The sequence below is a fragment of the Arvicola amphibius genome, chromosome 8, assembly GCF_903992535.2.
Source record: "Arvicola amphibius chromosome 8, mArvAmp1.2, whole genome shotgun sequence".
Taxonomy (NCBI): Eukaryota; Metazoa; Chordata; class Mammalia; order Rodentia; family Cricetidae; genus Arvicola; species Arvicola amphibius.
Window position 1 is genome coordinate 32704885 of NC_052054.1, and position 144179 is coordinate 32849063.

The window sequence follows — 144179 nt, forward strand, 5'->3', positions numbered from 1 at the left end:
CAAACCAAGGTCCACCTAAAGGTATATCAGAGAGTTCTGCCTCTCACGATTATATGTCAAACAGTCACGGCTAATAGGCCAGATCTTCCATTTCTGGAATAGGGAAGTAGGTATGTTTCTACCTTAAACAAAAAGTCTAAAAAACCGAACTATGGTTCTAGTTCTTAAGGAGATAGCATGAATTCATCCACCCAGGAAGTAGTTTGCCTACAGAATGTTTTGGTTTAGGATGTGAGCTGACTTGCTTTGTTCTAGCAACAGAATGTTTAACTATGAGTAGCCCATGACCTTCAACTGGTCAGTTCATTTCCTTATATCATGTTTAATGCTAGTTTTTTGTCTTTATTCCTACCTTTTGGGGTCGGGGTATTTATGCAATTGGAAATTAAATGCAGGTGACTCCAGTGTTCACTGCCCAATTCCCTCCTGATACTATTCTATGTTTTTCTAATCTTATTATTTCGTATTCTTTACTATATTTCTAAATCCCAATGCCCTTACCCTGACAAGAGGTATTTTTATCAAGGCTGGTTCCCAACATATGGCACTGTAATTTGGGACTAACCAGTGAACCCAAAATGCACAGAATACAGCTAGGCATATAAGCGAGTGCATGAGGGACCCTGCAAGAAAATTGCACCACAGGAGGAGAGGTGGAGTAATGAGTGCTCAGAAATAATACATGGCAGATAATAAAAAGGAAAGAGAAAGGCAGGGTAAAAAAATCAGGAGTGAAAACTGTAAAATATTTGTATAATATGGGACAGGGAAATGGGTATTCAATAATCTCTACAGTTGCTTGGATATATTTTGATAGCTAGAGGAGTTGACATAGAGCAAGGGAAACAAAGTTGTATAGGAGTTCCTTCTGTTTATGTGCTTTCTTTCATTGGTTAATGAATAAAGAAACTGCCTTGGCCTTTTTATAGGGCAGAACGTAGGTGGGGCGGGAAAACCGAACTGAATGTTGGGAGGAAGAAAGCAGAGTCAGAGAGAGCCACTATGGAGCGCCCAGAGTCAGACATGCTCAATCTTTCCCGGTAGGCCATGCCACGTGGTGATACACAGATTAATAGAGATGGGTTAAATCAAGATGTGAGTTTTAGCCAATACGAGGCTAGAGCTAATTGGGCCAAGCAGAAATTAATTGATACAGTTTCTATGTGGCTATTTCAGGTGTAAGCTAGTCAGACAGCTGGACAAATATGCGGCTCATCCTCTTTGCAACAACAAAGGAAAAGATTTTTAGAGTTTGTAAATATTTTATCCCCAACCCCACACTGGGCAGCATATCCATTGCTGCCTTCAGGCTGCTCCAGGTCTGTAGATGCCAAATTGAGGACTACCTTTGCCTCTGCAAGCAGCGGTGCTGTGGTCCCCTAGCTGCAGTCTCTGCATGCTGAGCAGGTGATGAAGGTAAAGAGAAGCTCAGGGCACATAGCCCCAGAAATGACCCAGGTTACCACTGAGATTGTGGCCGTCCATGCACAAGCACTGTGGTCAGCTAAGTCTGACCCACGCTATGCAGTGGAACAAAAAACACAAAACAAAAAAACCACAAAAACAAAACAAACAAACAAAAAAACGGGACAGAAAAGTTTAAAGGGATATACTTCCCACAACCAGAATCATCAGTGGAAATGCCTAGAGGCTATTTGGTCCATGAGCCAAGGAGCCTAAATGGATAAATCTATAGCGCATTTAACAGAGGAGAGGATTCAAGGTTTCTCCTAACTTCGTGATTACAAAATTTAAAATACAAAAGCAAGATAGTATATACATAGACTGAATCTTTAGAAAATGTTTACTCAGCACTGAGATGAAGGTTCAGACTGATGGAAAGAAAAAGATAATTAATAACAGTGGTGTCAAAAGTCATAACAAACTCTTCAAGTTTTGATGATGCTAAGCCAGTGATTCTCAAAAGTGAGGTATTGTGGAATGCTAGTCCTGTAATCACAGCCTTGTCAAACAAACCATGAGAACTCCTCTTTGGTATAAAAGATTATTTAAAACTCTTAAAGGTAGAGTAACCCCATGGAGAACACTGCTTTAGGCAAACTTGTCTAGCTATATGATAAGTGGAAGATAAATATGAAAAGAATGTGCTTTGCAAATACTCAGAAACATTAAGAATAGGTCCAAGAAAGCATGTCAAATCCTTCTTCATGTTATTAAAGCCACTCTCTTCAAGTAAAGCATCTGTATCACAAAGCCAGTTCTTGGTGATGGCTTGGTAGGTTTGTCTAATTCTTTTCCATAATTTTCTATCTTATCATGTGTCCATCCTCTACTCAAGCCTGAAATGTAGAAGCAGGATCGTTCACTGCTAAAACAAAAGGAAGGCTTTCAGATTAAAGATTCCATTGAGATAGTCAAATCCAGGTTTTGCACACTCTTTTAACTATAATAACTTCTGTTCCTTGAGATTTTATACATAAATACATAAATGCAATTCATGTTCTTCTCTCCAATACAACCTCTCTTAAACTCCATTTTACTTCATTAGTCTCCCTTCTCTCCACAAATTTTTTTCCAATATCCTTGACATTTTGTCTTGTTTTATATTCCAGAATTAACAAGGTCTTTCTGGTGTGGGCCATGGGTTTGGAGCTATCCATTAGGCCCTGGTGGAACTCATTGGTAAATATAGCAGCAACATACTATGCCTCCCTTTCTTCCAGAGTGTACTAGTTGCTAATAGTTGATTCAGTAACTGGTAGAGCCCTGTGGCCCTTTTCCCCCTCAAGCTGACTGTTTTCTGACCCTGATTTCTTACCATGAGTTATGATTGCCATATCCATGTGATGCTTAGAAATGGCACTTCACAAGCCTCTGTCTTCTGGCTCATTACTCTCTACCTTTTCTGCAGAGTTCCTGAGCCTTAAAGGGGTGGCATAAATGGTATAAATGGGCAACCATGTGTCTCTACCTTCACCTCCTTCCACTCATGTAGTCAGAAGCTTCTTTGGTTAAGGCTGATAATACCCTTCGCTTGCATGTACTAATGCAGATATTTATAAGGAAATTTGAAGCTATGCCAACTAGCCAAGCACCACTAGTTTATTTCATTGCTGGAGCTTTAAGACGTGAGTTATTTAGACATGAGTTCTTGACTGGACCTTACAGTCTGGGTATGGACTCCCTCTCACAGGGGAGGTTATAAACTAAATTGGGGAGCAGTTAATTACCCCCTTAATACTTGTACCGCCATTGCACCAATGGGTACATTTGCCTGACAGTTTGTTATTGCAGTTCAATGTTCAGAGCTGTGTCAGATAGTTTATGCCTTCTCCTCCCTAGCAGGTCGCATGATACCATCTGACACTATGAAAGCCATCTAACAGAAAGAAGTGTCCAGCTCAGTTACACCTGGTTTACTTATGTTTTTGTGTTCAAGAGTTCTGGTATCTCTGGCAGTAGATCATCTCGTCTATTCTGGTGGACAATCAAGTGACATTACAAAAGCCTACATTTGGGGGAAGGGCCTCTGGAGCCTCCTAGACTAACAACTCCCATGGAGGGGATCCCATACCTGTGCTGGAGTTTCCTTTAGTGGTCTATTAAATACACGATCAGCATATTTAGCCATCTGCCACCAAACTCTTATTTGTGTTTTTCAATTGGTAACCAGAGAGTAGATGCCCTATTTCGCTTTCTATTGTTGTAATAAGTACCGTAATCAAAATAACTTGTGGAGGAGGGTAATTTCATCTTACAACTTACAATCAATTCTTAAGGGAAACCAGAACAGGAACTCAAGGCAGGACTGAAGCAGAGGCCATGGAGGAGTGCTGCTTACAGGCTTGCCCCTCATGGCTCGTTTATCCTGTTTCTTTATACGCCCATGGTCACCTGCCCGGATATAGCACTACTTACAGTGGGGTTGGACTCTCCCACATCAATAATTAATCAAGAAATGCTTCACAAACTTCTCTACAGGCCAAATCCTTGAGATCTCTCTTCCCAGATATGTTTAGGTTGTGTCAAGGTGGAAAAAAAAAATGAGCACTGTAGGTTTGCATATTGGCTTTTCAGAGCCCCCTTCCTATTAACTTACACTCTCTCCACCCTGTAGTCCAGAGGGGGCCAAAACTGCATCTCAAGCTGGCAGAACTTGATAATGCGTACGAGTCTCTCCCATATTACTGGGTTCAGCCACATCGGAGCCCTCAGGCTAAAGAGCAGCTGAGAGTGGTGGTGGCGGCTTGCGCCTTTTATCCCAGCACTTGCTGGCAGACCTCTGAGTTCAAGGCCAGCCTGGGCTACAGAGTGAGTTCCAAGAAAGCCAGGCCTACACAGAGAAACCCCATCTCAAAAAACAAAAACAAAACTAAACAAACCAAAAAGAGCAGCTGAGACTGGGTGTTGTGAGAGACTGGGGAAGGTGCAGCTTCCATGACAGCAGAGAGCCTGGGATTGAAGGGGTCATGGAAAGAGGCTGAGGTTTGGAACCCTGTGTCAGAGGTAGAGTCCTTGAAGAGAAGACGGGAGGTCATTGGTGAGGGTGCAGCCTGTAGAGATTCCAGCATATAGGAGTTGTCAGGACTTTGGGGTGACCACATGGAGAGCAGCATTTGTGAGTAGCTAGCCTGAGCCGTAAGATGAGCTGTGTGTGTTCTGTAAATGGCAGAGCCAGGGAAGTAAAGCTGACCAGTCCTTGGGATTTCTGAAGACTGTGAGTAAGCCCCAGACACCGGACACTCAGTTATTTTTCCATGCTGGATTTTTGGTTTTGCTTGGACCTGACTGTAACTGTGCCCTGGCTCTTCCCTCTTGTAGTAAGAAAATATTTAACTTGCTATTTATTTTTACAGAAACCCTACTGTTGAAAGACTTTGTACTTATAAGAAAGGACCTTCACTTTTAAGTCACTGGAATTTTTAAAGGCTGTGGGACTTTTAAAGTTGGGTTGTGTTTTCTATTTTGATATTAATATTAATGAGATCTTAAGGACAAAACGAAAGAAAAGCTTATGGGTTGATGGTGATATATTTGCATGTTAAGCTTGATAAGTAAAAATTAATAAGAAAAGGGCAGCTCCGCTGGCGCAAGAAATCCAATTAGATCAAATCAAACCAAATCAAAATGTCAATTCTTTTATTAATAGTGACACTCTTGGGTGGCCGAGCACATGGTGGGGAGACGGAACAGCAGGGAGCCCATGATGACCCGAAAGCCACGTGTTTCTCCTCTGGGATCTCACTTAAATACCCTGTGGGAGTGGTCCTGACCCCAGGGGGTGGTCAGGACCTGGCATGCTGGGATTTGGAGTCCAGACCAATACAACTCCCAGGCCAGGTTGGCTGGGATGGATACCAGGGGCTGGGGGCTACGCTCCCATTCAACAAAGCTGACAAGGAGTCAACTGTGTGGTTAATTTTTCTCAACTTGACACAAGCTAGAGTTACCTGTGAAAGTAGAATCCCAACTGAGAAGATATTTCCATCAGATTGTCTGTAGACAGAACTGTGGGGCATTTTCTTAATTAATGATTGAAGTGGAAAGCTCAACTCACTGTGGGCGGTGTCACCTCTTGGACAGATAGTCCTTGGTTATATAAGACCCAACAAACCATGAGGAACAAAGCAGTAAACAGCATTGTTCAGTGGGTTCTGCTTCTGTTCCTGCGTGCAGGTTCCTACACTGCTTGAGTTCCTGCCCTGATTTCTCTTCATGATAGACTACAATTGTCAGATGAAATAAACCCTTTCCTCTCCAAGTCGCTTTTCATCACAGCAACAGAAACCTAACTAAGACAACATCCATTGATGTGTCTTAGTTTGTTTTTAAATTTTGTTATTGTTGCTACTGTTCTAAATTTTGAAATTTGGGCTTCTTAAGTAGAAACTTCTAGAGTTTTGGTAAGTCAGTAGTACTTTCTAATAGTTCTTCATGGATTTTACATACAGCCAGTGCCCGCTAATTTTTTTTTAATTACGGATTCATTTTCAGATTCCTTGCAGCAAACACCCTCTTTATGTAACCAAACTTGCAAATACTACAGATAAAGACAGAAAGGTTTGGTCACCTAGATAACATCTCTTGGATAGTGATATACCAGAAATGCGATACAATTTATAATTGTTGGCAACGGCACAGACTTTAGGGAGGATTGAGCCTGTATCAAAAGGTGTTTTAAAATGGGAGCCACTGAGATTTAAAGCATTTGCCATACATCTTGAAACTCTTGCAGCTTCTGGGTTCTGAAAACCTCTGCCGCTTGTGACGTGCTTGAGTTTTTCTACTTGCATCTGTGATGTTAATTTTAATTGTCAACTTGGAGAAACTCTGATGTTTTTATTGAGGCTAGCACTATTCTAGGATGTTACTTGCGATGACATTATTGTAGATGTGGTAACAACTATAATCCGTTGATTTTTTAATTACCTTCAGTAATAGAAGTAAAGGCTGCAGAGGTGGCTAAGTGGTGAAGAGTGGGGGCTGCTCTCCCAGAAGATCTGGGTTTGGTTCCCAGCACCCATGTGGCAACTGACAACCATCTCTGTAACTCTAGTTCCAGAGGATACAGTATCCTCGTTTGTCTTCTATGGGCTCCTGCACTCTTGGCACATGCTTGCACTCACAAATGCATTATGCAAAAACAAACAAACATAAATTTTGAAATAGTGATGATGGTGGTGATGATGATGATGATGATGATGATAATGATGATAGGAATGTAAATGGTCCTTCTTTAATCACTCAGAAGTGGTCAGAGTAAAACCTGGGGACTAAACCGTACCTCACTTGGTAGAGTACTTGCCTAGAATTTGTAAAGCCCTGAGTTCATTCCTCAGCACCTCATGAAACCGGGCGTCATGACAACAAACACTTGTAATCGTGCACTTGGGCAGTGGAGTCCAGAGGATCAGACCATCTTCAGTTTAACTGGGACTTCACAGCCAGCCTGGGCTACATGAGATGCTATCTCTCAATACCAGAAAAGGGGGGCAGGAGTTAAAAACAAAACTTCACCGAATAGGATATTTAATCTTGAGATAGCAGCTTTAGCCTGTTCTCCATCAGGTCCATCTGGTCAGTCCTGTGGGTTTGGGACATTACTACTACCTTATGAGAGAGTGAACCAAGTCCTCGAGACCCGTATCTCCCTGCTTCCAATCAAACTCATTGGACAATCTTGCTTCTGTTTACATTGGTTTTGTTTTAATGTTTAAATGAATCAAGCTGCCTCAAAAAAAAAACCCCTCTACCCTTTACTTAGAACAGTAGGATCTATGTTCTTTGTTTTTTTAGCCACTTACCTTGATTTCAATCCCCAACCTTGATGGTTCAAACAATTTGTACGCCTTTGACCCCAGATGTTTGCTGGTTCTAGACTCCAGCTGCACCTTCAGATACTGTTTCCAGTTCTCTCCAAGACATAGCTCATTTGCATCAGTGTTATCTAGGAGGACACCATTGATTCTACCCCATGTTTTCACAATGCATTTAATTATCTCATGTCTTACAGAACCTTCTTTCTCCCTTCTGCTTCATCCTCTACGTTACCTCTCTGTTACAGTCACAGTGTATCTGAGATCACTTAAGGAAGAAGGGGTTGATTTTTGGCTTATGGGTTCAGAGCTTTCTGTCCATGTCAGTAGGCCTTGTAACTTAGGGTCTGTGGTACAGTAGAACATGGGAGGGGAGGAGATGCCTTGGTAGAAGAAGTTACCCAGCTACTGGGAAGGGGATAGAGAGCGGAGACCCCATCCTTTTTATAACCTGGGGATATAAAAACAATACTGAACAGATGAGGCGGGGTTTACAGAACTTTTATTTACACTGTAAAGATGTGTCTGTCTCTTGCCTAATGAGCCTTCTGATTTGTTTAATAAAGAGCTAAATGGCCAATAGCTAAGCAGGAAAGAATAGTCAGGATTTCCCAGTAGAGAGAGAAAAACTGGAAGCAGGAATATAGGAACATAATTTTGCCAGTAGACTCAGAGCAAGTCGGATGTGCTGTACTAAGAAGAGGTAACCAAGCCAAGTGGCAAAATGTCGATTAAAAAATGAAATGGGTTAATTAAGCTATAAGAGCTAGTGGGGAAAGCTAAGCTAAGGCTGAGCTTTCTAATTAATAAAAAATCTCTGGGTCATTATTGTGGGCGGGAAGTCCAAAGATAGTACTATAAGAAAGCTTGCTAACAGGGAGATCTCTGCAGGTGTCAGACAGAGAAGTGAACCACTGAAAAGATGAGAATACCCAGTTCAAACTGACTTCATCTACCTGGATCAGACTCCAAGGAGTCTAATGCAAGGCGGTCGGTGTCAGCATATTAGAACACAGTACCATTTGGGAAGAGGTTTCCAGGCAACTGTTATTTCAATTTCAGGTATACAATAAAGCTTAAGGTGTGACTGCTTAGAAACTCCAAAGTCCATGTGATCATGAGGATGAGATCTATTTATAAAAGGCCTAGGAGTCTAGCATGGTCTCTGACTGATAGCAAGAGGTCAGTGGCCATAAAGAAATGTAATATCTCCCCTAAGGATGGGTAACGGTTCAGGGAGGGAAGAGTCTGAGACAAATGTTCTGGGGGGTGGGTGGGTAAAGTATGTCCCTATAGCAAAGGTGGGTGAGGTCTACCACAGACAGCAAAATGGTCACCAACTTATTAATAAAAATCCACTCCCAGCCTTCTGGGCAGGAAAACAGGTACTTTGTCTCTTTCATTGTGTGTTTAGCATTACTGGTTTCCTTAGGGATCTGTGGGCACAAGAATCTTTGTGCCCCCAACATCTCCTCATTTCTAATTTTTTTTAAAGAAAGAACAGTGGCCATAATAGCAGCCAATGTTGAATGCATTACCTCTATAACTAGTCTAATTAATACAGGTAAGCATAATTCTAAGAATAGGTAACAGAGAATGGAGAAAAGAGGAAGACCATCCCTCAATCATCCATCTGTTTGATTAATTTCTGCTAATATTTTGTTGTAAGCAAAATAGGTGTAAATAACCTGTTCTACATAAACCTTTATAAACAGACTTCAGCATGGCAAAGCAATATTGCACTGTCTCCTATTTCAGGCGTATCTTTTATCTCCCCTCATAAAGGCATTTGGATTCTGTATTGATGAAAATTAATATTCGTTACAGCCATTAAACAGAACAGTATCAATTTTGGGTTAGTCATGGTTTTTTTGTTTTGCTTTGTTTTGTTTTCCCAAAGTCTCATCTTGATGAGTTAAGTCCTGATGTCACCCCAAGTTATCAGCTTTACTCTCTCTCTTAGGACATCACCTCTTAATGGATTTGTCATCTGCCTTCAGATGTTTCATTTGTCTAATGATCTCTGGATGTCCTGGTTGGAAGGATCAGATTCAAGAGCCATCTGGGACTGTTCATTTTCGGGGAAGACCTAAGCATAAACTCGACTCACTGTTAGAACATTAGGCACCTTCTTTTAATTTAGCATTTACTTTAGGTTGTGTTTCCTTCAGGGCAAATGTCTTTCAGCAGCAGAAATTGTTTTTAAAATTTAAAGTCAGCATGCCAAATAGTATATGATTATTTAGGTGGATATAAATACCCCTCTTTATTTATTTTAAACTTGTCAATTAAGTATCTGATGGTGTTTTTCCACAATATCTTGCCCTGTGGAAAATAAGAAGGATTTTAGTAACATGATTAATATTAATATTTTCCAAATCAACTTGTTAGCATAAGCAGGACCATTATTAATTTTTCAACTGTAATGGAGGTCCTGGAAAGGAAGTGTATGAAGAGCTGTTTGACAAAATTAAGTTTCAGATAGGATGCAATGATATTTCACAGGCTTTTCCTGGGCCCCTTGATATTCCTGGGGCTGTGCTCTGTAGCTGATTAGTTAGGGAAAGCAGTGGTCCAAGCCTGAGGTGCCACGCTGAACTCAGATCTTGCACATCTGACAGCAGAGAATGTCCGAAACACCAGCCATGTTCCAGATGTTAAACTGATGTCCATTCATTACCAATTATGAATTAGACATTTTAAATACTGTATAGAATTTTCCTTTATGCTTTATAAAAACAATGCCTTTAATAGGGAGAGACTCTTGAGAGCCTCTTTTAACTATTATCCTTGCCAGAGTCTGATCTTTATCAGACCAACGGCAAGCCGACTATTGAATTAGCAGTGGTCATTAACCGCTAAAGATTTAAACTTAAGGCTGCTAACTTAAGGCTTAGAATCCTTAAATTTTAGGACAGTTTTAAGTATTGAGTTTTAAACAGACCTTCCCTACTAGGTAACAGGATATTTAGAACGTACCTGAAAAATAATTATAGAAAATCCTGAAGTAAAAACCCCAATTGGGCTTTCCCATGTAAGCATGAAAATTTATATCCAACTGATATTGTAAATGAAACAAACATTGAAGCATGGAAGGAGGAACAAGAAGAGAAGGTAACAGACTTTGGACAAACACTTCGGTGCTGCCTTTTAGAAGGACCGCAGCAGGTTGTCCTGAAAGCTACAGTAATGATGAGCATGCATCTGCATCTTTCAGGTCCTTAGGTGGTTTAAGCCTCAAAATTCTCCATTACTTGGCATCCTGACAAATTTCCTCTATAGAAATTTCTGTAGATCTAGATTCAGTCCTAAGCCTTAACTCCCAACCAAATTTCAGCTTAAGGAGCATCACAAACTTGTTCTAGACAGCCCATCTGAGCACGCCACACAATGAAGTCTTCAGAATGAAACGTCTGTGGTCTAACTATGGATTCACCTTCCAAGTTGTCTATACCTTGGAGACCTCTTACTCCTTCACCTTCAGGGCAAACTGTAACTACAAGTTGTGAAAGCTTCACTCTTTATATTTTAGGGTTTCACAACCCAGGATATTTGTGATTTGAAAGGACAGATACCCTACATCCTCAATCCTGTACCAACCATAAATGCTTCATATCCTCTAAAAGTTTTGAAGACTCCAGGAAGCTTCTCTAAGGATCTCAGAAACACCCACTTCCTGCTATTTCAGGAGAGCAGCATTCTTCTAAGTTCTCAGAAACCTTTCTTTCTGGTAAGAGCTTAGAACTTGAATAGTAGGGTAGACAAGATGGACTGGGAGAGTCCAGGGGCTCTAAGGAGGCTGAGGAGAGCAGACCAAACCCAAAACAATGAGTAGGGAAGAAAGAGTCCCTCACGTGCTGTGGAACAATCCTCTTCTACATTATTAATATGTATTACTCTTATTACTCTCACTGGTTATTAAAAATCTGACAGGCCAGTAGCTAGGCAGGAAGTTAAACAGGAAACCCCAAACTGAGAATGATGGGAGAAGGAGGGCGGAGTCAGAGGAGTCACCAGTCAGTTATCCAGGAGGTAAGGTAATGCTAGAGGACAGGTAAAGCCATGATTCATGTGTTAATAAATTGATTAGTAGAAATGGGTTAATTTAAATATGAGAGTTAGTGGTAATAAGCCTGAGCTATTGGTCGAGCATGTATATTCATATTCAAGCCTCTTATTGGGACCAGGTGGTCAGGACAGGAAATATCCATCTACACTCAAGGATGGCTTGTTGCCCACTGATTAGTTTCAAGGAAGGTGACTTACGGAAAAAAGACAGAAAAATATATGAGAAGAATGATATATAGGAAAACCAGGAGAAAAGTAAACGGTTTGGGTTAGCAGTTGTCACAGACCAAGGACTAGATGTTGTAGCTGTAGGATGGAGTTAGTTATGAACTATGTATCTAGATGAGCCTGGTTTGTCATCAATATCAGACCAGGTCCAGGAAGCAATGATAACACAATGTAGAGATTACAACACAAAATAGAGACACAAGTTGGGCAGGTAAAATATAAGCAAAATGGATGCATTGCTAGACATCCAAGCAATGCATATAATAGACTTAAAACCATTGGCTGTGCTGAGATAACAGTGTTTAGTAGTACCTGTAGGATATGAGAAAATGAAATGTACAATCAACCAATCAATCTCTCCTCTCTCGTCTCTCTCTCTTTTTCTCATCTCCTCTCACCCTCTCTCCCTCTCTTTCTCTTTCTCCTCTCTCATCACCTCTTGCCCTTTCTCTGTCTCTCTCTTCAAGGACAGGGTTTTCTCTGGGTATAGATTTGGCTGTCCTGGAACTCACTTTGTAGACCAGGTTGACCTTGAACTCATAGAGATCTGCCTACCTCTGTCTCCCAAGTGCTGGGATTAAAGGCAGTGGCACCATGCTGAGCTCAAAATGTACAATTTTTTATGGGTTAGTATATATGAACATTCGATGACTCCCAGATGACTGCCCTGGTTCTCTGTGGAGCAGTCAACACTTCTTTTAAGGCTTGTTTGTGACTAACTCTAAAAAGTTATTTTTATTATTGTTTTATTGAATTATATATTCTCTCCGCCTCCCCTCTCTTCTGAGGGCTCTTTGGGCCTGGCAATACTGTATCCTACTTTGCCCCAAGTTGCAGAGGTTCACCCTATCCTCGATAAAGTTTTTGAAAACCTTTCTTGTTCATCTGAAATTTCAGAAGTAATTTATTTCTAAAAATGTCTCAGGGTTTTTTATACACTCTCTTGTCTTTGGTGTCCTTGTGAGGGAATCATGTATGACAAATTCTAGAAAAGTTCCCTAGAGAAATAGCCTAAAATCACTATGTTGACTAAGTGCTTCGGAATCCTGTGCGAGCAGCACCCTAGTGCAGTCCATGGGTTGAAAATTACAGTATGGGCCACACGTATGAGCTGAGTTGTTTTGCTCAACCCCAGAACTCCTTTCTGGCATTGTTCCACTCTTTGGTGACAGGGATGAATCAATTCTGCTTTTTTATTAGGAGATATCTGTCACCTACAAGACATTCAAGGAAGATTTTATCCAAATAACTTATTTAATAGTTTCAAACAACAAAACAACAATACATAACCCAAAGCCCAATACATAAATGTCTAGTAAACGAAACTGCAACACATTTTGTGTAGGTGGACTTTCTTTTTCCAGGCTGCTGGTCAGCTCTGTGCCAACAAACTGCTTTCAAATAACCACACAGAGATTTGATATTCATCATAAATGCTTCTGGTGATAACTTAGACTTGTTACTAATTAACCAAATCAACGCATATTTTTATCTAAATTCTACCATGCGACTCATTGTTTGTTGCCTCATTTGGTACATGTCCTGTTTTCTTTCTGCATCTGGCTGGTGACTCCTCTGACTCTACTTTTCTTGCCAGCACTCTCTCTGCCCCCAAAATCCTTTCTAGTTATAGTCAATAAACTTTTATTAGCAAGTGAGAGTAACATATGTTTACAGTGTACAGAAAGATTATTCCACAGCATCCCCCACTTTTGTCTAATTTAAAAAAGAAAGCTTTAGCTCTAAGAACTAAACTTAGCCTTCTAGAACTATAGACAATAAGAACAATTGTCAAATAAGAATTACATTTACAATTTTAAATGAGCTTCATAATCACAATACCCCAAGCAAGAGTAGAACATGCATATATTATAGAAAATAACTTTAAATTTGTACCAATAATCAAAATCCATTCCAATGTATATTATTTTGAGAATAATAGTTCCTTTTAGGATTAAAATAGATTTAATAATCTACCTATTTCTCCCTATCATTCCTATATCCTATTGCCCCCTTTCCCCTTTAGAAACAGATCTTTGTATTTAACTCCTTTGGCTTGCTTTTTTCCCTGACTATGGACCAATAATAATTGTAACCAGCCCCCATTAAATGATAATAAACATCCATAATACACCTTTTGGGAATGTGGGCATTGTTTATTCTAGACTGATTTATTTGTCTAGGGGCTCTGGCATCTTTGGGGGAACCTGAGAAAATTTATGATAATGCCTTAAGTCTTGGCTTGAGATTCTGTAAGGCTGGATCTTCTTAACCATCAGCCTTGAAGCTGTTCTGGATGCAGAACTCTGAAGAATGCAATAGATTGCATTTTAAGATGCTTGATCACTGGGCTTTTCATCTTTATCGTATTTGTTCTCCTGCTCTGAAAATACATAAACTTTTATTGGTATCATATATATGACACTAATACAAGTATAAACTGTGCATTTACACAAGTCAGCCCAAAACAAAATTACTTTTTATTTTATGTTTGAGCAGGTAAAATATACATCATGTGTCTTGTAGTTTTATAGGCTTATTTCTTTAGTATGAAGTCAGGATTTTTTGGAGGGGGGTATTCCTCGATCAAACCTGATCATCTTAACCTTAAACGAATTCACAGCTTTTCACTTTCTGTGGGAACAAAAGCAGAAGCTCTTCCCCAAAGCAATGTATCCTTTGAATTTCATTTTTGAAGTCAAGATATTTTTAAATTGTATGGTTTGATTTAATCTAGCAGCTTCCATAATCCAATGTGTCTTAGCAACTATCATTTGTTCCTCAGCAATCAAAAAATTTAAAGACAGCACAATAACATACATCATTCAGACCCCCCGTGTATTTTCCATCCTTATGTGGCTTATAATTTTTATTCCTTTATTCCTTTTTAAGTACTTTATTATTTTTAAACTATGTCTTAATCTATGACTCTATGTATCCTTTTTTCTTTCAAGCCTATGCATATGTTTAACATACTCTAATCTGTTTAGAGGGTTCTTTTGTTTGAGTCTGTCTTTATTGAGCATCTGTATTATTTTTGACCACATGAGGACTAATCTTGAGTTGTATGTCGAGTGCCTGGCACTGCTCAGCTTAGCACATGGGGTAGCACATGGCGACTGGCAGTTGGTTCCATCCCACAGGCAGCTGCCGGAAGACAAGTCTCTGGACTGCAGCTTACATGAGACTGTGAGACTAGGAAGCATGCTTGACTCTAATTTTGTGTGTTTGGAACTTTTTTTAAAAGCTTTCTCAGGTTTTCTGTGGAAGTAGGTGGAACAATGTTTGGGGTGCCATTTGTCAACATAAGTTTCTGTGTCTTGCCAATCAGCTCTGTCTCACTAGCCCACTCCCAAATAACCATGCAGAGAATTAATATTAATATAAAATGCTTGATCAAAAGCTTAGGGATTTTAGCCAGCTCTTCTAACTTAAATTAACCACTTCTATTCATCTATGTGCTTCGCTGAGCCTCATTTACCTCATCTATGAATTTCTTATGTTCTTCTTCAGCATCTCATGGCATCTCCTCAAAACTCTGCCTTTCTTTCCTTTGTCCTTCAGGTCGTGGCTCTCCCACCAACTCTCCTCCTGCCAAGTTGTAGGCCAGTCAGTTCTTTATTATTTATTCTGTCGGAGCCCACAGAAGTGGATCTGTTCCTCCTTGATGAAAGGCCATAGAGCACAGGCCTATTCTTGTTCCTCAAGGTTGTGACAGGAAGGTTTGACCCACAGAGTGGCTGCCTACAGGATGCTAGGCCTAAGGTGTGGTCGCTTGCCTGTCCTGCTTAAACAACAGAATAATTAACTCGGGGTATAGTTACTTGATGTTTCAGGTATTGAAGCACGGTAATTACTGTTTGTTTTTTTGTATCATGGTAAAGCAGTCTTTTGCCTTATTCCCCCCTTTTTAGATCAGAGTATATAAGTATATGGAAAATAAACAAGGACAAATTCAGTATTTACCGGATTGCCCTCCTGACCCTATTTTGTGTCTCTCATTTTTTTTCTTTTGTATCTCTTTTTTCTGCCTAACATTTCTAATATGCATGCCCCTATCCTAGAAGGTATGAACCCCGTCAAAGGTAGACCCACAGATGTAACCCCAATGTGGGACTCTGACAATTAACCAATGAGAGCAATACATATTTGCAGTGTACAAAGATTGTTCCATAGCAATTTGGGTAGGTATAACTTTGCTAATGATCAATACCCAGAATTCTAGAACTAACTGTTACACTCAGAGGTAGCTATGTCCAGGAAATGCAGGGATTTTGAAGGCTTTTATGTCATCTAGGGTAATGACTAATAAATGTGAACCACCAAGCACAAACTGTTGTGGCTGGGACTTAGCAAGTGTAAGAATGTTGAGCTTCTGAATTTGCTTCATCTAAAGAGAAACAGTGAAGGCCATTGTATAGTGTGGTGCGTGCTGTAAAAGTGGTGTGTTGATTGTACCAAGGGAACAAAGGAAGATGGTACATTTTTCTAAGGACAGAGTTCAGAGAAATATTAAGTTTCATTCAGTCTGCAAGATATAAAAACAGTATCTATCCATCTGTCTGTCTATCTATCCATCTGTGTGCATATACATATAAGCAGGGTGATAGAAACCCTGCATACACTGAAAGCTGAAAACACAGACCTCTTGGTCCACTTGGAAGCAGTTGATTGGCAAGCCTTCCGAATCTTATTCACCTACATTACACTGAAAGTGTCTGTTCTGCCAACTGAGACCTGCCAAAGAGAAAGCCTTAGACTGTTCAACCTTGGGAATTTCCCAAGGCAGCATGCCTCAAGCCACCACAGTTTGGGTGTTTTAAAGTCAGCCCACCCATCAGCTCAGTAGTTTTCCACCAGCTCTTTCTGTTCCTACTCTCAATCGTGAACACAAAGGCAGCCGAAAAAAAGGCAATAACAATCAAAATAGGTAACAAAGAATATACAAGGAGTGGAGGGACTTAAGAACTATCACTTAAGTGGTACATACCTATAATGTCAACATTATGAAGATGAGGGCAGAAGGGTCCCAAGTTCGAGACTAGCAGAGTTACAGAGTGAGATATACATTAGTTTTTTTAAAAACGAGTCTAAAACTGCATTAATGATTTGCAGAACCAAAACCACGCATTATGGTTCAGTAAACATAGGAAGAATCAAGAAATTATTGGGCTGGGAATGTAATTTAGCTGATAGAGTGCTTGCCTAGCATGCACTTAGCCCTCAGTTCAATGCTCAATACCACATGAACAGGGTGTGGTACTTCACTCTGCAATCTATCACTAGGAATGTAAAGGCAAAAACAACCAAGGGTTAAAGACAGTCTACGGCTACTTATTGAGTTTGAGGCCAGCATTTGGCTACATGATACCCTGTCAAGGAAGCAAGGAAGGAAGGAAAGAAGGGAGGAAGGAAGGAAGGAAAATGGAAGGAATAAAAAGAAAGAGACTATATAAACAAGTACAAGGAGAATTTTTAGAGAAAAACAAATTTAACATATTTTAGATACTTGGTATACTAGTTTGCTGTTTTGCTGTTGGGTTAAAATACTAACCAGAAGCAATTTCATGAAAGGCAAAGATGTTTTTCCCTCTTAATTATGATCTGTCATTGAGGGAAGTTAAGCCAGCAACTTAAGCAAGAGCTTACAACAGAGACAAGGGAGGGTCACTGCTTATTGGGTTGCTCTTGCAGCTCTCTCAGCTTGCTTTCCCATGCAGCCAGACCCTCATGCTCAGAGGTGGCACTGCTCACAGTTGGGATGGGCTTTCTCACATCAATCACTAATCCAGAAAATGCCCCCCACTGGCATGCACAGAGCAATCTAATGGAGCTCTTCAACTGAGGTCGCTCTTCTTGGTGACTCAAGTTTGTGTCCAGTTGAGAAAAACTAACCAAGCCCCATATGGTAACAGATATTTAAATTTTAGAATGGAGAATTTAGCCTCTATTAAATAACAACAGTGAAATGAGACAGAAGTCAAAAGGGAAAAATCGCCACACAAATTAGTTGAAGAAATTTTGCCAGACCCAAGGAAATGTGTTTTATGACTTAAAAGGCCACTTCATAACCAATTAATGAATATAATAAAAATGTCTGCCAAAACTCTCAGTAGTAATGATTGGATTTTTCTAAGCTTCAGGGAAGAGAAAAGTAGGAACCTATAATCTCTCTAGAATCAAAAAGAATTTAAGATTTCCCAACAGCCATGATAAAAGAGAGAAGACCATAGAATAACTCCTTCTAAGAAATTACAACCTTCAACTATAATTCCACATACAGCCCACACTCTTGTTCAAGAGAAAAATACAAGAACATTTTTAAGACATACATTTTTTTTTGACTCGATAGTTCACTATAGAACAAGGAGACACCACTTACAGGAAGGTGGTGATCCTGACCTTAGATCAAAGCAGAACAGCCCAGATATTAAACAGAAGGGAAACAAAAGAAAATACAGCACAACAGATGTGCAGGGACAAGGAGGAAACCAGTTCAGACCAGTAGAGAGTGACCCAAGAGGTCTGGCGGTGAAGCGAGCTGACCAGAGAGTCTGTACTTTGTGTTTTGAGAGATTCTGCTTACCCAGGTTCCTAGGAAACTCTCCTCTCTCACCCTTGATGGTCGGACTGCTTAAGTAGGGAAGGACAGTCATCGCGTTTCATTGCACAGGACATAGCCCCTGATTCTAGAGGCAAATAGGTAAGGTTAGAAACTGGAAACCAATGCTAACTCACTCCAGCAGCGTGTACCTGCGCTAACTATCCAATAGGCAGTGTGGGACACCCAGATTACTGTGTACTCCTGTGTTTCCCAAGACTTATTCTCGCCGGGCAGTGGTTGCGCACTGCCCTTTAATCCCAGCACTCGGGAGGCAGAGGCAGGCGGATCTCTGAGTTCAAGGCCAGCCTGGTCTACAAGAGCTAGTTCCAGGACAGGCTCTAGAAACTACAGGGAAACCTGTCTCAAAAACAACACAACAACAAAAAAAAGACTTATTTCTCTGTGTTCTGTTCTGGCTTTTCCCAGAAGGGAAATTACCATTACAAACCCTGGAAACGATAGTCAGGCTCTCGCTGAGACCCCTTGCCCAGCTTATATTCTCCAGGGAGGTTTTGTTAGCAATAGTCACATAGTCCTTACTTTATACCTCACTTGTTCCCTTGCTACCCACCTTTGGTTAAAGAAGATGTGTTTTTTTTACTGATGAAAACCTAAAGAAAGTGAAGAGCGTGACCAACTCTAAGTGTTGCCTCCTGGGAGGAGTGAGGAGATGCTACTAAAAAGTGGGACACAGAGGTGTTAGCAAGGTTCCCGTCTTCATCCAGTGAGGGCACACCAGATATTTGTCCCGAAATATTTGGTTTATTATCACTGCTGCTATTATTACTTGGGGTTTTATTTGAAAAAGACAGGGTCTTGTGTTACCCAGGCTAGCACCAAACTCCTTGTGCGGCTGAGGATGACTTTGAACTTTTGATCCTTCTATTATATTCCTCTTGACACTGCCTTACAGAAGTGTACCACCATGCACAGGTTCCACAGGGCTGAGGAACTGAACCCAGGACTTTGTGTATGCTAAACAAGCACTCTACCAACTGAACCAAATCCCTCACCTTCCAAGAGGGAGTGTAACTATGCCTTAGATCTGGCTATTACTTTTAAGCTGTGTATAAGTTTCACATTTCTTCCTTATGGATGACTGATTTCACTGGTGAAAATGTAATAATCTTAAAAGATAATGTCCACACCTAAAGCTAAGACATAAAATAACAAATTTGAGTCCTTTAAAAGCCTCCCTGGCTGAAGTGATACCCTGCCTTAGCTGTACGAGACAGATCTCACCACCTTATGTTTGAGTATTTGTTAAGATACTGTCTGATTGGGGTTAGCCCAGTGGGCCTTGAGCTTGCCATCCTCCTGTTCCTACCTCCTGAGGGCCAGAATTCTAGACCATGTAAGAGGGAAGGAAAGCAGTAAGCAAATGAGGATCCGTACATTTACTTTCTTTTTTGGTTATTTACTTTTTATTTTTTGAACATATTATTTATATTGTGTGCAGATGTGAGCATGCCATGGTGTCACACACATTTACTTTCAATGCCTGACTGTGATGCTTTAGGTTCCTACCTGTCTTCCCTGTAACAAAGGATTATAACTTGATAAACACTTTCTTCCCTGAGTTACTTTTGGTCAGGGTATTTTTCACAGTGACTGAAATTAAGCCAGGATGGAGAGGGGAGAAGGAAGAGGGGAAGACGGGAGGGGAGAGAGAAAAATATATAATTCAACTTAAAAAAAAAGAAATTAAGCTAGATCAGGACTTCATCACATAGACAAGATTTAACAGATTTTGTAGCTCATCTCAGCTTTCAGTTTTCAGGAGGTCGAAGTGATACTTCATGGTAGAGACCATATTGTTAGATTCATAGTTAGACCACATAGGTGACCCATGCCCCTAGAGAAGCCAAATTACCTTCCTCCAGACTTCATCTTCCAAGGTCATGATGGCCTAGAAGTCAAGGTGAAGGCCAGGTCTCTTTTTCTTTAGAACTGAATTCTTTACCAGGTCACTTGGTACTGCGGTGCCACCTCCCTTGCCTCGACGTACACTGTTTGTCACAAACCCAGACACTGAACTGGTTGCATGATGTTCCTCTACAAGATATGCAGGAATGGCTCTCCAGTAACGTCTTTTGCAACTCCACAACTGTCGTTTGTTTTTGCACACGTACATTCGCGTGGGTGAGTATATGTACATGTGTTATGTATGTGTGTGTGCACATAAACCTGTATGCAAGCAGTTTGCTCAGGTAGTTCAGTAAGCCTTGACCCAGGTGAGCCTGAAGACGTTTGAAGATCTTGTGTCATTTCAATCTATTAGTTCAGCACCAGCGCTTAACTTGATGTCAATAAAGTTAGTTCCCTTTACTTCTCACGCCAAACCCTAGAAATAATTTGCTTCCCGCTTATCCTACTGCTAGTGAAGAAAAACCCCCACATCCCTACGTTTCTGTGCTCTCCCTGTGGGTCACTCCCCAGTACTAGGTCCAAGTTATTGTAACACTTCATTTTGTAACAATTTGAGTGAGTTAAGGAATGTTGAGAAGACCTGGTAAAATGTTATTTCCAGTTGTGTCTGGTAAACAGAATTTAGCCTTTGTGTTAATAGGCTCAGAAAAGAGGCTTGTGTTTTTTCAAACAAAATAGAAGAAAGGAAAATGTCATTTTCTTTGATTGAGTTGGAGCGTCCACCTTCCTGAGAGTCAGAAAGGATGTAAGTAGAGGGGGGAAAAAGGCCAAAAATCTGGGAAGTTTCTGAACTTGAAAGTGGAGGAAGGAAGCTATTAGCTAAAGAATTTGCAAGCCTTCCAGTAAAGCCAGAAAGGCCATAACACAAACTCTTTCTACCAAGTTCAGAGAGGGCTCCAGGCATCTTGATAACCGGACACTGGACTTTTGCCTAGAGTGACTAATACTGGACTTATAATCAACAGAACTATAAAGTAATAACTTTGTGTTGGTTTAGATACATCCAAGGCAATTTGCAGCCTCAGCAGCAGAAAACTGGTTGTTTTTGTTGAGCTTAGGCTATACCGTGTGCTCAATTTCTTCGCCTTCTATAAAGCAATGGCTTTTCAGGCTATGCCTTGCCCTGAGGAACTTCATTTTACAGGCAACTTTGGACTCAATTTTGACATGGGAGGATGCATGTCAGCTTGAGAGGGTTAAGGAATGTCCAGGACGCAGAAACAGCACAAAACCACAATCAATTCAGAGCCACCCACTCATCACAGACTGATAAATGACTTATTGGAAGTAGAAAGGATGCCACCCTATACATTTCTCATAATGAGCTGGGATTATAGGAACATATGGGCATAATAAATTCATATCAGAGAAAAACAGGCCTAGTACTTATCTGGACATGCTGGATCAAGGAAAGGGTGTAACTCCCCATGTGGCTCCATAAATTGATGAATAACTATCAAGGTGATCGATGGTCCCACACCCATCGGCCATCTGATACGAGGTAGGTCTGTGTCAGGAAAAGAGAACTCTCAACTATTCTGAGGTTTCAGCTCAGCTCGGCCCTCTTTGACAGATTAGAAGTCTGTCTGCTGCTTATCTGCTCACTCATTTGGACCTGGACCTGAAGGTTCTGCTCTGGACCCAGTTCTGCCCTATTGCTTCTACAGAAGCAGCTTCTTCCAGCTTTTGAGTTCATTATCTTAGCAATACGGACAACGCACGAATTCCTCTTGAACTCTGCTGCAGTCTCTTTAACTGGAATTCATTGTACAACTCACATTAATTAATGGATATCTATCCATATTTACTGTGTGATATGAGAGCTAATATTACCTAATTGAGATTAGCGTAAAAGGAAAATGCATTGGCCTTGGCCAGATTATCAAGGTAATCAGGATCATTTGGCAAACCTGCCACCATTAAAACCACTGAACTTTGCGAAGCATAATGCTATTTAACACATTCTGGCATTGTTTAGTGTGCTGTGTGTTTACATACATGTCCAGCACACACAGAGTGGTACAGGACACTTGGGCAGGAGTCAGTTCTCTCTGCCACCATGGGTTCTGAGGGGGGACTTCAGGAGTCAGGGTGGGAGCTTAGTTGCCTTAATGGTTGCGTTTAGATTTTTCTCTTCCTTTTGTTCCCCCTCCTTTACCCTGCTCTTTCTCCCATAGGCCTCTCCATCCCTTCTTCATCTCCTTTCTCCTCCTTCCTTTATCTATAAAATAAAAGAAAGTATTTGCTTAGCTATTCATCTTATTTTTACATAAGCTTTGTCTCCATTCTCTTCCTCTCTCCCTCTCCATCCCCCACCCTTGTGTATATTCAACACATACTATGCACTGTGGCAGGTGCTCTGGCCATAACCTTATTTGAAACTGTCTTAGAATCCATTTGCACGTTAAACCTTCTATTGCCTTTGGGATAAAAATTATTTGAATGTTTCCATTTAATTACAAATTTCACACTTCATATTTCCTTGCTTTTACATGCTAAGCCATTTTGCCTGCCTACACCATTGTCTATGAGGGACCTGAACATCTGTGGGTTTAGATATTTTCATAGTTGGGGTGGGGGCAGTGACTGCATTTGTCACGTGAGAAACTCTGCAAGGACAGATTATGCATCCCTTTTGATAAAAACCTTTTGAATGCTCACTCTTTGTGTGGTCCTGACAGATTCGTTCTGTATATCTTAGCTGCTTTTTCCTGCTGGGATTACAATTCCTTCACAAACCCCTGTGCTCCCCCTCACCTCGCACATGGTTGTTGGACAGAAGCAGCTCCTGTGCATTGTCCTCTGACTTATACTCATGTGCAGTGGCATGTGCGTGCACACATACACATGTATAAATAAACGTAACAAAAATGTTAATATCTGAACAAAAGAAACTTTAGGGATAAATGGATTGTTTCGGCTCACAGTAACTGGCCGTCCTGGCAGGGAAGATACAACTATAGATACAGGAAGCCCCCAGGTGTAGATGCAGGAAGCCCCCAGCTGTAAGAGCAGGAAGCCCCCAGCTGCAGGAGCAGGAAGCCCCCAGCTGTAAGAGCAGGAAGCCCCCAGATATAAGAGCAGGAAGCCCCCAGATATAAGAGCAGGAAAGCCACCAGCTGCAGAAGCAGGAAGCCCCCAGCTGTTAAGAGCAGGAAGCCACCAGCTGCAGGAGCAGGAAGCCCCCAGCTGCAGAAGCAGGAAGCCCCCAGCTGTAAGAGCAGGAAGCCCCCAGCTGTAAGAGCAGGAAGCCCCCAGATATAAGAGCAGGAAGCCCCCAGCTGTAAGAGCAGGAAGCCACCAGCTGCAGGAGCAGGAAGCCCCCCAGCTGTAAGAGCAGGAAGCTGCCAGTCACATTGTATCTACACTTGGAGTGAGCAGGGAGTGAGACAGGCTGTGCTATAAAGTTGTCAAGGACCATCACTAGGGATCCACTTTCTCCAGAGAGGGGTAGGGCAGCGTTCACACACAAAGGTATATGGGGAGCATTCCAGACCCAACCTCAACACACCGTTCTGTTTTTACCGGTTCCCCCCACATTTCTGACACAGCTAAGGCAGTGAGTTGCGAGCTTGTTCTTAGATTTTCCACAGCTACTTAGTATGTATACGTTCTAAACAAAGGCACTTTTCTGTATTGCCGGCAGCTATGAAAATCAGGGGCTCTCATTGGTCTGCATCTCCAATGTAATCGTAAGTTTCTCTTTTAGGTTCATCAACTTTCCTTTAGTATAAGAAATTCTGCTGAGAGTCATGGGTTGGGGTTTAGCTGTCATTGAATAGGTCTCTCATTCTCAAAGCCTTTCTCAGCCACCCCTAACTCTCTTCACTCTGAGGCTTTGAATATTACAGACCAGTTAGTTTGTAGAATACCCATCGATCTTAGCTTGATATTTCTCCATGAAGTATGCATTGCTTCAGAGAATGTCCTTAAGTATTCATTCTATTCATATTTCCTCATGAAGTAGATTAACCACTGATGCAACATTGGCAGAAAAGAAAAAAATGCACAATGTTCTCATGACATCCTATCAGGAAGCTGCTGCATGATTCACATTTTCTCATTGATGATAATGTTTGATCAGCTGGTTAATGTGGTGTCCACTAGGTTTCTTTACTGTGATCTCTCTCTCTCTCTCTCTCTCTCTCTCTCTCTCTCTCTCTCTCTCTCTCTCTCTCTCTGTGTGTGTGTGTGTGTGTGTGTGTGTGTGTGTCTTCTCCTTTCCTTCTTTCTTCTTTTTTTTGTCTTTTCTAAAAGGGTTGGTGATTGATCCCAGGACCTTGAGCGTACCTGGCAAAAGCTCAACCACTGAGTTGTATCCTTACTTAGCCTTGAAGTTTCTCTTCGTCCTTCTGTATGAAGACGTACTGTTTCCATATTCTGCTTCCAGTATTGGCCAGGACAACATGTCTGGGTGCCTGAAACTCTGTTGTGTGGCCTACTAACTGTAGTCTATGTAAGAAAGACACTTAGAAGAAATTTAAGGAGGCTGAATCAGAACAATTGTGCACAATTATCAGTGGTGGCCGGACGGAGACATCTCCATGCTGTCACCCTCCTTAACCTTTTAGGGACCTTGACTAAGCTAAAACTGGATCTTGGATTTAACTTAGAAAATGTTTTCAGAAGAAACAGGTATGGAGAGGTGAAGTTTATTTTAAAAGAGGATGGGCAAGATGGCTCAGCGGGTAAAGGCAAACATTGGTGACCCGAGTTCAATCCCTGGAACCCACAAGCTGTCCTCTGACGTCCCCACCCATGCCAGAGCACTTCCACATGAATACATGAGTAAATGTATAATTTCATCTTTATTTTTTTATTTTTGAGAATTTCATATATGTACACACTGAAATATATTCCCATTTGCCCTTCCAGTTTTCCCCATATTGTCTCAGCATGCCCCCTTCCCTACTTCATGTCTTATTCTTCTTATAACCCACTAGATCTAGTTAGGACTGTTCACATGTGCATGGATGTAGTGCCTTCCACTAGAGGATGGAAAGCCTACCAGTGGCCATATCTTCAAAATCGAAGGATTCTCCCTTCCCTCAAAACTATCTACTGCGTATAGCTATTCAGCAAGGGGGGGGGCACCTGAAGATCATTTAGCCTGCTTATGCCAGGGAATTGGTTGGCTTGATGTTGATCTGGTGAAGGTATCCATATGGTGGTGTCTGTATCACTTCTGGAAGGTACATTTCACAGCTTTCTTCCCTGTCTGCTGGCTTTTCTCCTCTGCAGCTCTGGTGACAGATGTTCTGATAGGACCAAGCTCTCAGCTTCTTATTCTCAGCACCTCAACCAGTTATGCACCTCTCCACTGACTGATGCCCACCGCAAAGAGACTCTTCTTTGATTAAGGCTGACAGCAGCACAGGGCTGTAGATATACATAAAGAGGAGGCAATTTGACAAAGTTAGTTCAAGACCAGCCTAGGAGACATGAGACCTATTATTAGAATTAGAAGTGAGAGAGGAGGAAGAAGAAGAGATGGAGAAGCAATGACATTAGCAGTCCTACAAAGAGAAGGCAATGAAAAAAACTCAAGATGATGTCCCATCAAGGAGAGAGGGCCACATAAGAAACCAGCCCTATTATTGGTGCAGGTGTGGGTGAGTCAGCCCCTAAAGCAACGAGCCAGGGAGAGCTGGCCCCTCACCTATTTTCTTGTGGTGGCAGTAGCATGATTAATAAAACCCAGAGACAGATATTGGGGTTCAACCTGAAGCAGAAAAGCAAAGCAGCCAGCCACTGGCTCTTACTTCTACCTCAAAGCAAAAATGGCAATCCTCCTCCACAAATCCTCAGAATGAGACTGGTGTAAGACCTGTCTCCCCCTGTGTTATATTCCTCTCTAGTACTGGGTTTTAAAGGCATGCACCACCACTGCCCAGCCTCTGCGGGTAACTAGTGTGGCTGCTGTGTTTAAAGGCGTGCACCACCACTGCCCAGCCTCTGCGGGTAACTAGTGTGGCTGCTGTGTTTAAAGGCGTGTGTAACCACTGCCCAGCCTGTATGGCTGAGTGGTGTGGACTTGCTTTTCACTAACCTTCAGGCAACTTTATTTATTAAAATACAAATGAGATATCACTACAGTGGCATAGGATGGGGAGAACCCCCCACTCCACCTCCCCCTGCCGTCCATCAATGCCTGAGTCAGGTGTAAGAACTGGTCCTGAGGTCACAAGACGGGAGAGCTGCCCCTGCTCCCCTCCAGCTGCAACACTTGGGAGAGCAGGCCCTGTTCCTCACCTGGGTAACACAATAGAGCCAACCTTGTTGGCAGAGGCGTGGGTAAGCCAGCTCCAACGTTGTAAGCGTGGGAGAACTGTCCCGACAACTCGCCCGTCATGCGGCGGTGTGTGAGTGGGAGAGATGCCTCACATTACCCCTTGCCCCTTACCGTTTGCAACAGATGAGAGAGCTGACGACTCCCCCTCCCTGCCCCCGCTTATCAGCTGCAGCATTCAGGTAAGTGAACCTTGTCCCTGGCCTAGGCAGCACAGCATAGCTGCCCAGTGGTCTGAGGTAATGGTGACCCAACCCTGATGCTGTGAGCAAGAGATAGCTCCCCGATACTCATCTGAGACATGGCGGCAGAGGAGAAATGCCCTCCTCTCCACCCCTTGCTCATCAATGCCTGAGACAGATGGAGGAGTTGGCCCTGGAATCCTAAGAGTGGGAGGGCTGTCCCTGCCTCTCACCAGCTGCAACACACTGGAGAGTTGTCCCTGTACTTCGCCTGGGCAACACAGTAGAGGTGGCCCTGATGCTGTGAAGGTGGGAGAATCAATCCTGAGGGCTTGAAAGCAGGAAAGCTGGCCTCACCCCGCATTCATTGCTATAAGAAGAGAATTATCCAGGGCAATGCTGGATAGCTCACCCTGGTGGTGAGGATAGGGAAGAACTTGTGGGCATACCAGTCCTGAACCTGCCCAGACCCAACCAGGGTTATGACTTGACTGGCCTCAAAATCCACCGCATCTATGATCTACCAGAAAATCTGAAGGAACCTAACCTGCAGACACAGAGCTGCAGGATCTTCACGACACAGGGCAACAACAGGACATCCAAGAGGAGTTCCAGTGAGGGCCCAGCATTGAAAGTGTAGTAGAAACCAGAGGTCACGGACCAGACCAATGAGTCTTTGCAATGAATACTTGCGAGGTAAACGGACAAAGGGGTTTACTAAGGGTCTGGTTGTGTCACACTACAGCTTCCATGATGAGATTTTATTTTTTCTCCTTTTTGTTTTCCTCTAAAATTTTGTTTTATTGGGGGCTGGGGGGTTGCAGGAGTGGTGGGCGGATGCAGGGGCAGAGGACAGATGCAAAGGAATGGGGAAGTGAATGGGATCAAGACGCATGATGTAAAAGACACATAGAATGAATAAAAGAAAGCTTTAAAAAAAAAGAAAGAAAAAAAAAAACAGTCCTGACTGCACCTTCGTCTTAGACTTTTAGCCTCCAGAATTGCCACTACATAAATATGTATTGTTTAAACTCCCCAGTCTTTCCTATCACATCCCTAGCGAGCAACATACTGAATATAAGTCTTTAGGTTATTCTCCAACAGGAAAACTGAATAGTTCATCTCAGTGTTTAGGAGCTGTGGCACAGTAAGCAATGATATACAGTGGCTGTATGTGTCTGTTACATTTGCTGGGAAACTAAACTTCTGCCTGGCTATACTGGGGATTCACCAGCGTCTTGCCTAGGAGCTCTCAGAGAGTAGTATGTGCTTAGCAGTCTGTATTATTCCATAGGACCCTCTGCCACACACAAAAAAAGATTAAAGGAACTTTAGCAGTCTATGACTCCAACTGGTGATTTTTCTCAAGAATTAAAGTTGATCATCTAAAAGACATATGAGATAGAAAGGAAAGCATTTGACAAATTTCCACATCTATTAACAATAAATTCACAGTAATAAAGTCAGGCATGATGATGCATGTCTCTAATCTCAGGATTCAGAAGACTGAGGCAGGAGAATTACTTGGGTTACCATCACTTGAAGCAGAGGAGCTTCAGCTGCCAGCATGACATACACATGTCAGCTGAGGGTGTGTTTTGGTTGGTAGACTACTTGTCCAGCAAGCAGAAAGCCTCAGGCTCAATACTTTGCACCACATGAACCAGGTATGGCAGCACAAACTTTAATCTCAGCATTCAAGGGGGGGGGGCAATGTGGTAAGGTTCTTCTCATAACTAAGGGATAGCAATATGGCAAAATTAATATCTATGAGGGTGTTCGTGACTCTGCCGTGGCCCTGTAACATATATCACCCAATCTGAATAAATGTTACCATGTAAGGGAGACAAAGGGGGGACTTAATGTGAAGGGGAACTAAGGTAGCTTATATAAGGCTACACCCCTCTATGCTAGGGGTTCAGTCTTTGAGTGTAAATTCTCTAAGCTAATGCTGGCACAAATAAACAGAAAACCTCAGTGGTATCCCATCTTTCTGCATGAAAATCCCACAATAATAGAAAGATTAAATATACAAGGTCATTATCTGCTACATAGTGAGTCCATGGTCATCTTGGACTAAAAAAATACCCTCTATCATAACTATAAAATAAAATAAAGACTCCACAGAAACTCAAGACAGTCTTTACAAGATCTCCAGAAATACCTTCCATTCCCCAATGTTGTATTAAAAGTAAGCAATTTATTGAGAGGGCATGCCCCAGTGGTACATATTTTTATAAGGCATCCATGCTTGGAGTAGGAACTCCTACTTGGGCAGTGATAAGTCTGCCCAAGTCACACATGCTGCTATAAGTAGCTATAATAAACATTGGTTCACCAAGCTGGACTTGAATGGACTCCTTTCTTTATTCTGTCAATGCTCTCTTTCAGGGTTGTAGACATTTATTTTATAACTCCCCCAGGAAAAAATCATGTGATAACTTATTACTAGCCAAGGAAGAAAATTCAAAAAAATCAATGAGTTTAAATATCAAGCTAAAGCTATAAAGTTTCTGGAAGAAAACATTGACAAATAGCATCATGGTCTTAGAAAAAGATGAAAATTCTTGATACCAAGTAAAACAACAAGAAGAAAAACTTAAAGTATTCATTAAAATTAATCTACAATGAAGTAAATTTTTATAAAATAAGAAAACATTCCAGCATTCAGGTGGTTGAGGCAGGAAGATTGTGAGTTCAAGGCCGACCTAGGCTATAGAGTTGATCTCCATGTTAGCCTAGACTATACTAGACCCTGTCTTGAAAAGCACGAGGAGAGGAGGAGAGAGGAAGTGAGAGGAAAGGACGTGAGAAAAGAGGAGAGGGGAAAAGAGAAAAAAGGAGACAGAGAGAAACAGGGTGGGAAAGAGCAAGTCAGGACAGAGAAAAATGTTGGCTATATAAAATGAAAAACTTGAATACTATTAGAACCACAAATAAGCTGATGAAAAGCTCTCTGAATCATAGTAGACAGAAATGTAAACAGTCTAATCATAAATATCAAGGACATGAAAAACTAAAGGTTGTATAAATAAAGTGTGAGTGCTTTTTGGATGTGGGGCAGTGTGGCTAGGTAATTAGCTACATAGGATGTAAGAAAAGTTTCAGGGGATGCAAAATGCTCTGTTTTTAAATAATATATTTAACACCACCACTCTCTTGCAAATTAATAATGTGCTTATTCCTTTGCTTTTTCAACATTCATTGAAAGATTGGTGGCGTGCCCATGTGCTAGCAGCTGAGGCTATCAGTAGAGAAGATATGGTCAGTCCATGTGGGCAAGAATAAAGCGGTATTGCCGGGCAGTGGTGGCGGATGCTTTTAATCTCAGCACTAGGGAGGAAGAGGCAGGCGGATCTCTGTGAGTTCGAGGTCAGCCTGGTCTACAAGAGCTAGTTCCAGGACAGGCTTCAAAGCAACAGAGAAACCCTGTCTTGAAAAAAACAAATGAAAGAAGGAAGGAAGGAAGGAGGGAGGGAAGGAGGGAGGGAGGGAGGGAGGGAGAGAGTGAGAAAGAAAGAAAGAAAGAGAGAGAGAGAGAAAGATAGAGAGAAAGAAAGAAAGAAAGAGAAAGAAGAAAGAAGAAAGAAAAAAGAAAGAAAAGAAAGAAGAAAGAAAGAAAGAAAGAAAGAAGAAAGAAAAGAAAAGAAAGAAAGAAGAAAGAAAAAAAGAAAGAAAGAAAGAAAGAAAGAAGTGGTAGCAACTGCTTCTGAAGATCCTCGACAGACACCACTTGGTTTGGCTGCAAGCGAACTCCAAACGTAACGCAGCTCCAGCTCCAGCCAGGAGGTGGCGCCCTGCAGTCCAAGTCCACCTCAGCGCGCGGAACCATCGAGCAGAGCTACAGATATCCGGTTGTGGGAGGTTTGTAACGAGACGCACCGGGCCCTTCCGAGCTTCCGGGCGGGCTCTGTTTCGTTGCGGACCTCTGAAGGAAGCGACGGAGAGACCCGGGCTTCCTTCCTGTGGTTCCACCCCTCGGCTCCATTCTTCCAGGAGCTAGGGGCTTACCCGAGCCTCGCCGGGCACCCCGGGAGCCCGGGGCTCGATGGTACCGATGGAGACGCAGCTGCAGAGCATTTTCGAGGAGGTGGTGGTGAGTGCAGCTGTCCGTAACCCCAGGGCGAGCGTGGGAAGGGGCAGAGTCTGCGGGTCCCGGTTCTGGGCCTGGGCCTGGCTCTTTTCCCGCCCCCTTTGTTTTGACATTGGAATCTCTCCTGGGGTTGGCGGTCGCCGGGCGGCTGTCAGATTCAAAGAAAGCCTCGTTAGTTCCCGCGCGTTCCCCATAAAAGTGACTTGTCCTATGTTGCCCTAGAATATTTCTCCAGGGGACACCTTCCACCCCTTCTTTATTATTCAGATTCTTTATTACTTTTTGTTTTGTTGGTTTGCAGAAAACAGAAATTATAGAAGAGGCTTTCCCGGGGGTGAGTATGTGGCAGGCAGGGTTTGTAGGGGTTTTGGAGATTTTTTTTTGTAAGATTTTACTTAGGTTGGTTTGGGGGGAGTTACAAGGTCTGCCTTGCTGTCTGTGTACCCTTTTAAAACCAGTGGCAAGTAATGTGATTTTTGCTTTTCAGCATGTTTATGGATACCCCTGAGGATGAAAAAACAAAACTAATTAGCTGTTTGGCAGCCTTCCGACAGTTTTGGAATGGGCTTTCTCAGGTGAGACATTTCTTTTGTAACATCCGGTTCATGACTTTTGGGGGGGTTTTGTGTTGTTTTTGTTTTTGTTTGGTTTGTTGTTTTTGCTTTTTACATCTACATTGATCTTTTCCTTGAGGTGGTTTAGGAAAGGGAAAAGTAAAATTGCCGTCATTTTACATTCACATCTTTATGGAGAACCTGCATTGAAAGTTCAGTGTAATAAGATCACAGCGGGAGATGTCTTTTAAAAAATGTCTCCCATGTTAGATTATATAAGATCATTTCATCCTATCTTGATATCTTTGGTTTCCATGTGAAAACAGATAATGTTAAACATTTCTTGTAAAAGAAAAATGTCACTGTTCAAAAACTTACCTAGTATTTATGAGTGTATCCTCATAAAGACACTGTAATAGAGTCCCTGTTAGAATAATAGTGCATTATCTTCTCATGGTTCACTAAGGATAGGGAAATGAGCTACTGAGTTCTCTTTGCCACTCAAGTGTGGGTCCTAAAGACAACATGGTTTAATTATTTTTTTTCAAAAGGTAATACTTCGATGTAAATCAGAAATATGTAAAGCATAAGAGTGGCACCGAAAGCTAGTCTTCTTCTTTCCTAGTTTAGCCACCTGCCCTTCTGACTGAAGCCAGAATCCCAGTTGGTGTCCCTGAACTGTTTATCTTCGTGACAGCGTCTCTCTGTGTCATCCTGCTTTTGTCTCCTGAGTTCTGGGGTTGCGAAGTCATCCGCCATCACTTCTTCACACATACTAGACACTCAGCACCGAGCTGTACCCCCACCCTAGGCATCCCCTCATCTCTGAACTGCACCCCCAGTCTCAGAATTATATGTTATCTCTATAGAATCACCATGCACCATTTGTAGTGATCAGCTCTTAGCTTCTTATTTTTCTCCCCCTTCATAGTAAGTTCTGTAAGTAACATCAGGTAATTTTAAGAGTTTCTTTTCCTTTCTTAGGTCTTGTAGCAGTGGGATATATTGTAATATGGCTCTTCACCTTTATTAGCTAACCACATACTTTCAAGTTGTTTTTTTTTTTTTTTTTTTTTTTTTTTTTTTAAGATAGATTTTTTGCTGTGTAGCCCGGGCTAATCTTGAACTTTCAACAGTCCCCTTCCTCTGCCTCCTGGGATCATAGACATGGACCACCAGGCTTAGCTAGATGCTTCCCTTAACCTGTCTACTTTAAACAGTGTTACAGTGAATAATATTGTTGATCAGACTTAGGATTAGTTACTGGACATAATATTGCTAAATCAAAAGATAGGTTGGTTTTTTTCTTCTTAGTTATGGAGGGGAGGTGTATAACGCACATGACAGTCTCTGTATAATCCGGATTTGCCTAGAACTAGACATGTAGTCCAGATTGGCCTTGAACTTGTGGCCTTACTCTCTACCTCCTGAGTACTGGGATATAAGCATGCATAAGGACTCCCAGCAATAAAGTTTTATGGAAATTACCTAATTATTTCTTATAAAGGTTATTTTGTTTACAATCCCAATACCAACATGTGAGAGTATTTATTCCTTAGATGTATACAATAGAATGGTAATAATTTCTTATCCTTGTGTATCAAGCACTGAGAAATTTTATTTTGAAAAACTGTACATTTTCTTTTAATGTTTAGCATCTTTCATGCATTCTTTATTTTTAAATTATTGTTGGGCTTTTTAAAAATATTTTTTGTATGTGTATCACAGTATTTGTGTGGAGGACAGAGGACAGCTTACAAGAGTGAGTTATCTCTTGCCATCATGTGGGTTCTGGGAATCAAACTCAGGAGGCAGCAAATACCTTTGCCTGGTGAGCATCTCACCAGGTAATTTTTATTTATTTATTTCTGTTTGCTTGTTTTCGTTTTGTTTTTTGAGACAGGGTTTCCATGTGTAACAGTCCTAGCTCTCCTAGAACTATCTCTTGTAGATCAGGCTGGCCTCGAACTCACAGGGATTCACCTGCCTCTGCCTCCCGAGTGCTGGGATTAAAGGCGTGTACCACCACCACCCGGCTAGCAGGTAGTTTTTAAAATGATCCCTTAAGCATTTAGTGAGTTAATGTGTGAATCTTCAAGAAGTTTATGTATTAAGAGAGAAAGCTAAAAGAAAAGTGGACAATTCTAAATCACGAGGCTCAGTGGTAATATGGAAGAGCAAGGCATCAAGAGCCTTCTGGCATGTCCTGGAAGGCAGTGACTGTCAGTCAAATTACAAAAACCTAGATGTTCAATTCATCATTGGAATCACGGTGTTCATGGGAATTGGATTCATTTCCATTTTGATGAGGCTGAAGCCCCACCCATATTAGGTTTTTCCTACATAAAGGAATATTTATATCCCCCTGAAAGATGCTGCTTACAGTAGCTTAAGTGAGTTTTTTGTTTGTTTTTTTTTTTTTTTTTTTTGTTTTTTGTGACAGGGTTTTTCTGTGGCTTTGGAGCCTGTCCTGGAACTAGCTCTTGTAGACCAGGCTGGCCTCAAACTCACAGAGATCCGTCTGCCTCTGCCTCCCGAGTGCTGGGATTAAAGGCATGCACCACCACCACCCGGCCCTTAAGTGAGTTTTCTATTGGCCATGAATTTGTTAATATAATCTTAACTACTTTTGGAGGTCTCATGGTAGGAGTTTAAATCTATGTAATTGAAAGATTTAAAATTAATATAACAAATATTAAGTTTTATTTATTTATTATTTGGGTACAAAATCTTGCTAGATACTGCTCAGGCTGACTTAGAACCCTCTATGTAGCCCAGGATGGCCACAATATGCCTCATCCCCTCAAGTACTAGGTTTACAAGCGTATATTACCATGCCCACAGTTGAATATGACTTGAATCTTGCTCTTTTAGGAACTATTTTAATTTACTGATATTCACAGTGAAATATTTCATCTGCAGTACTGATATATTCCTAGGTATGATATTAGCAGTGTGTGTTAGTTAGAAAATGTAGCTTCAAGCCTAAAATAAAAGCATTTTCTAATTTTTAGGATTCTCATGAACAGTGCATCCAGTGGATTGTTAAGTTCATTCATGGCCAGCACAGCCCCAAAAGAATCTCTTTCCTCTATGACTGCTTAGCAATGGCAGTTGAGACCGGTCTCCTTCCACCCAGGTAAGGTTGGTGGGGATGAGCAATGCAAAGACCTTTTATTGTAAAGAAGCAGAATTGATTTGAGGTTGTTGTACAGAGATAAGGGCACGGAAAGGGGCATGAAGCTCCTAAGTAAGTTAGCTTAAGAGGTAGGTATTTTTGGTTTTAAATCTATTTTGTTTCTGATGTATATGCATCTGTGTTAGTAGTTGCCGTGTATATGGGTGTATGCATGAGGGGGCCAGAAGAGGGTGTCAGATCCCTTGGAGTTAGAGTCAACAGGTGATAGGAACCGCTTGGCATGGGTTCTGGAAACTGGACTCAGGGCTTCTTCAAGAGCAATGTGAGCTCTGGATTGCTGAATCATCTCGACAGTCATTTTTGTTTAATTTTCATAATGCTTCATCATTACAGTCTGGAACAGCAAGGGCTGAAGGCCTTTAGAAAGAAGCTTTTCATGCTCATTTGAAGCATGATTAATAAAAACTCAGAGACAGATATTGGGGCTCAACCTGAAGGTCAGAAAAACAAAGCCACCAGCCACTGGTTCTTACCTTCACCTCAGTCTGAAATGGTGATCCTGGTTTAGAATCTCAGAATGAGACTGAGCCTGAGAGCTCTCCTCCCATCTTATAATCCTCTCTACTTGCACTACCGCCTGGTTTCTCTGGCAAACTAAAGTGTGGCTACTGGGATTAAAGGTGTGTGTCATTGCTGCCTGGTCTGTACAGCTGGCCAGTGTGGCTGTTTTACTTTTCGGGCCCTCAGGCCAGCTTTATTTATTAAAATACAAGTGAAGTGCCATTATACTCATTTATCTCCTGCAGCATGTATTGGGGCTATCGTCCAGGGAATACAGGTATTGTCTTTTGTGAGCTGGACTTTCTCATAGCATGGAGCTCAAAAGTTTGCAAAAGGGAATATAGTCAAGATGTAGCCCTTGCATTCTTGCCATAGCGCTGAGCCTGCCCAGGAGCACAGACCATCCCTCTAACTCTAACAGAAACATACAAATGAATATTAATGTAGTCACCTTAAAAAAATACAATTTGTCACCTCCTGGTAGTTGATAAATATTTAACCAAAAGCTTTTGATAGTTTTTTTTCTAATGAAAATATAGCATAGTGAAAATCATTTAGTTCCACTTAAAGTTGAGTTGTCTTCTAAGTAAAAGACATGAAGTGTTACCTATACCTGAAACACTTTAACAGTGTATTTTTAGAAAGCATGCTTGGCCTGGCGCTTCAGTACCCAGCATCCACAGACCATAGCTGTTAGAAAATTTTTAGGGTTCTCTCTCATAACTGGAAAGCTCCTTTTTATCCCCTAGGATGGTTTGTGAATCTTTGATAAACTCTGACTCTCTTGAATGGGAAAGAACACAGCTCTGGGCCTTAACGTTTAAGCTGGTTCGGAAAATCATTGGAGGAGTGGATTACAAGGTATCATTTATTTTCTCATTGTAAAAACTGATTGCTTTAAGACATGATTATTTCTTACAGGATGTATATCTTATTTCACGTGAGAGAAACAAAGTAGAGAGTATTAATAACTTGACCTTTTTCATCTGTGCTGAAGGGATTTAAAATGACTCAGTTGGTTTACAGTTTTTTTTCCTCCCAACATTTGAAAACATACACAGGACTGATATGTTGTTACAGTGAAATGGGACGTCACAAGGCAGAATCCATGTTTGGATGCCAGAGTGTTTCATTGCTTCATGAAATGAAGAATGTGGAGCAGGGGTCTGTGGACCAAACACTCTGCCTTGATCTCTCTAGAATCGTGTCCTTCCTTACCTGTCTTCAGGATTCTGCTTCTGACCAAAAGCAACAGCACAGTCTCTCGCTAAAGTTCCCAGTACAGCGCAGGAGCTCCCCAGCTGCCCCCACCATTCAGCTTCACTCAATTCTGTTGGTTGCTGTCCTTTGTTAAGGAACTGCCACCTCATGGCCTTGTGCTTTGTGTCTGCACGTTCTTCAGTCAGAAATGACCCAGTCATGACCAGGGGAATAGTTACTGTTAAATCATAGCCAACCCTAAAATTAATCACAAAAGATGTCTCGGATGATTTTTCTCTTTACTTAAACTGAGTATTGTTACCCTGTTTCCAGAGGGTTTTCACATGCATTTCTGTCCACAGCAAAGCTGGGCTTTTAAACCTTTGGAACAGTAGGAACCCTTTGACTGTTTTGAGGGCCAGAAAAGATTGGCAGAATATAGAAAGTTCCGTTTGTATTTTTAAGGGATTTTCATTTTTCATTATAAGATGTTATGCAGAATTCTCTACTATTGTGGAGCATTATTCTGTTTTTCTCAGGGTAGCGTTAGAAGTGTGTTGCCTCTGATTTGGAAAATTTTAAAGTGTGACCTTGAAGCAGTGTACACTCCTGAAACCTGGCGGTTTCGCCTCACATAGAAGACTTTATGCATACTTTTTGTTTTAACTCATGTCGTCTTATTTCTTATTAGGGTGTTCGAGATCTCCTAAAAGTGATCTTGGAGAAAATCTTGACAATTCCGAATACAGTAAGCTCTGCTGTTGTCCAGCAGCTCCTGGCAGCACGAGAGGTAACTTAAGTTTGCACATGCCTGAAATTCGTTGGGGACAGCCTCCCATGTCTAGGTTTTTTAGATTAATGCTTTTAAAACCTATAGTGGCTGACGCTCAGGAGACAACTCAGTGGGAAGGAGCGCTTGATGTTAAACAAGAGACATAGAGTTTAGATACCTAGGACCTGTATAAAAAAGCCAGGCATGTGCCCTGTCCCCATGCCTATAGCCCTGTTGTTGTGGGACAGAGGTATGCAGATCCCAAGAACTTGCAGGTCAGCCACCCTATCAGAAAACAGCAAGAAGACACCTATACTCACCTGTGGCCTCTGCATGCACGTGCATAGGCAGGGACAACTGCACACGTGCATGTAACTCACACGGCACTCACACAAGTAACGTGCAGTAGTTGTCGAGCATTCTGTTGCCTCTAGGAAAATACAATCAGTTCTGTTTTTGATCAAGTGCTCTGCCACACTGAACTGCATCTTAGCCCAAGTCATTTTTTTTAAAGATGCTGTTGTTTCATGACTACTGTCTTTCAAAAGGAAATTTAAAAATTATAATTTTTGCTAGCTAGTTATGATAGGAGTATAGATACTAAAGTATTTTAAACCGTTATAAGATAGACAGTGGCCAGTTTTACTTTTTGAAACTACTAATAATACTGTAAGATTTTTCTTCTGTTACTGTCTTATAGCTATGAATATTTAAAGTATTTTTAAGGTATTACTACCAACAATACAGTCTATTGTAAACAAATTACCCTTCATTTTTATACATGTTTTAAGGGAATTCGTCTGTTAATATTAAATTTTAAAATAATAATTCTGCTTTTTGAGTATGAGTGTGTACGTGTACGTGTGAGTACACATATACCTACGGAATGGTTAAGTCAAACAGTGTAGCATAGTTTACCTCACAGTCTTTTGTCTTATTTCTGAGGTGGGGTATTATGTAACTAATTTTCAGCTGAGGTCAGGATAGGCTTGAACTCCTGATTCTCCTGTCTCTACTTCCCAAGTGTTGGAATTTCAGACATACTTCCCTTATATTCTTTTTTCTTGATAAAACATTTAAGATCCACGTAAGTATTTCACGTGTGTAATACATCCTGACTAACTGGAGCCATGATGTGTGACAGACCTCATGAGTTTGCGCCTCCTGTTTACTCAGCAGAAGAGTCTTTGTGTCAACGTTTTGCAGGTGTGTGCGGATGCGAGCCCTTCACCAGCTGCGTTATCCCCAGCCCCTCGTACTCCTTTTTAAATCCTTTCTGTTGTTGTAGTTAAAGGTCTTAGTGTGTGAGACTAGTCAAGAATAATGTTACCTTTTTATTTCTTTTAGGTTATAGCTTATATCTTGGAACGAAATGCCTGCCTGTTGCCAGCCTATTTTGCAGTCACAGAGATCAGGAAACTGTATCCTGAGGGAAAACTTCCACATTGGGTAAATTTTAAATTCTCATCAAAGTTTTATCAAATCTGTATTAATTGTATTGCTTGTATGCATATATGTACTCGTGTATGTGAGTTACACACTCTGCACGCGCGTGCACGTGTATTTGTCTTAGTTAGGGTTACTGTTGCTGTGATAAAACACTGTGACCAAAGCAACTTGGGAGGAAAGGATTTGTTTGGCTCCTACTTCTCTTTTGCTCTTCATCACTAAAGGAAGCCAGGACAGGGGCTCAAAACAGGGCAGGAACCTGGAGCAAGAGCTGATGCAAAAGTCATGGAGGGGTGCTGCTTACTGGCTTGCTTGCCCATGGCTTGCTCAGCCTGCTTTCTCCTAGAACTCAGGATGTTGGCCCAGGAATGACCCCACCACTGTACTCTAAGATTTTTCTTCTATTACTGTCTAATAGCTATGAATATTTAAAGCATTCTTAACGTATTACTACCAACAATACATTCTATTGTAAATTACCCTTCATTTTTATACATATTTTAAGGGAATTACTCTTAATATTAAATTTTAAAATTGACTATGTGTGTGTGTGCGTGTGTGTAGGCCACTACTACCTAATCTTAAGGAAACATTCTCAGTTGGGGTTCCCTTCTCTCACATGACTCCAGGCTGTGTTAAGTTGACATAAGATTAGCCAGTAAAATATGTGTGTCTGTGCACATGCTATACCATGAATGTGGAGTCAGGACAGCTTTGGGAGGTGATTTTCTCCTTTGTCAGTGGGATCCAGTATTCAAACATAGGTCATCAGGGTTACACAGCAATTCATTTTACCTGCTGAACTGCTTCACCCCACAGCCCCCTTTAAAAGATAATAATGTATGTAGCAGAGTGCACGCACATAGGGAAAGTAAGGCTGACTCCTTAGAGTGGGAGGGATTCTAGAGGAAGAATAGTGCCATATGCACATTTTCAAGTGGTTATGTTATCCTTGGAGAGTCTATATTTTTTACACTTAATACTTTGTGTGTATGGACCATGTACACCATGCATGTGGTTGGAGGCCAGAGGCTAACCTGCACAAGTCAGTTTTCTTTTCTGTCTGGAATTAATACTGATGCCATTAGGCTTGGTTGACTTGTTGAGCCATATCACTGGCCCAATAAATGTATTTTTTAGCATAATATATTTGTTTTATATCTCTATTAACTCATTAAGACAGTTCTTATGTTATGTGCTTAAAATATACACAGCTTCATAACTTAGGGACATATGGAGTGTCAGGTATCTGGAAGAAAAATAATCCACTAGTCTTTGAGTAATTATTCTGTGCTAGGCTTGTACTAATTTTTAATATACAATTTTTATTTAATTTTTAAATTCCAATGGATGATCACCCTATGCTGGGTAGTCTTGGTCTTATTTTATATTTTTTTGTTTTCTTTTAGTTACTAGGAAACTTAGTATCAGACTTTGTGGACACCTTCAGGCCTACAGCAAGGATAAACTCCATTTGTGGTAAGATTACAATTTAAAGTATGCTTAGTATATTACGCAGTACCTGATCTTTTGTGACTGTGAGTCTGATGGACAAAGCTGAAAGGTGGCCTCTTGTGAGTGGCTTGCCACTTTGTAACGTCGAGGAAACCAGTGGTGATGATTTTCAGGTGCTTTGAATATGGTAAAGACAGAAATCATAAATGGGTGTGACTTTCAAATAAGACCATTCTGGAAGTCTTACCTCTAACTAGGAACACTTTTTATTTGGTATATTTTAGTTAGCTTGCATAACTTTCATTGTATTTTATTTTTGGATTTTTAAAACAAGGTCTGTATAACCCAAACTGGCCTCAGACTGTGTGACCTTGAGCATCTGATTCTCCTGCGTCCACCTCTCAGTGCTAGGATTACAAAGCTGTGCTGCCACACTCAGTTGATGTGGTCTGGGATGGGACCCAGGGCTTCATGCCTGCTGAGCAGTCCCCAGCTGAGCTCCATCTCTCGCCCCTGGAAATGCTTCTTAAACTCTAGACAGTGGGAATGTCAGCAAGCTTGTTCTGCTGTGGCCATTGTATTGGGAATACCAGACTCTTCCAGTCCATTGTAATTTACACCTTAACTCTTCATTGGATATTTTAGCTATCTACTTTCTTATATTTGGTTTGATTCTCTCATTTTATAATCTTTCAATGCTGAAATATATTTCCAAATTATTTCTAAAAATTATGATAGCCATTTAACTCTCTAGGAATATGGACCCCCTTTTTAAAAATGATCAGATATTGAGCATTTCTCACAAGTCAGTACAATTTTAGGCATTGGGAATATAAAAATAAACCACATAAATTCTAGACAAAATCTTGAGCTCTAGTTTTTGTTAACTGATTAGATATTAATATCATTAACTGACTTATAGAAGTGAATTAGGTCTTAAGAAAGAAGATGCTGAGTTCATTTCAGATGGGTTGAGCTTGGGGTTGTTTATGGGATAACTAAGTGACGCTGTTGAGTAGGCAGTCAGCATATGCTATATCAAGTCTTCTGCGGATACCCTGCAAAAGAAAAGAAGTGTTAACCCTAGAAAAGAGATCTGTGCTGTGCACCATGTATCTGTGCAGGTCCATCTCATGAACATTGGAAGCTTTGTGTTGTGCTGGCTGTAGCAGCTTTGCTGCCGGACTGCAAAGGCAGCTGTGTGCCATTACAACTTGGCAAAAGCAGATAGCCAGCTAGATTTGGCTCGTGGACTGTACTTTGCTGACCTCTGTCTTAGACACTTAAACAAAAAGCAACAGTTTTGAATTTGGAAACCTTGTACAAATTGATTGTTCATTGATCAGAAAGAAGTTCAGGTTATAAAAATTGTCATTCTTTAGTCTCCCGACAGCACCAAAAGGCACCTAAGCCAGTGCCTCTTGAGCATGCATACTCATTAAATACTAAAGAGTATGAAGAACCTGGTGTTGCCTTGGTCAGGTTTACATCTAAATATTTGTGTGATGTGTGCAGGCCGTTGCAGTCTTCTGCCAGTAGTGAACAACTCGGGAGCCATCTGTAATTCTTGGAAACTGGACCCCGCAACTCTTCGTTTTCCTCTGAAAGGCCTTTTGCCATACGATAAGGTATGTATTAATCCAGTGTTGGCCGTCTAAGAGTCACCATCCCATATTGTCACGTGTCCAAAGCCAGATGCCTCTTAATAGTCTGCAAAAGTAAATATTTTAAAGAAAGATAGCTTATGGCTTATTATATTTTATGGTGTGTGTTTTGGTTTTGTCTTTGGTTTCCATTCCTTTTGCTAGGGTCTTGCTATGTAGCCTTGGCTGGCCTGGAGCTCTGTACAGTAGTCTGGCCTCTAGCTCGTGCTGAGATGGCAGCTGTGTTTATGTCATTCTGTTACCCAAATATACTCTTGTGGTTTTGGATTTGCCTTAGTGGGTACTTAGATAAACTCTCCATAAGTACAGGTTCTTGTCTAAGACTCTACATTTAAAGAAATGAAAGAGTCATGATTTGAACTCAGAACCTGCACAGATCACTATTGGTCTTTTGGCACCTACCTTTTTCAAATTTGGGCACTAGTGGTTAGCTTGAAGAGAGGTGTTTGAGCACTGTATCCATTCTCTTTGGTTAGATTTCTTTTTTTTTTTTTTGCTTTTTTTTGTTCTCATGGTTTATTTTTTTATATGAAAAATTTCCATCGCCGTCCCCTCCTCCTCCCCCCTCCCTCCCCTCCTCCTCCCCCTTTCCTCCTCTCCTTCTCCCCCTTCCCACCCCTCCCCTCCATCCATACCTCCCCTCCCTCCCTCTCAAGGCCAAGGAGCCATCAGGGTTCCCTACTCTATGCTAAGACCAAGGTCCTCCCAACTCTTTGGTTAGATTTCTAAACAGAGTCTTTTGGTTAGATTTCTAAACAGAGTCTTTTCCTTGCGATGATGTTTATGACAAATGTGGCTGTCCAAAGTCATGTTTCTAAGTTTAATACTGACGTAAAGAGGCTGCGTTGTTGTGCTCACTGGGGGATTTTCTGTTAAGGAAGAGCAATCCCCCTTACTGCATTAATAGGCAGTCTTGCAGATTGCACTGGCTCTGTATTCTAGTTGTCCTTAGAACTGTGTCTACAAAACCAGTTGTCATTGCTCGTCTGTAAGCCCAGAACTTAGAAGGCTGAGGCAAGAGGAAGCTGTGAGTTCTGGCCATCCAGGCCTTTATCATAAGTTCTAAACCAGAGTGACAGCCTGTCTCAGCAAAACAAAACAAAACCAACCAAGCAAAAAAATGACCTGTGTCTACAAACCAGCCCTTATTATAAAAGTTTGTTGGTAAAACTTACTGATTATTCTGTTTTAAAATGGCCCAGCGAATCCTGCGTGTATTGGGGGGGGGGGAGGTTGAGATTTTTAACGTATTTTTGTTTTATATATATGAGTGTTATGCATTGCATGTATGTCCATATGCCACATGAATGGATTCCTGTGGAGGTCATAAGAGGGCATCAGAGCTGGAGTTGTAGGTGTTTGTGAGCAGCACTTTAGGGTCTAGGTGTCGAACCATGGTCCTAGAATAGACACCCCTCTTACCAGCCAAGCCATCCCTCCAGCCTCACAAGGAGTCCTTTAAAATGACTGCTTGAAAGGAGGTGGATGTCTCCTCTCACTTGCGCAGATACAGCCTTAGTGAAGAAAGGAGCAGCAAGTCGGTGTGGAGCTGGAGTGAACTGAGGGTCGGGATCCGTTTAGACGGGAAAAGGTTGTAAGGCAGTAGCAGTTCTTCAGTTTTCCTCACAATTCCACGAGTACAGTTTTAAAGCGTGTCTTAAAAACTCGTTCATAAAGTGCCCCCATTCCTTTCAGAATTCCATCTGAGATCTGTAAACTTGTACAATCGAGCAACCGTTATGCAAACAGTGTTTGAAGCAGACTTTGCAGGAATTTTAAGAGTGAGGGCTCTGCCAGCACAGACAGAAATGAGGAAGACTTGTGTGCTAGAAAGACTGGATGTGTTTATAAGTACTGATTAGTTCAGACTAGTGTAAAGTGCAGGTTCTCTGAAGTGGCACAGGCGAAAACACACTCCTTTCCTAAAACTGTGTGTGTGTAAGTGCTAAGGTTGCTCGACAGTCTTACCAGAGGAGCAGGACCCGGCAGCTTATATTGAGGGATGCTAGAGCTGCCAGGAGATCCTTTAGACAATAGCTGTAAACCCAGAAAATTGTTCTGGTTTTGTCATAGTAGTAGTTGTATAAACTGGATTTAGTTACAAGAAATTGTATGCTTAGATATGCAGAAACTCCTGGAAAATTGTCAGTTTTGCACAGAAGGGAAGCAGAAATCTTAGCAATGCTTCATTATGTCTAAGGGCTATCTGTCACCAAGGACAAAGTCTATCTAAACTGACACATGAAATTGATGTTTTATTTTAAGAAGAGACTCTTGAAATGGGAAACTGTAAATGTTTTGTTTTCAGGAAATAAGAAGTTCTGATTCATTCTATCTAGTGTTATCTTGACTTTTAACCCTTAAACGACCTCGCACAAGGCTTTCACCCTGGTTTTCAAATAAAAGATGGGACACATAACCTGTAAACACTAAATAGAATTTTTTCCCTACTAGATTTCGCATACTGGGAAGGTAACAAGTTCCTTGGGAGATTTTACTCTTAATTCCAAATAATTTGCATTCACATTTGTTAATCTTGAAGCAGTAATTTCTTTTTTATTTCCTTTAAAGGATCTGTTTGAACCACAGACTGCTTTGTTGAGATATGTATTGGAGCAGCCCTATTCCAGGGATATGGTCTGCAATATGCTAGGTTTAAATAAGCAGGTACTGTACTATGCTGGAAGCCAATCAAATCTGTAGATCTTCACTGTTCTTCTCTATTTTCTTTGCCATAGTTAACCAAGCAAAACAGTTAAGAACTCTTCGATGACCTTTTCCGTATTAAACTTATTCAACAATGTTGTCTTTTATCATTTATATATTGCATTAAGAATGTTTAAATTTAAAGGGAGGTATTTTTAAAGTTGGTTTGTTTTGCATTGCTTTTTTTCTATAAGGCCAGTTTCAAGTTACCTTTTGCCAGAGAAACCTACACATGACTAAACCATATTTTTTGACCTTTTTGTTGTTGTTTGGGTGTCTTTTTATAACCCTTGATATCTTCAGAGTGGCCGCCTTGCTGACTTTTTCTTTTTCTTTCTTTTTTCCTTTTTTTTGGTGTGTGTGTGTTTGGTTTCAGTGGTTTGCCGTGTGGGCGGGTTTGTGCTGACTCTGGGTTTCTTGAGGCTGGCCTCATAGTCACTGTTTTGTCTTTTCTTTTTTTCTTTCCTTTATTTTGTTCTGTCCTGTCTTGTCCTGCCCATCCTCCAATGCTCTAGACCTTGAACATTGCTCAGGTATGTTCACAACCTTACTGTTGTATTGTGACTAACGATACGCTGGCCGCTTTGTAGCCACTGATTCATTAGACAATACGTGTATGGTCGGGGCTTGAAATTGGCGGGACCATGCTGAGACCAAGGCCACTGAAAAACCTTCTTGGGATGTGAGAGTTCTTTTTGGTGGATGGTTTTTGTTTTTATTTTTGGTGTTTTCTTTTTTGATATATATTTTTTGGTTTCTTGTTTCTTAAGAAAGAGACAACACTTGGCACTCAGTCAAGCCTGTCACTTTTTGATGACATTCTCCCCACTCCATTTTAGTCTTTCATTTTCAGGCTAAGGTCAGCCTGATGGGATTTTCAGAGTCGGAAAGATTGATGGTAGACTCTTGTCTTTCCAGACTATTAAGAAAAACAAATAGCAGCAACAAAAATACTCTGTTGATTTGCCTAAAAACCAAAACAATTTTAAAAAAGAAAGGAAAAAAATTTTCATAAAAATATGTTGCTTTTAAAAGTTGGAGTGGTGAGCTTTAAACAGGGAAGGCTTTTTTGGAAATATGGGGATTGACTAAGAAATGCCACACTCTTAGGTGACCCCACACCTCTTGACAAACACCCTTCTTTGTCAGTCCTTCTCTTAGAGTGGGCTCCTCAGTTGAAGCTCACCTGTGGCAGGAGAAAAACCACTGGCTACGTTTGACAAGCCAAACTTTTATGCAGTCCCAAATCTGTTCCAGGACTTTGCACCTTTGAGATTTTAAACAAAATAGTGGTTCCAATTATTTTTGTTAACAATTTTTGAGCCCAGCATATTAAAATAGACCAGCTTTTTGATTTTAAAAAGACGCTCTTGTCTAGGCTCTGTTAAGTAGCGTTGCTGTTTGCAATACTATAGTGAAGGTTGTACCAGTGCTTCCATTGATAAAGCCCTATTTTTACGGACATACGGCTTGGCCATAAAACTTGCTCAGTGTTGAAACTGCATGCCAAACTCACGCCAGTAGTAGTACCTCCTTTATTATTTTCAGTTTTTTTTCTTCTAAAAAAATTTACCAAGTTTCCTTGTTTGGAAGAGCCTTTGTACATGTGAAACTGGAACTCCTTGACCATTGCAGTACCTGACAGTTACCTCCTATAATCTGTCACATTGACATTTTAAATACAAGTCATTAACTGATCCACTTTCACTTGAGCTAGAGGTAAGTATTAGCTGACTTGGAAGAATGCTTCACACTTTGTCTTAAAACTAATTTTGCAGTGAAAGTTAAATAATACTTGACTCATTTTTTTTTTTTTTAATTTGGTGGCTAAATGTCATTTGCTGCAAGTACATCCCCCATATATCTTCAGTTATCTGTGGCTTACCTCCCCCAACCCTCCGCCTTTGGGGGAAGGATGCAGCTATCCTCAAAATAGAAATTGACAAAATAATTCCAAGAAGGGTATTTGTGATCTGATTATTTTAATACGTTTCAACCTATAAAAAGTTTATGACTAAGACATAGATCCATTAAAAATAAAGTTTATAATGGAAATGCTGACAGAACATTATTAGTTTTGGCCCTACCGTAGTGTAAACATTGTCAAAAATTCACAATTCATGGGTAATGGTTGCCATAGGCAACTCTATAGTGAGGGGATCTACCGATGTAAAATAATATGCCGACATGCCTTGGTATATTATTTTACATATGGAGAACAGAGTATAAAAGGAGAACATGGAGGATAAATCCGTATGAATAAAAGGATCAAATCATCTTAGTGCATCTTTTATCATTACAGAACTATGTACCCTTTGCTGTACTTTCTTTCCTTTCTTTAACAGTGCAATAATTAAAGCTTGAAGACTTTATGACCTGTCCATATTGCATTTTCCAGTAGGAATTAGGTTATGGTTAATCCTAAAAATTGATCGCAGACAGGTCATAAATAATCTTGTTCCACAGCCACAGCAAGGTAGAATGTGGAAAACAGAAAAAAATGTTTGTTTTATGTTCACGTCAGAGTTTCTATCTTTTTTCTTACAAATAAAAGCATGAATCATTTACACTTCTTAAGCATTTGTATGCTGTGTGTAGGCTCTGGCTACCATCTCTCTGATATGCCTCTGGGAGCTGTTTACTAACATAGGGATCTGGTTCTGATTGGCAGCTTCCTTGGTAAAAGTCGGGGATTAATAGGCTTGAGACTTACACCTCCCAACTTGTCCTAAATAGACAGCTTTAAAATTGATGTAAATTACTATTTAGCATTAACTGGAACCCTTGTAAGTAAAATTTCTGAAATGTGTAATGCAAAGGGAGCTGTTCCGTAAAAAGCATCCCATGCCACTCAATAGCAAGTCTGAGTGAATGCAGAGAGCAGCTTGGCTTACCAGCTGTCCAACCGGTGAGAAGGAAGCAGGGCATACTGCGGATGAGGGGTAAACTAAGGTCTAGTATAGTTTGAACTGTTATGTGGATAAATAATTTTAAAATACAAAATTTGGATATTCTCATTGTTAGAAACAGGTTTAAAATATCTATGCATATAGATACACTATAAACTTAAAGTTCAGCATTTATGCCAGTCTAGTAACTTATAAGTAAAATATTAAAGCACCTTTAAAATGTTCACTTGGTCCACTTTAGGAAACAGTCTGAAGTATGATGAAGACTTTTTGTTTTAATGTAACTATTTTATAGTAATTGAAAACTAAAGCAAAGTAATTGTGGTGTCATACTTGTAATCCCAGTGCTCAGGAGGTTGAGGCAGGAAGATTTCCTCAAGTTTGAGTTCAGCCTGGACTTCATAGTGAGTAACAGGTCAGCCAGAGATATATAGCAAAATCTTGACTTTAAAACATACACACACACAAGAAAAAAAAAACATAAAACTAAACCTATTTATTTATACTTTGTTTTTTCACATAGGGTCTTGCGTAGGTACCTAGGCTGACTTGAAACACTGCATACCACAGGCTGTCCTCTCAGCATCCACACGGCCCTGCTCTTGTCAGCTCTACCAGTCTGCCTGACACAAAGGTTACTTAAAAGTAGATGTATAGGTCATTCTGTATATCTCAGACCTTTCTTCTTTTGATTCTGTCAATTGGCAAAAAAAAAAAAAAAAAAAAAAGCAATGTGCTTAATCCCACCTTTAAGTTTAGTTTAAGGAAAGTACTTGACTTTATCCAGAATAATCCATCCAGTACATATTCTGCTCCCGTGAGATACCAAGGTCTGAGGTGGCAGAGAGATTCTGATTGATTCTTAACTGAGAAACTGGGGTGAAAACATGAGACATGGCATGTGCTGAAAGAACATCAGCTTGAATTGTGAATTTCCCAGTTGCTTTGATTTTGTTAAAATGCTAATATTTTTGGCATTCTTCTTTAAACCCTTAACTTTGTGGCCATCACAACTTGCCTGAAAACTTGTAGGTAAAGATCCAGTCTTTAAAAAAACAAATATCTAAACATCCAGTCTTTAAAAAAAAAAAAAAAACAAATATCTAATACAAGAAAGGGAAAGCTCAGTTGCTAAACACCAATTTTATTTAGTCTGTTCTTTTTTCCTGAAGTAGACTGATGGAAGACCACCACAGATGGAGGAGTAGTTGACAAATTGGCTAGTCTCCAAAGTAGGAGCAAATTCTCACACTAGTGAAAAAAGAAAAATTCCTACTGGAAATCCTGGCTTTCCTTCTTTCCACAAATTTTTCTGACTCTTGTTTACTTTGGATGATCTCGCTCTAAATTCGTGTTGTCGGAGCCATTCTTAGGTGCTGGTGGTTGGCAGAACTAGTGAATTTCAAGCCCTGTACACAGTAGTTGCATGCTGACTTGAGAACTAGTCTGTAGTGTTGTCTGTTGCACTCTGCTCTGCTTCACACTGATGCCTACATCTGGAGGAGTCCCGGAGTCCCAGCTGGTGGTGTTACTATTGCTCTTCGTAACCTGTAACGTGGTTGACCTGTGATCATGGCCTTGTGTCTGGGGGAAATAGAATATGAACCAACCATTGATGCTTACCGTTTTGGGTAGATGTTTGTTTTATTTGCATGCATTGAGAAAGTGCAGCCATATTGGAGCTTTACAATGTGGAGCTGGCAAAGCATGCAAGGAGGGGATGCAGTGCATTGTTTGGTTTCTTTCCAGATTTGTCCCCATTTTGCATTTTTCTATAAATTCAAGAAATATCCCTTTTTCATGGCAAAAGACATCGATAATTACATCTAAAGTACAGGAAAAATCGTCTATATTTCAGTAATTGTGTTCATTAGAAAGGCTTCCAACTGCCTGCTACTACCTAATACAACATTTATAAAGAAAAAAAATGAAGTTGCTTTTAAAATATAGCTTAATTCTTCTGTTAAAAGTACATTTTAAATCACTTTTAAAACACAAATCTTTTTGCCTCTAGAAAGGGAAGTTGCATTTTCATTGTTAGTGTTTAAATCAGCTCTTTTTCTTGTTTTAGATATTAAAATGATCTAATTTAAAATTAAAGCTGCATTGTGTTTGGCCTTCAGAGAAGGGAAGAACAGAGGTTAGCTCGGAGATCAGTTTCTTTTTGGTTATGGAAGAGGTTTTCATTTCAGTATCAGGATTATTGCTACCCATTGAAGAACAGACATTCTGGGAGCTGACTTACCTCTGTTAGTGATGGAACTGTAAGCTTGGAGTTGTCACTTTAAAACACACGTGTTGTTTCATTTGCTTTTTCTAAATAGTTAATCTCTGGAAATTCGTTTTTCAATTTAGATTGCAAAAATGATAGTACCTCCCTATCATGTTCGCTTTAATCTATTATCTTAACAAAGTAGTAAATTGCTTTGATTGCCTTTTGTCAGATAAAAATAATTCTGTAGTCAAAAATCAAAATTAATAAGAAGCAGGAGAAATGAAAAATATTTTTTTATGAACCTCATCCTGTATGGTAATATGACATGATGCAGCTTTAATTGACTAGATCTAACCTTAACTTCAACTCCATTCCATGCTTCTCGGCCTCTTGTTACAATTAATGCCCCTTCAAACTGGTGACTTCTGAAACTAACCAGGAGGCTTTTGGAATACTGTATTTAATCTCTGCCCTACAGCACAAGCAGCGCTGCCCTGTGCTGGAGGACCAGTTGGTGGACCTGGTGGTGTATGCCATGGAGAGGTCTGAGACCGAGGAGAAGTTTGACGATGGGGGAACAAGCCAGCTCCTGTGGCAGCATCTCTCCAGTCAGCTCATTTTCTTTGTGCTTTTCCAGTTTGCCAGTTTTCCACATATGGTCCTTTCTCTCCATCAGAAGGTAGGTACCACAGTGCACTTGGCTCAGAGCCACTTTACCTGCTGACTGGTATGGCTTAGACTGCTTTCAGCACTGCCAGTGATACTGGCTTCAGAGGGGACAGCAATCGGGGCCTGAGTCAATCAATCAGTCTTTCTTTTTCTTCCTTCTCCCTCCCTCCCTCCCTCCCTCCCTCCCTTCCTTCCGGCAGGGTCTCACATGTTGCCTGACTGGTCTAGAACTCACTATGTAGACCAGATTGGCCTGAAACTCACAGAAATCCACCTGCCTCTGACTTCCAAGTGCTGGGATAAAAGGCTTACCTGGTTTCCTTTTGGAACTTTTATGGTTTCTTTCTAATTATAAAAACTGATTTGTCATTCATTCTACATAGTCACAATGCCAGGACGACATGAAACAAAATGAAAAGAGTGTAGTACCACCAAGGAGTCGAACAATAGAGGGGAATGTATTTGCACACATAAATATATATGTATGTATGTGTGTACATCTATATACATATGAGCAACTTTATTATAGTAGTTGTGCCTTGTGTCCTGGTTAGGTTAGGTGCCTGTTGCCATGATAAAACACCATCACCAAAACCCACTTGGAAAGGAAAGGGTTTATTTCCTCTTACAGTTTATAGTCTGCCACGATGGGACTATAGTCAGGAAACTGGAGCTAGAAACTGTTGCTAAGGTCATGGATGTATGCAACTCAGATTTGCTTCCCATGGCTTTCTCAGCCTGTTTTCTTACACAAATGAAGACCATTTGCCCAGAGTGCTGCCCCTCGTAGGCTAGGACATCCTGTATCAATCATTAATCAGGACAGTATCCCAGAGTTACCTACAGGCATTTTGTCAGTTGAAAGAGGAAGGGACCACTGTCCAGATAGCCCCTTCAATGGTGTGCTCCCCAGACATAACCTTCGTCCACTAGCCCCTGCCTTCTAAGCACTCCACTGGGTTCAGGATCACCATGAGCTGAGAGCCAGGCCTTTAGAGTATGTGTGCCGTCTACAATCTAGACTAGATCTAGATTGTAGCATCACGGTGCTCTGTTAAGAACAAGCCACAGGGCTCTACCTCTGCATCTTCAGTGGCTGTGTCTGCATTTGCACTTTAACGTTTTTTACAGTTAGCAGGGCGAGGACTGATCAAAGGCAGAGATCATCTGATGTGGGTTCTGCTCCAGTTCATTTCTGGAAGTATTCAGAAAAATGCACTTGCTGATTTTCTTCCTGTCATGAAGCTCTTTGATCTACTGTATCCAGAAAAGGAAGTAAGTTTTACTGATTACTCACCAGAGTTATTAAACTTAACCAGTTTATGTGCATTTAGCAGAATGAGAATTGGATCGCTGTAAGCATTTGTGAAATTTTATTTTTTTATATATTTATCTCAACTTGTTATAATTTGGGGATTCGTTTCATTTTTCAAAATTAAATGACCTTTGTGTGATAGGGAAAGCTTGGCTAAGCATCTTTTATTTCTTGTTGACAAGTAGAAACATACCAACTAGATCATTTTTTCAAAAATGTTAGGCTTATAAGGTTTCATTGAAATGCTGAATAGTCAAAGAGCTATTGGGGCTAAACGAAGAAAGGAACTTTGAAGAGTTACTCTGTGAAGGATTTGTATGCATGTGACTATTTAGTTCTCATTCATATGGAAACTGATTACTATTTTCCAGTGTATTCCAGTTCCTGATATTAACAAGCCGCAGTCAACACATGCCTTTGCAATGACGTGTATTTGGATTCATCTTAATAGAAAAGCTCAAAATGACAATTCCAAGCTCCAGATCCCAATTCCACATTCCCTGAAGCTTCACCATGAGTAAGTTGTTTCTTACTTGGAGCTTTATTTCATTAGTGGTGGCTTGCAGACCAGATTGATTGCAGTATTCATTAACAATGGCTTGTAGACCATTATTGACTTAACTATTCATGTGGTATTGATATCGCCCCGTACTATCCAGAAGGCAGGAATTGGCTAAGGCCGCATCAGAAAAAAACCTGATTGAGTCTGGTTATGTTACTAGGTATTTTTCTGATCTTCAAGACTGACTTTTGTTTTTACACTTTAAAATAGTAACTTAACGTTTCTTTTATCGACATGAAAATATTTCATGATTTCCCAAGGGCTTGTGATTTGAGCATGATCTGATTTAGGCATCTTTCTCCCTCGGATGGGCAAGGTGAGTGGCCCGATGTGGCTGCCATGCTCCCTCATGTGTGTTCCAAAGCCATGACGACTCAGAGGAAATGCCCTGCTTAGGTAGAATACATAGGAGCCTGTACCATGCTCAGATCCATGGTCCATCTGGCTTCTGTTTTATAAAAAGCCAATAGTAAAGGTACTTGTTATATTTAAGCAGATAAGAAAATAGAATAGAAATCTTTTTCATTAATTTGTGAGTTATTTCTTTATTCTCTGAAACTTAGCCTAATATAGTGCATTATGCACGATTTCTTGACAAATATCCATTAATTGTTAAATTAGGATGAAGTTTAATCTGCAATATTATCCAGTTTTTAATATGCAAAATCACTCTGTATCACACCAGAAACTGTAGTATCTGTAAGAATAAAGATAATATTAGTAACTGCATATGATTGAAATTTTTAACATGCAAGTTAGCTTCATGGATGTTATTTTTTTTTATTCAATAAATGTGATATTTTAGGTTCCTTCAGCAGAGTCTGAGAAATAAAAGTTTACAGATGAATGATTATAAGATTGCCCTGTTGTGTAATGCGTATTCCACAAATTCAGAGTGTTTTACACTACCCATGGGAGCACTTGTGGAAACTATCTATGGAAACGGAATTATGAGAGTACCTCTCCCGGGAACGAGCTGCTTGGCTTCTGCATCTATAACCCCCTTACCAATGAATCTCCTGGATTCTCTGACAGTTCATGCCAAGATGAGGTGTGTCCATTTTATTTATTTGGTCCCATATCTGGGAATTGATTAAAATCTGGTTGGTATTCACTTTTTTTTTTTTCTTTTCTTTTTTTTTTTTTTTTTTGGTTTTTCGAGACAGGGTTTCTCTGCAGCCTTTTTTAGAGCCTGTCCTGGAACTAGCTCTTGTAGACCAGGCTGGCCTCGAACTCACAGAGATCCGCCTGCCTCTGCCTCCCGAGTGCTGGGATTAAAGGCGTGCGCCACCACCGCCCGGCTTGGTATTCACTTTTTTATATAAGTGTATATGCATACATATATGTGTATGGCCAGTACATTTAAGAAATCATTTCTTCACAAAAATGAATGCTGTTAACTACAGAAATTATAGACTATACAGAGGCGCATGAGGTAGATGATCTTATCCTTTTCCTAATAGATGAGCATGGAAAACTTTTTTCCATCTTTTTTCAATAAATACATTTGTGAATTTATTGTATGTGTTGTTCTCAAAAATGTGCTGTTTATCTTTTTTTTTTCCTATAATAAATACCTTTTCACGTGATTCTTCCCCAAAACACTTGGATTACTACATCCAAGTTTCTTATGAGGCTGTAAGCAGCCGCTCTATGTTTCTGGGCATTGAGGTTTTGGTAGTGTCTTCATATCAAGGAAAAGTTGATGGAGATCGCCTTCATAACAGTCATTGTACCATCTGTAGGTACATTTGCTTTCGGTTTTCTGAAAGGAGACTTGCTGAGTCCTGGAATTTAAAATGTTAGGCTTTTACCTTATTGAGTTATTATACACAGGGACACTTTGAGAGTTGTGTTTGTTTCCTAGAAACAAACAAAGTTCTGCTGGCACTAGAACTCAAGTGCCCAGAGCCGCCAGTCTGGGACTGTAGTGAAGCCTGGCACAGCATGGTGAGAAGCAGGTTTTAGTGCATGTAGACGCGGGAGTGTGTGGAGGCGAGCAAGACAGCTGTGGGTTTCATTAGAGCTGACAGTTTAGCGAACATGAGGAGTAGAACGCTGCCTAATCTAGGTTTTCAATCCAGAAATTTCTGTTCTCTCAATTTTTAAGTATTGGTGCAAACCTAAGACAATACTATATACATGTCCAAAGAAACATGTCTACATGTCAGCTCTACAAAAGCCATGCTTTTTTCTCTCAAATGATAAACATTTTAGACCATATGTTACTTTACTTGCCTTTGTGACAAATTTGAGCAAAGCCCTGTCCGAACCAAGCACTTGGATCTTAGCAATAATTTAAGTCATTTTGCGATTAAGGTTTTCTTACTCCTCACGACATCTAGTTACCTATTTGAGAGGAGAAACCGGCTAGCAGCAGTCAAGCATGCTCTTATGTCTTGTTCAGGGAGGCTGCTCTTCAGTGAGCAGAAGGGTCCCTGTGTGTATTGGAACCACTGCACCCCGGCCCTACAGCATCCTAGAAGCCACAGTTATTTCCACCATTACATTACTACCATGTAGTTGAGGCCATCATTACCAGGTGTCCTGCAGCTTAGACATATCCAGTGAGCTGAGTCCATTGGAACCATTTCACTTCAGATTTATAAGTTTATAAGCTTACTTTTAAGTTGCCACTGAGTAGAATACCTCCTGTGTTTATATAGACACAATTTTTCATTTTGCTCTTTTTTTCCTCCTCAGCCTTATACACAGCATTGCAACTAGAGTGATAAAACTTGCTCATGCAAAATCCAGTGTCGCATTAGCTCCAGCTCTGGTGGAAACGTACAGCCGTTTACTGGTCTACATGGAAATAGAGTCATTGGGCATCAAAGGATTTATCAGTAAGACAAACTGCACTGCTGTTTCTAATTATTCATTAATCAATTAATAAACATTCATTAATTCAAGGAGTACTCTTCCAAGTGCCGAGGATACAGCAGTGAGCGCTCATTGACGTGAGGCCAGCCTGCTGAGGCAGGGGACAGGGAGTAAAGCAAGCGAATGAGAGAGGCTCTGGCGGATGATGAGCGCCAGCAGCCAGCAGGCGCGCTCCTGGTTGTCTGTCGGGATGGAAGCTTGTTTGGAAGTAACATGGCAGGAAAACGGTAATGTGCTAGGTGCTTAGATTCCCTGAGAGGACAGGGGCCTCTGCCATGTAAACGATGAATTCCAGAGGCCGCAGTGCTGAGTGAGTGAGATGAGTGCCGAGTCTGGCAGTAGGGACAGAAGACAATGTTAGAATTAGCGGTTGTAAATGGTAGGCGCATTCTAACTGCACGTTTGTGGTTCGTCCCCAGAAGTGTGGATTCTAACAGTACTAACTCTTCCCTCAGAAGTGAATCCAATTTTCTTTGGATGGAAGAAAGAATGAACAAGGAAAGATGTTAGCTTTTTTTGTTTTTGTCTAGTTTTTTGCCTTTTTGAGACAGTGTCTCATACATAGTACAGTCGAGGCTAGCCTCTCACTTTTTATGTAGGTGAGCTCTTGATTCTTGCCTCTACCTCCCAAGTGTGGGAATTGCAGGTGAGTGCCACTATGCTTGGCCTCTCTTTTTTTAATTAAAAATTAAATCGGGCTTAGTAGTGGTGATACACACACCTTTAATTCTAGCACTTGGTAAGCAGAAGCCTGGTCTACATAGTGAGCTCTAGAACAGCCAGAGTACACAGAGAAACTGTCTCAAAAAAAAAACAAAACAGTGACTATTTTTGTTGTGATAGTTGCAGTGGTGTGCACCTGTAGTCTCAGTGACTATTTTTGTTGTGATAGTTGCAGTGGTGTCCTGTAGTCTCAGTGACTATTTTTGTTGTAATAGTTGCAGTGGTGTCCTGTAGTCTCAGGTGAGAAGGGTGAACAGGAATCTAAGGAATTACATGAATCTAAGAGTTCATTGCCAGCCTAGGCCATGGAGCCCCCTTGGGTTTAATTGCCGACACTATAAAAAAAGAGAGGAATGAATCTCACACTCAAGGTTGGAAACCTTAACTCTATAAAAATATTGTAAAAGATAACTGAGAAGTGAGGCAAGTTAGAAATTTGATAGACTTTAATGTGATTGGTTGGTTGGTTTTGTTGTTTTGTGTGTGATTGCTTTCATTTTATTTTCCCATATTAACTTGAGGCTGACTTGTCAAACTCTAGAAAGGAAAGATAAAGTCAATGTGTGATGTGGGATTCCCCTCTGTATGCTATAAATATGTTTTGTTAACATTGGTTAATAAAGAAGCTGCTTTGGCCTATGACAGGGCAGGCAGGAAAACTAAACTGTACGCAGGGACAAAAAACGGCAGAGACAGGCAGAAGCCATGTAGCCACCCAAGAAGCAAGAGGTAGCAAACCACAAGCCGTGTGGTAAAACATAAAATAGTAGAAATGGGTTCATTTAAGATGTAAGAGTTAGTTAATAAGAAGCCTGAGCTAATAAGCCAAAGAGTATGTAATTAATATTAAGCTCCAGAATGGTTATTTCATAAGTGGCTGCAGGAGCTGGTGAGTGGGACCCAGTGGGTGGAAAGAAATCGGTCCAGGGGAACCAGTGAAGTGGAGAATTTTGTAGCTACAGATTTGTATGTAGGCTCTGAATTTTTTACCCCTTCAAGTAGAACTATGTATCTACTTGTGTGTATATGTTTTTGTAGTCATATTTTTGCATATAACCTGAGTGTGACATTCTTTAAATACATTCAGGTATGGCCCTTTTAGTAACTGGTGCATGGAATTCTTGTTCTTCTAGGTCAGCTCTTACCTACTGTCTTCAAGTCCCACGCCTGGGGCATTCTGCACACACTTCTGGAGATGTTCAGCTACCGCATGCACCACATCCAGCCACATTACAGAGTTCAGCTCCTGAGCCATCTTCACACACTGGCTGCGGTTGCCCAAACCAACCAGAACCAGCTGCATCTGTGGTAAGTACTGCAGACTGCCCTCTGTGGAGTTAGTGCTCCTGGGCTTTGACGTGGGGACTTAATCCTTCATCTTTTATTCTTATTGGGCATAAAATTAAAATTCTATTTCTAAGATCCTATAGTTCTAGCACAGTAGTGGAATCCAAGTTTTAATAGAAATTGGATTTAAATATGCTTCAAATCACATTAAAGTGTCATTTTAATTTTGATTTAAATGAAAATGTATTTCGTGTGGAAATCTGTAATTTGATGGAGGTGACACAGGGTCTTATGTAGTGTAAGCTGACCTTGAATTCATTTTTGTAGCCAAGGCAAATTCCTGATCCTCCTGCCTCTGCCTCCTAAATGCTGACCTTGCGGGTGTGTCCTAGTAAAAATGTAGTTACTGACATGCTGTTTGTCTAAGAAGGTGTAAAGAGGTCAGCTGCTTCTCATTGTAAAATTTAACATCAAAAGGGAGGGTTTTTTTTTTTTTTAAAGAAAGGAAATGTCTGATCTCTGTGTTCTTAGATTTTAATAATGCTGCAGTTGGACCTAACTGCATAAATCTGAGCTGTTCGTTCATCCTGCTTCCAGTGTCGAGAGCACGGCGCTGAGGCTCATCACGGCGCTAGGAAGCTCGGAGGTCCAGCCGCAGTTCACACGATTCCTCAGTGATCCCAAAACGGTGCTGTCGGCAGAATCCGAAGAACTGAACCGAGCCCTGATCCTGACCTTAGCTAGAGCAACCCACGTCACAGGTAGAGACCGCGTGAGCCCCATTAACAGAAGAAGCGCTGCTCCTCTCAGACCACAGTGGGAGAGTGTACTCAGGAGGCAGGCGCCAGTGATCTCCATAAGGCCAGTTACTAATGGGAGCTCATGGCACCATCATTCTGACTACGGGTTTTTGTTTCATAACTGCTTTAAAAAACATTTGGAATTCCCAAAGATTTTTTTTTATGGATTTCTGTATATACATAGATAAAGTATATTAGTAATTAAAATGGGAAAATTTAAAAAATAATAATTCATTTAAAAATGTAGCATGTGGGCCGGGCGGTGGTGGCGCACGCCTTTAATCCCAGCACTCGGGAGGCAGAGGCAGGCGGATCTCTGAGTTCGAGGCCACCTGGTCTACAAGAGCTAGTTCCAGGACAGGCTCTAGAAACTACAGAGAAACCCTGTCTCGAAAAACAAAAAAAAAAAAAAATGTAGAATGTGATATTAGCACAAGTAACATTTATGAGAAAAAGTATTTTATACCACAAAACTTTAATGAAAAGAGGTACTTTTGTTTTCTTTTTCATTGCCGTTCAGTACCTGGTGTAAAAGAATATAGGTGTCTTCTCCAGTCTGCTTCTGGTAGTATTTCTCAGCTGCAGTATGGTAATGCTGCTTTGCTTAAATGAAGACAGTATGGCCTCTCACTGACATGAGATTAGGGAGAAAAGGGATTTCTTAGCTGACTTTTCAGATAATCGTGTGTACCCTTTGTTTAGGATTGGGAACTTATCTAAAGATGAGGCACAGTGTGAATCCCCAACCCTGTCAGTGGGCTCTGCGTACTTGACTGCACCATGATCCTCCAACCTCTTTCTCACATTGAATACACTTTTAATGTACGTGTGCAGTGAACCTTTATGAGTTGGTCTTTTGGAAACTATTCCCTGAGTTAAATAGTTCTAGCAAATGTCAACACATCTCATTATAGTTTCATAAAATTGTATTTGTTGATATCATATAAATTTCATAAGAAAATCTTCACACCTTTGAAAACAGACTTGTGTTGGAGATGAGTTTTTCCAGTTTCTAATTTTCACCTGAAACAGCAGCTTTATCATTCCTGAAAGATCCATCACTTGTTTCTCTTAAAGCAACAGGCTGACTGATAATTTTCAAGGACGTATCTGCTAAATGTTTATCTCTCCATAATTATGGGCATTTGTCAGACTTTTACCTAAAGTTGAAATTCCATTTAAAAAGGCACGATTGTAACCTAGGACTCAGTTGTTTGAGCAATTTCCCATCAGACTCGCTTGTTCTTTGTGATAAAAACATTCAGAATCCTTTCTGATAACTTTAATATTTGTAACTTATAGTGCATTAACAAGTCATCTTAACCGAGACTGGCACCTTTGTCCTTGTTGAAATCAGGAGTCTACAGACAGTCTGGTGCCTTTGAGTTGTTCGGTGAGCCGGGCATCTCACCACCACACCTCTTAGAAAATGCTAAGGATATCTCAGTATTGTTATTTCAGTAGCTTCAAATACCTCCAGTCCTTGACAGGACAACAGGGCCAGGTATGGTACCATAGGCCTGTGGTCCTAGCTTGGAGGGTGATTGCAGAGTTGAGGTCAACGTAGACTTTATTTCAAGGCTCTGTCTCAACAAAGGAAGGATGGAAGGAAGGACAGACACTGGCAACTGCTGATCAGCAGACCACTTTGAGAGCTATTGTTTAAAAAAAAGACACAAAATTCATCATTTTCAGCTACCTTTTTCTAAACTGTTATTTTGTGAAGTAAACATCTCTAATTTAGAGATTTATACTTGTGGCAGACAGAGCATTTAGTTGTTTTCAGTCATCAAATCCAGACATCGACTTTCTAATTCCATTCTCTTGGCCCAGTAAAGACCATACTAAAAGTATAAAATGTCCAGATGTCTGTTGGAGAAGAGGCAGGGGCCGCATGTTGGTTCCCGGCTGCCCAGCTAGCTTAGACCCGAAATAATCACACACAAACTGTATTATTTAGATCACTGCTTGTCCCATTAGCTCTAGCTTCTTATTGGCTAACTTTTACATATCAATTTAACCCATCTCCATTAATCTGTGTATTGCCACATGGTAGTGGCTTACAGTAAAGTTTCAGCATGTCTGACTCTGGCCATGGCTCCATGGCTTCTCTCTGGCTCTGCCTTCTTCCTCCCAGCATTCTGTTTAGTTTTCTCCGCCAAGCTCTGTTCCCCTATAGCTCTGCTATAGGCCCAAAGCAGTTTCTTTATTCATTAACCAATAAAAGCAACACATAAACAGAAGGACCTCCCATACCAGATGTCCCTTGTTGTCTCTTCACTATATGCTGTGCTCATATTTTTTAATAAAAAAACAATCTAAGTCACTCCTAGTCATTTTCAGAGTAAGAAACTTTAGGTCCTGAGTTAAATACAGGTCAATAATAATGACTGTACTGCACTGAAACCCCCTCAGTATACACAGTTGCTTTTTCTTTCTTTGGCATTTTGTATTTGTGGTCATAGAGATCTGACTCACAGCTGTTTGTTTAGATTTTTTTACAGGATCGGATTCAATCCAGGGAACTTGGTGTAAAGATATCCTTCAGACTATCATGAATTTTACTCCTCATAATTGGGCTTCACACACTCTTAGCTGTTTCCCGGCCCCTCTTCAGGTAATTTGGTTCTGAATTACATATTAAATACACACTGAATCTTTCTTCAATCACAGTGGCTTCTTCTAGGGAGTTTAGTCTTGGTGACAGCTAAAGATATTTGACTTTTATTTCCTTTTTGAAAATAATTGCTTTTTCTTCCAAAATCTCTTGAGTTGTTTCTAATCCTATTGAAGACTAAATGTGTTTCTGAAAATGTAATTATTATGGTTTCATTTTTAAAAATAAACAGTTTTAGAATCTCACAAGAGTTAACATATGACCTGAAAAATTCTTTCCTATCACTAAAATAGAGAAAAATATACTTTAATGAAACTTCATAGAGTGTATAGATAGATAGTAAAATTGACTCTGTTGGGTTCTTTTTTTTAACCATACAACAAAATTATATCTGTAGCTTCATAATAAAGAGAAAGGCAAACCTCATGTATCTTGTGCATCTCAGAGAAAGCTTATGGCATGGTGGACTGTGGGTTTTCCATGACTTCTAATGAAGCTATGGTTGTGGTTCTCACATATCAGATTGCTCTGCAAAGCTTCACAAACTGCAGATTTCTGGGTCCCAGCCTTAGAGCTTCTGGCTGAGTAGATAAGGCAAGGCCTGAGGACTGGCTGGGACTGCTGGTCTGGAGACATAGTCAGAACCACTGGGCTATTGTAATCCGTCTTCCCTATAGAGACACTGAAATGGATAGCCTGAGAAGGAGACACATTCCTTTTTCTTCCCTCTCTCCCTTCTCTTAAAGATTAGCAAAATATGATTGAAGAGACTTTGAATTCAAGCTTGCTTGGAATTTCTGTTTAGGAAGTACAGAAAAAGAAACTTTGAGTTGCCAGTAGGCTGGCCTGCACATTTCCTAGTGTAGACATCTAGGCCTTCATTATTGACTTACTCATGGGTAATTCATTTTATAATGCCAGAACCAAATGCAGAGCAGGCTTCTCACCTCCAAATACCCACTATTCCTTTCACTATATCCAGTGACATAAACTTCTGCTCTTCCTTTTAGGCATTCTTCAAGCAAAATAATGTACCCCAGGAAAGCCGTTTTAATCTGAAAAAAAATGTGGAAGAAGAATATAGGAAGTGGAAGTCAATGACTGATGAAAATGAAATTATTACCCAGTTCTCTGTGCAAGGCTTTCCTCCTCTGTTCCTCTGCCTGCTCTGGAAGATGTTGCTGGAAACAGATCACATAAGCCAGATTGGCTATAGGTAAGCTGCAAGCCTAGGCTACAGTCAAACAGCGTTCTCCATGTAAGGAGAGTTTAATCCTCACTCTTTGTCTTGTAGAGTGTTAGAGAGAATTGGGGCCAGGGCCCTGGTAGCCCACGTGAGAACATTTGCAGATTTCTTGGTGTATGAGTTCTCTACATCAGCAGGCGGTCAGCAGCTCAATAAGTGCATTGAAATTCTTAATGACATGGTGTGGAAGTATAACATTGTTACATTGGACAGATTAATTCTCTGCCTGGTAAGAATAAATGAGTTTCTAAGCCTTCTTATTGTCCTTTGATAAAACTGTGTGAGTGGAAGACTTCGTGCTGATTTCCTCTATTTGGCGTCAAATATTTGGATTTATGCTACATTCAGGCTTCCTTAAAGAAAATGAAATGACTGAATTTTTTCACTCAGTATATATTCAGTATTTAGTATTATATTCACAAAGGTACAGAAGTGAATAAAATAGATTTTTCTAGCTTTGTGATGCCTTGAAATATAGATGGTTGATTCTCAGAGGCTCCTACTTGGGTCAGGAAATAGTAAAGAGCTATTGTATTTCTTTGAAGCATGCCAGCTAATGTAACTTCAGTTGCCAGAATTCTGACTGTTTCCCCTTTATACCCAGCACCCTCCAAATGCTGCTTTTACTTCTGCCTGTTAGTGTATTTCAAGCAAAGTTTTTTTTTTTTTTCTTTTAAGGTTTATTTTTATTTTTTATGTGTGTATTTTGCCTGCCTTTGTGCTTGGGAACCACATGTGTGCAATGCTCATGGAGGCCAGCAGAGGGTATCAGATCCCCGGAGCTTGGGAATTGAACCCACATCCTCTGGAAGAGCAGCCAGTGCTCCAGAACTCTGAACTATCTCTTTAGCCCTTCAAGCAAAATTTTAAGAAAAGACTGAATTAGACTGGAAAATTATACACTTTAAAAAACTGTAGTAGTGGTTAGGTACATTGGCACATGCCTATAATACCAACAGATGCAGGGGGATTGTTACAAGTTCATGGCCAGGCTGGTCCACAGTGAGAGCGCAAGGCCAGCCAGGGCATGGTGGTAATATATGCAGTGACTTAGTTCATTGGCTTTGACTTCTTCCTATGGATCATAAATACACAGGTAGTTACCACATAGTAGGGGGACTAAGGTACGACAAAGGGAAAATACTGTCTGAAAACAATGGCATCACATTACCCTCAATAACACATTGTCAAGGAAAGGTTTACTTTCAGGTGCATATTCCTAGCCAAAGGCAGAGTGAACCACAAACAGGCCAGAAAGGGTCAGGTCATCTTTAGGATTACTGAAGACTTGGATTGGGGTAGATTAACATTGAAGAAAATTCTAAAAATATTGAGTTTTATTGATTTACTGTCTTAAAATTTAGCCTACTAGATGGCAGGACCATACCTTTGGACAGATAGGACAATTTTACTTCATTTTTCTCTTTATTTCCAAAGGCCATGCGTAGTCATGAAGGAAATGAAGCCCAGGTTTGTTATTTCATAATTCAGTTGCTGCTGCTCAAACCAAATGACTTCCGAAATCGAGTAAGTGATTTTGTGAAGGAAAACTCCCCCGAGCACTGGCTCCAGAATGACTGGCACACCAAGCACATGAACTACCACAAGGTACTGGCTCCAGCGCTGCTGCGTGGCTCTGCAAAGCAGCTGGGGAGGGGTTGACTGCTCAGTAGGCAGAGTTCTTGGAGTTCCTTCTTTCTTTATGGTCAGTATGGAAACAAATTAGTTGTAAAGTTATGTTAATGAATAGGAACAAATTGTAACTGAGATTTTAACAGGCATGGTTCTGTATAAATGAAGAAAGCTATAGTAAAACTAATATAGTGTCTTGGGGAAGTTGGGCTATCACTGATTGGAGGAGCATGTTATTATTAGCACATGCCAGTTCCCAGCACCCCCCCAATCAAGGATTGCTGTATTTTTTTTTAAAAAAAAATAATTATAGCCAGATGGTGGTAATATAAACCTTGAATCCTAGCACTTGGGAGTCAGAGGCAGGAGGATCTCTGAGTTCAAGACCAGCCTGGTCTACAGAGCAAGATCCAGGACAGGCTCCAAAGCTACACAAAGAAACTCTGTCTTGAAAAAGAAAATAAAAAAGATAAATATTTTTAGTTTTTCTGTATCTCTTTAAGCAAACTTTTCCAAGATACTGTAAATGTCTGTTTCCTCACCCACAGAAATACCCAGAGAAGCTGTATTTCGAAGGCCTGGCAGAACAGGTTGACCCTCCTGTACCAATCCAGTCCCCCTATCTGCCCATCTACTTTGGAAATGTGTGCCTCCGGTTCCTTCCGGTATTTGATATAGTAATCCACAGATTTTTAGAGTTGCTTCCAGTGTCCAAATCACTGGAGACCCTCCTGGATCACCTAGGGGGCTTATATAAGTTCCATGGTGAGTTCATTCAGGTTTTAATTTCATCTGATACCTTTACGAGCAGATAGGCTGGGCGCTGCCACATGGTAATTGGTTCTGCAGGTTCTGAGGTGCTCAGAGACACCTGTGAGATGGTTCCATAAGATGTCGTGGACGCGCAGCGCAAGAGTGAGTTCGGAGCAGGGTGCTTTACTGTGAATGATTTCTATGAGCAAGAGAGATGAAAAGAATATATGAGTCATAAGGGATTTTTTTGGAGGAGGGGACCCTGGTGATAGAACAAAGGGACATATTTGAAGAAAAATTGCTTCATTGGACTGAATTAAGAATGTTTAGGAATTTCAAAATAAGGTGGGAAAGGAAAGTATACCCGACTGCGTGATCACATTAAATGCCATTTTGGGTTTAATAACCTGAGGATGGTGGACAAGTAGAAGTCACTGAGTGAGATGGGAGCATGGGAACCAGTGTTTTAGAAAGCTGGGGTCAGGTGTGATGCACAGCGTGTCTCAGGAGGATACACTTTCAAAGCTACCTCAAAATGCTGGTGTATGTTAGCCTTTCAGAAAGCCGTGGGCTGCGAATGACAGCAAAAGAGCCAGGAGCACAATTGACTTGGCTGGCGCTTGCTTAGGAGACGTTGCTCTGGCCTTAAGACTGGAAACTGGAGCATGATGTGGTCCCTGACACAAATGGAAAAGCTGACCACTGTAGAGAAAAGGTGCCCAGTGGCAGCTGTTAGTCCTAGATCTCCATGTCTTTCCTGAAATCACAAGTGTATAACTACAGAATAACTGTCGGGTTCAAAGAAATTTAAAAGTATTCACTTTTAAAAATCAGCTCTCTTTGGATATGGAAATCCTGTGACTCCAGAGCTGGCTCTAGTCTCTGAGCAAGCAGTTGCAATTGCATAGGCAGCCTTTCTTAGATGCTGTGCTGGTTTCTTGCTCTTTGTCTTTTTTGTTGTTTTGTTGCAAATACAGTGTAGTACTCTGTCCCAGGGTCTTTCTCCCAGTTCCTGCATTAAGGTTGACTCCTGATGTCAGTACCTAAAGGCCTGCCTCTTGCTGTGATCATTTCCCAGTCCTTTGATTCTGACCGTTTTTCACAGCTGTTAACCTTCTGAAGTGGGAACACAACCACAGCTGGCATTTGCTTTCTGTTATTTTTGCACAATAAATTTACAGAGGTGAAATTGTTCACTCAGAATAATGACCATCCTTAAATACTGTGTATATTATTAGGAATCTTCTGACTGACTTGGAATTAAAGTTCTCATTGTATGCAGTTGTCCAGCATGTGAAGTAATGTCACAACCTTCGCAGTTGTTTTTCTGTAGTCTTAAAAGCACACAGTTTACTTTTTACACTTGTCAATAATCTGATAAGCATGGTGACCTGTTTTCTTCTTGGCAGACCGACCAGTGACTTATCTGTATAATACTTTGCACTATTATGAAATGTGCCTGAGAAACCGTGACCATCTCAAGCGAAAACTTGTCCATGCAATCATTGGTTCCCTCAAAGATAACCGGCCACAGGGCTGGTGTCTCAGTGATACTTACCTGAAGCATGCTATGAATGCGCGGGAGGACAATCCTTGGGTTCCAGAGGACTCCTACTATTGCAAGCTGATTGGCCGACTGGTAGACAATATCCTTTCTTCTGTCATGTTTCTTCAGGCTCTTTAGAAATCAAAGTGTTTTAGCTGTGAGAGCTGTAATGTTTTTATGTATTTCAAAATCTCATTTATATATTTTTTTCTTTGAAATAGAGCCTCTGTGTTGTTTAGGTCGACCTCAAACTCCTTGCCTCGAGCAGTCTTCCTGCCTCAGCTCCTCCAGGAACTAAGTCTTCAGTGCACACCACTGCACTTCTTTAGTTCTTCTGGTCTGTGTATGTGTGTTTGTTTGTTTTGAGGCAGAGTCTAACTATGTAGTCACCACTGGCCTGGAACTTGCTGCGTGGGCTAGGCTGGCCTTGGACTCAGAAATCTGCCTCCCAAGCGCTGAAATTAAAAGTGGCCTTGGTGATTATGTTATCTCTGTAAAAAATTTTGAAGTCTTAAATTGCATCATCTTACTAGATAGGCAGGAATTTTCTCTGTTGCTACTCAAACTTAAAAACAGACTTTACAGACAGTTGTTTGAAGTAAGAAGTCCTACTTCTATATTAGTATTCTATGTCTTACAGTGCAGGTGTGTAGCTAGAGTTTTTCTGTGTCAACAGTCACTCCCAGATAGCCACACAGACTTACTAATCATAAATGCTCAGTTGATAGCTTAGACTTGTCTCCAGCAGCCATTACAACTTAAATTAACCCATTTCTGTTAATCTTTGTGCCACCTTGAAGCTCCTTCTTCCGCATCTGGTTTACAACTCTGGAGACTCTGCCCCAAAAATCCTGCCTAGCTATTGGCATGTCAGCTCTTTATTAACCAATGGGAATAATACATACTCATATTTTACAGAAAGACTATTCCACAGCACAGGTATCTATGTGCTCCTGGAAAGCATTAGTCTGGTTGCTTTAAAGAATCCTTTAGAACCAGGTATAGTGGCACATAACCCTAATCCTGGCACTTGAGAGTCAGAGGCCGGAAGATTTCTAAAAGTTCAAGACTAGCCTGGGCTACATAGCAAGATCCTACCTTAATTAATGAATTAAATACGATTATATCCTTGAGTACTTTCAAAGCATAGTGCTATTAACAGACAGTATTATGAACTAAAGAGCTGGTGTGCTGATGGTTTTATTTCTTCAGGTTGACTTCTTGGTCCAGTTATCAGCAAGTCTCTACAACGTGTCTGTGTGCCTTATCAGTGTTGCTTTTTAAGCAGAGGAATATATTTCCTGAGGTAGAAGAATTACGCATTTAAAAGTAATTTTCATGTGAAGATATCCTATAGCTGTAAAGGAAATAGGCTGAAGAAGCCTGGGGACCCCCTGATCCTGTCTCCTGCTGGTGTAGTGTCTGTGTTAGGGGCCACCTGTAAGAGGAACCCCCTTGTATTTCGTGGGTACTGCTCAGTGTGCTCCAGTCCTGCCATACTTACCTGTTTACTTTGTGTTGTTTACCCTTTTATATGTTAATTGCAGTTAAGTCACTTCTTGACAGCTCATAGTCAGATAATTGATAATCAAATGAGATGCTTGCATTGCTTGCATTTAAAACATGAGGTCCCTAAACATTATATAAATGTATCATTAATCTCAGAATAGTCAAATTGTTTTTGCCTTAATCATTGCACCCATGGCTGGCAAGTCTCCTGGACCCTTCCCCAACTGTGACTGGAGATTCAATGAGTTCCCCAATCCCGCTGCCCATGCTCTGCATGTCACTTGTGTGGAACTCATGGCCTTGGCGGTTCCAGGCAAAGATGTTGGGAATGCCCTTCTCAATGTCGTCCTGAAAAGGTCTGTGTCCTTTTTCATGTAGTAAGAGTCTGTTTATTTCTGAAACTGTTACTGTCAAACAAACCTGTGCCCCAAATTGAGCTCATCTTTTGGTTCTCAGTCTCATCTCCATGGTGTAGATGTAAGAGAATGAATACTGCTCAGATTCAGAAGAGCAGGTTGGTTCGCATTGAGGCCGCTGTTACCTCTTTGATAATCCATTTAGGACTGCCGTTAACTTGTGCCTAAGGTCTCTACAGACCACCAGGAGCAGAGGTGTAGTTGTTAGAGCAAGTGCTAGACAGTGGGTTAAGTCTCCAGCTACATCCCAGCCCCCACCCCACCCCCCAAAAAAGGTCCTCTTAAAAGGTTAGAAAAAGTAGGGAATAATGATTGGGTGAAAGTAGGAATAAGTTCAAATAGTCTTTCAACCCCACAACTAGTGTTAAAGGATTCGCACACACAAAAAGGATTTATTTTGTATGTATTAATTTTTTTTCAGTGAAATGTCCATTGTTGTTTGGAGTTGATCAGTTGTGAATCTTCTTAATCATTTTTTTTTTCCAAAGCAAGATCCATGGTCAATCATATAAATGTTTTAATAATTTTACATTTTTTTCTGTCTGCTTGCAGTCAGCCCTTGGTGCCAAGAGAGAACATCACAGCATGGATGAATGCAATTGGTTTGATCATCACTGCCCTCCCAGTGAGTTCCTAGCTGCAGTTTGTACCCAGTGATGGAGTATAACTCCCTCTTCTCTGTTGACCCGGACAAACAGATATGTACAGAGTGAGCCTGTGCTGGGATGTCATGCGAGTTAATAAAGTCTTTAATTCTCCATTCTTTCATACCATTAATGAGCTGGATTTGTAACCAGCTGGTAGAGTGCCTGCCTGTCTCACATGCATGAAGCCCTGGGTCTGAGAACCAGCAGCACATAAACTTGGTGTGGTGGCACATACCCATAATCCTATCACTTGGGAGGTGGAGGCAGGGAGATTGAAGTTTGCAAGTTGTCCTCAGCTACAGTATCATTTTGAGGCTAGCCTGGGCTACCTGCGACCCTGTCTCAATGCATGAACACAGTTACAATCACTATTGCTATTCTTCTGTCGTTCTACTTCAGTTCTACATTATCTACTAGACTTAACGATATCTGCCAGTACCATCTCACCTACCCAGCCTTCATTTCTAGCCCAGACTCTGATCTACTCTTTGCCAAATAACGTGTTATGTATCCAGTCGTTCCTCCTGCACTCTTTGCTCACTAAGAAATGTTTTAAGTCTTGTATGTTAGTAAATAGGACATTGTGCCAGAGTTCTTCCCCTTCCACCATCTGCTAGCTTTTCTAGGATGCGAAGTCTCCCTTCTCCGACCTCCTCATTGTCTCTTGAGCTCTAAATAATGTTGATCAGCACCATGCTCTCTACTTTTGGGTAGCTCTGTGATCCCTGTTTTGTTTACATACTTTCAAAATATAATACCGGTGTTTGTTTCTTTTCTGTACATATATAACAGACTTGTCTGTATGGTAAATATTTTTACTGCATGGTAAATAGCAAGCACTAAGTAATATGCTGGGAAGGTGCAAATCAACCTTGTTCTCAGGTCAGGCTAATCAGTGCAAAAGCACTCAGTTCTGTTTTCAGAATATCCATTCACAGACACAAGCCAGAGGAGCTTCAGTGGGTGTGAAGGCGCAGTAGCATGTGAGCTTCAAGGTCAAATACTGGATATGTGGTTTGGTGTTTCTTTTTTTTTTTTTTAACCAGACTTCCCTCTGCTTTTAAAGGAGCCATACTGGATTGTCCTTCATGACCGAATTGTGAGCGTCATCAGCAGCCCTAGCCTGACGTCAGAGACAGAGTGGGTTGGCTATCCGTTCCGCCTCTTCGACTTCACTGCTTGCCATCAGTCCTACTCCGAGATGAGCTGCAGCTACACCTTAGCGCTCGCACACGCTGTGTGGCACCATTCCAGCATTGGGCAGCTCTCACTCATCCCAAAGTAAGAGCTGGGATTTCTTAAAGCAGTGTGTCAACTTTGTCTTCTTAAGTCTGATTTACATGTGGAGTGTGTTTATCATTCTTGAGTATTGCAGAGTAAGAGTGTTTCAGATAGTGGAGGCCCTGGTTAATCAATTTCAGAATTACTTGTTTGAATTTCTTCTGTGTGTGAGTAGGAACATCTGCTTTCTCATCTTCCATGGTGGTTTCAAGAAGCTTAGTCAGATCTATGCCTTTCCCAGAGTGCATCACAAAAGTCACCCTGGGAACTGAAAAACTGGCCTCAGTCTATTTTCAGATTTTCTTTGCTGACTATAAAATGCTGTCAACTAGATCTAAATTTCATGAGAATGGTGTCTTCATAAATTCTCTTTACCTTTTAGATAATTCACCTGTCATTTAATACCTGTACTTTTAAGAATTTAGTAATTTCTTTCAGTGATCAATCTGTAGAAAATAAAAGCCCGTGAAATATTCAGGATTAAACTAGAAGTATTATTGTTCCAGGTTAGGAGATGTTCAGACTGTAAGAGTGTGTGCTGTGCAGACACGAAGACCCGAGTTCACACATCCCCAGAGCACATGCACGCGCACGCGCGCACACGCGCACACACACACACACACACACACACACACACACACAGAGCCAGACATGACTGTATATAGGCCAGTGCTGGGGAGTAGTGGAAACAGGATTGCTGGAAGCCAGCCCAGCTCCAGCTTTAGTGACTGACCCATCTCAGGGAATAAGGAGCGTGACAGAGCAGACACCTGACATCCTCCTCTGGCCTCTGCACACACAGGCATGTGCACCCACAGACATACACATACCACACCCTCATACGTGTATAAAAAAGGAAACAATATTGTTACCAAAATTAAACAGAACTTTTTTGGTTTGGTTTGGCTTGGTTTTTTGAGACAGGGTTTCTCAGTAGCTATGGAGCCAGTCCTGAAACTCACACTGTAGACCAGGCTGGCCTCAAACCACAGAGATCCGCCTGCCTCTGCCTCCCTAGTGCTGGAATTAAAGGTGTGCGCCACCACTGCCTGGTTTAAATGGAACTTTTAAGAAATATAACAAAGATACTCTTTTCAATCTTCTTAAATATTTTTATAAATAGTATATTAACCTAATTCAAAGAATTTAATTGATTTAACTTTGTAAGAGGCTTTTATTTTTATCTTCGCCCTTTAGGTTTCTCACTGAGGTGCTTCTTCCTGTAGTGAAGACTGAATTTCAGTTGCTGTATGTGTATCATCTTGTAGGGCCATTTTTACAAAGATTCCAACAGGAGAGAACCCGGTGCATGATCGAGGTAAAGTTTCATCTGGCTTAGTGTAAATCTGAATGATGTGTTTCTGGACAAGTGTTTTTTTCACAGTAGAGGTCAGCCATGAGTAGTGAAATTAGTTTCATATGGCCTGGGAGCCACTTTATGGGATTTAATGTACCTATTAGAAGTTTGGTGTTCAGTGCATTGAACTGGAGATGGCAGGGACAATTAGCTGTCATTAGCTGTAACCAAGGAGGAAGTCAAAGTTAAAGGCACAGAAGTGCATTTAAGAATTTACAGTGTCATCATTTAAAATCATGAGACTGGATGAAATCAAGCATTTCTAGGAAAATGAGCAAGAAGAGAATTTTGAAATTACTAGCTGTCACGGGGACTGGAGAGATGAGCTCGGTGCTTAAGAGCACTTACTGCTCTTGCTGAGGACCTAGATTCAGTTCCCAAACCTGCATGGCAGCTCACAACCTGTAATTCCAGTTTCAGAGAATCCGACTTCCTCGTCTGGCATCTTGGTACCAGGTATGCACATGGTGCATGTACTTACACATAAAACAGGCAAATTTTTTTTAATTAGCCATCAGATGGAACAGGAATATAGACTAGAAGCCTAAAAGCCTAAGCATCCCTGGAGTGCATTTATTTCAAAGATGGCATCTAGAAAGGAGACCGTATTCTTATCTTTTTTCTTTTTTTCTTTTTGGTTTGGTTTGGTTTTTGGTTTTTGGTTTTTGAGACCAGGTTTCTCTATAGCTTTGGAGCCTGTCCTGGAACTAGTTCTTGTAGACCGGGCTGGCCTCAAACTCACAGAGATCCGCCTGCCTCTGCCTCCCAAGCGCTGGGATTAAAGGCTTGTGCCACCACCGCCCAGCGAGATCATATTTCTTAATTCTAAGAGAGATACTAATTGTCAGGCCATTTTGTAGCACTGTGATTCCACCCTGAATGCAGGCGTTGTGGTAGCTTCTAAGATTCATGCCCCACGACTGTTCCTCTGTACATGTGCCATCCTGTGTGCCACTGTGGAGACCAGATGGGTTTTGTTGAGTTACTTGATCATTGTAGTCAATTAACTGCATTATTTTTTGCGTAGATTGGTGTGGCGTTTTATGACATGCTGTTGAATGTAGACCAGTGCAGCACACACTTAAATTACATGGACCCCATCTGTGACTTCCTCTATCATATGAAGTATATGTTTACCGGTGACAGTGTAAAAGAGCAAGTAAGTTAACTTTTATACTGTTTAATGAGGTTTGACTTATCAAACTTGAATACATGGTGATATCCATTTTTGTTTCAGTGAGTATTTAGTTTGGGTTTATTTTTGTGAGGTATCTGTTATCAGAGAACATTATTCTAGATACAACAATAAAAAAATGGTCTCTTTGACAAAACATCTGGAAAACAGCTATAGCATAAATTGAGTAGTAGTGTCATTGAACAGTCTTCTCACGTGGGGAAAGCAGTGTTGGTATGGCTAGAAGACCCGAGAGGGTGTTTTCTTAGTGAAGGAGGCTTCCTTTACCCACTGATTAGGGTGTACATTGAACTCACAGTGGCACACCCAGAAGTCAAGCCAGGCTGGTCAGGAGATTGGTGTGTGGAGAGTTTCTGAAGAGAGTAAAGGTTCTCAGCCTGAAGAACTGGTCCCAGGAAGATGCTTTATCCCACCATGCTCCTGTCCCACCATGTTCTTATCCCACCATGTTCTTACCCCAGGGGGTTCGATTACCTCAGTGTCACATGACACAGCATAAGATCTATGGTGAACTGGAAGGGATACACATAAATTCAACATATGAAGAGGCTCTTCCTACTAGCGCTGGCTGAAAGTGGGAACAACTTCCTTGGTCATGCATGTGTTTCCCGTGTGTTAAGAAACCATCTGAGCAGTGTTGGTGGTGGCAGTCTGGCAGATAGGTGAAGACATCCTGCAGTTTAGGTGTTGACAGTGTGGCACATAGATGAAGTATATCCCCTTCTTGTCAATACTTGACTGCTGTTCCCTTCCCTTTCAGGGTGGTTGTGGGACACTGTTTTCAAATGTAGTTTTGTTGGATTTTTCTGGTAATTGGTTCTATGAACAGTACAGAGAAATGGGTTCATTGTAACATTCCTAGGCTTGCATATGTTGATCTTTGAGCATATTCACCCTCTCTATCAGGGAGGAAGGTAACTGCTGTGTCAACATTTGCTTGCTGGTCTACAGTGCCCACTTCTTAGGGCTGAGACCAGGACGGCATGGACTTTTTCATGCCTTCACAGCAATGTTGTGGTTAATCCCTCTGAAGGAGGGAAGGATTTCTTTTGGTGTTTGCTTCTGTTAACACACACAAAAAATGGGAGAACTGATCAGTGCTTTTTAAAACCAAAATGTATTCTTTGTATTTGGACTTAAACTTTGACAAGGGAGAAAAAGCAAAAGGAAACATTGCTGTCATCCTGACCTTTCCTCCTGAGGTCAGAGAACAGTAAACCTAAGAACATTCCTCTCTTAAAATATTTTCTGAGTGCATCCACTGTGTATGATGAATCCAAGTATAAAGTTAAGGAAATCGCTTTGGAGATAAATGTTGCAAGTGTTGTTTGTCCAAAAACTCTAACTATCCTTTCTGCTTCTGCTAGCATAGCATTTGGGAAGGATAACCAAGTTCTCAGATGTGTACAACTTCTAATGGAAACAATTCTAGTTGTAGAAAGCAGGATAACTGGCGGTAGATGGATGGCAAGTTCTTGAAGTGCTTGCTTAGACAGAGATAGACATATACACACTACATATACATTGTGTGGGGGAAGGAGAATACATTGCTTATGTAAAAAAAAAAAGTATCTGTTTTTTTTAAAGCTTTTTGAAGAGACTCTGGCCAGCTCAGGCATGGCAAACATGGATCTGACAATCCTTGCCCTTCTCCCCATTCCTTCTGCCTTGCTAAAAACCCCTAGGTTACATCCCTAAAGCTGTAGCCACTAAGGTCTGTTTCCTCATTTGTCCACTCCCTCCTCCTGAGGCTGACTTCCAAGGTCCATCTATCAAAGTATTGGAGTGCAACACTCAGAAGCCCCCTTTGGCTCACCTAATTAACTTGCCCAAATTAAAATTAAACACCACATCCTAACACAGGGTTTCCCCTTGTATCTTTATAAACTGCCATTTTCCTGTGTGCCATGTCTGACTCCCCTCTATCCACAGGTCCCTCCAGGAAAAATATCCCTGCTCCCTTTCCCTTGTTGCTTCCCCTTCTCCCTCATCCTCTATCTCCTATCTTTTTCTCTTATTCCCTGTCCTTCTTCCCTCTGAGGCAAATAAATCTCCTTTGTGCTGAGAACTTGGTTTTGGTGGTCCTGAGCCTTATTTCCCCATCTGCCACCACCCCCTTATATACTGTTGAAAACTGAAAGTCACTTCTGAAAATGTGAGACTATTTGTATGTTTTTTTCTTAATTGTATTCTTGTTTCTTAGGTAGAGAAGATTATCTGTAATTTAAAGCCAGCTTTAAAACTTCGGCTTCGATTCATCACACACATTAGCAAGATGGAGCCAGCAGTGCCTCCCCAAGCCCTGAACAGCGGGTCTCCAGCCCCTCAGCCTAGTCAGGTGCCAGCACCTCTACCAGTAACTCAGTGAAGCTAGTGATGCCAGAGACGCCGTGGTGCAGAAGAGCACATCTGCCTGCGAAAGTGACTCACGCCTCCTAAATCTGAACACTGTGCCCTGTGCTGACAGGACAGAAGCAGCCACCATGTTCAGATTGATTTATTCTGATTCAAATACTGGATCTCTTGACACCCTATAATTTCCTTCACCCGGTCTATATTTTTGTCTCTAAGAGATTAAGTAAGCTACATGTTCATCTTCATAACAATTTATTTGAGTCCCTAGGAACGTGGGGGTTTCTATAATTAAGTGGCTTTTACCAGGCACTCAGATTTCTTGTTTCAGCCATTTTTTTAATTATGACAACTTCACATTTCATATACATTATCTTAAAGATACGACACATGTAAAATGGACATTGCAAACCCTTTTATATGTAAATGTCTTTTGGTCTGTCTTTAGAATAGAGCTTTTTTATTAATGGAAAAGGCCTTGTGTTTACAGGAACAAATGGGGTTTCATATTCTTTTTTAACTGGCTGTAAAATTTTATTGTAAATATAAAATTTGCAAATATTTCCAAATAAATGTTTTAAAGTTTCTACCAAAGTAGATAAGGAAGTTTTTGCATTTGCTCTGAACTTTCTGTATAAAATGAGTCATGTAAAATACATTTTATACATTTCTGTATAAAATGAACCATGTAAGAAATAACATCTGAGATGGATAAATTTCAATAAAGCCATACTCAATTGTTGGATTTCCTGATCTGTTTTTGAAATACACTAGCTGCCTTTCCAGATTCATACTCACCTGGCAGATAAGATTCTTCAAATTCTCTGAGTTCTTATAACCTCCCGAGTTTTAAATGTAGTGCACATTTTTCATTCTGTAAGGTTTGTTTGATTTTTGAGGTGCTAATTTAAAGGGAGATGGCGTTTTGAAGCCCTCGAATGCCTGTAAAGTTTCTGTAATGACCTAATGTGAGCGCTGCTCCTTGGAGAGCTAGGCTGCCCCTCTGTCTACACCACAGATGTTAGCACCTGGAATCGCGAGATACTCTTTGTCAAAAAAAATTGTGACAGTGAATTTAGCCAGCTACATTTCAGGTTCTTACTATGAAAAATTATACCAATGAATTTAGCCAGCTACATTTCAGGTTCTTACTATGAATATGATCCTCCTAGTCCTTTATTTTTGTAGTTCATGTCATTGCAATCACTAAATCTTTATCTGCCATGCCTGACTATCTTAAAACCTACAGTGCATCATTAATGTTTCTAGGCTGATAAATATTCTTAATCTTCTTCAGAACTTTTATAGTAGGAATGATACCAAATGTTATTCTTAACATAGTCTCAGTTATATTCTTTGTACCTCAGGGACTAGATCACTGCTTTGAGATCCTAGGATGAAAACATTTGACCCTGGCATTTATATTATATTATTATATACATTTGATATTGAACAGAAGAATGAAATGCAGTATTAACCACTTTCTCAAGGGCATATTTATGCTAGTCAATTTGTTAAAAATTCAATTATCCTTGTCTAGCTTAAAAAACAGAAATATGACTTTTTCTCTGAATGGAGTTTTAAAGTTGTTAATTAGGGACATTTATAGAACACAGAAACTTTGGGTTTATAATTGGGGGAAGAAAATTTCTACATTATTGTATCTTAAAATAAGGGTTTGGGCATTTGTTTTCAGTGAGTAACTGTGGCTCACCCCAGCTGGATTCCAGTGAGGGAGACACTGCCTCTGCTGTGTGTGGCGGTGTTAACAGATGTATGGGCTAGTAAACATTTAAATTTTGGAACTAAATTTTAAATTTTTCCTGTCGGTTTTTTTTTTTTTTTTTTTTTTTGGTTTTGGTTTTTTGAGATAGGGTTTCTCTGAAGCTGTGGAACCAGGCTGGCCTCGAACTCAAAGAGATACCTGCCTCTGCCTTCCGAGTTCTGGGTTTAAAGGTGTGTGCCACCACTGCCCAGCTTAAATTTTTCTGAAGCTTTAATGTAAATAGCTGCATGTGACTACTATATTGTACAAGGTACTCTAAAGTTACATCGTAATTGCCTAAATTAATTCAATAAACTTTACTTCAAAGGCCGTACAGGTGGTAATTAGGCTTAATCTGTAGGTGTAGGTGGGAAAACTCAGGTGGTCAAGCCTTGCTCACGTGCAGCTGCTAAAACAGCAATAAAAATCCCTTCACAGAGTCAATTCATTCCAGAGTTCCCTGCCTTGCTGAGGTGAGGGCAAACGTGACACACTTGTTCTGACAAATGACACTTTATTTTTATTGATTTATTGATTTATTTTTTTGTATTTCCTCTTTCCTCAGCTTACTTCAGAACCGAGGTGAGTTTTTAGAACCCTAAGAGTTTGAGCTAACCAGGGGTGCTATAGATGCAGTGATGAGATCTCAAAGCCTACGGGACATTAACTGGACTCCTATTGTGTTAATACCTTTGGAAAAACAGAAACAACCGGTGATTTCTCTGGTTCCTGCACAGATGTTTGTGAGTCCCTTCTTTGCTGATATCTACAACATCAATTATGCTTAAAATATCAATGTTATGTTTGCCTAGAAAAAGAAAGGGTTACCTGATATCAATGAACTTGGAGATTGTCTAAGCCTGTGATTAGCCATTTTCAGGTAAGACAGAAACCAACCTTTAACGGCTTCAAAGTCTTACATTGTTTTAGGGATGATTATTTCTAAGCCTTGTAGGAATCTTCACAGTGATTTTAAGAAGGGTGCGTGGGGGGATATGGTATGCACATGTGTGGTTTGGTATGTACATGGATAAGTATGTTGCATGTGTTTGTAAAGATGTAGACAACAGGATTTTGTCATGAGTTTATTACAAAAATCACATCTTTTGAACAATGTGGACACAGCTGCCTCCCTTTGGACACCTTTGTCTCCAACTATCTGATGGTCCAGTCTAGTGAGCCAGCACTCCCACCGATGTGTATTTTAAATGCTGCAGCATTTTTAATTGGAAATTAATTTATACTGCTTTTTAAGGGTAACTTCTGCTTAAATTAGGAATATGTATGTTCTAATTTCATAGCTGTTCAAATGTCCACACCCTGAGTTTCATACCATAAAGGAACTTGTGAAATACGGGGGGGTGGGGGGGAGGATATCATGCAAGAATGAGCCCTTTTGCTCTCATGAGTCAGCTGATTTTCATGTGTCTCATCCACATTTACTTAGGTGGGTTAAGGTAGTCGATCCCTGGCTTATGATTACCCTCCCGAGCAGTCCCAAAGCAAGACAAGGTCAATGCTACTGCTGTGTTCACTGTCCGAGTTGCCTCTTCCGGTGTCTTCGCCAGAGCTGGGTTTACTTCCATTATATCTAGTCCTGAGAGTAGCCCTACAACAACAACAAAAAAAAATGGTAATGATATCGTTGATAAGAATAACTGACATTTTAAAATCTGTGACAACTGATTCTAAAGTGTATCTCGTGGAGCAGAGGTGAGAACCAATGGAAAACATGTATCATATCACACAATGGGCATCCTTGGGTTAGGTCAGAGAGGCCCACTGACACACTGGCCAGGGGTGCAGCTGTTTCTTCATTGCCTTTTTTTAACCTACCTGTCTTGTAAATTTCTTCTGTGATGTAGAGACCTTCTCTGTAGGATAGGCCTCCCAAAACAGGTGTGCCAGTAGCCGCTGTGAACGCTGGGTCCAGTCCATCAACATCAAAACTCAGATGAATGGGCCTTTTCTTTCTTTTAAGAAATAGGAAAGGCTTTCCATTAGAGTGGCAGTTTAGGAATCAATAATCAAATATGGGTCTTTATATGCTTTATAAAACAACCCATGGAAATCCCATGGTTTTACCTAACCTTTATTAACAACCTATATTGATAAGAATTGTCAGTAGCAAGCCTTGGTTACACACATGCATTCAAGAGCATCGTACCTTCCTAGTAGATAGCTGAATGTCTCTTCCATCACCTTGCCAATTCCCAGTCTATCCACTTCAGACATTGAGAAATATTTAATTCCTAGAGTTTTTATAATATAGCTACAAAAGAACAGATTTAAGTTAATAAGACTTTTCTTATGTTCCCTATGGCAGATTTACATAACATACATAAAATATTTATTTCATTTACATATTACATATTTACATAATATTTACAATTTATCTAAATATTAAATATTTACATAAGATACATAAAATAAGTCCTGTGAACTGTGTTATATATACACATAGTTGTATTTTAAGAGTAAATCATTATAATCTTCCTGAATAATACCTATGTTTCTAAGTGAATATAAATACATGTACAGTTGTATACATGCATGTATACATAATGACAACTTAAAAGAACCTCCTCTTAAGAGTTAACCAGTAAAGTGTACTTAGCATATAAAAGAACATAGACTAAACTTACTGTTCCCCAGGGTCTACGTCTCGCAAGCCGATGTACACAATATCCTTGGCAGATATACAGGGAGTCACCCAGGAGAATCCTGGTATATCGGGAAACTAAAAACGACAGCGTTTCTATTTAGACCAGCGTGTTTCTCTGGAACAGATCTGCATTTAATATTGAGCACCCTTGATCGCACAGACCTGACCCTTAGAGGTTAAGTGTAGAAGTGATTTTTAAATAATGTGAGATTAGGAAGGGTTACTTGCCTCCCCTTGTGTGCTTTTGATTGCTTTGACCTCAATAGCTTTGCCCTGGGGCCCATCCTACCCTGAGCCCTTGTCAGTAGTTTCGTGCTCCATGCCCCATTTCTGCGATGCTCAGATTCTTTCCCAGGACTCTGATACCAAGAAACGTGTACTTTCACTTCTTTAATGTCACTTCCCTTTCTCCAAAGGGCTTAATCCAGTGTTCTAAAGAAGGTACTCTGGAACAGGGATGGGTTCTTAATCCAGTGTCCTAAAGAAGGTACTCTGGAACAGGGATGGGTTCTTAATCCAGTGTTCTAAAGAAGGTACTCTGGAACAGGGATGGGTTCTTAATCCAGTGTTCTAAAGAAGGTACTGTGGAACAGGGATGGGTTCTTAATCCAGTGTCCTAAAGAAAGTACTCTGGAATAGGGATGGGTTCTTAATCCAGTGTCCTAAAGGAGATACTCTGGAACAGGGATGGGTTCTTAATCCAGTGTCCTAAAGAAGGTACTCTGGAACAGGGATGGGTTCTTAATCCAGTGTCCTAAAGAAGGTACTCTGGAACAGGGATGGGTGCTTAATCCAGTGTCCTAAAGAAGGTACTCTGGAACAGGGATGGGTTCTTCCTCGCGTGGTTCAGGTAAGTGCTTCTCAGAGTAGAGATTGGAAGCCATTGAAAGCCAGGCAGGGTGGCACACTTCTGTCTTCGCACCCAAAAGACAGGTGGAAAGTTCTAGCCAGTCTCAAACAGCTAGCAAGACTCTTGCAATATCTGCACCGGGCTCTTTTGACTAGGGTCTGATGTGAAGAGTGCACTTGGTAAAAAAAGGAAAAGCCTGTGACATGTAGTAGCAGATGTAGGAGACAGGAGACCCACTTGCCCTTGCCTCGTAATAACTCGCCCTGTTTCTGGATAAGTTGTTTACCCTCCGAATCTCTTTAGAAAGGGTTGGTCTGTCCTTCTACTCGAAAGGGTAGTTTAAGAATCCCAAAAGACCAGGTGTGGTGGCATACTCCTTTAATCCCAGTACTGGAGAGGCAGAGGCAGGCAAATCTCTGGGTTCAAGGCCAGCCTCATCTACAAAGTGAGTTCTGGGACAGCCATGATTGTTACACAGAGAAACTCTGTCTCGGAACAACCCACTCACCCCCCCCACACACACACAAAAAAAGAAAATCCAAAGAGAAAGCATCCCTATTTCCAGCAGTCATAGGTTGAGGATATAGTTAAGCCTGTACTAGTCTGGTCTGCAATGAACCTATACAAGCTCTCCCCACTAGACAATACAGTTGAAGCTCTCTTTTCGTAGTATTTATACTGCATTTGATATTAACCTAAAGTATGTAAGAGGATGCACATAGGTTATATGCAATATGTCGTACTGTTTGAGAGACTTGAGCACCCATAGTTTTGGTGTCTGTGAGGTCATGGAACCAATCGCTCATGGATACAGAGTGACAACTCCGGGTGGAATTCGTCTGCAAACTGTCCAGTAGAAGCCTTACTGCCTCTACAACTCACCTTTTGCTTATTTACTATGGAGAAGATAGCTTGAGGTTACAGCAAGGACACCTCCTCAACTACTACAGAGCTCTTTCATATCAGCAGGAGCTCTTACCTTTCCTTTTAGTTCTTTCAGGAGAAAGGACACAGGTTGTCCATGCAAATTCCCAGTGCCCGTCGTCAGCGGAGTGTTGATATCAGTGTGAGCATCCACCCAAATGACACATAAGTCAGGATGGACCCTGGCATGGCCAGAGATGCTTCCAATTGCCATACTGGGGATGGGGGAGGGGAAGAGTTTGTGTGAACATCAGGTTTACAGTATCATCACATATATCATATTGTTAGCCCAAATACTGTGCCTATTTGAGAGCTTTTAAGTCCATTTAGCTTGTGCATAGACCTTAAGGGTGCTAGTTAAACCATTAGAACAATAGAGAAGGGAGAGCTATCACCAGTTAGTTTACCTTGATGACATCACTAAGAAAGCTATGGATGGACACTCTTTAGTTCTTAGGGTCGAACTAGCTCCTTTTCTGGACTCTCCTCTCTCTTGTTAAGTACTTGATTCTCTGAGTTCAATTATAGCACATTCTTTCATTTTTTTCCTCAAAAGTCAGCACTTTTATAATCAGGGAGAATCACTAGGGTGTGCCTTCGTCCCCTACAACCAGTGTCTGTCTGTCCAGTCAGTGCTCAGCTTCACGTTAGCCCCTATTCTCTCCTTGCAAGGCCCCATTCTCATCAGGTCCAGAGACATTAAAGCCCGTCTCAAAATCTTCCTGACTCCACATTAGGCCAGAATAGGGGAGCTAAGTGATATCTTGCACAGAAGTTAACAATAGGCCAGACGTAGGATGCCTGTGTCATCACACTTGTAAACATGTAAATACGACTCAGAGTCATGAATGTCAGGATTCTCAAAGTAGAAACGTCCGTGCCTTCATGTCCAGGTATTGTGTATGCATTTGGCGTGATGTCTGCTGTTATTCTACGTCTCACGCCTTTGGGCCATCTGTACCCTTACCATTTCCACTTTCAATGTTCCCGCTTAGAAAAGAAAGGAAAAAAGCAAACCCAGTCTAAACTGCAGCTGTGCCATAGCAGCCATGCACCCAGGAGCCGCCGCGGAGCATAGGGCATGGAAGGAAGCAGCTCTCTGGCTACAAGAGCAGCCCGGGTGTTCTCACTCTTCAACTTATGGGGCCTCCCCAGGACGCCATCCCGGAGTGCAAACAGGAAACTGGCTCTAGGCACAAAACTGGTCTTTGCTGAAAATGTAAAACCAAATATCTGGCAATATGGATACGTATAAAAGTGTGTGCGTGAGTGTGCGTGTGCGTGTGCGTGAGAGTGTGTGTGTGTACACCCAGAGTGGAGTCATTCCATGATGAAAAATTTCTCAGCCAAAGTGATACTTTTGTGGGCATACTAGGTAGAAACATAAGGAAACCTAGACTGTTGATTTAGAACAGAACATGAGAAATGACAGAAAAATAATTGTCAACTGGTCATGTATTTGTGTGTGTGTGTTCTTTCACAACTTTTATAGTGCTTTTATAATGGAAACATGTATTTCTAAGTTCACCTAAATGAATTCTATCATCAATAATCAAGTCGAATAGACTGTGACTTCCTCCAGTGGCTAATCACTATAAAATTTAATGTATGTTGAAATCCACAGTTGCCATATTTCCTGTTGTAATGGATAAAGATATTTTAAGACTTCAAATAGAGCTCAGCCTATGTTTCCATCATAAATTAGCCTGCACAATGTCCCTAAATGCAAAAAAGTACGAAATATCCTTCAGTGCTTTCTTGTCTGCTTTTTCATTCTTCTTAGGTCCCCTTATGGCGTTTGTGCCCAGCCCCAGGAATATAACCAGTTCACAAGACCTGTGGTCTCCACCCAACACCACACTGACTCTTCCATTCTTCTGGGCCTCTGCCACCACACCAGCCAGCTGTTCATTGGCTTTTCCCACAGATCTTGGGTTCTTCACAATTTGAAAGGAGCTGTCGCTAGGGACATCACCAAAGGCCAGGTCCCCATAGTCTTTCACATCACACTCTGCAATGAAAAGTGTGATGTTACTAAATGGAAACAGACAGCAAGCCAGCCCTCCAGTCACCAGAGATGCTCGCGCTTACCAGGGCCTCCCTATTTCCCGAGTCAATCCATGGAGACTGGGAGCCGAAAAATAACACTAACTTGGTGGTCTTGATCCACTAGGGAACAGCTTCCTGTTCCATGCCCCACCCCCACCCACCACCTGCATGTGTGCATACACATGTGTTAAATGCTTTCTCTCTTTCTGTGATAAGCATGTTTAGTTTTAAGTAAGTGTTTTATATGTCCCAAATGAAATACCTCAGAAGTAGTTAACATGTAGTGAAATACAGTAGCGATTTCTAACTTTCTGACCCTGCTTCAAGGATCCTGGTTTTCTACTCGGGCCATCACCCACCGAAACCTCCAGCTTCTTCCCCCATCTTGCCTGCCTTGTGTACTGAAAATGTCAATGCTGTGTGTGTTTAGCATCAAACCTCCCAGGTCAGAGACTCCAGGAAACGCATACTTTGTGCTTACACTTTTTCACATAAAAAAAAAAAAAAGAAAAAGCAGGGAATCCAGCGTTCCTAAGGACCTGGCTGTGCTTTCTGTCATAAATGCCCTGACATGAGTCTCTAAACTGGAGAGCATCCCGTAGCAGTGATATGGGGTCTGTTCAGTGTTCTGAACTAGCCTTTGCTGAAGTATTTGTTATATTTGTGTGTATTTGTGTGTGCCTAAAATTGAGTAATAGAGTCAAGAAAATTCACCTGATACAGTAATTGGTTTATTCTAGTTACCTAAGGATAAGGCTTCATCCTTGAGCTTTTCATTCTCCAGTGAGCGGCCTCCCTCCCTCCTTCCTTCCCCTTCTTCCTTCCTCCTCCCACACTCCCTCATGCCCTATTCACATCCACACTTTCCAGCTTTACGAAGTGATACTTAAGCATTAACACTCAATCATCCTAAATGTGAAGGCTATCAAGTTTGGAGAATCCTTACAATCTTGTAGCCACCATCATGTGAACCACTCTGTTCCTCCATAGGCAGTGCCTGCCCCAACCGCAACAATTATCGATTGCTTTCTTTAGCTATCTTCCTGTCTTCCTAGGACCTTATACCAACGAGTCATGTGGTCATTTGTGTCCAGCCTCTCTCACTTAGCATGCTGTCGCAGAGACTCATCAGTGGCCTTGTCTGTGTTCTGTCTGATCCTTTTCGTTGCTCAGTACTGTCTCGTTACATATACACACTTATTTTACCCATTAACCAGTTGGGGTTCTTTGTTTTTCATGTGTGTATGTTATACTGCTGTTACTCATGCAAGTACAGGTCTTGTGTGTTGACAGAACAGCCAGACTGCTTTCTAAATCGATTGCATCTTTTAACTTTTCACCGGAAATACATACAGACTCCAATTGCTCCACCTCCCCAGTGCTTGGCCTCGTGTAAGCCTGCACATGTGCACACTAAATGTGTTCTTCTTGCTGTTATTATTGCTGTTTTGTTTCATTTTCACGATGTAGGGATCCTCTTGCAATAGTAATGCGTGTTCCTTTCAGATTCCCCCCCTCCCAACTCCCCTGTCATCCACCCAAACCTCTTGTATCATACATTCTTTTGTAGGATAGTTTAGCTGGAAAGAGCAAACCAAGTAAGGAAAATGAGAATATTCCACCAGCAATGTCTACTGGGCATCCTTCTTAGGCCCTGCTTCTTTTGTAGGACATGGTTCTCATGATTAAAATAATAAATAAATAAATAAATAAATAAATAAATAAATATAGCCCTCGATTCCGTGGTGTAAGTATCACTGTGGAAGCACCCTCCTTTTTTAGAAGCCTGTCCTTCCTTCCTTCAGAGTGATAGCAACATTATCTGATCATCTTTCAACTTTAAAATTACCTTTCTCTTTAAGTTTCTCCACCAGACCAGCGCTCCTCAATGCCGCGGGGCCCTTCTCTACCCCTCCTCGAGGCTGAGCAATGCAAGAAGTACAGTTTTCAGTCGTGATTGTGACTATCCAATGCCCACAAGAAAAACTTCCCCTGCGTTTCATCGATGGAATCAGTAGCCATTAGTTTTTGAGCTCCCACGGATCCAGGTCCTTACATTTTCTCACCTAATCTTCGCAGTGATGTGGTACTAGAACCAGACAGAAGGTACTAGAACCACAAAGCCATTTCCATCCTGGCAAATAGCAGCTGAGTACAAGAACTAGCTTCGTAAGCTGGTCCTGGAATACCAAAACACACTTTCCTTTTCCCATCACGCAAAATCACTAAATTTGGACATTCAGTCACAACTTTTGTACACGGATGGTTGTTTCAATACTGATACGAAAACAGGATGCTTCTAATTAAGTCCGGAACAGGGTGTGCCATGCATGCTGCCTATAACAGGTGATCTTTGGGCTTGGTCTTACAACATCGGCAGATGGTCAGGGAAGATGATGGGTAATGGAGAAACTTTGCTATCTGGGGAAAATCTAGGGCAAAGACATCAGCAGGGGAAAAATATGACCTGGAAAGACCTACATGCAAGTCAACATACAAGACCTGTACCTGAAAGGAGAACAGTGGTATTAATAATAATAATAATAATAATAATAACAACAACAAAAAAAAAACCAACAAAGTACCCCAACTGGTAAATTGAGGTTAATTTAGGTCTCTTGGGGAGAAACCAGGCAAAAATGGTCACCCGATACTTGAAACCACAAAGGCCAGAATAATAATTTCAAATTCTGATGTGTTGAAACCTGACATGAGAAATCCTGCCTTGCTGAGTTAACATCCAGAAAGCTAACCATCTTTTTCCACGGAAAAATTCCTCCCCGGCTTTGTGGCTGATAGAAGTCTAATTAAATAACGCCTTTCTGTATCTTTCTGATATTTTTTTCAAACCCTTTAGGATACAAAAATAAATAATTTTATTTTTCAATTTAAAGGCACACAGAAAGCTGGCCAGGAGATTGGTGTCAAAAGTCACATGTGTTTATCCTAAGGACTGAAACTGTAACCCTAAACTAAGCAAATACTTCCTCTCTAGTCAAGTGACAAATGATCTTCCCCAGGTGCTAGGCAAATCCTGGTGTCAAATTTCTACCCATAGCCACCAGGGACCTTGAATACTCTGCCTAACACAGTTCTGTCCCTTTACATCTCATAAATTGTTTTAAAACTCATTTTTCAATTGAAGTATACTATGTGTATATATTCATAAGGTTTAGCATGATTTCTGGATTTATGTAGGCACTCGTAATATCAACGTAGGTGGACATATCCAGCACCTTAAACATTTATCATTTCTCTGTAATAAGGGTATTTAAAATCTCTGTTTTTAGGCTGCATAGTGCAATATCCTTTATGTGTATGTGTGTGTACATGCACACATGAATGCACACGTGCACCAAGTATGTTTTGAGTGTGTGTGTGTGTGTGTGTGTGTGTGTGTGTGTGTGTGTGTGTGTGTAGACCAGAAGACAAACTCAAGATATGTTTGTCAAGATGCACATCTTTAATCTCGCCACTTGGGAGAGTAAGGTAGGTGATATAAATCACCCTGATATTAGCTCCATAGTGTATGATGTGTATACATACATATGTGTGTGTACAAATATATATGTGTGTGTGTGTGTGTGTGTGTGTGTGTGTATGGAGAGAGAGAGAGAAAGAAAGAAAAAAGAGAAAGAAAAAGAAAGAAAGAAAGAAAGAAAGAAAGAAAGAAAGAAAGAAAGAAAGTTAGCTCCATGCTAGCCAATGCCCCATCTTAAAACAGTTTTTCTCATTGTGCAGACTCTGTCTAGCTTTTTAATAAATACTCCTTGTGAGTGTGTGGAGGGGGAGTATTGTCTCTCACTAGCCTAGAACACACAAGTAGGCTGGACTGGCTAGCTTGTGAGCCAAAGTTTCAGCTCTCAAGTTCTCATGCTTGTACAGCAAGCTCTTTACCAGCTTGGCTGTCTTCCCAGCCCTGGTGGATTATTCTTAACTATACTCATCTGGCCTCTTCTGACTTACAGTTTTATGTCCTTTGGTCTTATTGCCAGGTTTCAACCTAAATGTTTACCCATGGAGTTCTGAGTGTTGCAATGGAGGACTGACATATAGGTGACACCCAAACTACAATTCAATGTGACTCACTGGTCTTTCCCCTTCTCCTTGTCAGGCATCAGAACAAACCCTATAGAGACCTCTCAGTGACACTGTATTTGCTATGACTGTCAGTAGGTTTTTCTGTGGAATGTTTGGGGTTTGTTTTGTCCTGTTAATGCATGTTCTTATGTGTCCCAGGTTAGTCTCAAACTCACTGCATAGCTAAGGATGACCTTGAACTTCAGATCCTCCTGCCTCTACCTTTTGGGTTTGGGAGTGACAAGGGCATGCCACCAGACACAGTTTATGGGGAGCTTGGCGGGGGGTCTAACCTAGGGCTTTTGTCTCATCAAGTTTGCAAACCCTCTGCCAACCGCTTCCCTAGCCCCTCACCATGACATTTTCTAGCATTCCATTCTTTTTTTTTTTCTTTTTTTTCTTTTTTGGTTTTTCGAGACAGGGTTTCTCTGCAGCTTTTTTAGAGCCTGTCCTGGAACTAGCTCTTGTAGACCAGGCTGGCCTCGAACTCACAGAGATCCGCCTGCCTCTGCCTCCCGAGTGCTGGGATTAAAGGCGTGCGCCACCACCGCCCGGCTAGCATTCCATTCTTTCTCTGATTAAAACTACTTGTCATGATGGCTGCATGCTCATGTTGGTTTCTCTGCCCACTTTGGAAATTGCTTTGTCAGCAACCCTATTTAAAGTGTCATGTCTAGCCCCTAACTAGCCTCAAGGTGATGATTTGCTATAGAGCCGAGTCTTCTAAATCAGCTTCATAGACCAGGGGCACAAGCTTTGGTACCAGACAACCCTGTCAGGAAGTACACAGTGAAGATTCCATGACTTTTAGTAAAGTAGCAGAATGTTCTAAGCCAGAGGATGTCAACCTGTGGACCCCTTTGGGGTCACATATCAGATATTTACATTACAATTCATAACAGTAACAAAATTAAAGTTATGAAGTAGCAATGAAATAGTTTTGTGGTTGGGGGCGGCGGTCACCACAACATGAGGCACTGCGTTAAAGGCAGTGTTAGGAAGGCTGAGAACCACTGCAACCCTTAATTAACTCTTATCCGATGAAAACAATACCTATCTAGTTCAGTCTTTGTTCACCGTCCTTGGAATGAGGTGAGGCAGAGAATGGGGTTCTTTCTCAGACTCAAACTTCTAACCATCTTCCATCTAACCTCTTTTTCGCCAGTGCGTCACACTTAGGTCAACTGTACATACAAAGCTAGCAGTTTCACCTACTGTAGCTTACTACAGGAAAAATCTGTCTCTGCTCTTACACTCATGAGACAGTGAGCTTCAGACTCACATCCATGTTGAAGGAGAATCTCTGACACGGGAGAGCTACTAAGAATGCACAGTGCAGCAGATAGCGTTTTAACATATTGTCCCCTAGAAGGGCCTTGACCGTGATGGTCAACTCTCTACCTAAGTCCAGAGGCCAACCAAGGTAGGTCTTCCTTCCTTCCTTCCTTCCTTCCTTCCTTCCTTCCTTCCTTCCTTCCTTCCTTCCTTCCTTCCTTCCTCCTCCCTCCCTCCCCCCTCCCTCCTTCCTTCCTTCCTTCCTTCCTTCCTTCCTTCCTTCCTTCCTTCTCTTCCTTCCTTTGCTCCCTGTTTGCCTCTCTCTTTCCCCTTTTTCTTGTCATTTTCAAGTCTGTTTCATAACCCATTCCAACAGTGGATAGAGGACTGAGAACGACCCCGTTGTCAAGAATGCATACTGCTCTTGCAGAGATAAACTAATATATACCCAATTACAAAGAAAGTAAAATCCTTAAAAATAAAAGAACTGACGAGCCTACTATGGATTTTTAAAATATTTTCCTCATTATTTGTGGGGGGCTGGGAGTGTGAGGGCACTCATAAAGGCCAGGAGAAGGTATTGGATACCCTGGAGTTTGAATTATAGGCAACTCTTAGCCACCTGATGTGGGTGCTGAGAACTGAACCCTAGTCTTCCCAAAGAGTAGCAAGAGCTCTTAACCTCTGAGCAGTTTCCCCAGACCCATATTGTGCATTTTCAAGGAGACACATGACAACCAAACGCCCCCATGTTCTGGAGTTCTCGGCGGGCTCTTCGGCAGGGTTTCCAGGGACAGTGGTGTGCTGTTTACTGACACTAAATACAATCTGGGCCTCCAACCTCTGTCCTCCCACAATTATTATTGGGTGGGGGATGGGGAAGGCAGCTTGCACCTTGAGACTTCACAATTAAAAAGACTACAGGCTCTCTAGATTCTAAAGGCCAAGAGGAAGACTGCATTTCAAAGCAAAAGAACAGCAGGAGTTACAATCCACTGGCTGTCTTGTTTGACTTGGACTGTTTTTCCCCCCTTGCTTTTTAAACAGACCATGTTGAGGTTAAGGCATTCTGATATCTCATTGCTTTTAGCAGAATGAATGTTTCCAAGTTGAGGGGGGCAGGGAGGGGAGCAGTGGCCCATCTAGGCTTCACTGACATGTGTGATTCACCCTTAGGTGGTCTAAGCAACTGGAGCTTTATGAATCCATTCATCCTGACAGGGTGCCAACTTAAAGTGTTTTGTACTTGTTCTCTCTCCTCAAAGAGAAAGAGAGATGTAAGGTGCTCTCCTAGCCTATAAACTAATAGTCATAAGATCGTTAAAGCTCAAATTAGCATGTATTCTTCACAAACTTGCAAAAGCTCTGTTATTTAAGTTACCCAAATTAAAACAAGTCTGAAGGTTGTCACTAATCCATTACATTTCTAGGCATGAATCATGTTGCCAGACCAATGTGTTTTCTTACAATCTCTCACTCCGTACTCCGAAAACATGAAAGAAAGAAAGAAAGAAAGAAAGAAAGAAAGAAAGAAAGAAAGAAGGAAGGAAGGAAGGAAGGAAGGAAGGAAGGAAGGAAAGAAAGAAAGAAAGAAAGAAAGAGAGAGAGAAAGAAAGAGAGAAAGAAAGAAAGAAATAATAAACTGGAAAAAATAAATAAAAAATAAATTTAAAAAAGAAAGAAAGAAAATCAGGAGCCACAATGCAGACACAGGTGATCTCCACCCAGAGGAATTTTCTCAAACATTGTCATGACTCAGATTTAACTGAAATGGATTTTGGCAGGAGCCAAAAGAGGAAGTGGGTTTAAGTCCCCCAGGAATGCCATGCCACACAGTGGTGAGAAGACAGAGTGCACACACCTGGAGGCCAGATGGTGCCGGGAAAACTCACAGCCAGATGGCAAAGCCTGGCGAGTGTTAAAATGAAACATTTCCCACCAGTAAGTTCCAGTCATTCAAAGGCGGCTCGCACTCACCTGTCCCTTGGAGAAAGGCGCTCCAATGATCCCTATGGGCTTCGGCTTGGAGCTCATGCTCTCGGCAGAATTCCTCCCGCTGCCCCGGTGCTGTCCAGCTGCTTGTAGCCAGCTGTAACTCTAAAACGCAGCACATCTTTTTCCCCCCTCCTTATAATAGGGTTGGATCTGTTTATCCAGCAGCTGGCCCCGCCTACTGAGTGGAAGAATGACAGAGTCAACAGAAACTCCCCATCAGTAGAATTGCCCAGTCCCTCCGAGCCTCTCAGGTCTCTAGTCAAGGGAAAATTATTCATCCGTCCAGTTCACGCCCTTTTGAAAAAGCCAGCTGGATGACATTAATCTTTCATCAGACAATTGACAATTATGTGTGGTTTCATAACTGCATGTGAAGTGCTATATCCCTAGCCTGTGCAACCTCGGGGTGCTGCACTCACCTTTTCCAGGATTTAAGTCCACTGAGGAAATTGCAAATTGAGGCTAGAAGGGCAACTGAGTCTCTTACTATCCTCCCACTGAGCATCCCCAGTCAAGGCTTCAAGTGCTGGGGGAAACAGCTGATCTGTGAGACACATTTTACGTGTACCAGGTTACACTGTCTGGGAAAACATGTGGTTTATTTTCTTCTTCTTCTCTTTTTGCTTATTTACAGGAAGGCATCGGTTATTTCCCCAATAACCCAAAGCAATTCCAGTTTTGAAATACAGTGTCCAGGAAAATCTCATTTTTGCAATCATGAGAAAGCAAAACCAGCTAGCTTGAGTTTTGTCTTGGGCCAAGGGCTGGTCTAGATAACGTTATTTTATTTCATCTTTAAACCAACCATAGGCTGAATATCATTCTTCTTGCGGCTTTGCTGAGGGAGAGACTGCTGCGTGGGAGGCAGCCATTCACGTGCAGGCTGCAGAATAGAGGAGATCCAGCGCTGGACCTTCTGGATCCACCTGAGGGCTGGGCTTCTAATCTAAGCACCAGCCATGCCCGCGGGTCCCCCTGAGGCATTGTCCGTCAAGGTGTAGAAGTAGAGATCGAGGCCAGATGAGATAGCCAGCTGGTAAAGCAGCGACACACCAAGCCTGGTGACCTGAGTTTGACCCTCAGAACCCATATGGTGGAAGGAGAAAATTGACTCCTCCAGGCTGACCTCTGACCTCCACGTGAGTGATGTAGTGCACGCAGAACCAACCCCCAATGCTGAATAAATATTTTGAAAGTGTGAATCCAGAAGAATTCAACCAAGTATTCTCCCAGCTGTAAAAATCACATGATTATAATTTTAAAAAGAAAGCCCACATATCAGAAGTTCATGTTTTTCATCCTTTTGAAGACAAAAGCACCAAGGAGAACTTTCAATACCTCAAGGCAGAGATTCTTTCCCCCTCCACCTTCAATACTGAAAATAGTCCAATATGGGATAAATACCGACTTTATTGATTGAGTAAATGTGTTATACTTTCTGAATGAATAAACCAAGAAGCCAAAGTCTCTCAGCACCATTTTGATGCCCCCTTTCCCAACATATTTTCTACATTTATTATGCTTTGATGATATAACCTAAATATATAGTTACAGGCTTGTTTTTTGTTTTCAATTGGTTTGAGAGAATCTCTGTATATACTCCAAGCTGGCTTTGAGCTCTTGGTCTTCCTCCTGCCTCAGCCTCTTAAATCCTGGTGCTAGTGCCACACCTGGATGTGGCGCTCTCTGTGTGGACTAAAAATGACCTCTAATGATACTGGCGTTGTAAATCACTTTTCTTTTCTTTTTGTTTTTCTTTGATTTTTCAAGACAAGGTTTCCCTGTGTAACAGCTCTGGCTGTCCTGGAATTCACAGGAATCTGTCTGGGATTAAAGGTGTGTGCCATCACCGCCCAGCCACTTCCCTTAATCTGTTGAGAATCGGATAGCTTCCTGTCCGCTATCATTCAACATCCCCAATTTACAAATGGGCAGCTGGGTAATTTTCACCATAATCTTTGGGAGTTCAAGTTTCACCTGCTCCCCAGATCGCAAGCGTGATTCTACATTTTCTTCTATTTGATTTAAATTTTATCTTTCTTGGGGCCTCTTGGTGCTGGCCTGTAGTTCCAGCTCTTTGAGAGGATGAGGCAGGGGGACCACAGGGTCAAAGCCTGCCTGTACGATAGAGGTAATTCGAAGCTAGCATGACCAATTTAGAACTTTCCCCAAAGTTAAAAGGAAAGGAGAAAAAAGCTGTTCAGGGATGGATTGTGTGCCTACCAGAAAGATGCTAGGTTTAAGCCTTAGAAGCACCAAGAGCTCAGTGTGTGCACTGACTTCTTTTTAATCCACCCCTATTTTTTATATTGTTTAAATCTTCTAACTTTAGCTCCACCAGCTTCTTCAACCGCACCCAATGGGCAGCCTCCCCATGCTACCACTAAGCTGTCTCCATTGTAAGCCAAGTCCCGTGTCAGAGCACTGTCAAAAGAACTAATGCATGGCGCACAATCCTTGGGGGACCGTGGGAGAGGCTCCAGGAAAAAAAGGCAGAGGGCCTTTTGACCGCAGGTGCATTTTATCCCCTGGATTGCTCTTGGATATGATTTCATGCCTCCTGTGTTAAACATTGACTTTCAATTTATAAGACATGTTTATTTTTGTTGGGCGTCAGAATATAGCTATAGGATCCAATCTGGTCAGTGTGCCCTGAATCTAGATACAGCCTTCTGCCTTGCTTTCATGCTCTCTCAGAAAGAATCTATAGTACGTGCCAGACAATGGTGGTTCACTTGGTCTGTCCTGAGAATGTTCTGGGAAAGGGCTTCCCTCTTAATATTTAGTTATTTTCCCTCTTAATATTAATATTTATTTTACCCAACAGTACATTGAAACTGAAATAAGGTTGTCTCCAGCATGAGATGGTAGGTCTACCCCATTCTTTCAGGTCCAGCAGACAAGATTTGCACAGATGGACCAAAAAGTCGGCCCTGCTCCAGCCAGTTTCCTCTGTGCCACTGGCTTGCTCATCCAGGGTGACACCAATCCATAATGCCTTGTCAGTGCGGCTTCATGGTGGATATTATGGTTGGACAAGATGAACAGGTACTCTACCTTCTGGAAATTGGCTGGGTTTATGTTGATTTGTATCTGGTTTGTATAGAAAGAGTTGGTGAGTATGTCTTTGCTAATTTTATACATTCATTCATAGAGATTTACTGTCAAACCTCATCACGGGGGCTTTTCTTGAAAGTCTTTCTTCAGGCAGATTGTGAGTACTTTTTTATCACCTGACTCATTGATAAAGGCTAATTCTCTGGCAAAGAGAAGCTCATGATTTTTTGGCTATCTGTTTTCCTTTGGTCTTTGTTGTTTAGGGTGTCTAACCTCACTGGTTTCATGTATTGCATGGTTTACCATCATGGCCGCTCCCTTTCAAACATCTGTTCTCCTTAAGTAGACCCTCCAGAGCTCAGTGCTTAGACCTAGGTGTAGATGGAGTCATCTAATCCATCGAAGAGAATTTGCTATTGCTTGCCTTTTCTAGGTCACTACATAATCAAACGAGAAGGAAGCACTTCAATAAGAGCTCTGTCACTCCACAGGGAACCCCAGTCCAAAGTGACGCAGCTCCTGAACCAGTCATCCAACTATAGACAGGCTTGTTGGCCAACACAGCATGTTCATACAGCAGCATAAAGAAGTCTGGACGTTGTCTCATTTCCTGACAATACAGTCTTGCTGTGCTTTGTTGGCTACTTCCTGTCCTCTGACTTCCCTATCCAAGATGAGTTGATCCTGACAGGTCCTGCCCTTGGTGACCTCATGCAGACATGCAATGATATCACTTCCTTCCTGTCATAAACACAAACTGTGGGTTTTTTTGTTTAATTTGAAACTTTTTATATTCATTTATTCTCTGTGTGTGTATGTGTGTGGTGTGTGTGTATGTGCCTTAAACACATGTCACGGTGCCCTGTGGAGATTCTGTCCCACCGTATGGGTTCAGGGAATCAGACTCAGGTTGTCAGGCTTAGCAACAAGCACTTTTATTTATCTAAGACCCTCTATCCTCCACAAAGGACTCACTATCTTTTCAATTTCCAAAGCTGTGTCCACAGGCCAGCCAAAGCAGTGGTTCTCAACCTGTGGGTCACAACCCCTTTAGAGTTGAATGACCATTTCTCAGGGGTTGCCTAAGACCATCAGAAAACACAGATAATGTGATTCACAACAGTCATAAAATCAGAGTTATGAAGTAGCAAGGAAAAGATTTTTATGGTTGGCGTCAGCACCACTTGAGGAACTGTTTAAAGGGTGGCAGCGTTAGCAAGGTTGAAAACCACTGTAAGAAAGAAGACAGTGCCATCTGTCTATGTCCTCCCATCACAGCCCACTCTCCCCCGTCCAAGTCTCTCTTCAGTGTAGACAGTGTGCACTGGGCTTTAAAGGGCCATTTCCTAGGAATGCAGGCCTCACCCACCCACCTGCCCTCTACCACAAGTGGGTCTTTTAAAGTTGTTGACATTTGAGGCAGAGCTGAGCTTCCTCTACACTCACAGGGGAGTCCTTCGCCTAGCCCCAGTTTCTGGTGTTTTGCTGGCAATCTTTAGTGCTGTTTGGCTTACAGGTACACCATTTCTAAGCCTCTACATTCACTGGCATTCTTCCTGCATCTATTTATGTCTTTTCCCCTATTAATCTCATAAGGACGTCAGTCAGAATGCATTTTCAAATAACAAAGAAAACAGATTTTAAAAGTTTCGCCATTCGAGTGCCTAAAAAAGAAACGTTTCTTGCTGTCTACATGCCTATCTTTGATGCTCCAAACCATGGCCCATATCTTCCTTGTATTTTTATCAGCCAGCTGACAGATGAGACCTTTAAAAGATAAAGCCCTGAGAGCTAGAAAATATACCAATGGGGTGATTTCAGGGATGCGTTCTACTTGGTGTGTAGACTCCTGAAACCCAACACAGCAAGGATAGGTGGTCCCTGAAACAGGGACTTGGCAGAAATGTTCAAATCTCGTCTAGTCTCTGGTAGGAACTCTCTGAACCCTGTGGCACAGCGGAAGCCAGAGCAGGGTGAGTGGGATAACAAGGCTTGCTCTGGACGTCTGACTCATGGTGCTTTCATAACTATTTGACTGCACAGCCTCCTCCCCTTCTTTCCGGACTCACCCAAATGTGGAGCAAAGTTCACAGCAGGGTAGAGGCTGCAAGAACCAGGACATGGAAGTTCAACACCCCTGGTATCTCTGTGAACCAAACTATCACAAAAAAAGCCACTTGGGACCAGGTGACAGGGATCTGCATACATGACAACTCATGGCCAGCAAGACCTTGAAACACAATCTTGGTGTCAGGATACAATGTTTTTCTCAATTTGGAGGTTTCAGCTGCAGATTCTCAATAGAAATCAGCTGAAGGAAGATGGAGGAAGGGCGACTAAAAGCAAGAGACTCATGAGCATATGTAGAGTTGTCTCAAGGTGTTCCCAAAAGATACGAGTACTTGGTTCCTTGCATTCAGGTCTCCCACTTGTTTGGTGAGAGTTACTCCAAGATATTTTATGTTATTTGTGTCTATTGTGAAGGGAGACGTTTCTCTGGTTTCCTTCTCAGCCCATTTATCATCTGTGTAAAGGAGGGCTTTGAGTTAATCTTGTATCTTGCTATATTACTGAAGGTGCTTATGAGTTCTAGAAGTTTCTTGGTAGAATTTTGGGGGTCACTTATGTAAACTATCATATCATCAGCAAATAGTGAGAGTTTGACTTCTTGTTTTGATTTGTATCCCCTTCATCTCCCTTTGGTGTCTTATTTCTCTAGCTATATATTAGAACTATATTGAATAGATATGGAAAGAGTGGACAACATTGTCTTGTTCCTAATTTCAGTGGGATCGTTTTGGGTTTCTCTCCATTTAGTTTGATGTTGGCTATTTGCTTGCTGTATATTGCCTTATCATGTTTAGGTTTGTTCCTTGTATCCCCTGCTCTCTCCAAGACCTTTATCATGAAGGGATGTTGTATTTTGTCAAAGACTTTTTCAGCATCTAATGAGATGATGTGTGTGTTTTTTTTTCCCAGTTTGTTTATATGGTGGATTACATTGACAGATTTTTGTATGTTGAACCATCCCTGCATCTCTGGGATGTAGCTGACTTGATCATGGTGGATGATTCTTCTGATGTGTTCTTGGATTCAGTTTGCCAGTATTTTATTGAGTATTTTTGCATCAATGTTCATGAGTGAGATTGGTCTGTAATTCTCTTTCTTAGCAATGTCTTTGTGTGGTTTGGGTATTAAGGTAACTGTAACCTCATAAAAAGAGATTGGCAATGTTTCTTTTGTTTCTATTGTGTGGAACAATTTGAGGAGTATTGGTGTTAGTTCCTTGAAAATCTTGTAGAATTCTGAGCTGAAACCATCTGGTCCTGGGCTTTTTTGGTTGGGAGACTTTTGATGACTGTTTCTATTTCTTAATAAGTTATAGGTCTATTTAATTTGCTTATCTGGTCTTGATTTAACTTTGGTAAGTGAAATTTATCCAGAAAATTGTCCATTACCTTTAAGTTTTCCAATTTTTTGGAGTACAGGTTTTTTAATATGACCTGATTATTGTCTAAATTTCCTCCACATATGTTGTTATGTCCCCCTTTTCATTTTTGATTTTGTTAATTTGGATATTCTCTTTCTGCCTTTGGTTAGTTTGGATAAAGATTTGTGTATTTTGTTGATTTTCTCAAAATACCAACTCTTTTCTCATTGATTCTGTGTATTGTTTTCTTTGTTTTTATTGTGTTGATTTCAGTTCTCAATTTAATCATGTTCTGCCATCTACTCCTCTTGGGTGAGTTTGCTTCATTTTGTCTAGAGTTTTCAGGTGTCCTGTAAACTCACTACTGTGGGACTTTTACGACTTCTTTATGTAGACATTTAGTGCTATGAACTTTCCTCTTAACACTTCTTTTATTGTGTCCCATAAATTTGGGTATATTGTGTGGTCATTTTTGTTGACTTTTAGAAAGTCTGTAATTTCTTCCTTGACCTCTTGGTGATTCAGGGGAGCATTGTTTAATTTCTATGTGTTTATGGGCTTTCTGGAATTAGTGTTGCTGTTGAATTCTAATTTTAAGTCATGGTGATCTGATAAAATAGATGGGGTTATTTCAATTTTTTTGTATCTGTTGAGGTTTGCTTTGTAAATGTCTTATAATTGTTAAAGGAAGCCAAAAGTACATTCTATTTGTTCATATATATACATATATATATATAATAAGTCACTTTGAATAATTTAAATAAAAGTATATTTAAAACAATAGAAATAAAATATATGTTTAAAAGAATATAAAATATATATTAAAACTGATATAAATATATATAAATATGTTTTTAGCTTTAGTTATACCCTCTATATGTATTCTTGTATGTTGTTTATTTTTTTAAAATCCCTTTGGCATTTCATGCCATATCCTGAATAACATTTCATAACTCGTTTCCTGGTTCATTAATTTTTCTTCAGCTAAGTCTGTTTGATGAATTCTTTATTTTTGGTTACTGTTTATACCTTTGTATGTTTCCTTCTCCTAGTAGTTATTACATTTCTCTTTCTTTTCCCACTTTGTGTGTGTGTGTGTGTGTGTGTGTGATGTATGCACAGATATGTGGGGGTAACAAGGGTACATACACTCATCCTTGGGCATACAGAAGCCAGAGGAAGACATCAGATTTCGGCCTCTTTTGTTTCACATTTATTATTATTATTATTATTATTATTATTATTATTATTATTATTATTATTATTGAGACAGGGTCTCTCTTTGAACCCAGTGCTCTGTTCCAGGTAGACTAGATGGCAGGTGAACTCCTGGGATCCACTTTTCTCTACACATATACCCCCCCACACACACACAATGCTTGTGGTACAGGCACTCACCATTATGATCAACCTTTATGTGGGTGCCAGGATTTGAACTCAGTTCCTCTTGCCTTCACAGCAAGCATCTTACCCATTGAGGTCATCTTCCTAGCCTTCTTTTATTTCTTTAAACGTAGTAGCATGTAAAACATCACTATACAGTAAACTGAGTCCTTAGGGCTTGCCTCTATGATCTTTGACATACATTCAACACCCTTAACTTGTTTGTACCAAACCAAAATGTCATATTCCTTTAGTCCCTTTAAACTGGCACTGTTCGCTCATTTTGTTTTCTCGGTTTTGCCTTGCTTTGTGTTTTCTGTCTTATATGTATTTCAGACTTTTGAGGAACCTCCCAACAAAATAAATGCCACTGATGTTTCCTTTAATTAAATGTAGCTTTTGCCATGTTTTAAAGGACACGAGGAAAGCAACATGGTGACCTCAGTGTAGCACACTGAGTGTGAGGTGTTGATTAGTCCAGCTGCTGTTGACTTCAACTCCATTGCTTGGTTAAAGTAGGACCTGACAAGTCTTTTTTTACTTCATATTTACTATATTTATCTTAGTGATTAATATGTGTCAGCCTGGTGATTTAATATGCGTGATTATTCTGGTTCTCATTGCTGTTTGACCTCCTGGGCTCGGCATCTGTTGACAGTTCTCAACTCTAATGATTATTCCTATGTTTGCCAAATGCTGGCTGTCTGTTTCAATCATTTTTTACATAGATTGCTTGGAATTCTATGCTAAGAATTTTTCTCCTGTGTGTTTACCTAGTCAATGATTTATATCACTACGGACTTGTGCCTGCTTGCTTTACTGTATGAGTAATAATTACTCTGTTTCTCTGGCTTTTCCTATTGTCCCAGATTTTTATCAACTTTCAAAGTGTTGATTATTTTTTTAATTATGTTTACTTGTGCATGTTTGGTGTGTTGGGAGGGTGGCGAGTGCACATGAATACCCTCAGAGGTTGGAGATGTCCATAGCTGGAGCTATGGTGGTAGTATTCATTGTGCTGTGGCTACTGAGAACTGAACCTGGGTCTCCTGTAAGAGCAGAGTTGGCTCTTAAGGGCTGAAAAATCTCTCCAGCTTCATCACCACTATTTTAAACTGACTCTCTTCTTACATGATTTACATATATTTGGTAATTTCTTGTTTTCCAGTACTATGAGGTAGTCCACATATATCTACTGCATCCCACCTCCAGACATTTGTGCAAGCATCCATTTGTCCAAGGAAGGCTGACTCCACTCTTTTACTTGAAAAAGATGTGCAGATGTCAGACTTGTGTGCCAGAATGCCCAGGGAATTATTGTTTCTGGGCTCTTTCGGCAGACAAGGCTAAGAAATATATATATATATATATATATATATATATATATATATATATATATATATATATATATATATACACACACACACACACACACACTCCCATGGGTGTGCGCACACACATGTCCCATTCCTATCTCTGTATCTGTTCATCTTCAAGTATATTAAATCTGTGAATTCATCCTGGTCTTACGGCTCACATCACAGAATTTTACTTTTCTTCTCTTTACCTTCTTTTCTGGTCATCAGAAGTCTGACTGTAGGAGAGAGAGTTGCTTGTTGATTCCCAGCCACTTAGCCCTGAAATATCACACAGAAACTGTATTAATTAAATCACTGCTTGGCCCATTAGCTCTAGCTTCTTATTGGCTAACTCTTACATATTAATTTAACCCATTTACATTAATCTGTGCATCACCACGAGGTCATGGCCTACCAGCAAAGTTTCAGCACATCTGTCTTCAGAGACGACTCCATGGCTTCTCCCTACTCCGCCCTTCTTTCTCCCAGCATTCAATTCTGTCTTCTCTGCCTACCTCTGCTATACTCTGCTCTGCCATAGACTCAAGCCGGCTTTCTTCATTAATCAATCTATTCACACCATACAGAGGGAATCCCATATCACCTCCCCTTTTCTGTTTAAATAAAAATGAAGGTTTTAACTTTAACATAGTAAAATTACATACAACAAAACAGGTATCAGGCAAGAATTACAGTTACAATATTTATATCTACTTTATTTTTTATCACAACTAAGGAAAACTATAACTATAAATTCTTCAACTCCATCAAAGACTCCAGAAGAATATAATATTACCTAAGTTAACAGGAAGTGCATTCCAAAACTCTAGAATTGACAGAGACATCTTGCTGCCTGGACAGTCACCCAAAGTTCTTTTGTACCATTGGGGCATCCATCTTCTGCATACAGGCTCATAGTATCCAGCAGACTTTTCCATGAAGCAGGAAATTTCAAAGAGAGTTCCACCTATATTGGCAGTTTGTCAGTCACTTTCTTCTGTGTCCTGAAGAATGTCTAGCAGATTCTTTCATGAAGCAGGAACCCCAAAGGATCATCTCACCTTTAAGCAAGTTCAACAGTCATTTCTCTGCAGGTCCTGCATGTCTAGTTCATCAAGCAGTCCAGGCAAGAGCAGTTTCTTGCCCAAATGGCTAACCAACTCCATAAGGAGACTCTTTGATGCCCATCTTTCTCTTGAAGTAGACTGGTGCTGCCAGGAGCAGATGTGTCTCATTGTCATGCAAAGTTCTAACTTATTTTTTTTTTAATTTTTAACAAGTTAATTTATTTCTCAGAGTCTAAAACCCTCTTGAGCAGCTTCCCTGATGTGCACTGAGATCCAAATTCTTAGGCCTCAAACTCAGAGTACTGTAGGTCAAAGTAATGGATGTGGTTGTAACCATTTTTGCCACCGCTGCTGTAGCTCTCGCCATCAGGAAGGAAGTCAGCACTGTTGATAGATCCAAAGTGGCCCTTGACTCACCCAAACTCCTCTTCAAAAGCCAGATGGAAGAACCTGGCTTCAAGCTTGCCAGTCCTGGTGGAGGTTGTGGTTACATCCATGGCTTTCTGGCCACCTCCCAGCACCACATGGTCATAGTTGGGAGAGAGCACAGCTGAGTTGACGGACGTTCTGTTGGGAAAGTCTTCTGATGTTCAAGACTTGTGGAGTCAAAGAGCTTAGCTATGTTGTCCTTGGATGCAGTGGCAAACATGGTCATGTCTTTAGACAACTGGATGTCATTGATCTGCTGGGAGTGTTCCTTATCAGTCACCAACACCTCCCCAGACTTGGCACTATACTGGTTGAGCTCTCCACTCTCATGGCCTGTGACGGTGTACTCCCCCAAGAGTCCTGGTGATCTTGGAGTCTTTGCAGGGGATCTTCATGTAGGGCTCATTGCTGTCGATCTGGCTTGGATCCCGTAGATCAAAAAACCTCATGAAACACTGGTACCCCATCTGCTTGTCTGTGGAGAACATGATGATGTTACCCCCCAAAGTCAAAGCCACAGGTACGGACAGCTGAGTTGGTCTTCTGTAGAGCCAGCTGCTTCCCTGTTTCACAGTCCCAGAGATGACAGCTGTTGTCAGCTGAGCCAATAAGGACATGCTTGGTGTCCCAGTCAGCATCCATACACCACACAGCTCCAGCATGGCCAGTGTAGGTGCCCAGCCTCTCGCTATTATTCACAGAGTACCACACATTGATGATAGGGTCTTTGGCCACCGTGAAGAGGAGGTCTCCTTCGCAGTTGTACTTGATGGACCGCTCATGGCCCTGCAGCAGGCTGGGCTTCATCCTGTAGCCAAGTCCTAACTTCTTAAGACATTTTAAATGTCATCTTCTGTAGTCTTTGAAAGGTTTGAAGAATACCTATCCTATCTGAAATACATCTCTGTACATCTAGAATGATGTAGGTGTGTCTTCTATCTATCTGATGATTTCATTGGTTAATTAATAAAGAAACTGCTTGGCCTGATAAGTTAGAACATAGGTGGGTGGAGTAGACAGAATAGAATTCTGGGAAGAAGGGAAGTGAGGCAGATGCAATGAAGCTCCGACCCAAGATGGACGTACACTAGAATCTTCCCAGTAAGCCACCACCTCATGGTGCTACATAGATTATTAGATATGGATTAAAGCAAGATATGTGAGAATTAGCTAATAAGAGGTGGAAACTAATGGGCCAGGCAGTGTTTAAATGAATACAGTGTCTGTGTTGTTATTTCAGGGCATAAGCTAGCCAGGCAGCCAGGAGCCGGGCAGGACGAAAAGCAGGCCTGCCCGCAGCTCTCACTACACTAGAAAATCTAACTAACATGACTACAAGCTTGACTATTACAGATGATTATCTATTAACCTGTATTTCTTAATTACACATTACATTTTTTAAATGAGCTGCGCAAACACAATACCTCAATCAAGAACAGAAATATGCATATAACAAAACTGATCTTAAGTCTGTATCAATAAACCAAGATTCATACCAATGCAAATCTCTATAGCATTTGACTTTTATTATTAATAATTTATTATTTCTTCTTCAAAGCTTTAATCTAGCCTTTTGTTCATCTTTTGTTTCTCTGCATTTTTAAGTAACTATTTAGAAGTTCCTTGCTGGACTCAGTGGGCAGACATTGTGACACAAGACTGTTGTTTACATTCCTAGAACTCATATGGAAGCCAAATGCAGTCATGCATATGCCTGTGATTGCAGAGTACCCCTCCCTCTAGGAAATGGTAAAAAGGTCTTCTCTCTGTAGGAGTTATAGATATATGCTTACTACCTTAAAAAATTGTGTATACATGGTATATATACAAAAGAACTTCAGAGCTTGTAAGCCAGCTAATCTGGTTTCTGAAGCAGTGAACAAGAGAGAAACTACCCCCCAAACAAGGTGGAAAGTGAAGATTGATGCTCAAGAATGCCTTTTGACATCCTAACTCATGAAATGGTATGTGCCCTCTCTTTCACATGTATGAGCACACACATACACATAGGAAAATAATAGTAATAACCACCATTTCACATGTATGAAAACATGCATACATGTAGGAAAATAATATTAATATTAAATAAAAATTCTTTTCACATTAAAGCTACACACACTTTGTAGCTTGAATGTGTTGTAAATATTTTGTCTTTGATTTTGACAGATATGTTTACTACCTTTATAAATTGTATGTGCATGGTGCTGGGGATCCAAGCCAGGTTCCTGTACATGATAAGCAGGTACTCTACTACTGAGCTATATCCCAAGCCTTTTTGCTGTCCTGATTGTGGTGGCATCATGGTTCCATCTAAATGGATGTCACCCTGCTCTGAAAGAAACCTACTTAAAGCTCACTCACAGGGCAGCCTGGATTTTCTGGGGTCATCTAAATGTGTATGTTAAATATATGCATTTTATATATTTAAACTTAAACTCATCTAAATGTGTATGTTAAATATATGCATTTTATGTATCATATCATATTAACAAATTTCCGTGGGGTTTTTTTTTTTTTTTGGTAGCTTTGAGTCCTGTCATGGAACTAGTTCTTGTAGACCAGGCTGGCCTTGAACTCACAGCGATCCATCTGCCTCTGCCTCTGCCTCCTGAGTGCTTGGATTAAAAGCATGTGTCACTACCACCTGGTTCACTTTCATTTTCTTAATTTTACTATAAAACTGAACTCATCAATGTTTTCAGAGTGAATTCCTTAAAATAAGTGTAAACTGTGGAAAGGGGTGTCCAAGCACACTGACAAGTTGTACCCGACTCTCAACCTGGGATTTTCATAGACTTTAACTGCATTCTACTGTCCCTGTGAGCGCAGTATCTTTCTTCAATTACGTGGAAGAGCCCTCTCATAACTGGAGAACATTTATTAAGAGAAAGATCACTAATTGACCCTAATTTAAAAGAAGGATAGTCTGAATGAGATGTCTGAACCATGAAGTCATTCAAGAAAAAGCTTCTCTCTGTTCTTCAAATGAAGTAGCAGCTGACAGGCACACATTTTGCAAATAATAGACTCCATCATATCAAACAAAATGATGCTACAGTAGGACACAGCTTACCTCACCTTAACTGAGCCACACAATCTTCATAAGCATCATGCTAGCTAGATTTCGGCTGTGTAAATGTCGGTTCCCAGGGAGACATTAAAAAAATGTCTTCTGAAGGGGAGGTGCCAACAGAATGACCCCAGAAAATCCAGGCTGCCCTGTGAGTGAGCTTTAAGTAGGTTCCTTTCAGAGCAGGGTGACATCAGGACACCACTTCAGCAAGGATCCACCATCCGTTGATGGTTTCTGTTTACTACACAGCAGTAGGCAACAGGGAGAGGTGGTTGATAATCTCCAGAATCATTCGTTTCTAAGTAGCCACACCCCTCTAGAGCAACTGATGTCAATAAGCTCAGCATCGAGAACTTGTCGCTTGCACATGTATAGTTTTCTTTATGTTCTGGCCTTGCCTGTGTATGAGCCACGGTCTCTCATTGGTCATGATGATGATTTTTGTATCCAAATGGTGACAAACATGTCAAACCCTCAAGGCCAGATTCCTACATCCCACCCTATCACATAGATCTTATAATCTTTGGAGTTTATGTGCACAGATTTTTTGCCCCTGTGCGAGAACTTTATGGGGTCTTCTATGAAGACTTTATGACTGTTTCTGTGTGTTGAGAGCCATGCATTAAGTTGTTGTAACAGTATAGACAACAGCAACAACTAACTATTTCTGAAATGACACAAAGGTTAGATTTGAGAAGTTTGGCACTAGTTGTGGGCAGTGACTTGAGCTGGCAGACCACACACATCTAAATGGTTAGCATTCATTGTATTGGTCTTGTTGGCTATATATACACAGTAAGCAGCAAGCAACACTGAGTGTTAAATATCCACGGGCAGAGTGTGAGCAGATCTGGAATCATTGCATCTTACAGTACCACCTTTTGAAAAAGCATCAGTACAGTCTTTTGGCTCATCAGAAATATGCTTGTATGTGTCTGGTTTAGAGAGCTGTCAATGACATCACCAGGGCTTCTGTTTGTGTTCATGTGTCTAGAGTTCTCACTTGGGAATGGAATAAAATAAATGTACATTCCTCCCAAGATGGGCTTCTTGGAAATGGTTCTCAGATGATGGACGATAACAAGGGTTTGGCTGGTAGTGAGGAAAAATTGAGCTGGCTGGAAAGGCAGCCAAGGGTGCATCTTCTAGTGCGGTCTTATAGACAGCATGGGCACAATGAGTTCTATATGATCCATCTGCCATGTAGAGACATGGAAAACCCTGTATGAAAAAGAAATACTTTTGTTTGCCTGTGCGTTTCTCCATATGTGTAACACTCAGTTGTAGCTTTCAGGGGCAGCCACCCCCATATACCTATGAGAAGTGATGCCTCATTTTGTCTGTATAGGCACAAGTGGGGGTGTAGTCCTATACATGTCTAAGTTTAAACCTTTAAGCTAATCTGTCCCAAACAGTGATGTATACAGCCTACATGTTTGTTTATAGGTATGACTTCTGACTTAGGGTACAATTAGGTATTCCGAGTATGTGCTGAAATGCTGATGTTGGGGTACACATGGGTCCTAAGATCAAGTCTCTATTTAGGGGTGATTATTTCAGAAGTGTGGTTTTCCCAAGGACTTTCTTGTAAATGAGCATAGCCTACCAGTCCAGAGAATGACGCCATCGATTTCAGCTTGCTCCGTGAGTGGATTTTATTCAGGGTTTCTAAAAGAGTGGTAGGTGACACTGGGCAGAGGTTCTGCCTGAGTCTCATCATTCCTGGATTGTATATTTTTTTTCTACTGGCAGGAGGTAAGAAAGGGGCATCAAGAAAGCAGAGACTAACTAAAGATTAACATCTCTCCATGAAGGCCCTTGTCTATAGTGAGGATGCTCTTGTGTCCCAGAGGAAGTGTTAAGTCTTAGTTTCCATGAGTCATCAACTTCATGTACAATTTTATCCATATTCTTGTCTTGGCTATGGGTCAGGATGGCTTGCTGATCGTCCTGACAACTTCTGACCCAGTAGTATGATGGTCATATCCAGTGCAGATCACTTTCCCCACAACCTGTCAATTTCTAACAGCAAGATTTTTTTTTTACTACCAACTGTTCAATTGTTAATAAACACAGAAAAGTATGTTAAATAAGAAATATATTTTATAAGTATTTATTGATTATATGTACCTTTTGTTGATCAGTGTATTTAGTACTACTACTTAGAATTTTCTTTTTTTTGAAAGTAATCCATTCTTTATTGTAGTAATTTTTTTCTTTTCTTTTTTATTAAAAATTTCCATCTCCTCTCCTCCTCCTCCCCCTTCCCTCCCCTCCCTTCCACCCATACCCCCACTCCCTCCCTCTCCAAGCCAAAGAGCCTTCAAAGGGTTCCCTTCACTATGTTAAGTCCAAGGTCCTCCCAACTCCCCCTAAGCCCAGGAAGGTGAGCAACCAAACTGACAAGGCTCACAGTGAGCCCATCCATGCTGTAGAGATCAAGCTCATCGCCGTTGTCCTTGGTTTCTCAGTTCTCCTCCACCGTCAGCCACATTCAGAGAGTCTGGTTTGGTCGCCTGTTCCATAAGTCCCATTCCAACTGGACTTGGTGGTCTCCTGTTAGATCAGTCCCACCATCTCAATGGGTAAACGCACTCCTCACGGTCCTGACTTCCTTGCTCATGATCTCCCTCCTTTTGCTCCTCATCAGGACCTTGGGAGCTCAGTCCGGTGCTCCTATGTGGGGCTCTGTCAAAGCAGCTTACTGACCAGTTTTTATTTTAGTTATACATAGCCTATCACAAGTGTGACTTTTTATATAAAAAGTTACTATAATTATCATCTAGTCCTTGTTAGTTAAGAGCTTTAGTTTCTCAATGTTGGCCAGGGAAAGCTTCTTGGAAAAATGGGAGTGTAAAACATTGCTTCAGTATAATTCTAACACCTTAACTAATGCTCATGATTAATGACTGATTGTGATACAAATAAATCAACATTAAGCAACTTACAATTAATTAACATCAAGTCATTTATAATTCATATCATAAACTACTGGTTCAAGTAGCCCTGTGCATTAGCAGGATGAAGACATCAATGTTCTGCTGGGGAGAGAAGGAAAGACCAAGGGATGCTTAAAATAACCTACACCGTGCAGGATCACTTTAGCAAACCTTTGAAAAGATCACCCTTGAACAGCATGAAACATCTGGACTCAGGCTCACCGCTCTCAGCTCTTTTGATGGAACAAATCAGGAATTCTCTGTAAAGTTAAGCACAGGTCAGGGAGAGTCACATTTTGAGATACTATCATTTTCTCGTTTTATTTCCACACACAGTGAGAATCAGGGGAAGATAACTGCTCAGAGAACATGACATGTTTTAACACCTCCCCAGCGTTCAGTTCCGGAAACCCTGGAGTGGCTTTAGGGACTAAGTGATTGAAATAAGGATTTGAGTCAAGACAAAGAGCTTTGGCCAAGAAATGGGAAATAAAAATAATTTTTTAAGGACAAAAAAAAAACCCTGAAAAATGAGAAACTTCTCTGAGACATGGAGACCAGAAGAATGGGGCTCTCTGCAACGTGGGATGGAGATGGTGAGGTCTTGTCTCTTGGACAACCAGTTCTTTACTCTTCCTAGCTTCTGACAAAGTCCCAGAGACAAGGCAGAGACAGATGTTTTGGCACAGATGAAGGCAGAAAAATTTCTTTCCATCACAGGTTGGCAACAGTTGGAAACTTCCTAAATGACTGAGAATCTTTCTTGACTGGCAGGTAAAGGGTTGTGACATAGAATTTTAGGAGGTTTTAATAAAATAAATCCTATTCTTATAAAATTGATAGAGGTGAACTATGACTACTGACAATGACATTTATTTGTGTTTTAAAAAATAAAACCATTTTCTAAAACGCCTCGATTTTACAAAAAAAAACAAAACAAAACAAAACAAAACAAAAAAAAACACAATCAGAGCTAACAAGGAATAGAGTCACCATTACTATTCTGGAGGAATTCCACTAAGCTTTGAAGATTGACCAGGCAGCTACGGAAGCTCTTAGGTGTTGTGTCTCTCAAAATCAGAGCTGTAATTTAGGATAGGTAACAAGGAAATACTGTCAGGTGAGGCCACAAGGAGGGTGGAGGATGTGCTCTTGTGTGAAGGATTGCATACGTGGGTGCAGATGTGTGTGTATGGTACATGTGGAGGTCAGGAGATTACCTCTGGTATTACTCATCTGGAGCTTTCCGTCTTTTGAGGCAGAGTCTCTAGGTGGCCTGGAACTCTGCTGTGCCAGTCAGATTAGCTAGCTCACAGCTTCCAATGAGCCACCTCCCCACACTTCTCTCCCACCTTCCGTTTTGCCATCCCTACCTGGGGATTCAAGTGTACACCGCCACACCCAGCTTTGAATATGTTTTCTGGGAATTAGAACTCTGGAAATTCTGCTTGTGAGGCAAGCCCAATACCTGGGGATACACCGCCACACCCAGCTTTGAATATGCTTTCTGGAAATTAAAACTCTGGAATTTCTGCTTGTGAGGCAAACCCATTACTGACTGAACCATCTTCCCAGCCAGGAGTAAACTTTACAAACAAAACTACATAGGTGTCCCATAGGAGGGGCTTAAGACTTTTTTGTGGGGCTGTTGAGATAGCTCAGTAAGTAAAAGCTATTGCTAGGCAAGCAGGAGGACCTGAATTAGAAACCCACCTAAAAGCTAGGTATGACCACAAGGCCAGTTACCCTCATTCTTCGAAACTTGCTGACCAGCCAGCCTAGCCAGAAGGGTATGCACCAGGTTCAGGGAGAAATCCTGCCTCCAAGGCATAGGGTGGAATGTAATGGGGTTGCCAAGCAACCACCTCTGGTCTCCACAGAAACACTTGCACATGTGCACACACATACACACACACAGAGAGAGAGACAGACATACACAAATGTGTATATATATGCATATATATGTATACACATATATTAATGGTTTTTTTTGGTTTTTTTTTTTCGAGACAGGGTTTCCCTGTAGTTTCTAGAGCCTGTCCTGGAGCTAGCTCTTGTAGACCAGGCTGGCCTCGAACTCAGAGATCCGCCTGCCTCTGCCTCCCGAGTGCTGGGATTAAAGGCATGCACCACCACCGCCCGGCATATATTAATGTTTTAAATAAGAGTTTTAAATAAGGCATGGCCTTAGGTTTTACTGAAGATTCTGTCTTTTTCTCTTATAAATTATCTTTTGGAATTCAGAGAGAGTGTCTTGAATTATATTTGAATCTAAGCAAAATTTAAAAACTCTCCCAGGGGGACTGAAGACATGGCCCAGAGATACTCTCCCAGCGGACTCTGATTCGATTCCCAGAACCAACATGCTTGTTCACAACTGCCCGTAACTCCAATTCCAGGGAATCCAGTTGCCTTTTCTGGCCTCTGCAGACATCAGGCACACATGTGGTACACAAGCATGCATGCAGGCCAAACCCCCATACATATAATTAAGATAAATAAGTCTTAAATAAAACCTTCCAGTGACTGTTATTTTGAAGTTAATAGTATTTTCTGGTTGAATTTAAAAATGTCTACTCAAGCAATTATGTTTATTTTTCCTTTTAGTATCTCTGTTTTTTGGCATTTCTTAGACCATATCATATTTTATAAAAATATAAGAGTGTGCCAACCAGTGATGGTGCACACCTTTGATCCCAGCACTCGTGAGGGAGGCAGAGGCAGTCGGATCTCTGTGAGTTTGAGGCCAGCCTGTTTTACAGAGCTAGTTCCAAGACAGCCAGAGCTACACAAAGAAACTCTTTCTTGAAAAACCAAATAAAGAAAGAAGTAAGTAAATAAATAACTTAAAATTGTTGACATTTGTTATTTGTCCTGATTCCAGGGGTAAACTCTCTAAACCAGAGGTTCTCAACCTTCCCAGTGCCGCGACCTTTAATACAGTTCCTCATGTTGTGGCAACCCCCCCCCTCAACCACAAAATTATTTTCACTGCTACTTCATAACTGTAATTTTGCTACTGTAATGAATCTTAATGTAAATATCTATGTTTTCTGGTCATTTTAAGCAACCTCTGTGGAAGGGTCATTCAACGCCCCCAAAGGACTCATGACCCACAGTTTAAGAACCATTGTTCTAGAGACTGTATCCTACCTGCTCATTTGAAGGGCCAGTTTTTCCTTTCTTTTGACTTCCTGAAAGTATTTGATAGTTTATCCAATAATATCAAAACTAATGTGTCTATTAATCAGAATTTTCCAGGAAAACAGGATCAATAGTGTGTGTGTATGTGTGTGTCTCTGTGTGTGTGTGTGTATATATATATATATATATATATATATATATATACAGACACACAGATACACAGACACACAGACACACACACACACACATATATGTATATATATATGGGAAATTTTTATTATGGATCAGGAGATCAGATACTCAGAAGACAAGCGCTTCACCTGCAAGCTGGGGAAATAGCATGGCTTCCAGGCACACTCTAAATCTGAGGATGATGGAAGTGATAATTTAAGACCCAGTCCAAGCCTAAAGACCCATGACTCAGAAACACCAAAGCCCAAGGGCAGAGAAGCTGGACTTGGGAAGAAACTTGACCTCTCTCCATCTTTTTCAGTTCTGCCCTTGCCCACAAGGGACAAACTGATGTCCACCCACATTGGGGTGGTCCCTCTTCACCCACTCCAAGGCCCATCTCCTCCTCAGCACTGGACTGGCTCCGCCAGTCAAGCTGACAAATGAATTACTCATCACTATAGGTAAAGTTATCTGCTCATCTTGAAAAACATTAACAAATGTCATCACAATCTCTGGTGCTTGTTTAGTATTTTGTGGTATTAAAATGCCCTTCGAGTTATGACTGTCATTCGATATTTAAACACATATCATTTTTCTAAGCTCAATGACACTGGTTAACCCTCCCATACCCGATTTTCACTGATGAAGTGCAGTTTGAATAGAGTTATTTTTAGTTTACATGTTATTTTACTCAATATTTTCAAAATATTTTGTCCCAGTCAGTTGTAGGTAATCCCATGTAATAATGAAAGGTACAAGTTAACTTTTAGAGAAATTCACCAAAAGCAAGTCAGAAATCAGTAGTTCCACACTTTTCTCAAGCAAAACCTAGTTCTATGTATGACTGGCTAAGTAAAAAATGTTAAATCCACTGCTTGACTGATTTTATGATATTTATCTGGAGTCTCCTTTCATTAAAAAATTCATTTCTGCATCTATTGTTAGATGGATAATCAACAATGAAATACTCCATCTCTCTATTATTTAATGCAGTCATGGTTTAAGACAAAATAAAAACTTACAACCTTGGACTCTTGATTCAATTAAGACTGATATCCCTGGATTATTTTTTAGTATCATAAAATTGACATTTGGAAGAATTCAAGAATCAGCCTTGTGCAAACTGTATCTGCACCATCTCTATAGTATTATTGAAGTTATATGTACCCATCAGCAGTGTTCCCGGCTGGGGTCCACTGAGTGATTTCAGCCAGGGGTGCAGGCTTTGGGGACTATTTGCATGTTTTGGGGACAGTGAATGCAACAGAACCAACTATTCTTTTGGCAATATCTCTCAGGAAACTCAAAGTTTGTATTAATTTTAATCTGTAACCAATTTAGACAATAGAAAGCATTGCTTGTATATTTGTTGGATTGGCTTGTGTCTGCATGTATGTTTGTATGTAGGTGTTTATGTGTGTAAAAGAGTGCTAGGTATGTGTGTTTATATGTGTGCATGTGTGTGTGTGCATTTTACTTTGAGTTTTAAACTGGTTCTTGTTTTATTTATTATATTTACACTTTCCCAAAAGTTATCCTCAAATTCTTCTTAGCCTAAAAGCATTTGAAAGCATTGGAAAGCAAATAATAAATTTTAAATGTTTAAAGGATACTTTTTATCTTGAGATACCATAAACTAATTAGCTTGTATCTGCTGAAAAGGATGAACTTTCCAGGGAGAAAGAGACTTGGGGAAAACAGTTAACACCCCAAGTATGAGCCAAATGGATAAATCTGTATCTACTGTGAAAGACAGAGAAATGGTTTTTCAAATGAGTGGACTTAGTCACCTTTCTTGTTCTATACCTAAGAGTTCATTGCTTAATATTTCACTGAGATCTAGCTTCTGAGCATGGGACCCCAAGAGTTTCAAACCTTTTGCCAAGAAAGCAATTGGAAGCACAATTCTCAGTATTGTTTATTATGTAATGTCCATGAAATTGACTGTCAAACTATGCCAAATAATTAGCAGGGAAGGCTTGTGTTTGGAAAAGAGATTCTGCTTTTATGTCTTCAAACACTTGTGTGCAAGCTCAAGATGTAATTATTTCTATTGACTGAAAAAAGTAAGTCAATGCTATTTTTAATTTTTAATAACAATTGATTCATATTGTGGTCTTAAGCATATGGGGGCTGCCTTCTGAGAGAATTCCTGGAGAAAATTATGACTACATATTTGCAATTTCAATAAAAAATGTTTAGTAGCTCAATTAATACTGGATGGGTTAAAGTTCTAATCTTCTGGAAGGATACTTTGAAGTAAGAAATAGATACTTATTTGTGGATGAAAAGCAACATTCCCAACAATGATAACATCACTCTTTCTAAGTACTTGGCATTTCTAAGCCATTTTGAGGTGTAAGTTAAAAGGATCACAGGCAAGGTGGGGTGCTGCATGCCTCTAATCCCAGCTCTTGGGAAGCAGAAATAGGAGGCTCTCTTTGAGTCAGAGGCCAGCATGATCTGCATAGCAAGTTCTAGGCCAGCCAGGACTCCTCTGTAAGACAGTGTCTCAGGAGAGAAGGTAAGGGAGAAGGAAGAGGGAAGGGAAGTGATGTGAGATCCCCTCTGTATGCTGTGCATTGCTTTATTACCATTGCTTAATACAGCAGCTGCCATTTACAGGGAAAAGGAAGGGGAAGAAAGAAGGAAGGATCCTGGATCAAAATTATGCTGTCATTTTTGCTTGATACTTTTTTTTAACCCCAGAAATTGGTTAGTTAATTACTTTCTCTATTTTTCCTGTAATGACAAAAGGGACCTGTTTAATTAAACACTATAAAGTTGAAAGTCTGCAGATTACTCATTCATGAGCTAAATCCACTAAATTCCTAATTCCTAAATCATTAGGAAGTAAAACTGCCTTGCATATATAATGTGAAGACAGGTATAATATCACAGTCTATAATGGGTAGTTTCTTTATTAATATGATTAGCTTCTCTTCAGCTTGCCAAGGGAAGCATAGAACCCTTAAACCAGAATTACGTTCCTTAATTCCATAATACATCATAGATTCATGCATCAATCCACTCTACAGGGTCTTGTGAAATGGCTGTTCAGTGAGAGTAAATTGCCAGCTTAAAGCAGTGGCTGTCTTCACAGGCTCCAGAGACAAAGAAAGTGAAAATTTGGCTCATTTGCAAGAGTATGAAGTCCTGCCACACGAGTCTTCACGCATAGCATTCCTCAGAAGCCCGCACACCATCACAGGATAAAGGGATTTATAACTTAGTGAAAGGTCCTGATTGGGATGTGAGATATGTAACTTGAGACAGTTACCTATAAAAGCAATAGCTTAATTCTTATGAAGAATATACTGATTTACATATACATAGTACTCATCTATGCTGAATGCTCTATAAAATGATGACGGCTATTTTACATTGTGTGTGTGTGTGTGTGTGTGTGTGTGTGTGTGTGTGTGTGTCTGTAAGGCAAGGCAGTGTGGCTGACTTAGAGCCCCATGCAAGTAGATATTCCAGATAGCAGTGACTTGCAAAAACTGCTTCTCGTGTGACTCCAAGGCCTAGGGACCCTTCAGAGCAAAGATTTCTCTACTAGTTGTGAAATAAATGTGTCTCAAAGAAATTGTTAGCAGAGTGGCTGATTAGTAACAAAAATTGATCTATCTCCACTCAGGGCAGCAATTGGAAGTTAGAAGACGCCACCCCAAACATGAATTTCCCATCCTCTAGTTTCATAAGAAGCATTCAGAGATTGGGTTTGAATTTTTTTCCATTAAAAATCCCACAACTATAAAGAAGACATTAACAACATCAGCAAAACAAATTTGAAAGTCCTTCAATTATTCAGTAAATTAATTGGAGGAAATGACTTGGAACCTATTTCCAAAGTCCCATAGTGATGGGAGGCGCTGCACATTAACGCCTCTATTCTAGTGCATCATGCATGCCGGGAGTAGGTAAGTCTGAATAAAAGAATTTCCCCTTTCCTAAAACTGGAAATGTTTATTCAAAACCACACACCATACACCTCCTGTCTTCAAACAACAGGGTCTCTGCTATGCCTATCTGTAAGAACTTCCAAGAGAAGCTTGCAGTGCATTCATGTTTGAATTTCCACATCTGATGGACTACATCAGACCTTCTGGGGACAGAGAGTGAGTGTAGCCCGTTTTGTATTGAGGCCGGTGTTCTGTTAAACCCATGCACGCATTAGAATCGCCTGGAGGGTTGACTGAAACACGCAAGTGTGTTCTAACACAGAGCTTTTGGGCAGGGTAGGTGCTCTAAAAATATTTGCTGAGTAAATATTGCCACATCTGCATTTGACAAGAACAAACTTCTAGAACAAGGTTAATTTACTGATGACCACTGATGTGGTTGGTGGTCCAGGAGCTCCTGAAACCACCACTCCACTGGTGGGTTCTCCCAGAGGACTCTCCTCAGCTTCATCAGCTCCCTAAGCAGAATGTATGACTAAGAAACGGTCACCTATGTGGAATAAGATTACCATTTTCTTCCTGGTGTCATCTACATTAAATAAATGAAGAGGAGATAGTACTTTTTTTTCCTGTCAATCCCCTCTCAAAAAATTTGGTAATGACAATTACTCACAGAGACATTTTATTTTGTGTTTTGGTTTGGTTTGGTCTGGTCTGTGTTTTCTGAGATAGGATCTCATATAACCTAGGCTAGCTTCAATCACATAGTGAGCCTTGGCTTTGAACTCCAGATTCCTCTGAATCTACTTCCAAAGCACTGATAGGCATATACCACCCTCAGCTTTATTTTTTGCCCAAAATAAGTAGTTCAAGGGTGGTGGTGCGCAGTTATGACTCAAGATCATTCTCAGCTACCCAGTGAGTTTGAAACCTCACTTTCTTGTCTTTGAACCTCTATGGCTTACCCAGAACAGGGTACAAAATGCTTTGTTGAAATTTGAATGTTACTCAATTTTGACAAATCACACAGTCAATATTAAGAAGATTCAATATCATGGCACATGGTAGTGATCAGTCAGAAATGTTTTCTGAGTTGGTCACCAACGAAATGTGTGTTGTTATGTATTTCCTTCCTTCCACTCTAAACCCTGTTTCAAGACTCAAAGAGTCAACTTCTATGAGATAAAAATCTTTTCTCTAAATGTGTTATATCTCAAAAATATAAAATAATTTTCATTTTAAATTATATTTTATTTTCATAATATAAGCTCTATAACATAAAACTCATATGTTTTTCTTATATTTACATATTTATTATATAATATAAAGCTTATATAATCTAATACCTTTTCTATACTGTTATTTTGTATATATATATATATATATATCAACATGAAATAAGATATAGTAAGCAGTATAATTATAGGTAATACAGAACTGAGATGTTCACATAAACATTAAGGGATTTTCTTTCCTTTTCTATATCAGATATGTCTCAAATTCATATACAATTTGGTTTAGAGACATCATCTCCTAGATTTTATTTCTATTTAGGATCCGCTGAAGCTTCTGCTAAAGGATGTTAAATCAAAGGTGCTTATTCACAAGAGTACCAAAGGAAATAGCAAAGAGCAGTAGCCACCCTTCTCTCTCCTTCCCTTCTGCATTTGTTTCTCCTCCCCCTCCCCTGTACCTAATTCTAGTCTTTCTCTCTCTCTTGGTGCCCCCCCAAACCCCCACACAATGACCTCTCAGAACTTCCAACTGCATGACAGTCACTTTGTTTCTTCTTTGATCAGGACCCTATGGATGAGCATATATGGTGTCCCCCAGTTTTCTGTATGATAAAGACAACAATAAATGTCCCCCAAGGAGAGCTTTGTGCCCCTGTTTCTCAGGGCTTTTGTGTACTTATTATAGTTTCCCTCCTTTAAGCAGAAGCTTTCAAAAGTCGTGTGTACAATTCATGTTTTTCATCTATCAGACTTAGGAACTTAGAGAAGTAAGCTCTCTCTCTCTCTCTCTCTCTCTCTCTCTCTCTCTGTGTGTGTGTGTGTGTGTGTGTGTGTGTTCCTCCTTCCCTCCCTCCCTCCTTTGTCCCCCCTCTCTCCCCCTCCCTTTCTCTTTATACAATGGAATGTCAGTCACTGCCTCTCTCACACAGTTGACACAGAGACATCATCTAATAAGGCGCTCTGAGAGCTACCCCATAATAAACCAACCCAAGAGTATCACTGCTAGTGTTTAGTATTCTTGTCTATTGCCCTGTTTACACTGTTTGTTCCTCATGCAGGAATTTTCTCCTGGGCACTCAGTGATTCACACTGAATGGAGCATTGTGACTATAGCTCACCAGTGTATCTCACAACTGGTCTTGTGGACAAATTGCCTGATGTGCTGGTTTAAAAGGCAAGATGCCTAGGACCTCCATCTCCCCTATGCAATGCATCTTCTTTACCCAAGAAAGACCTGATTATGTGATTTCTCAAACTTCCCCAATGGTTTGGTGCAGATGGAAGTGGAGAATCCCTGGACTGGGCCTGCCATTACATGGTCCATCCTCAGTCCAAGCTCTTTAGTGAGAAAAGGTACCATTTCCTGGTTGACTAAAGGACAAGCAAGTGTGATACCAGGCAGTGTGCCCCGCGCACTTTCCTGATTGGAAACAGATCATGGACTCCATAGGGAGTCGTCTCTGGATGTCAGGCTTCCCGAACAGAACAGATGGTTCATTTCTTACAGATCAGTTCCCAAGAGCCTTCTACTTTCTCACTAAATTACGGTCGTGTGGGTTTGGCTGAAAAATCCTACCTGCCATAGCTTCTAACAGTCAAACTGCACACGAGCTGTGCAGACTGTCCCTATGGAGGAGAGAAACTAGGCCTGCTCTTCCTGGGTGATGGGGGCCTTGAATAATGCGTAGAGACTGCACCTACTTCTCCTGTGGGTCTTATTGAGGTAATATTTTCAATTGTGTTAGAATATAAGTACTGCAGGGAAAACAGGAGCATATCAAAAATCCTAATCGTGGCATACGCAACAATTTCTATTTTCTCCAACAGAGTGGGATAGGATTACATCAAGGAACAGTGAATAGCATGTCCTCTCCCAAGACCAGACAGTAAGACTTGTTCACACAGAGAGTTCCTGTTTGGTGTCAAAGTTCTCTTCGTTATTGTATATGTATGTTGTATAAGTCTTACCACTTCACGAATGCAAAGTCTGTCATGAAATAAAGTGTGGGAAAAAGACAAGAGAACAAGAACAGGCATTTTGGAATCTTTGACCTAATAGATGAAGTCAGAGACCCTGGTTTGTCCTCACGGTTATTAACTTCAGCTCTAGAATGTCACTTGCCAGAAAACTTGGTTGGATCAGGTTATGATTTGCTGAACCACCCCGTGAAACTGCCCAGGGAAGTGCAAGGTGATTCTCTTGGGAAAGCAAAACAAACAGATTCGGAACATCTAGTGCTATTTGACTTTTCCACCTTTGACGCTGAGAACAGAGTATCAGAACTGAGAGGCATAGACGTCAGACAGTTAACATTTAAAGAGTATCCATTTGTGTAATGTGTATCATAGGTGGTGGATTCCCCATCTCATGGGACCTACAATCTTTCATGAATAGTACAAGTTCCCAGCCATTGTTATTTATAAACATGTGTGTTTGATTCCAATATCCACAGATTAATGATAAGAATCAAGAGATGAAAACTCAAAGAGTTGAAGCTTAAGGTGCTAATCAGAGGATCCCCATATTGGAGGCTCCTAGCCCCAAGCGAAGAGTTAGTACGTAGAGAGTGGAGCTATTAGCATGCATCCTAAACCACCCATATGATACAGGACAGGAACAAAGGGAGTGGAGAAAATTAAGACCCTGGTGTTTATCCTTGGTGAGGTTACAACAGGCTTTAGCCAGGTCTGTCCCTGGGGTTCAGAAATGTCTGATCTCTCTGCACCACAAGCTTCGTGGGACTTTTTTGTTCTCTCTTCTTGATCATATCCAGGCTAACCAAAGCTCCTTCAGCCCCAGAGACTGGTAGGGTCACTAGTAGGGTATGGAGTTCTTGGTCCCGAGAATCCAAGTTCTACTTCATTTCAAATTCTGCCCCTCCCTAGACATCTGAATTCGTCCAACACACTGCTTTGCACTGATGCTACCTGGGAAGTTAGTGAATGGTCTTTCCAGAAGTCTAATTAGGCATGTACTTCATTTCAGTGCTGGTCAAGGCTTGGTCCTAACTCTTCATAATAATGTTGGTAACAATAGCAAAGAAGGGAAGTGTCACAAGGCTCTGTCAATCCAGGAAGGGGCCGAGAGAACCATGAGAAACACAGTGGAGCAGGAGCAGTTATGCTTTTTCTTTAATCTCTTGATGATTGATTCTCTTCTAGTCTTGGGCATCCAGGTGTACTAAGTTCTCCTCTGTCCTTCCACACACCTAAAGACAGCCAGCCCACCAGCACGCGAGCTACATCTCCTTTAGAAGTGAGAGGAGCAGCCAACCGCTTCTTCTGACGTCCTCCAGTGCTCACAACGTCTTAACTGAGCATCAGTGAATCTGGAAGTTCAAGCTTTGCTTCAAACTTTTAATTACTAAATTAGCCAACCAAATTTCTTGGAACCCTCAATTATCTAGCTTAGGGCACAAAAAGTCTTGTTTTACAGACCAGATTGTCAGTTACTGAAGAAGATTTATTAGACTCCCTTAGGAACGCTAACTCAAGAATGCAGCTCTTCTCCGCACAAGTCCTCTCTTGAGAGCAGTGCCAGGCAAAGCCATCTCCGAAGCTCAGCAGGGGAAGACACATGGGACCTGATCAATGCACACACACTCTGGCAGAGGCCTAAAGCTCTTCTTACAACTTCAGGGGCCATCTTCGTGCACAGAAGCGAATCATGGGATTCAAACTCTTAGTGTTTTGGGATCTTGTTTCTCTGTTTTTAAACAGAAGAATCAGGAAAAAGGAAAAGAAAAAGAAATGTCAAGGAAAGACCAAGTGTGGGTCAAAGTTAATTTATTATCAAGGAAGTAGGGACAGGTACTCCACTTCCTTTCTCTCTCTCTAGTTTTAGGATTGTTGAGCCATTACTTTTTTTTATAAAGAGTATTTAAGTCAGAGTTCTATGCATAATCAAGCAGGAAAAGGAATTTATTAGAAGAATCACAGAAAGAAATAATAGGCAGACTGGAAAATCAAGTTCTGGAGCCCAAATGTCACTCCTGGAGTTTGAGTAGGAGGTTCTCTCTGCAATCACTGCCCACAGAGGACCAGATGCTGCTGTTTACTTTGTTGCCAGGAAGTAGACCTGATCAGATCAAAAGCCAAACACCGGGCTGCCACCACAGCAGACAAAGCAGAATCAGGCCGAGCCTTCTGACCCAAGTACTCATTTCCTGATCAGAGTGTCTATGTTTGGATGGGTCAAAGAAACTAATGCTGCATTCGCTTAGAGCATCCACAGGTTCTGAATCTTCAGATGCAGCCTGCTACAGCGGAAAAATAATTGGGAAAAATCTGCATCTGTACTGAACATCCATCTACAGACCTTTGCTGTTGTCACTGTTGCCCAAACAACACGGTGTGCCAACAACTGACCTCACACTGTGTTAGGGACTTCAAGTAATCAAGAGGTGATTTAAAGCATACATGATAATGTGTCCAACTCATATGTAAATACTATGTCATTTGATAGGAAAGACTTGAGCATCAGTAGATTTCATATACGTGGGGGTCTAGGAACCCACCTCCTCTGTAGTAAGGGACTGATGTATGCCATTGTTGCCAGCGGCAGCACGATAATCCAGTTTTCTGGATTCTCTTTCTGAATCGTGTTCTTCCTAAGTACAGCGAGAGTATTGAGAAGCAGTTGTGTGAGGCAACTTAGTGCCACGTTACTTGCAGTCACAAAAGAGCAGATGAGATGGTAAACTGTAGGGAGAGCTGACCAGGGTGTAAGCAAGAGAATCCAACAATAAATAAGAACAATTAAATATATAATATACTGCCCTTTGTGAAGGAAGGAAAAAAAGGAAACTACAAAAAAAACTTAGCCCAGTAAAGAAGAAAGGGAGTGGTAGACGTGGGTCTCTTTGTTAGGGTGCCGTGACACAGAAGAGTGAGAAGTAAGAAAGTCTTTCAATTTGGATTCTGTTGATATATCATTGCCTACTAATTAGTACAATTTAATTAAAATTCCAGTTTCTAAATTAAAGCCAAGCAAAACAAATGAGCCTGGTTATAATAATAAATTGTTAGGGGAAATCTGGGGGAACTTTAAATAACTTTAAAATCAAGTATCTTTAGTATGATTTGTCAACAACAGAATTCTAAGGTAAAAAACATTTCTATCATACTCCTGCCCGTGTGCATGTATGAGTGCATGTGTGTGTGTGTGTGTGCTCGCACATACCTCGTGCGTGCATACTCCTGTATGAATTCATGTTGACAGAGGTTTCTATCCCCCCTGGTCTCACAGCCATTCAGTCCCATAGAAACACACAGAGGTTCACATTAATTATAAACTGACTGGCCTATTAGCTCAGGCTTATTATAACTCATAACTTATATTAGCCCATAATTCTTGTCTGTGAGCCATGTGGCTTGGTATCTTTCATCAGCAAGGCATTCTCATCTTACTTCCTCTGTGTCTGGGTGATGCCTGAAGACTGACTCTTTCTTCTTCCCAATATTTTCCTGCTCTTGTCACCATGCCTCTATTTTCTGCCTGGTTGCTCTGCCTATACTTCCTGCCTAACTAATGACTAATCAGTGTTTTATTAAATTAAACTATATTAAAACAATACAACTGACAAATCTTTAAAGGGTATAAGATCATTGTCCCACAGCATTTCCACATTTTTTTTTGAAAACAACAATTTGGAATCTAATCTCCTTTGTTTAGCTTTCTTCCTGATCATTATCCATAACAACTTGTAACCAACACTCTAAACAAAGAAAAATATCCATAGTCCATTTTTTGGAATGTGTATGTAGTTTTCTAGGCTACTTCCTGCTGATTAGGTACACTGATAATCTTATGGGGACCTAAAGAAAATTTAGAATTATCATCAAGTCCTGACTAGAGTATCCTGTGAGGGTTGATCGTCTCAAACAGCAGTCTTGAATCTGTTCTGGATGTAGAACTTAGACATCTGGGCCATCTGCTCCTATCAGAGATTTTCAGAGAGTCTTCCTTGATCAAGCCTGATTTTTCTTAGCCCAGAATGAATCCACAGCTCTCTTTCCCTATGAAAACAAAAACAAACCCTCTTCTCCAAAGTAACATATCTTTTGACTTAAATTTTGAAGTCAAAGCATTTTCAAAATACATATGTTGGATTAATCCAGGAACATTTATAAACAAATGTCTTTTAGCAGCTATTGCTCCTTCCTCAGCATTTAATAATAATTCAAAGACAACACAATAATATAAAATATCCAGACTCTCTCTGTGTTTTCCATCTTTATGTGGCTTGATTTTAAACCCTATTTCTTTTCTTTTTATTTTTAAGTTTTATTTTGAGACTAGGTTTCTCTGTATATCTTTAGCTGTTCTGGCACTCACTCTGTAGACCAGGTTGTCCTTGAACTCACAGAGATCTACGTGCCTCTGCCTCCCAATTGTTGGGATTAAAGGAGTGTCCCACCACACCTTGAACTCAGAGATCCATCTGCCTATTCTTTTCTCTCCCAAGCCTATACACACACACAAACACACACACACACACACACACACACACACACACTAAACTGTTTAGAGGGTTTTTTCCCATCTGAATCTATCTTTACCATATATTTCTCTTTTTCTGATCACATTGAGTCTTTAATTTACTAAGTGATTGGCTAGGATTAAAGTTGGGACCTTGACAGCTGGATCCACCCCATTCCTTAGCTTTCTGAGAGTCTAGACTCATGGTGGAGTTACTGGTCAGAGCCATGTTTATTGTCACAATTCTATGGCATTTCAAGGTCCCTGCCACAAACAAGAAGCATGCTATTGGCTATTCAACATTACTTAGGTGTTGGTAGTGGGACCTCTTAAAAGAGCTGCAAGGTTTTTGTAGCTATAGCTTAATTAGGAAACCTCTCTTAAATGAGATGTGCTTGTCTCTAGCAAAGAGAAAAATGCTGCTACCAAGAAGCCATGCTTAACTCTGTTGTTTCTAAATTACTTCCCCCAAATTCTCAGGTTTTAAGTGGATTTATCTGTCCACACTGGGCAGCATTTGTTGACCAAAGTTTCTGTCCCCCCTGGTCCCACAGCCATTCAGTCCCATAGAAACACAGAGAGGTCTACATTAATTATAAACTGGTTAGCCTATTAGCTTGTGCTTCTTATAACTCTTATAACTTATATTAGCCCATAATTCTTGTCTGTGTTAGTCATGTGGCTTGGTATCTTTCATCACTGAGGCATTCTCATCTTGCTTCCTCTGTGTTTGGGTGATGACTCCAGACTGACTCTTTCTTCTTCCCAGAATTCTCCTGTTCTCATTGCCCAGCCTCTACTTTCTGCCTGGTCGCCCTGCCTATATTCTTGCTGGCTACTGGCCAATCAGTGTTTTATTAAATTAAATCATATTAAAACAATACAATTCACAAATCTTCAAAGGGTATAATAAGATCATTGTCCCACAACAAATCCTGGAACAATGTGGCTAAATAGGCTTTCCACTTTGTTTGGGGAGACTGGGTCTCTTGTTGTTCACTGCTGTGACTACCTGACCCACAAGTCTCTGGAAAATTGTCCATCCCTGACTCTCATGTGTGTGTAGAAGCACTGGCATTACAGGTATGTGTTTATTACATCTGTCTTTTATGTAGGTTTTAGGGATACACAGTGAGCTCTTTCAATAATGTGCCATTTCCCTAGCCCTTGATATAGTTTTTTTTAATGAGTCTTTATATTTTAGGCAAATAAATATAAGTAAGTGATAAATGTATAAAATTAAGAAATTGAAACTATCAGATGTGATGCTACACACTGATAGTCCTAGCACTCAAGAGGCAGAGGCAAGAGGATGTCTGTGAATTCAAGGTCAACTTGATCTGAATAGCGACCTCAAGGCTACTCAAGGTTTTATAATGAGACATTGTCTCAAAAACAGTGTTGTAATGATGAATGTTAATTGGAAGTTATATCGATATGAACTTATATTTTTATGACATATGTATTTTTCTAATTCTGTGCGCCAAACATCTAACATATAATGTCACTACATTAACAATTGCCTTTCTTAGAATTTGGATTTTAACTTTTTGTAGTATTCTTTGTGAAAAACATCTAGAGCTTGTGCACCAAAGGGAAACTTCAAAAATGAATGGAATTCTATAGAAGGGTTTAGGAAGGTACCAGTTTAAGTAGTACCCTATTGGAGACAATTTGAACAAATACTCATATTCCGTGTCTGTAGTTTCTTGAAACCCACTGAATTTATTTTTTGTGGGTTTGTGCAAGTTTGTGTATGCATGCACATGTGTGTATGCAGGCAAGTGGAGGCCTTGGGAGCCATTTGATTTGTCTGTCACTGGTTTGAGGCTAATGTATCATGGATTAGGCTAGGCTGTCTGACCCACCAGTTCTCTTCTCCCCAGAGCTATAACTGGCCATTTCATTTTTCCACACAGGGGTGTGAATTCAGTGACTTGTGCTTGTGTAGGCCTATTTCCCTAGCTTCAGAAATGTATAGAGTGTGTGCTAAGATCTCATGCATTCATAATTATAGTAATGAGAAGGACTGTGGTAGAGTGGGGAAGACCTCACTGTTCGCTCTTGGAAGTACTTACTAAACTAACACCTAGCCTTGGAGTAAGGAGGAAAGATAACCCTTAAATCACTTTTGAGAAAGGTTGTACCTTGGGCCAACCAAAGGGCCAGTTGGTGAGGCTTGGCCCCCAGACAGGACCATACTTGCCTGAATTATAGACCACCCATGAACTCACTGTGACACTTCAATAAGTGACGACTAGGGAACTTGGCATTGTTTGGGGCCACAGTCACCCCAGAGACTGGTTTCTGGTTGCAGTGGCTTCTCTCAGCATCTCCACATTGGCAGATAGCATCTGACATTGAGGGGGTAGCACATGAGGCAGGGTGTATACTAGCCTCAAGCATTTAAGCAGAACACAGACTTTCTGTCTCATTTATAGAAATAAGCTGAACAATACTGGAATGAAATAGTTGGACTCAAAATCTGGGTAAGGCAGTGCCAGGCAGGTCAAAGAGTTTCAACAAACAGAAGCAACGTATGGTCTCAAAACAGATCACCCTTTGAACAAGCCAAGTATACAGGATCTGGAAGACACTGAGATAATTTTTTTAATAATGGACTGATTATTATCAGTATTAAAATTAGAAGAAAATATTGCTTCACCTATGCATAGGAAAAACACTTTCATTTTAAAAAGAAATAAACAAAATATTAATAGTGAAATGCATTAATGGCTAGAAGTTCCTTTAAAACTATGTAAGTTTTAGAAACCTAGTAGGCAGTTAGAAGGAAATATTTTCTCAGTGAGTTATTTTTATAACAGAACCTTGTCGTCTTTGCACGGTATTGAAAGCTTTCCTGCTGATGAGAAATTGAGACAGGAACTGGTCAGGTAGGGCAGGGATCCCAGAGCAAGAGTTCCGACTGAGAACATCCTTGGTGAAAGCCAGGAATGCCCTGCACTGTTTTGGTTCCAGTTTCTCTGTCACATCCTATATGAGCACCTCTGCCTGGAGGCTGTGAGAGACGTGACTGAAACTGAGCAAGGCACCCGGACACCTCATGGTTGGGCCAACTGGACCGACCAGCTCATACCCTTTCCCAGGCCTCTGTCCAGTTTCTCCCATAAGTCCTTTAGGAAGCCCCCAGACCAGCTGCTCAGTGGTATCAGATTTCCAAAGCCCCTATGCTGGGAGCTTGGGGGCTACTCACTGTCTGCTCTCTCTCCCTCTGTGCTGGGAGCTGGGGGGCTACTCACTGTCTGCTCTCTCTCCCTCTGTGCTGGGAGCTGGGGGGGCTACTCACTGTCTGCTCTCTCTCCCTCTGTGCTGGTGGCTGGGGGGGGGGCTACTCACTGTCTGCTCTCTCTCCCTCTGTGCTGGTGGCTGGGGGGGGGCTACTCACTGTCTGCTCTCTCTCCCTCTGTGCTGGGGGCTGGGGAGGCTACTCACTGCTCTCTCTCCCTCTGTGCTGGAGACTGGGGGGGTACTCACTGTCTGCTCTCTCTCCCTCTGTGCTGGGGGCTGGGGGGTCTACTCACTGTCTGCTCTCTCTCCCTCTGTGCTGGGGACTGGGGGGGGTACTCACTGTCTGCTCTCTCTCCCTCTGTGCTGGAGACTGGGGGGGGGGGTACTCACTGTCTGCTCTCTCTCCCTCTGTGGTGGGGCTGGGGGGACTACTCACTGTCTGCTCTCTCTCCCTCTGTGCTGGAGACTGGGGGGGCTACTTATTGTCTGCTCTCTCTCCCTCTGTGCTGGGGGCTGGGGGGCTACTCACTGTCTGCTCTCTCTCCCTCTGTGCTGGAGACTGGGGGGCTACTCACTGTCTGCTCTCTCTCCCTCTGTGCTGGAGACTGGGGAGGCCTACTTATTGTCTGCTCTCTCTCCCTCTGTGCTGGGGGGTTGGGGGGGTACTCACTGTCTGCTTTCTCTCCGGAGCTCTGTGCTCCACGTTTCATTTTTTTCAAATTCAGAAGTTAAGAATCTACAAGCTTGGGGTGGTTTTTGACACTTTTGGGTTTTCTGGGATGCTAGTACCCCAACCAAAGCACACCAAGAGCCAAGAAAGTCTCTGTCATTCTCAAAGACAGCCCAGAATTCCCACATCTGCATCTACGGGGACTTTTTTTGTCTCTTTTTTAAAATTTATTTTTAATTAAAAAATTTCTGCCTCCTCCCTGCCTCCCATTTCCCTTCTTTAGTCCGAAGAGCAGTAAGGGTTTCCTGCCCTGTGGGAAGTCCAAGGTCCTTCCCCCCTCCAACCAGGTCTAGGAAGGTGAGCATCCAAACAGGCTAGCCCCCCCCCCCCAAATCCAGTATATGTAGTAGGATCCAAATCCAGTGCCATTGTCCTTGGCTTCTCAGCAGCCGTCATTGTCCGCCATGTTCAGGGAGTCTGGTTTTATCCCGTGCTTTTTCAGTCCCAGTCCAGCTGGCCTTTGTGAGCTCCGATTAGATCAGCCCCACCATCTCAGTGGATGGGTGCACTCCTTGCAATCCTGACTTCCTTGCTCATGTTCTCCCTCCTTCTGCTCCTCATTTGGACCTTGGGAGCTCAGTCCGGTGCTCCAATGTGGAGCTCTGTCTCTATCTCTATCCATCACCAGATGAAGGTTCTATGGTGATATACAAGATATTCATCAGTATGGCTATAGGATCTGGCCATTTCCAGCTCCCTCTTCTCAACTGCCCAAGGAACTAACTGGTGGCATCTCCCTGGACACCTGGAAACCCCTCTAGAGTCAAGTCTCTTGCCAACCCTATAATGGCTCCTTTAATTAAGATATATACTTCCCTGCTCCCATATCCACCCTTCCTATATCCCAACCATCCCATTCCCCCAAGCTATCCCCATCCTCCCCTTCACACTTTTCTCTCCCCATCTCCCCTTACCTCCATCCCACCCCACCCCCAAGTTCCCATTTTTTTCCTGGCAATCTTGTCTACTTCCAATATCCAGCAGGATAACTATAAGTTTTCCTTTGGGTTCACCTTCTTATTTAGCTTCTCTAGGATCATGAATTATAGGCTCAATGTCCTTTATTTATGGCTAGAAACCAATTATGAGTGAGTACATCTCATGTTCATCTTTTTGGGTCTGGGTTACCTCACTCAGAATAGTGTTTTCTCCAAAATATATAAGGAACTCAAGAAACTAGACTTTAAAAGGCTAATTAACCCAATTTAAAAAAAAATGGGGCACTAAACTGACCAGAGAATTCTCAACAGAAGAAGTTCAAATGGCCAAAAGACACTTAAGGTCATGCTCAACATCCTTAGCGATCAGGGAAATGCAAATCAAAACAACTTTGAGATACCATCTTACACCTGTCAGAATGTAGTCAAGTTGACAACCGAGAAGAGCGATCACATATCCCAGTGGGGCAGGTATAACAGGAACCCAGACCTTGCTAGGCTCCCAGACCTTAGCACAACTGACTCCACGAAAGAAGTATTATTCAGGCTGCAAAACTTGGCACATAGACAGCACCACCTGCCAAAACTTAAACAAAAATCTAATCCATCAAAGTCCATAGTTCCTGGAAAGTCTAAAATCAAAAACACCTTTGATAGCCTTTGCTGGAGCATTGTGGAGTAAGGGGTACACTCATCCATTGCTGGTGGGAATGCAAACTTGTGCAACCACTTTGGAAAGCAGTGTGGCGGTTTCTCAGGAAATTCAGGATCAACCTACCCCAGGACCCAGCAATTCCACTCTTGGGAATATACCCAAAAGATGCCCTATCTTATTACAAAAGCATTTGTTCAACTATGTTCATAGCAGCATTATTTGTAATAGCCAGAACCTGGAAACAACCTAGATGCCCTTCAGTGGAAGAATGGATGAAGAAACTGTGGAATATATGCATATTAGAGTACTACTCAGTGGTAAAAAACAATGACATCCTGAATTTTGCATGCAAATCTATGGGGACTTTTGATCACTGGCCCTAACGCTAACTCTGAGTTGGTTGTGTTCATCCTCCTAGCAGCGAGGAAACACTGTGCTATTAATGGCAAAATGATATATTTGTTTAACTAAGAGTTGTTAGGGTGTTATTGTACCATCCCAGTGAATCACTCCAAGAACTCAGAGATTAATAAAGGAAAATCTCTTCAACAACAGTGCACCACTAACTCAGGCTACTGCACGGAAAGGAACCCAGAGACAGAAATCTCTGTCAATGTGGGTTCGCAATCCCAAGTCATACTATGAGCAGCCAAACACGTTTTAGAGAGGCAGTAATTCCACAGATTGGTTGTTTGGACAAATGAGGAGATTAATGATGGAAAAATACTGCCATAGTTATCTCTGAGACAGACCAGGGCTGTTTTTCCCAGGGCAGCTATTAGGCGGGTTCAGCCTGCCCATCTGGAAGAACTGTGTTCTCCCTGATAAGAGGCTGTGGGTTTCATCAGTAGCCACCAGGCAGCATTGACTTCTCTAAACCAACAGACAATGCTCCTTTAGATAAATTTTATTTTCGTGTAACTTCATATTTTCAAGTGTGTTTATTGGTGAATGCTTCATAACATTTCTTCATGACTCTGTCTCCCGCTTCAGTGTGACACCTCGAGACCTGGAACAGAAGAGATGCCTCTCACAGTTCTGCAGGCTAGAGTTCAAGAGCAAATGTTGGCAAAGTGGCTTCCTTCAGCAGGTGGTAGAGACGGTTCAATGCCTCTCTCCAGCTTCTGGGGTGTGCTGGTGACTTTGGGGCACCTTAGTTTATAGAAGCATTGATCACACCCGTCCTGCCTTCATCTTCACAGATGCCTCTATATTAGTCTGGGTTCTCTAGAGAAATAACTGAGGGAGGAGGGAGGGGAGGGGAAAGGGGAAAGAAGGGGGAGAGAGAGAGAGAGAGAGAAAGAGAGAGAGAGAGAGAGAGAGAGAGAGAGAGAGAGAGAGAGAGATTTATTAGAGTGGCTTACAGGCTATGGTTCAGCTAGTATAACAATCGCTGTCTCCCAATGGAAAGTTCAAGAATCCAGGAGTTATTTAGTCCACGTGACTGGATGTCTCAGCCAGTCTTCAACATATGTCGAAATTCCAAAGAAGTAGGCTCTACTACCAGTGAAGAAATGAATGTATCAGTGAAAGGAGAAGCAAGCAGGCAAATAGCAAAAAGTTTTCTTCTCCCATGTTCCTTATATAGGCTGCCAGCAGAAGGTGTGACCCAGATTTGAGGTGGATCTTCTGCCTGCAAATGATTGCCTGCAATCAAGAAAAATCCTTCACAAGTCTGCCCAGTCACTTGGGCTTTCAGTAATTCCAGATGTAGTCAAGTTGACAACCAAGAAGAGCGATCACATATCCCAGTGGGGCAGGTCTAACAGGAGCCCAGACCTTGCTAGGCTCCTAGACCTTAGCACAACTGACTCCACGACAGAAGAACCATTCAGGCTGCAAAACTTAGCACATAGACAGCACCACCTGCCAAAACTTAAACAAAAATCTAATCCATCAAAGTCCATAGTTCCTGGAAAGTCTCTGAATGTACTAACTTTGTTTTTGGCTTCTGTAGTTCCACTTCTGGCTAACTGTTTTTGTTAACTGAAGTATGTCAGCCCAGGCCATGGTTTTTATGCTTAAAAGCTTATCCTGTGGAAGACTCAGGGTTACACTGGGCTCCCAAACACCCAATGTAGTTGCTGGCCAACTAATAAATACTTACTGTTGGCTCAAACCCATGCCCAAGCAGTCTTCTCTGGTGAATATCCCACAACATGGGGTCTCTTAAAAATGCAAGCAGACCTTTAAGGATGACCTTGAACGACTGATCTTTCTACCTCACCCCAGGTGCTGGGATTACAGGTTTGCTTGGCCACACCCAGGTCAGAGTTCCCCTCTTTATAAACTGTGTTGGATTGAAACCCATCTAAACGACCTCATTTTAATTTAACTATTTCCATAAAGACCCTGTCTCCAAATTAGGCTGCGATGGCCATTGCCTGCAATTGTATGAAGTTACAGCAGGATAACAAAGAGTTTGAAGAAGCTTGGGTTAGATAGTATGACCTTGTCTCAAAAAAAAAAAAAAAAAAACAAAAAACAAATGGAGGATCACATTCCATTAGGGTTAAGACTTCAACATATTCAACTCAAGAAAACCTAAAGTTGTGACATCTGGAGAACCCCCAGGGTTCACAATCCTCACCGTCCTCTGTCACTACCCAGAGGAGGGTGCTGCACACAGGGGCTCACCCTGTCTGTGACTATAGCCACGTCACCCCTCCTGTTACTTCTCACATTTCCTGAATGGTGCACGGGTTGGGCGCTATGCTACAGAAGGCAGGAAGCACTAACGACGTACTAAAACTGGTGCAGGCCCCACCCAGTGACTGCACACAGGACAGACAGTTGCCATTGACTTCTTGCCTCTCGCCAAAGCAACACATTTTCATTTTGCCCTAAAATTTCAAGAATCCACCAAAACTAATTACATTTTACTATAAAATATATTCTCCCCCTTTCTCTTGAGAGTAAGTTAGTTATTAGAAAATGTCTTGATGCATCCTTCCGGACTTGCTCCATGACTCTGCATCTTGACTAGTTGTGGTTTTATGTAATTGTCTCTGCCTGTTGAAAAAGAGACTTTCCTTGAAGGGTGAAGAAAAGCATATGGGATGGGTTGGAGAGCAGAAACAGAAGGGAAAACTGATGTAATTATAATATCAAAAAGAGGTAATTTTTAAAAAGTGAGCAATGCCTTGATTCTGAAAAGTGGCTTTTGCTGTTTTCATAGAAGCTGACTTAGTAAACTTTGGTCTTACTTTGATATTTGACAAAACAATATTATCTAATAATTATGTTCTTTTAGTAACTGGATATGGAAACGTAGTGTGTAATTTTTCAAACTTTGTTATTAAAACCTATTGCACAAGAGGGCGCTAGTTTAACATACAAAGACCAATGTACAATTAAGATTAGACCAAAATACATTTTAGTCATTGTTTCGCAACTGAGAATTGAAAATATTTGCTTGCTGCAGAATCTTTCACACATTCCTCATATAACCTCTTCACATCTGCAAGCCCCAGTTTCTTTGAATAAATCTCCCCACACACATGGTTTGGAAGTGTATCGGCAGGGATGCTCTCTTCAAAGGTTGCTTCTCTCCAGCTTCTGGGGTGTGCTGGTGACTTTGGGTACCTTAGTTTAGAGAAGCATCTATCGTACCAGTCCTGCCTTCATCTTCACCGATGCCCCCGGTATCAGTCAGGGTCTTCTAGAGAAACAACTGATATTGTGTGTGTGTGCGTGTGCGTGTGCGTGTGCGTGTGCGTGTGTGTGTGTGTGTGTGAGAGAGAGAGAGAGAGAGAGAGAGAGAGAGAGAGAGAGAGAGAGAGAGCGCTATAGTTTATTGAAACCCATTGAATTGATTTTGTATGGGATTTTTCATGTTTATATGGATGCCTGTGCATGTGTGTATGCATGCAAGTGGAGGCCAGAGGTCATTACACACACACACACACACACACACACACACACGCACGCACATGTGCGTGCACACACACACACACAGCAACCCATACATAAATGCCTGGCAAACACATTCCTATGACTTCCTCTGAAATAGCATTAAGGTCTCAAGTTATTAAGCTTTTTATTACCCATGTAATATGTGCTATTAAGCAATTAGAGGCAGTTGTCAAAATAAATTAAGTAAACCTTACTGGTACTGAAGCATGCCCTTAAAAAGGTTATTCATTTTCATGGTGGCTCAGTTTAAATCTGGATGGGAATAGTGGGTAGTACACACTGCCTCTTGGAAGTCTCATCCTCACACCTCATCCTGCCGAGATATTTATAGGGACTTTGAGGCAAAAGAAATCAGTAAAAAAATTTAGGAATAGGAAAAAATGTATGGAAACATTCATGGCATCATTTCAAATTTGCCTAGTTTAAGCACTGAAAATATAAAGATTTGCATTTGTATAGAGAAAAAAATTCATAAACTGCAGATAAAGCCTAAGAGGAAAACATGGTCACAGTGGTAAATCCCATTACACTTGTCAAGTCTTTCATAGGTAATGAATGAACAATTTTCAAAGATAAGTAACACAGAATTTACTTTTTGTATATTGTGTGTGTGTGTGTGTGATGTGTGTGTGTGTGTGTATGGTGTGATGGTGTGTCTTCTCTGTGTGTGTGTATGGTGTGGTGTGACATGTATGTGTGGTGTAAACAATGTGTGTGGTATGTGTGTGTATATGGTGTGGTGATGTGTGGTCTGTGTGTGTGTATAGTGTGGCATGACAAGTGTGTGTTCTGTGTGTGTGTATGGTGTGGTGGTGTGTGTTCTCTCTATGTGTATGGTTGCGCATGACTTGTGTGTGGTGTAAGCAGTGTGTGTAGTATGTGTGTATATATGGTGTGGTGATGTGTGTTTTGTGTGTGTGTGTGTATAGTGTGGCACGACAAGTGTGTACGGTGTAAGCGGTGTGTGTGGTGTCTGTGAGTGTGTGTGGTGTGTGTTCTATGTGTGTGTATGTGGCGTGACATGTGTGTGTCACGCTACAGCACACAGCTTTCTCCTTTGACCAAGTGTTTCCTGGGGACTGAACTCAGGTCGTTGGGCTTGGCACCTAGTGCTTCTCACAGAGGAGCCATCTTATCATCCCGATAACCAGGATTTTTACTAATGCTCCTCCTTCCTTACATTATATGGATTATGGACGAGGTGGAGTTGAATCTAAATACTCAACCTTGAGATCCAGTTTTCTCACTTCCACAGCAGGGTCAGTATTCCTATGTGATGAGACAATGCTTGTACTCTACACAGATCAAATATTTACAAGTAGTAAATATTGTCTCTTTTTCGGTCTTTCTTCTTTTTTAAGCTTCTCTCCATCTCTTCATTTTCTCTTTAATTGGTTTTCTAGTTCTGCTTAATATTTAGCTGATTTTACTCTGTCAACTCCTCTGGGTATCTTCCTTGATCACCCACTTATTTTTACCAACCCTTGTGAACTTCTCTATGACAGCAGCCTTTGGAGCATGAAACAGGGTGCCTGATGCACAGTAGGTTCACTGGCCGTGCAAAGGGGTGTCTTTCAGCTACATATTTACTTCCTGTTCATGTTCATTTCAGTTCCGCAGAGGGTACATTGTTATACTGCTACCTGCTGTACTGCCCTGCTGAGGGTTCAATGTTATACTGTAATCTGTTGTATAGCCCTGCTGAGGGTGCGATGTTTTGCTGTAATCTGTTGTTTTATGCAGAGTAGTCTTGTTGCATGTATGTGTCTGTGTGTAGGTGCTGTGCTATGTGTATTTCTGTGCACCTCTTGCATGGCTGGTGTCTTTGGAGGCCAGAAGAGAGCATTGGATCCCTTGGAACTGAAGATACAGAGAGTTGTGAGCCCCCAAGAGGGTGCTGGGAATTGAACTTGGTTCTTCAGGAAGACCAGTCTGTGCTTATTAATTACTGAGCCATCTCCCCAGGACCCTGAAGTAACTTTTAATAAATCATCCAGATAATCTCTACCTTTTTCCTGTTTGCTTAATTTTTATATGCTCATCAGAAGTTCCCTACAGGTAGCTGACAATACTGGTCAAGAAGGAGGGCCACACAACGATGTAATAGAGTGACCCCGTATTTAAGGTCTATTTGAAGCTAGCTGTTTTCAAACTATGAATTTGACTGTTACAAAACTATTGCATGTCCATTTGAAACTATATATCTTGAATACTTCTTCAAATGACCAAATTCAATAATATGCTATTATTTCTCCGAATTGGATTCTATAATGTACTTTTTGCCAATTAAGAGCAGAATTTTGAACAGTGAGGGAGCATTTAACAGTCCCTGTCTTTATCTAGCTCCTCTCCCAGAGAGCTTTGGCTCCTGAAACAGAGTTGATGGACCAATGTCTGGTGCTTTGGACTTTAAAATCTTCAGGGAATTCTTTTTCTTCTATGGGGTACCCAAAACAGGAACATCATCAAATAAATGATTACATTTGTTTCCTCTCTGAGCAAGTCCCCAGTTCCTACTAACCCTCCCTTGGGACACCATGATGCTCTCTGGGATCCAGCCCAGGCCTTGTGCATGCCAGGCAAACGGGAGACTGCTAAGCTTCTTCCTTAGTTCATCCTGTGACATTTCACAAAGCGCTGGGAAGGCATTTCTGATGAGAGATCGCCGACACAACCAAGAGGAACATTACAGTGGAGAGGGGCTCCTATCGATCCAGTAAATAATTTCCCATATCTTTGCTGTCCAGATCTGGCTTTCTGTGGTGTAATTTCCATTACAATATAACAGATTGGAGGTAATTTTGGGTTTGCAGAGCACTGCGGACTTGAGAATTATTGCAAAAGAAAAAAAAAAAAAAAAAAAAACCAAAAAACCTCTACCCTCTACTTCAGAAACCCTTAGAAACCCTTTCCTGACCCTCTTATTTTCCCTTTTAATCAAAACAAATAATAAAGAACCTTTATCGCACCCCTAAGCATTGCGCAAGGTTCTTGTGTATGCTGCATATTTAGTGCACACTTGAACCCTGCAAGCAATCCAAAAATCAAAACAGAACAAACAGTTCTGATACCTTCAGAGATGGTAATTATTAGTTCAATCAGTTCAATCACTTAGGACTGTGACTGGATGTTCCACTGAGCACAAATTTTTGATTTTAAAGCTATTCCCACCCATTTCCAGGCTATGGGTGAATGGCATGGATAATTTATATACTTCTGCCTTGGTCAGGTTCCCAGACAAAGTAAAAGCACAAATTAATGATTTAAGGACAGTGAACTAAAGGGATGTTTCACCGAGCTGTGGACTGGGAGTCAAGAATCAATACAAAATAGAACAGCAGTCAAAAGTGGTAACTGTGTCTGGGAAGAGAGAGCTGTCACCTGCTCAGGACAAGCAGTATGATAATGCTCAACAGAGTTCCGTCAGGAAACTCGGGAGGGAGGGTTGTAGGATGGGAGGTGACATATATGGTAAGGATGAAGGCCATCTGCTGTGATCTGGCAAGACAATGATGGGTTGTGTGTGTGGGGGGGGTAATATTTACAGTCAACTTGCTATATTTAGAGTCAACTATGACGCTCACCTCTGGGCACGTCTCAGATGGGCATTGTGGAGAGGTTTTACTGAGGAGGGAAGGCCCATCCTAAGTATGGGTGATGCTGTGCTGTAAGCTGGTACCCTACACTGAATAAAAAGGGAAGAGCTAGGCACTCGTCCCTCTCTGCTATCTGACTGTGTATGCAACGTGGCCATTCCATCTTCCATCCTAGACACCTTACCATGATGGACTACTTCTCCTCAAATTGTGGGTCATAAAAAATGATTACTTATTACGAGGTATGCTTTTTATTGATTTGTATTGAGCTCTACATTATTCTCTGCTCCCCTCCCTGCCCTCCCCTCCTCTTCAACCCTCTCCCAAGGTCCCCATGTTCCCAGCTTACTCAGGAGATCTTGTCTTTTTCTACTTCCCCTGTGAGGTATGCTTGTCCATGCATTGAGAGAAGTATGTAAGACATCAGGGGAATGAATGTTCTAATACAAAAACAGGAACACACACACTAAAAGTTATTTGTCTAAAATATCATTGGGTCACGGTTGAGAATCCTGTTTAGGCTGTAGAGCTATGTGTTGGAGGGACCACCAACTTTAATCACCATGGAAGACAACTCTGCTGTTGTACAGCCTGTTCGCTGCCCCTCCCAGCATCATCACAGATCAGAATACTTGGCCTTCCCTCTAGCCAAGCGCTGGATGTCCCAGTGGCCATCCTAGCTATTCTCTAGTGATCAGGACCCTAGCCATTCACCATTCACTTTGAAATCCTAAAGACCTCTGCTTTTTAATTTTTTTAAATCTTTAACTGATTTTTCTTCTTTTTCTATCTGCAAGACTCTTGAGTGAGATTTGTTTCTTTCCATTAGATGTTAGGTCAGATTTGGGGATGCTTGATTACGATTTTAACACAAGAAGTGTGTCACAGTTATGAAAAGTTGAGAATCGAGTATTTTAACTCTATGGTAGGGAATCTCTAAGGGAATATTAATGGTCCCTTTTAGAGTTATATTTTTGATTCTTTCCATTGCCTTCATGTCCCGAAAGCATCTTGATTTAATTCCAAACTGAGAGTTGTTTTTGCATCCACTACAGCAGCTGCAGCGCTGGCTGCTAATGGGCTCATTAAGCAAAGCCAATTGCATCACTGCCACCTGGAACCATTAGTGTGCACCGTGACATGTGCAGGGACCCGGGAACCTGAACTAAAACAGCAATGACCCCTGGTTCCCATGCAGAGGCTGGCACAGACATTCGATTCTGTGGAATGAGAGGAAGCAGGTTTTACTCATGCCAAGATACAAGCAAATAATCCAAGACATTCAACAAAGAATTCAAAATGTCTTTGTTTGATATTCACCTGCAGACATTTTTCTAGAAATGGTTTGTATATTGAAATTAAATAAAAGTGGACTTTTAAATCCTTAAAGATGAATACAAGGAAAGTCCAGAATTTCCTGTTTTGCCTCGTCACTAGGAACCTGCCAAGTGGCCTCACTGTCAAGATGAGTCAGGTGGCGATGCATTCCTCAGTAGAGTATTACAAGGAGTAATGAGTACAAACAGGCAGACAATCATGCCTAACGCATAGCAATTTATCAATTTACCACTTCTACCCAGCTCTCACCTTCACTATTCCTAGAAAAATCAGAAAGACAATTATCAGTGCTAACTAGAAGATATAATTAAGTAATGCAGATTTTTTTTTGTTTTCTTAAGACTTTTCTAGGGGCTGGAGAGATGGCTCAAAGTTAAGAAAACACATTGCTTTTTGCAGAAGACTGTGGTCTGGTTCCCAGCATCCTCTTTGCATGATTGACAAGCACTCTGGTTCCAGGGTATCTGATGCCTTCTCTACTCATGTGAACAAACCCAATACAGACACACACCCATCCACACAATTAAAATTTAAAATAAAACTCACAAACACTTTCCTGGAGCACATCTCATTAAATATATAAAGATGCTTCCTTATCAAATTTGTTTTTGAAATTCATTTTGAAAGACAATCTGCTGGTTAGAATTAATGCCTTTGTGATAGTTTGAAAGAGAATGGCCCCCGAAGGATGACACTATTAGGAGATGTAACCTTGTTGGAGGAAGTGTGTCACTGTGGGGGTGGCCTTTAAGGTCTCCTATGTTCAAGCTACTCCCAGTAGTCACAATCTACTTTCTGTTGCTTCCGTATCAAGATGCAGCCAGCACCGTGTCTGCCTACATGCCATTGTGCGCCCACCGTGATGATAATGGGCTGAACCTCTGAAAATATAAACCACCTCAATTAAATGTTTTTCTTTTAAAAGAGCTTTTGTGGTCATGGTGTCTCTTCACAGTGATAAAAAAAAAACCTAACTCCCTAATTTGGCCAGCTTGTCATTTGGTATATTACAAGCTCTTCACTGCTGTGACAGGCTGAGATTCTCTGAATGAGATCTAAAACAAACCAAAAATGTAGAGTATCGATAATTGGTTGTGTCAGTATTACAGAAAATTACTGTAATGCTATGTGACCACATGATCTCTAATTTAAAGTTTGCAGATTCACAGTCCTTGCATAGGGACATAGGCTTATGTGTTGTCAATGTCCTGGGACTACAAGCCATTTATGGTTTTGGGCATGTAATTTTTCACTTAAAAGGTGATGGGTTATTTATTATTCATTAAGGGGCCAAGAGATGTTTTAAATGTGAAATAATGTTCCTCCAAGATTAGGAACACTGTATAAAAGGTGACACAAAGAATGTAAGAACCAGAACATGGGGAGGGAAGCTGTGAAATATCAGGACATGAAGTGGCAAGCGTACACGCAGATTCACAGAAGCCGTGGTTACCTGCAGGAGACCTGTCCAAGGCTGAGACTAGCAGCATTCCACAATGGGACAGGAAGGGATTAGGAGGCCATACACCTCCCAGAAGAGCTATTGCCAGTTAATGGATGTTTGGAGTCATTTTCTTCAGTAGTGTAGCCACTGGTAAATTACCTATGTTTTAGTAAATAAACTCCCACTCACAACCATGCAAGTGGGACACCAAAATAAATTGATGGAAGGAAGAGGGGACTTATTTTGAGAAGGGATTAATAGGAGGGGAAGATAAAAGAAGGTAATGAGTAGTAAACACAATCAAAACACATTGTATAGATGTTTGAAATTGTTGAAGAAAACTCTCTGCAGGACAGTCTGTGACTGTACAGATGCTGTGGGACAATGGTCTTTTATCCTGTCACTTGTATTATTTTTAATGAAACGCTGATTGGCCAGTAGTCAGGCAGGAAATATAGGTGGGGTGACCAAGCAGGAAGTAGAGGTGGGGCAAAGAGAATGATGGGGAGAGGGAAGCACAGTCTGCAGTCGTGACCCAGCCACAGAGGAAGCAAGATGTGACTGCCTTGCTGAAAAAAGTACCAAACCACGTGGCTAACTCCGACAAGAATTATGGGATAATATAAGTTATAAGAATTAGTTAAGAAGTTTGAGCTAATGGCCCAATCAGTTTATAACTAATATAGTCCTCTGTGTGATTCTTTGGGACTAAATAGACAAGGCGGGACAGAAAACCTCAGTCAACAGAATGGTGCCCAACATAGGGTAACTGCATCCACAGAAAACCTGAGAGAGCTTGGGAAGTAATTCTACACATAAAATAATAGAGTTAAGCATGGCTTATTGATAACAACATTTTCTTGAGTGGGCTCTGCTTGCTAGAGGCAAGCACTCTCATTTAAGAGAGTCTTCCTGACTCAGCTTTAACTGCAAAATCCTGCAGCTCTTTTAGGAGGTCCTGCCACGAAACACTTAAATGGTGTTGATGAAAAGCTGACTGCATACTTTTCGGTGATGGCAGGGACCTTGAAACGCCATAGAGTTGTGGTAATAAACATGGCTCCAGCCAGTACCTCTGCCATGAGGCTAGACTCTCAGAAAGCTAAAGAATGGGCTGGATCCAGCCTCAATTCTATGGCTTTAATTCTAGCCATATTGTCAGAAAAAGAAAGATATACAGTAAAGATAGATTCAAAGACAAAGACAATCTCTAAATGTTTTACAGTGTGTTTAAAAATATATGAAGGCTTGGGAAAGAAAAGAAAAAGGTTCAAGTCCTTAAAAGAAAATAGAAAAAAAGAGAGTAGTTGGGTGTGGTGGCACACACTTTTAATACCAACACTTGGGAGGCAGAGGTAGATGGATCTCTGTGAATTCAAGTTGTGGTGGCATACACCTTTAATCCCAACACTTGGGAGGCAGAGGCAGATGGATCTCAGTGAGTTCAAGGTGTGGTAACACACAACTTTAATCCCAGCACTTGGGAGGCAAAGGCAGCCACTCTGTGAGTTCAAGGATAGCCTGGTTTACAGAGTGAGTTCCAAGACAGCCAATGATACACAGAGAAGCCTAGTCTCAAAAAAAAGAAAGAAAAAGAAAAAAAATAGAGTTTAAAATAAAGTCACATAAAGATGGAAAACACACAGAGAATCTGGATATTATATGTTATTATGCTCTCTTTGAATTGTTTGAATGCTGAGAAAGGAGCAACAGCTGCTAAAAGATATTTATTTATAAATGCTGCTTAATTAATCCAAGGTAAGTATTTTGAAAATACCTTCACTTCAAAATTGAAGTCAAAATGTATGTTACATTGGAGAAGAGATTTTGCTTTTGTTTCCACAGGAAGTGAGAGGCTGTGGATCATTCTGGGTTAAGAAAAATCAGGTGTGATCAATGAAGACCCCCTAAGAAATCTCTTATAGGAGCGGATGGCCCAGATGTCTGAGGTCTACATCCAGAACAGATTCAAGACTGCTGACTGAGCTGATCAAGCCTCACAGAATTTTCCAGTCAGTACTTGGCCATAATTCTATATTTTCTTTATGTCCCTATAAGATTATCAGTGCCCCCAATAGCAGGAAGTAACTTAGAAAACTATGCCCACATTCCCAAAAAATGGATTATAGATATTTTCCTTTGTTTAGAATGTTGGTTAAAAGTTATTATGGATAATGGTCAGGAGAAAAGCTAAACAAAGTATATTAGATTCAGTTCTTGTTTTTTTTTAAAGGGGGGAGTGTTGTGGGACAATGGTCTCTTATCCTGTCACTTGTATTATTTTTAATAAAACACTGATTGGCCAGTAGCCAGGCAGGAAATATAGGCAGGGTTACCTGGCAGGAAGTAGAAGTGGGGCAGGAAGCTCATTGGGAAAAGGGAATCACAGTCTGCAGTGGTGACCCAGCTTCAGAGGAAGCAAGATGTGACTGCCTTGCCAAAAAAAGGTACCAAGCCATGTGGCTAACTCAGATAAGAATTATGGGCTAATATAAGTTATAAGAATTAGTTAATAAGAAGCCTGAGCTAATGGGTCAATCAGTTTATAACTAATGTAGACCTCTGTGTGATTCTTAGGGACTTAACAATTGCAGGACCAGGTGGGACAGAAAAAGCTCAGTCAACACACAGATGAAGAGGTGAGTGATTGGATAGCCCAGTCTCTAAGTCCTAGGAACCAGGACAAAAACTCTAGGTCCCTCCCCCACCTATGATGGAGGAGTGTCTATGTGTTACTTTTATTGGTTAATAAAGAAACTGCCTTGGCCCCTTTAATAGGACAGAAAATTAGGTAGGCGGAGTAAACAGAACAGAATGCTGGGAAAAAGGCAGTCAGGGAGACACTTCAGGCAGTCACCATAGGCAGTTGCCATGCTTCTCCTCTCCAAGACAGATGCAGGTTAAGATCTCTCCTGGTAAGCAACCACCTCATGGTGCTATATAGATTACTAAATATGGGTTAAAGCAAGATGTGAGAAGTTAGCCAATAAGAGGCTGAAACTAATGGGCCAGTCAGTGTTTAAAAGAATACAGTTTCTGTATAATTATTTCAGATGTAAAGCTAGCTAGGTGGCGGGACACAGCCCTGCCGCTCCTTCTACACACCTACTTCATTTGCACTGGCTGCCAAAAGGCAAGCCACCTACAAGTGGGCTGCTCCACACCCCCATCTAATTGGACTCTGTAATCTACAAGTCCCTCTCAACCTCCAAACCCACCAATCTCTCTGCTACCTCAGTGGCTCCCTGAGACACAGAGAGCAATGGCAACAATCGGTCCAAGAGAGGATCCCTGAGTCATAGACACCAAATACAAGGATTAGACCAAGAGGCAAAGACATTGCCTGCACCAATTGGATAAAGAGACAGGTAGGCTATAATGCAAGAATACATTTAATAACCTAAAAAACAACATGACAATACCAAAATCCAGTGGTCATACAACAGGAAAGCCTAAATATCCTAATCCAGAAGAAGCAGAAGTAAACAACCATAAATATAACTTTATGAAGGTGGTAGAGACCCTTAAAAGGGTAATGAAAAATTAAAGAAATAAAGGAAAAGACAAAAAATTGAAAGAAATCAATAAATCTCTTAAAGAAAGCCAAAGTATAAATAAGAAAAAAACAACCAATCAGGTGAAGCAAACAATTCAAGACTTGAACAATGAAATAGAGGCAATAAAGAAAACACAAACTAAAGGAATTCTAAAAATGGAAAATCTGGGCAAATGAACAGGAACTACAGATGCAAGCATAACCAAAAGAATACAAGAGATGGAAGAAAGAATTTCAGGCATTGAATATACAATAGGGGAAATAGATTCATTGATCAAAGAAATGTTAAATTCAATAACTTCTTAACACAAATATCCAGGAAATCTGGGACACCATGAAAAGACCAAACCTAAGCATATAGGGATAGAAGAAGCCAAAGAACTCTGGCTCAAAAGCACAAAAAAAATACATCAACAAAATCATAGAAGAAAACTTTTCCAACCTAAAGAAAGATATGCCTATCAAGGTACAAGAAGCTTACAGAAAACCAAATAGACTGCTTGATGGTATGCTGTATGAACTGGACATGCAGGACCCACAGAAATAATTGCTGAACTTGCCTAAAGGTGAGACAGTCCTTCATGGTTCCTGCTTCATGAAAGAGTCTGCCAGGCATTCTGCAGGAAGCAGAAGAAAGCAACTGATGAACTTTGCCATTAAAAGAGAGAACAGATCTTCAAGTTTCTTTCTTTATGTAAAAGTCTTCTGGGTACTATGGGCCAGTAGACTGAAGAAGGATGCCTCAATGTTACAGAAGAACTTTGAATTATTGTCCAGGCAACGAAATGTCTCTGTCAATTCTAGAACTTTGGAAATTGCTTACAATGTACTTTGTTTCCTTAGGTAATGGTATGTCCTGCTGGGGTCTTTGAAGAGTTTAAGACAGATATATATTTCCTTAGTTATGAGAAAAGATAAATTAGATATGAAACTTTAGACTCACAAAGATTAAAATAGATGACAGTATATTTTCTTTAACTTTTCTAGATACAAATAGACTAAATATTGTAACTGTAATTCTTGTTTGATACCTGTTTTGTTATATATAATTTTACTATGTTAAAGTTTAAACCATCCTTTATATCTATACAGAAAAGGCAAGGTGATGTGGGATGCCCCTCTGTATAATGTGAATATGTTTTATTACCATTGGTTATTAAAGAAATTGTTTCAGCGAGTGTCTTAGTAAAGTCAGTCAGGAATTCTGAACAGAGATACAGGGAGAGAGTAGGCTGAGTCAAGGAGATGCCATGTAGCTTCCAAAGGAGAAAGATGCTGGAAAACATTACCTGTAGGCCACAATTTGCTTGCAAGTAGATGGAACTAGAAAAAGACCATTCCAAGTGAGGCAACCCAGACCCAGAAAGATAAACACAGTATGTACTTATTTATAAATGGATATTATTCGTAAAGCAAAGGATAGCCAGCCTATAGTCAATGACCCTAAAGAATCTAGGTAACAAGGAGAACCCTAAGAGAAGCATACATAGATCCCCCTGGGAAGGGGAGATAGACAAGACCTCCTAACAAAATTGACAGTTTGGGGGTAGAAGGAGAAGGGAGTGTGAATGGGGAGGAAGGGGGAAAGGGGAGGAGTGAGGAAAACATGATGGAATGGGATGGTCAAGATGAGGGGAAGGACAGAGATAGACAGCAAGAAAAAAGATATCTTGATTGAGGGAGCCATTACTGAGGCTGCAAGAAACATGGCACTAGGGAAATTCCCAGGAGCCCACAAGGATGACCCCAGCTACAACCCTAAGCAATAGTATAGAGGGTTGCTGAACTGGCCTTCCCCTGTAATCAGATTGATGAATACTTTAATTGTCATCATAGAACCTTCATCCAGCAACTGATGGGAGCAGATGCACAGATCCACAGTGAAGCACTGGGCTGAGCTCCCAGAGTCCAGTTGAAGAGAGGGAAGAGAAATTATATGAGCAAAGGGGTCAAGACCACGATGGGGACACCCACTGAAACAGCTTGCCTGAGCTAATTGGAGCTTAGTGACTCTGGACTGACAGCTGGGAACCAGCATAGGCTCAAACTATGCTCTCTGAATATGGGTGACAGGTGCATGGCTGGGACAGTCTGTGGGGCTACTGGCAGTAGTACCAGAATTTATTCCTAATGCTTGAGCTGGCTTTTTGTAGCCTATTCTCTTTGGAGGGATACCTTGTTCAGTCTAAATATAGTGAGGAGGTCCTTGGTCCAGCCTCAAAGAGATGTGATAGACTTTGCTGTCTTCCTATGGGAAGCCTTACTCTTTCTGAGGTGTGGATGGGTTGTGGGGAGAGGTGGAGGGAATGGGAGGAGGAGAGGGAGTGAAAACTGGGATTTGTATGTCAAATGAGAAAATATTATTTTTTAAAAAAATAATTAATTAAAAAAGAAATTGTTAAAGACAAATTAAATAATTATGTATGCCTCTTGTGGCTACATTACTTATTAAATAAGAACTTCATGAAATTCACAGGTTTCAGAGCAAAAAGCTGATATGTCATTTATTATTTCCCTTATTATAATAAAAGTAAAGACACAAATGGCTAGAACGAGACTGAATATTCTATTTATAACCTATGCCTAATGGTCTGAATAGGACTAAGGACAGTGTGTTGTCATGGTGACAATATCCAGGGTTATTATGCACAAAGCCAATGACAGTGTATTAGAGATTATTTGGGAAAATATCCTGTTCCTCTCCTTTTGTGCATAGATGGTTCTAATAACCATCCTCTCAGGATGACAATGTGTGGAACTGGTGTAAGATTTAAATACGGGTCTGTACACTGTGACTCTATAGTAGAACTGAGGAAGACTCAGCTGATGGAGGAGAGTTATCTGTCTATGTTTTTTTCATTGGTTAATTAATAAAGAAAACTGCCTTGGCCCTTTAAGAGACAGAAAATTAGGTAGGTGGAGTAGACAGAACAGAATTGTGGGAACAAGGAAGTAGAGTTGGGGAGACGCTTCAGGCAGTCGCCATAGGAGTCTCCATGCTTCTCCTCTCCAAGATGGACGCAGGTTAAGATCTCTCCTGGTAAGCTACACCTCGTGGTGCTACACAGATTACTAAATATGGGTTAAAGGAAGATGTGAGAATTAACCAATAAGAGGCTACAGATAATGGGCCAGGCAGTGTTTTAAAAGAATACAGTTTCCGTGTAATTATTTCGGGTGTAAAGCTAGCCGGTGGCTGGGTGGCGGGACGCAGTCCCGCGGCTTCACACTACAGATTGGCGCCCAACGTGGGGCGCCAGAAGATGGCGTAAATCACAAACAATCCCACACCAGTTTGGAATTATGATTAATAGAATGGTTATTTATTTAAAGGGGAAAAAACTTACAGATCACCGTCCCAGACAACAGCCCTCTGCGCAATCAGGAAGGGAGCCT

The 144179-nt window shown here is 41.1% G+C and overlaps 2 protein-coding genes and 1 pseudogene across 5 annotated transcripts; 1 reads left to right on the top strand and 2 right to left on the bottom strand.

Annotated features, from left to right (window-relative positions):
* The first annotated feature begins 30525 nt into the window (after positions 1-30525).
* Positions 30526-74829, top strand: Med23 (mediator complex subunit 23). Of its 3 annotated transcripts, none has more exons than XM_038338841.1 (30): positions 30526-30673; positions 30972-31003; positions 31158-31245; positions 34239-34363; positions 35674-35785; positions 36816-36914; positions 38244-38345; positions 39755-39824; positions 41316-41428; positions 44036-44131; positions 44686-44703; positions 49773-49973; positions 51095-51238; positions 51650-51795; positions 52646-52891; positions 54544-54686; positions 56580-56754; positions 57331-57494; positions 60026-60150; positions 61161-61366; positions 61445-61625; positions 62834-63004; positions 63577-63793; positions 65191-65427; positions 67027-67192; positions 67805-67877; positions 68966-69180; positions 70378-70498; positions 71565-71696; positions 73936-74829. In XM_038338841.1, exons 1-30 carry the CDS (start codon positions 30626-30628, stop codon positions 74098-74100), a joined length of 4131 nt encoding a protein of 1376 aa, XP_038194769.1. In that variant the 5' UTR covers positions 30526-30625; the 3' UTR covers positions 74101-74829. The 3 variants fall into 3 exon arrangements, with proteins under 3 accessions (XP_038194769.1, XP_038194771.1, XP_038194770.1); XM_038338843.1 differs by lacking the exon at positions 73936-74829 and adding an exon at positions 72639-73045; XM_038338842.1 differs by lacking the exon at positions 44686-44703.
* Positions 74830-76921: 2092 nt separating this feature from the next.
* Positions 76922-89826, bottom strand: Arg1 (arginase 1). 2 transcript variants are annotated; one of them, XM_038338846.2, is made up of 8 exons: positions 89670-89826; positions 84187-84259; positions 82125-82299; positions 80344-80503; positions 78495-78589; positions 78017-78121; positions 77686-77822; positions 76922-77458 (listed from the first exon to the last, which is right to left on the bottom strand). In XM_038338846.2, exons 1-8 carry the CDS (start codon positions 89724-89726, stop codon positions 77289-77291), a joined length of 972 nt encoding a protein of 323 aa, XP_038194774.1. In that variant the 5' UTR covers positions 89727-89826; the 3' UTR covers positions 76922-77288. The 2 variants fall into 2 exon arrangements, with proteins under 2 accessions (XP_038194774.1, XP_038194772.1); XM_038338844.2 differs by lacking the exon at positions 84187-84259 and having other exon boundaries at positions 89670-89820.
* Positions 89827-100200: 10374 nt separating this feature from the next.
* LOC119821690 lies at positions 100201-101218 on the bottom strand (annotated as a pseudogene).
* Between the last annotated feature and the right edge of the window lie 42961 nt (positions 101219-144179).

Bases quoted from the DNA above. Each gene is read 5' to 3' on its own strand.
- Med23 (XM_038338841.1), top strand. From the start codon at position 30,626: ATGGTACCGATGGAGACGCAGCTGCAGAGCATTTTCGAGGAGGTGGTG. The intron at 34,364-35,673 runs GTAAGGTTGGTG...TTTATCCCCTAG, and splicing joins ACCGGTCTCCTTCCACCCAG to GATGGTTTGTGAATCTTTGA. The intron at 70,499-71,564 runs GTAAAGTTTCAT...TTTTTTGCGTAG, and splicing joins GAACCCGGTGCATGATCGAG to ATTGGTGTGGCGTTTTATGA.
- Arg1 (XM_038338844.2), bottom strand. From the start codon at position 89,805: ATGTGCTGCGTTTTAGAGTTACAGCTGGCTACAAGCAGCTGGACAGCA. The intron at 78,122-78,494 runs GTAAGTTTAGTC...GTTCTTTTGTAG, and splicing joins GACGTAGACCCTGGGGAACA to CTATATTATAAAAACTCTAG. The intron at 77,459-77,685 runs GTAGGTTAAAAA...TTGTTGTTGTAG, and splicing joins AGAAGAAATTTACAAGACAG to GGCTACTCTCAGGACTAGAT.